Source organism: Microchirus variegatus, assembly GCF_963457635.1.
Source record: "Microchirus variegatus genome assembly, chromosome: 2".
In the NCBI taxonomy this organism is placed as follows: Eukaryota; Metazoa; Chordata; class Actinopteri; order Pleuronectiformes; family Soleidae; genus Microchirus; species Microchirus variegatus.
Genome location: NC_139803.1, coordinates 13,885,676 through 14,029,854, shown reverse-complemented (window position 1 = coordinate 14,029,854; position 144,179 = coordinate 13,885,676). Strand labels below are relative to the sequence as shown.

The 144,179-nt window shown below is 41.4% G+C and overlaps 4 protein-coding genes across 7 annotated transcripts in view; 3 read left to right on the top strand and 1 right to left on the bottom strand.

Annotated features, from left to right (window-relative positions):
- rps6kb1a (ribosomal protein S6 kinase b, polypeptide 1a) overlaps positions 1–1,722 on the top strand; it is a gene marked incomplete at both ends in the record, with an annotated part of 8,408 nt that extends 6,686 nt beyond the window's left edge. For both annotated transcript variants that reach the window (XM_083908402.1, XM_083908401.1), the window contains 4 exons: positions 110–187; positions 265–372; positions 942–1,054; positions 1,461–1,722. In XM_083908402.1, the coding sequence (XP_083764528.1) occupies positions 110–187; positions 265–372; positions 942–1,054; positions 1,461–1,722 (561 nt within the window). The remainder of the gene's footprint in view (positions 1–109; positions 188–264; positions 373–941; positions 1,055–1,460) is intronic.
- Positions 1,723–5,415: 3,693 nt separating this feature from the next.
- rnft1 (ring finger protein, transmembrane 1) lies at positions 5,416–9,877 on the bottom strand. 2 transcript variants are annotated; one of them, XM_083910113.1, is made up of 9 exons: positions 9,737–9,877; positions 8,481–8,944; positions 8,330–8,406; positions 8,137–8,237; positions 7,635–7,788; positions 7,390–7,548; positions 7,238–7,303; positions 7,041–7,142; positions 5,416–6,425 (listed from the first exon to the last, which is right to left on the bottom strand). In XM_083910113.1, the coding sequence occupies exons 1-9, from the start codon at positions 9,760–9,762 to the stop codon at positions 6,291–6,293; spliced, it is 1,284 nt and encodes a 427-aa protein (XP_083766239.1). In that variant the 5' UTR covers positions 9,763–9,877; the 3' UTR covers positions 5,416–6,290. The 2 variants fall into 2 exon arrangements, with proteins under 2 accessions (XP_083766239.1, XP_083766240.1); XM_083910114.1 differs by lacking the exon at positions 5,416–6,425 and adding an exon at positions 6,831–6,946.
- A 27,554-nt stretch (positions 9,878–37,431) lies between these two features.
- On the top strand, positions 37,432–108,220 carry med13a (mediator complex subunit 13a). Its single transcript, XM_083885944.1, has 30 exons — positions 37,432–37,901; positions 47,140–47,374; positions 58,842–59,010; positions 75,197–75,342; positions 79,257–79,457; positions 79,572–79,766; positions 79,878–80,040; positions 81,875–81,985; positions 85,673–86,419; positions 88,047–88,263; positions 91,553–91,583; positions 92,019–92,140; positions 92,441–92,531; positions 93,877–94,088; positions 94,236–94,411; positions 96,613–97,538; positions 97,716–97,883; positions 98,332–98,555; positions 99,064–99,253; positions 99,562–100,012; positions 100,580–100,811; positions 100,951–101,142; positions 101,865–102,088; positions 103,050–103,192; positions 103,303–103,461; positions 104,244–104,432; positions 104,952–105,085; positions 105,196–105,360; positions 106,873–106,973; positions 107,196–108,220. The coding sequence occupies exons 1-30, from the start codon at positions 37,836–37,838 to the stop codon at positions 107,326–107,328; spliced, it is 6,513 nt and encodes a 2,170-aa protein (XP_083742070.1). The 5' UTR covers positions 37,432–37,835; the 3' UTR covers positions 107,329–108,220.
- Positions 108,221–109,024: 804 nt separating this feature from the next.
- ints2 (integrator complex subunit 2) lies at positions 109,025–126,852 on the top strand. Of its 2 annotated transcripts, none has more exons than XM_083904107.1 (25): positions 109,025–109,061; positions 111,309–111,620; positions 111,722–111,860; positions 112,392–112,494; positions 113,030–113,143; positions 114,307–114,437; positions 114,603–114,773; positions 115,300–115,520; positions 115,699–115,824; positions 116,005–116,076; positions 117,175–117,289; positions 117,763–117,831; positions 118,371–118,505; positions 118,646–118,822; positions 119,503–119,617; positions 120,456–120,560; positions 121,109–121,273; positions 122,366–122,567; positions 123,692–123,817; positions 123,997–124,198; positions 124,465–124,746; positions 125,197–125,304; positions 125,636–125,741; positions 126,134–126,310; positions 126,451–126,852. In XM_083904107.1, the coding sequence occupies exons 2-25, from the start codon at positions 111,328–111,330 to the stop codon at positions 126,630–126,632; spliced, it is 3,636 nt and encodes a 1,211-aa protein (XP_083760233.1). In that variant the 5' UTR covers positions 109,025–109,061; positions 111,309–111,327; the 3' UTR covers positions 126,633–126,852. The 2 variants fall into 2 exon arrangements, with proteins under 2 accessions (XP_083760233.1, XP_083760232.1); XM_083904106.1 differs by lacking the exon at positions 109,025–109,061 and adding an exon at positions 109,676–109,813.
- Positions 126,853–144,179: the final 17,327 nt, after the last annotated feature.

The window sequence follows — 144,179 nt, the reverse complement described above, 5'->3', positions numbered from 1 at the left end:
AAGGCACTTCACCCTACTCCTCTACCTCAACAACCATCAGAAAATGAGGACTCTTTAATGGTAAACATGTGTGATTATGAAATATTAATGTTCTTATTCACTTTCCTAGGCTCACTCGTTCTTCAGACACATAAATTGGGATGACCTCCTTGCTCGCAAAGTAGAGCCTCCATTTAAACCTTTCCTGGTAAGGTTGTTTTTTTTTTAATGTCGCAATGTGACCCATTACTGCAACACGATTAACTGACCTACTTCTTTTGGCAGCAATCGGCCGATGACGTCAGCCAGTTTGACTCCAAGTTCACCAGCCAGACTCCAGTAGACAGCCCTGACGACTCCACGCTCAGTGAAAGTGCCAATCGAATCTTCCTGGTGGGTAACGAGTTCTGAACCTCCTCCTAAACAGTGGATGTTGTTGCTTATGTGTTCTTATGTTTGGTTTCATGTCAAGTTACTTCCGGTTAACACCATATTTGTGTATTATGTTCAACAAAGAACACTGATGAGGTTGCATCTTGAGCTTAACCAAATCAATGAATTTGAATGTAGTAAAAAAAATTTAATTATTGAATTACACTTAATTTGGTGCAGCATTGATAGCAGTGATAATGTGTCATTGTTGGTTTGATGAGGGTTTTTAATAGAAAGATATGGCATTTACTTGTTGCCCTTTACAGTTTTGTCTGACCCTCCAAAACAACAGAGGCGAGCACTGGACATATTTTTTTTCTTTTGAAAAGCAAGTCTTATGAGAATCAGTAAATGTGTCCCATCTGGTTTAGTGCTGTTTGTTTTCCTGGAAGCTTCAGTCACTGTTCCACCGCATTGCATGATATGGTTTGCTCAGCATTTTATTTCTCATCATCAGCTGTGGGTTGTTTTCAGAAAGGAAGAGGTGGACTCAGATCTCCCTCTGTTTTTGTCTCCCACCCGTTCCCCAGGGTTTCACATATGTAGCCCCATCTGTGCTGGAAAACGTCAAAGAGAAGTTCTCGTTCGAACCAAAAGTCCGCTCGCCGCGGAAGTTCCCGGGAAGCCCAAGAACACCTGTGAGGTAACAGCAAGTTGTTTTTGTCTCCAGTTCCACTAAATGCCATTGGTCATTTGCAGATTTCTCTCACAGTGAGTCATACCCACATTGATGACTCATTTGCTGACCTTGTAAACGTAGCCTACTTGGCTTAAATAAACTTATCCAGTGTAAATAAAGGCTTCTTTCCATTGCCACAACAGTAAAACTCTGAGAGCTTAAAAAATAAGTGATCACACTCATTGCAGTTCAAGTACACTGAGGTCAGTTGAAGAAACACATTTTGAGATATAAGATTTGATGGCATGCAAATATTTAAGCTCAATTCATTTCCCAGATTTTTGATGATTAATAACATCCAGTGTTTACACATAAGAACTGGGCTAATGCTCAGAATTGTCGAAGTTTCATTCATCTCCCTCTCCGACAGTCCGGTGAAGTTTGCGAGGGGAGACTGTTGGCCCAGGGGACCAACGCTGATGGGCGGCTCATCCCTGCTGTCACCGGCCTCTGGAGAGCAGCAGGTGGACGGTTCCGCTGTGGAGCAAATGGACACGAGTAGCAGTGGAGCCTCCGAGGCATCTGCGCCACTTCCCATCAGGCACCCTTCAGGCATGAATGCTGGGCTTTACAAAAAGCAGGCCTACCCCATGAACTCCAAGCGACCTGAACATCTACGCATGAATCTATGACGCTTGGCTTCCCTGCGAACATTAGGATTCCTTCCAATTTTCTTTTCCCTAATTGTTTTTTTCTTTTTTAAAGACTTGTAGACATTTTAAAAATTGACTGACACTCTCAACGCCGATCACCAGCTCTTCCAGCAGCGCCTTCTTCTATTCCGCAGACTCCGCTTCACCTCCTCAGCCTGTCACAGATAATCAGCTGTTACCTTATGCCGCTTTTCCACCATAAGGTCCCGCCGCCTCCTCAACGTGGGTAGAGTCATCACAGCACGGCTGCATGAAACTTGTTTTATACGCGACACACAAACTAGTGACTTTTAAAGCAGGTGTTTTCAATGTACTGAATCTTTAGAATCTGCTAAATCCTGCATGACCGAAGCACAGACACGGTCGACACGGTAGGGTTTGTGTAATGTGGCTCGTCACTCGCGAACGCTGGCTTTCAGCAGTGCTGTTGCTAAAGACAAAAAATATTGAGATTTTAGACATTTCCATGCTAAATGTTGGAGATTAATGCACGTTTTCAGGATTTTTAAGTCTTTTAAAATGATCTAGTTTGGCATCGTTCGGTTTGATTCTAGTGTCGGACATCTTGCTCGTGCATCTTCCAGTGACGGCACTCTGACCAACCGGTGGCCAGCAGTCTGATGACATCACACATAGTATTGGCTCCGCTCGCTTGGAACCTCGCCATGACTAAAAAAAAAAGTAGCAGGTCCTATCATTAATGGAAACAGAAAAAGCTGTGCTGAGGTGAGGCGAGTCACGCTGGGACCATGTAGTGGAAAAGCACCATTAGTCTTCACGTCTGTTAACAAGGCAGGTTTCTGTGACCAACCGATTTTTTTTTTTGGGTTGAACTATAATCTCATAATTGTGAAACTCAAATTGAAACCATTTAGGTAAAATAACAGTAAGTCAGTGAAGCAGTAAATCTTTGGGATGACCTGAAGAGGACAGTGCAGAGGAGACACCTCCACAATCTGACAGCTGACAGACTGCAACCCAAAAATAGAATTGAGTGCTCTACTTAAAATCAAAGGTTGCCTTCACCCAGTTTATTACCAAATATATTTGTTTTTGTTCCTAAATGGCTTCAGTTTGGTTCTCACTTGATGCTTAGAAGTTATAGATGACATTATACATTTTGAAAATCACAGAAATCTGCCACATGGTTTGATAATGAAGAGGCTGGGTCTGTTTCAGTGTGATTTACTGGCATTATAATATGTATGACTGGTGCTCTTTTATCCTCATGTCTGGACAATGTTACCTTTTAGTGTTTATGACTTGTTGCCTCCACCACAGTTTAGAGATTTGGGTTCCAGGGGCTTTTATTGTTTTCACTCAACATGCCAGATTTCTTTGTGTTTGTTTAATGACCATCCTGTGATAAGAATTTACAGTTCAGATGAAGTGAAATAGTCCAGAGTGAACACAAGCATTCCTGTATGTTTGAGGAAGAGAATCACTTTGCCTTTTTCTTTAGAACACATGGACAAGGTGGGGTACAACTCCGTAGAAAAAGCAGCTTTGAAATGAAATTAAAGCAGGTCTTCCACTGCAATCAATTCCAAATTCTGGTAATGCTTTTTTTTATTTTTGCAGAATGGAAGGTCTCCTGCAGTTAGCCTGTCCTGAAGCACTGTACAGTTACTTTTTGTTGAATGTAAACAGACTTTAAATGCCTTTTTAACACGTTCTGTTGCGATTCAGCATAATTTTTACCTCACAGAGACCCAACAGTCACTGACACAGAATATGTCCGGGCCAAATTTATATCACTGCTTTTTACTTGACGATGCATTCATGTCTTCTGTTTCTCACGTGTGATCTTTGTACACAGACACTAGTCACACAGCTCTCTGGTTCATGGTGTTAAAGCCAGACTCATGAGTGAAGCAGCTTTTGAGATGCTTGCACCCCAAACGCCGTATCAGATGTATATTCCCATTATAGAAATTGAAAATTGAACACATGGAGAGGAGTTTGCGCTTGAATGGCTCCCTTATGGCTGTTGCATTTCAAATACTTGATGTTTTCAATTGACCGATGAAACTGTTAATGAACCAAATGATTTTTGTCTGGACAAAAGGTTCAAAAGTAAACCTGTTTTTCCTCATATGTTCATCATATCTGTTATTTTTCCACATTGATACTGGGATACTGTTTAATTAGGTTATATTACATCTTTTTTTACATAGGTGTTAAGTTTTAATATTCATGTTAGGCAGAAGCGATTTATCTTGTTTTTCTACTCTTCTGGTTTAACTCATGTTGTTCATTCCATTTTTTTTATTATTCCATGTGGTTTCTTTGTTTATATTTATTTAAAGCACATGTTTACCACTACATTTTTCACATTATGCTAACTGGTATTTATTATGTTGCAGATTATGTCGTCATTTTCTTTTGCATTTTTTGTTTTTGGAATATTTTACAAGCGTGTTGAGAGTATGATATTTTTTTTTCTTACAGCAACTTCAGATGCAGCTTTTTTTAAATTCTTGGATGTTGACATAAAGGTTTGACAGTATTTATTGTTAATCATCATTTGACTTTTTGCAGTGCTTAACATGAGAGCTGTTACTGTGGATAAAACTGATGCAATAACCAATGGGTTTAGCGTTGTGCCTTTAAGTACACTGTGTATGTGCATACAGTATGCTGCATATTGTAAGTGTGTGTGGAAAAGGCTGAGGGTTGATCCATAAAGTTCACATTTTGTTAGAGCTCAAGATTGTTCATTTTTTTGCTTAACACTAACTCGTATTTATCTGACTCGGTCAGGTTTGTGAGCTGGGTCGGGAGACTAGCATCGATGAAATTGCTTCTGTTCAGGTATGTTTGAGAAGCATCCTCCACATTTAGATGTTAGCAGGTGCTAAACACCATCTTTGTATAAAAGGGTGTTTCACATTTCTGTTGATGTTGCAGCCTATGAAGCTCCAGCGTGTAACTTCTGTCGCCCTGGCAAGGAAATAGTGAGTAATTCCTAAAACACTGCTGGTACCTCTACACAATGTTTGTCTCGAGCCGTGTTTCCATCATGGTACAGTACGGTACACTTTAGAATGGTAAAGCCCTTAGTCAGGCTTGCATTTTACTTTCGCATCTATGTATGAGAATAGACTGCGGGCGTTGAAGGAACACCGGAAGGAAGGGTACTGAATAAGTGAACGATTGGGGCCGGTTATTTTGCTACTATTCCGAATGGAAGTGCAAATTAGTATGTACCGTACTGTTCCACTTGGTGGAAATGCGTAATCTACCAAGCCCAGCCCTCTGCTACCCAGTTGTAATAAGCATTTATTCCATCAAACTTTTTTTTGGCAGTAGAATACACTTCAAAAATTATTTGTGTGCCCATTTTGCTGTTGTTAGCTATCCAGCCTTTTGCAGCCACCTTGCTTTACTACTACAACGTGCTTCCGCCTTAGCATGGCGCCGATTGATAATCCACCTTACTCTGCATCGTATGAACTAATTTGACGTTTGTATTTGAAAATTACGCACTGCGGCTTTAATCTGCAACTTGAGAAAAGTATCTTTTCACATCACAAAGTCGAGATCAAAACTTGCAAAGCAACTGAAAGTTGATCAAACATGTTTTGATGATTCATGATTCATGATATTTCATGATGCAAGTCAAACATTCAAATGTGGATCTTTATTCAGGTTCAGTTTATGGATCTTAATGAGTACAAAATAACACCGTGAAATTATTTTGGGACACAATAAAATAGATGTTTTTCCCCAGTCTTTGGTTTTTACAAAAACGAGGCTCAGACGCCTCCATAGAAAAATAATTTTCTGTGTTAATCAATCTCACAAGCTTATTAGCATTTAGTAGAAAAGGTTCAATCGTACATGTTTTTTTTTTATTCTGGCCATAACTGGACAATGAAACATTACTGTGAAAAGTTTCTAGTTTGGTAGACGTCAGCCCCCAAATGTCACATTCTTTTACCTGAGCAGAAGTTTGCAGCTGCTCAACAAATATTGATAAAAATCAGGTACGTTGTGTCCACAGATGGAGGAAACACTGGGTATAAGACAGGATTGATGCATTTCCTTTGTTTGTTTGTTCAAATGAATCACAGAGGAAAAACCTGTTTAAAATACTTTGTGAAAATATTTCTTTTATCTTCCCATATTTACAAGTAGAAGAAAACCCAAGTAGAACCATTTGCTGCCCCACAGAGAGAGAGAGAGAGAGAGAGAGTGTTTATATTAACATTTAAGGTAAATAAAAGCAAAAAGAGAACTTAAAATGGGAAAGAAGAAAAAATACAATTTATAAAAACACTTAATGGGCATGAAACTCATCTTTCAATTGTCTGTCCGAGTGAGAAGTAGGGATGTTACTGGTTAATGATCCAGAAACATGGCTTCTGTAGGTGCACGTTGTGTGCCTTTACTGATCTCAGCCCACAGTGGCTACAGCCCTTAGCTGATCAATGAAACAGTGTGTACAACATTATTTGTCAGTGGGGCTTGACAGCCATAGACAATCACATATTCAGTACAAAGTAATACCAATGTCCCTCACTCCAACTCCCCCGATCAGTGACTCAATAAATCTGCAAGTGTGGAGATGTGGCTCCGTCCCTCCATTGGTAGACTTTCTCTGTGATCACAGTGCGGCACAGCGGGCAGCTCTTCTCCCGGTTAAACCACAGAGCGATGCATTCGTCACAGAAAATGTGCTGTACAACAGAGACACAATATCATGTCAGCGTGTTGTGTGAAAATTACTATGTATGGTTTCATCTTTATGATACGGATTGTCTTATAGTCCAAAGTGTAAGATTTTCATGACAAATATCCATACTTAAGTCATCATTATTGAATGATCCCCTGAAAATCATTGAGGTTTCATTCATTACAATGAGCCCTTTATTCTACACAGGGATTTGGTCCTCCTTTTCCACCATGTTGCACTGTCATGTTTCTGCAGTAGCCCACAACAGAGAGAGCCCATCATACTATGACTGAGGCTTATTGACCCCCCACGAACTTGGAAGGCAGGGGCGAGACAGTTAGTGTAAATCTTTGCAACCATTCAGTGAGACCCCACTTAATCCTACAGACTCGTCTTTTAAGAGTTAATGCTCCTGCTCAGTGACTACGATGACTGCTTTCATCGTGTGCTGTGACTCAACAGCACAGAGATGAAGAGGGGAGACATGCCTGCCCGACAGATGCCTGGAGGATTTTTATCTGCCTCCTGTTGACAAACAGAACATTGGGGAAAATTCCTACCGACTACAAAGCCTGAGTAAAGTTACACTCTGACAGGCTTGTTGTGATGTGGTTTTTACCTGACAGAGAAGAGCCCGAGGCTCTCTGTACTCTCCCCGACAGATGGGGCAGACATCTCCGGCCATGCTGCACTGACTCCTAGTGGCCGATGTGCCTGTAATCTGAGAAACAAAGGAGAAACAAAAACACCTCAATACAGCTGATTACTTATGATTGATGATTAACTATTTATTGTTTTAAATGGTTCAACACTGACCTCTCCCTTTAAACATTGCCTCACAGTTTTCAGTAAAGATGTCCACTGTCCATACAATGCTAAAAGCTGAAAGACAGAACATTATTTTTTACTTAGGTGGCAGTTTTCATTTACTACTTAGATCTGTGACAGTTAAGTTTCCATGATCACACCTTCAGTATGAGGTAGAGCAAAGCCAGCAGGACCCCAAATGTGAGTCCAAGGGCGCCATCAGCTTCCTGGTAGATAACCAGGTAGTGAAACCACAGTGAAACTGGAGCCATGGCCTGGTGAACCTGACACAGCTCCTCAGTCAGCATCAGCCACCTTCCCTGGAGACATAAAAACACATAAGAGATTTAATTATGGCTATAATATTTTAAATTATCAAGGGCAGGAAGAAATCATCCAGTCTTACCTGGGTTCTGTATATCACCCACGAAGATGGCAGCAGCAGAATAAGGCACTTGATCCCCATAAAGAGGAACTTTATTAGGAAGTTGGTGATGCCAACTGCCCATAGAACCTCCCAGAAACCCAGCTGCTCAATGGTTGGGCTGAGGAAGATGAGGCTGGAGGGAAAATGACATTTAGATCAAGTGGTACATGAACATAGAACATGTCCCTGCTTCTCAAACCATGGTTTATTTAATAGCTTAACATATGTAAGTGGTATATTTAAGTACCCAGTGGTCAATATACCACAGTATATATTTATCAAATGTTAATTGTATAGAGTATAAGCATAGAATTTTTATTAGTGATGTGATGCACTCAATTTAAGTCTTGCAGTCAAGTCACCCAGGGAACATACATTAACAGAAATGTCTTCCTCACCCACAAACAGTATAATATAATTTTAAAAAAACAGAACAATTACACAATCCTGCTCTACTGAGAGGTGATGAACTGAACCTTACCAACGGTAAAGTGTCTCAGTGAGAAAAGTGTAGTAAAGCAGAAGGGTGGAAGAAATCAGGAAGAGGAGCAGCCACGCACACTGTAGTTTTGAGTGACGATCCTGAGGATGCACACAAGAAAAAACATGGTTCAGGCATTTACCAGCAAAGATGATGAGCAGCATGAATCATGACCTTCATGTAAATGACTTACCTGAAGAAAGACCTGGTTTTGAATGTTTTTATTCACATATAAAAAAGTCATGAAGAGGCCAACCCCAACTGCTAGACCTAAGAATTAAGAGAACAATGAACATGTTGTGTTTCCCGCTTGTTAAAATGCTCTCTGCATAACTCATATTTACCAAGAGTGTGTTGGGTGACTAGTTTAGCACCCAGTATGATGAGGAAAGGAAGACTCTTTTGGAGCCAGCGGAACAGACAGCGAAGCTCAGATAAGGAGGTGCTGGGTTCTCCTGAGTCCAGATCAGAGTCAGACAGGTCGAGCTCAGGCTCTGTACTGGAGTGATGTTGACTCTGATGTTGTCCATGTGAATGAGAATGTGAGTGCGAGTGGCTGTGGGAACCGACTCTGGACCTCCTGGATGATGCGCCTCCACTGGACTCCCCAGGCCCGCTTGTCATGGGCACTCGCACCTCATTACTCTCGGGGTTGGCAGCTGCTGCACCAGAGGCTGGTGTCCTGGTGAGAAGCACTGGTTGCAGAGTTAGGGATAAACCATTGACTGCATGGTCGTCCTGCTCATTTGATTTCGGCTGCATTACAGTAGGTGACTCCCTCAGTTTCAGCGCTCTTCTGGAATCACTCCTTTGACAAGAAAGAAAGTTTTTGAGGCCTCAGGCAAAATGTGTCTAATAACATCTGTATCAACATGTCTGTAGTCAGTTAACTGATAAAGACAGAAAATTATAGTGATAGGTGTTCTACTACAGTTGTTATCTATGTTAAGCTGCAGCATTCCTCTGAATGTAATCATCCATTCTGAATCCAGTAGCAGAAAAAAAGAACAAATAATTGATTAAATCCAAAACAAGGCAGTGATGCAACATTCCGGACCACTAAATATGCACACACACGCATGCCAATACAAAATTACGGACTCTATATTCCAGTGTTTAACAAGTAAGAGCCTACAGTAATCTAAAACATGACAATCCCACTACATAAATATTTATTCATATAACTTGTCACGACTGCAAGACTGTGCAGCAATCCGAGGACATAAGCTGACAGGAAATAAATTAGTCACTTATAACATTATTTAAGTTCAACCTGACAATGTGAACCTCATTTATTCGTACGTATTAAAATAGTTCCAACAGAGATCATTGTTATTGAGTTAGGCGGAGTTTTGTTTGCTAAGTACTAAGACTGGATAGCAGATTAAAAACTACAATCACTAACAAACGGACACATTCTGTTCTCCTGAGCCTTTACACAATTTTTGCCAAGTTATTATAGTTAGTGAAACTAAACGTCATTCTCAAGCAATAAACACAGTAATAATGTAAAACAGCAGAGGTGGAATCTTGCTAGCATTAGCAACTAGCAAAGGTTTTATAACAGGTCACACTTCCGGCTGTAGAAGCGTCAGCTCACCTGTCATTCTGCGTCCGGAGTTTCATGGTAAACTCTTGGTCCCCATGTAATACAGTGTTCACGCTGCTAAAGGAAACAAAAGTAAATATAAACTAAAAAGAAAACCAAGTTATTAGCGTTCAGGCTAAGCCATAAGCTGCTCATTCAGACATCTTTACGGTGTTTACGACAGTTGACGTCACTAACTTCTTCTGTTAGATTATTCACGGAGTGTCTGGTGTTAAACGCTGCAATGCTGCCATCTACTGGTGGACTTCCAAACGACTCTTCTTCTTCGCCTCACCTCTGCAGTCGCCTTTGATGACGGCTTATCGGTTTGTTGACTATTTTAAACCATAAAGTGGACCAAGCGAGCCATAATGCGGAATGTATCCCTCGTGTATAAAAATAAGTAATTTCCAGACAGTCTTTCAGTGGGACTTTTAACACTTTATGGCAAATGAAAACTGCATTTTACTGGTTATATTGACCCTTTACAGGCATTTCAACGGGTAAATCGACAGGTGAGCGCTATTATCTGTCAAATATAACACTCCTTTCCCCTGATAATTTAGATATTACGTAAGAAAGTAAGAAGTTAATGTTTAAGTATGTATTTTTGCTCACACCATGATTTTATGTCAACTATTCTGAGGTATCTGTTAAATATGGGTGAAATATTTGTTTGCACAGCAGCCATTGTAATTGTAATTAATTTGATTATTTACACCTGTGCTTCTCCTACTGTGACCTATCAAAGTGGCTGCTGTGAAAAGGGAGGTGACACTGTTCCTGATGGTAGTATGATGTCATGCGGTCACAGAGTGATGATGGACTAGAACTTCTTTGTTGCTGAAGGAAAAAAAGAGTGAGTACTGTATTTCCTTGTGACCACAGTTATAGATAACGTGTATGGAAATGGTGAACCTGCTCACTCCTTATTCCACTAGTTATTCAATCACATGCAGGTGCTTTAGTAGGAAGGGTTTAAATGCGTCTCGTATCATATGTCATATGCATTTGAAACGATGTAACTGTGTAAAGGGAGAAACATATAATTACAGACATTTAGTTGGTCACTCTTTGATCATGTTTTTGTTATAGATGTCATCGTTTTGTCATAATTATAGTATAGTTTTTCTCGTCTTTGATCTATTGTCTCAGGATTGTGTAAATACTTTTTATATCGTTCTGTTGTCGAAACATGACTACATATTTTGGAAGTGTAAATGTATTAAATAATTTGTTTTATAAATACTAAGTGTGTGTATATATATATATATATATATATATATATATATATATATATATATATATATATATGTATGTATGTGTGTGTGTGTGTGTGTGTGTGTGTGTATATATTTATACACATATGTATGTGTATATATGTGTGTATATATTAGGGCTGTCAAAAGATTAAAAACTTTTATCAGATTAATCACAGGGTAGCTGTGGATTAATCACTAATCATTAATTACCGTTCGTAAATATGCCAGAAAAATTCTAATTTTCTCTTTATATTGTTGTAGGAACGGAGAGATAAATAAAGAATGTGAAAATATAAATGTAAAGAACAATAAAATACTGTAAAAAAAAAAAATCCTGCGTTAACGCGTTACTTTTGACAACCCTAGTGTATGTGTGTATACAATATATACAGTATGTATGTGTGTATATATCTATATACACACACACATATATATATGTACATGTGTGTATATATATACATGTATGTGTGTGTATGTAGCCTGAATCATGCAGTTGTGTCTGCGACTTGAACTCTATGAAGCATTTATGTGGGCTCTCCTCTGAGCTTCTGAGGCTGATTAATATTAATGAACTTATCCTCTACAACAAGGTAACTGTTGGTTTAACTTTCCTGGGACACAATCCACACGAGAGCCAGTTTCACCCTTTTGTGTTTGATAGTTTTTGCAGAAGTTCTCTAAATTTTCCTGATTGATCCCAACTATTGTTTCTCTTTACTTCTTCTTTACTCAGTCGAGTGGTTCTTGTCATAACATGAGTTCAATTCTACCGCTTGCATAACACCACTGATGGTCGTGAACACATTAAGAAGGCAAGAGATTGAATGAACCCTTGACAAAGCACACCTGCCAATTGAAAACCTGTTTTCCATTAATTCCATGTGACTAAGTCAGGAATCTGAGGGACTGCCTCAGAAGAATATCAACAAAGAAACATGACCTAGAAATCATCCAGTATTACCAGTTCATTTTTCACAGTTTGTTCTGAAGCCTTTTGACAGTAGTGCTTTGACCCATTTCTGTTAAAGAGGGTTATTTTCTTCAGAGTGTGTCCTGGCATTGCCTAGACGTTGTATGAAGTCAGCGATAATGGTGAAAGGAGGTTAATGTACTATTGCTGTCATAGCTGTTCTCTGGCCCTCCCTGTAATTGTGTTATTGCTACGACTATAGACTTGTCAGTAGAGTTGTACTGGCCCAGTCAGGATATCAGAGCAGAGTCTGTGGAGGGAGGTTAACTCGACATATAAATTGCTATCTGCCAAGATGAATGGAGTTCGCCAAAGAGCAGACGAGGAGAACAGTGACCTGACATTGCTTCTGACAGACTCCGTATATTTCCTGTCATCTCTGCTTTTCTTTCTCTGAACACTGTGCCAGCTGCTGCTTCCTCTGATGTCTCAACTCTGGCACTGAGTTTGTAAGAAGCATTTGCACTCATGCATGCATTTTGGATACATCACAGCAATTCACTGTCTAACTGCCTGTTTGCTTGTGTTTATTATCTAATATTTCACCATCTGTGTTTGTTGAATTGTTCTCTGTACTGATTTGTAAAATAGGAAACGCTAATTAAGTCTCTCAACGTGATATTCCTTTACACTTGTTGGAGTTATCTACTATATCGCATGATTGATAAGTTGACAAAAGTGGTTGGATTGGAACAGTAGCTTCTGGAAAATCAATTTTACGCTCATTGTTGTTAAAACAGTGAAGAAGAAAACAATATATCTAATTGTCAGTTTTTAAACCAGACATTTTTGACATTTATTAGCAGGAAATGCACTGCTGTCATTGATCCCAGTAACAACGGCTCTCTGTTCAGGTCAAATCAGTCACCAGAGTGTGACAGTGTGCCAGCATGAACCCTGAAACTGAGGAAGCTAAATGGAACACAGCCATCATCAATGTGATGATTTGCAGCCAAGCTTTTTCCCCCACTGTGACCTGACAAAATGTCATGAAAAGCCTTTTATGTTTCAAACAGTGAGATTATAAATGCAGAGAGATGGAGAGAGGCGGGGAGACTATGGTTCGGTTTGTTTTATTTTCATTTATTTACGCATTAAAGTAGACGTGAGAGTGATTAAATCTTGGTCTCTGGAACACGTTTCCGTAAATTAGCTTGCTGATTTGATTCTCTTAATAGTCATCTTATTCTGTTTGGTCAACACTTTTTATTGGAACAGATGTGAAAGAACCCGAGGGAAACATTTCTTGTGGAATGCGTTTATAGCCCATAGAATCAGTTGTCAATTGTTTGTTTGTTGCTTCTCTGCATAATTCACCTTTTAAAGTCATTTAAAATTCTTTTAACAGAAGTAGATTTTAATGATTCCAGCTGCATCTGTTGAGCAGCTGGAGCTACATTTTCTGGAGCTGTAGGTTATGGCCTCCTATTTTGTTATTATTTTTATAAATGTATTGATAACTTGAGAGATTGACACTGAGCAGCCTTGTCAGAGGCTTTCTCTAGCCTGTGTTAACTGTTTTATCAAATCTGTAAAAATGACCCTTGTATTACACTAGCAGGGGTTCAGCAGCACAAGTCTTTATCCAACAGTTTCAAAAGGGATTTTTTTATAGCATTGCATACAGACATAAAAGGCAGTGTCATTGTGTTCAGGCAGCTGCAAATATTCCCTCAGACCTTCCACTTCTAATGTAAGCATCATAAATGCTGAGCTGCAGAGCATCAAAGACACACAAGGACAGACCGTCGCTCTTGTTGCTCACAGTTTTCTTAATCTCCAGCAGGTGGTGCTGTATGACAAGCAATGACAAGCTGTGTCGCCTGTGCACAGATGACTTATTATCTCTGTGTCACTCAGTATTGCACAACTGCTGCCACTAAATTATTATTATTGGAATGATTAACTTAATTTGCAGCTGCTCATCTGAACGTTAGCTATAGCTAAACACAGTGTTGTTTATGACGGACACAAACATGGATGTTTCTTCTTATAATCGGATGTTTCTTGACCTTTGCCATCACAAGACCTTAACATTTAATTGATCATGTTTTATAGGTTATTGAAACTGCATAGATTGCTAATATTAGCTCTAGGGAGAGGTGAAGATCCATGTTATTCGACTCTGTTTGCGCATCCTTGCAGCACACGGTGGCCACCAAGGTGAAAAGAATCGTCTCACGGTGACCTCTGTGCGCTGCTGCTTGTTTAGAATATGCCCCACATTCCCTGCCCCCACCTCCACACCACATCTCCTCAGGCCTGGTAGCAGCAGCTTCCCTTTTTCACAATAACACAGCTACACAATTGTTTAACTTTTCATCTTAAAAGATGTTTCCTCCTGGAAAAAAAAAAAAAGCAGCCTTATGAACCGCGACACAAGCTCTTAATTGTCAGTCTGATAGATTATTCACCATGGCTCCACATCACTGCTCTCATCTTGTTTGTGTTGTCGTGTAATTGTTTTGTTATCGCAGCTCAGACCATTAACATGTTCACGTTGTCCCCGTCAGGTACATTTGTTCAGTGTCATCGCGACCAGAGCTGAAGTGCAGCATTTAGCTGAATACGTAATCAAAGTAGCTTGTTCTGGATTGGTTGTTTTTAAATTGAAGGTCCTGTTTCGAAACCCAGTAGGGGCGAGACCCAGCCATTCAGAATGGTTTCAAAAGCAGGCTTAAAAAAAGCTGCTGCTCTCCTTTAAGAGGCACCATGATGTTTTCAATTGATGGCATGTAATTCCTCAGCAGAGGTCCTCCTCTTACACCACTCTCTTGCCTGCTAGCTCGAGGCCGAAAGCCTGGGCCGCCACGCCAGTGCCAATAAATCCTCAGTCGAGAGTGGCGGCGGCAGCAGCAGCAGGCGTGCATTTTTCAGGAGCCAGCACTTCCCCTAATCTGCCTGGGAGATGGAGCAACAGTTGGCCTTGCTGGTGGGGAGGGGGGGGGGGGCTCCCTAGTGACATGAGCATGATGTGTTTGTAAAAACATGGGGAATGTTGGAATTGGATACGCTCACACTCTTGCACTCCCTTAAGCGAGCCTGCGTAGAGATGCAGAGGCTGATTTTGGCAGATGTGTTCCTTTTCCCCGGTGTCCTGTGCTAAACACAGAAACAAACAGAAAAACACCATCCTACCTGCCACAATTGTTTTTTTTTCCCCCCATGATGTTCGTCACTTTGATCCCCTCTAGTGTGAGTGTATTTGTGTTGGAGAAGGCGAAAGCATGAAAAGAGAGGAAGAACTCTGTGAGGCACTGGACGAGTAAATGCCTTACAGATGTGTGGAGCAATGTAACCACTTGTGTCAGCCAAGAGCCTTTTTTTTGTTGGGACATAAAAGAACATAATTCTACACCGTAAAACGGGCTTCTTATAAAATTGAATTTGTTAAATGTCTATATGCATCTCTTTATAAGGTCATCCCACTGTGAAGACGGTAGTTGTGTCTTGCTGTTTTAGTGGAGCTGACGCAGCCTGTGTGGTCTTTGCAGAGATCAAGCCCCCGTGAATGAATTCCTCTCTGCTGGTCTCTAGTTTCAATTGATTGCTTTAATTTGGTCTGTAATGATTAGGATGCCTCCTGCCTGCAATTAGTGCATGCATGTGTGTGTGTGTGACTGTGTTTACTTGGGGGTGCTGTTTAATTACTGCAGTAGATGGATGTTGTGTGACCCAGCAGGAGTATGCAGGAATGGAAGGATTCAGAAACTGTGCTTGGCTTCTGCGAAACACCTCTACCCACAGTGAATCGGAGCCAAGACTTGACTCAATTCCTTCCTGTCTGTGTGAATTACTGTAGCCAGATTTCTTTCCACAAATCCCAGTGTTTGACCTCATGAACTGAGCGCAGATACACCATGATTTGAACTCCTAATTAAATTAGAACAGTATGTTTATGAAATGAAAATTCTGCATAACTTGAGTGGATTGAAGGGATTTGAGCGGATTGTAGGCAGAGTTCTGGAATATGTCTAGAATAGGTGTCATGGCTGGTTCAGCTGAGCTAATACACAACATCAGGGATTTAAATCTACTGCAGGGCAGTAGATTTAAATCTACTGCAGGGCAGTAGTGGAACATGTGAGAACATTTCCTCTGAACCTAAGTACAATTTTGAGGTTCTCGAGTTTCCATTTCATACTCTACTTTATATTTTTGTACTCCACGATATTTCAGTGATGACTCACTGCACAAGAAATTCAAGAATTTGCATGAAATGGCCAATAATTTAAGGTCTAGTTTAAACTTGTCATGTGGGTGTTTGTAGCAGTTGGTGCTTAAATGAAAGCAAATGACCTTCAGTCTACCAGCAGACTACTTTGGACATATTGAGGCAACAGTGTTCACACTAAATGTTACAGATTAATGTAAAAAAAATGCTCCATATACAGTACAATAGACTTTATTGGAGGTATTTGACTTTATTCCCTTCCCATGTGTATTTACACATTAAAAAACATCAAAGCAAGGACAACTGAAACTAACTAAGTTACATAATGCACATAAATACATTGCAGTAGTAATATGTGAGGTAGATGGTTTGACAATGACAGTAAAGTACTGTATGAACGGTTGAATGGGTGAACAAGAGTCTAAAAAGTCTTCATATAAATGTAGAATTTATATTAATTGTATAATGTGCAGTATAGTTCAACTGATAATATATGAAGTGCTGTATATTCACAGAGTTATAGTTCTCCATACTGTGCGTATGCAACAACAGGAGGATGAAATTAGACGGCAGCACTCTTAACACGAGTGTGAAAACTGTACACAGACATCCAGATGGTACATGACCAGTGGAGCCCATGTCCTCCACATAACAAAAACAAAATACATACACCCCCCCCGTCTGTCATTAGCCTCCCCATCTCTGTGTTTTTGGTTTAATAAAATCATGCTTGCTCATCAGCAGAGGAGGCCCTGTGTCTCCTCTTTCTGGGCAAGCGCAGCAGCAGCAGGAGCAGCAGCTCCCCTGGGGTATGGTGGTGATGGTGGGCTTGGTTCGGTCCACCACTGTCAGTCTGTAGTGAATGCAAATGAGGCTGTGCTCTCTCTGGAATACTCTCTGTATACACCCAGACACTAACTCTGTCTCTCACTATCACACATACTCCATCCTGCTGTGTCTTGTCCCATCTAGCTCAAGGTCCTGAGGTCACACATTAACACACATTGTCTTTATTACACCAGTGATCGAGTATTTAATAATGTTTCTGAATTAACAATTCACTGCAGTGAAAATATAAGTATAAGGCAGTATTATGATAATACCATCATATTTCTTATGCAATGTTTATATTAAAGAGAGAAGATATAGCCATAACACCCTGTCATAATTAAGGATGACATCATGTTCAATACCGATGTCACAAACTGAAATACTGTGTCATTTCAAGCGATTTCAAAGACAATTATCAAACTGTGTGACAAATATTCTTCTCATGGAGAAAAAATAACTCATCTTAAATGCTGTTACTTATTTATGTTTACAGTCTGTATAGTAAATAGTATATGTATTTGATTTTATTTTTTTATCTGTCCAGTCATTTTGATCAATATCAGACCAATACGAGTATCGTATTGGCTCATCTCTCGTCGCAATAACTTGGTAATTATATTTTTATGGGCTGTAATCAGTGCAATACCTTAACATAAGCATATTATTAAGTTAATATTATCCTCCTTATTGTCCCAAACACATTTTCTACTGTTTTTACCAGGCTATTATTTGATGATTACCACTGACGATAATATCACTTCTCTACTCCAAATGTATTTTAAAAAGAGTTACCAAGGTTACGCCCCAAATCTGGCCTGAAAATGTCCACCACAGCAATATTTTAAAGTGAAAATGAGAATGTTGCCTCCAAAGCAAAGGCTCCTTTGTCGATGCTTTTATTTTCTTAAACCAAATCCCGGTCATCTCGGTATGTCGTATTAAAGTTTGCATGATTGCTAATTGTTTATTAATAAGCAAGTGCAATTATTTGTTCACAAATCTCCAGTCAGCCTAACCACCAGCACCTCAGCTTAATTATCTCTGAGGTGCATCATGCTAATTTGAAGTGCAAAGCATGCAGGCCTCATTATGACGCTGTGAGTCTGATCGCTGTGAAGCTCCTCCACCAGTAGGATTGATTCCATTTGTTTTTCCCAGTCATTAAACCAATAATCTTGTGCTGATTGCCAAAAGCTAATTACAGTAGCCACTGCTGGAGTTTTCTGTGCAGCGTAGAAGAAAACAATGATTGTGGGAAGAGCTGAAGAGCGTTCAGTGAAGCACCCCTGCTGGTGCCCTCTCCTTATTTTCATCTTGTCACAAATATGGTTTCCAAGGAGAGAGCAGACATTTTTATTCAAGACTGCTTATCAACAATGCTGACTGGAAAGAGAGAAAGAGAGAAAAGTTAATTAATTTCTAAGCTGAACCCACAGGACCTTTGTGCTCAGAGGCTGAAATATGACGATTATTTATGGCTGCACAGATAATGTAACGCAACATGACACAAGGGCAGCACGTCGGATATGTAAAACCTTATTTCTCCCCAAGCTGCTGATTATTGACAGGATATTTATGATTTTATAAAAAGCACGCTCTTATTTTATAGCCTGGTTCTTTATTATATGATGTTAAACAGATATATCAGAATAAAAACAGATCGAGAGTTTTAATACTTAGATTTAAAGAGGACATTTTTCTGCCCTCACTCTTAAAGTCAATGCCTTTATTGCTAAAGCCTTGTGATTCAGCCCTTTTATCTGAAGCATAAGATCCTTCATGCTTTATGTCAGCTCTTAAATATGACCCTGTCCTTGTGCAGCGTATATTACCGCACACTATTCTCACCGGCTTGCAAAAATGATAATATTGGGAATGGCGTCTAATCATACCTGAAGGAGCTATACAAGAAACAGAGCCACTGCAAAAGAAACTGACGGACTGAATAAAGGAGGGCGATGATACAGTAACGGGCAGTTATGCATTCAAGTCGAGCTGTAAAGACATGACATGAACACTCAAATACACAGAGTGTAGTTCAGCTGAGGAGAACATGATTCCCTTGGCACGATCTCCACATGATCACTACTCATACTTTCACATTCATGCCTCCATGTTCCTGGTCCCAGCTGACACTGGGTGAAAGGCCTATTACATCATTTTCTGCACATTAAATGTCAGCTGCACATTCACGCATACATGCTTGCCAGTCTCCTGCCAAGCCGGGGTGTTAGACTAGATTCAGTCCAAGTATAACATGGAGATGTTTCACTGAACGTGAGTCAGCAGCAGCAGCACCCAGACACACTGTGGCATTGAAACAATGATTGAGCGGTGTCAGGGGACCACTGTTTACAGCGCCATTTCATCACCACTGTTAAAATCCTTCACATACTGTATATCGTTCATGTTATTCATAATTGATCACAGCTTTGACTTGTCACTGTGCATTATAGTCGAGGATAGGTTGGCCTCTTTTGGCCACACGTGGGCTCAGTCACTGGTGTGTTGTTGTTTTTTACTTTCAAGACTTATAACTTGTGATGTTTTGCAGAAATGTACTGGTAAATGGTATCTGTCGCACTTGAAGATTAGTGAATTAATCTCACTAAATGCTTTTAACTTGGAGTGGTGGATTCCCTGAGATGTTAGTGTTTATTGCAGAGCAAATAATGAAATTGATATTCTGAAATGTTTATGGATTTCTTCTGTTGTCATTTTCCATGGGCAACATGATGTCTTATTTGTGCCTGTCTTGGCCAGGTCTCCTTTGAAAAAGAGGTTTTTTAATGCTAAATAGCAAAAAGGTCACCAATTATTTCACTCTGATTGAGGATTTTTACACAGAAATAGTCATTATTTTCAAATGATGGGTTGGCTGCCACAGCATTTTACACAAATATCAGCCTGACATATTGGAGTCTGAGAATTATTCACTGCTTATACCCTGATGTGTTTCTGCTCCTTCACTTTTCCACTCCTTTTCTTATTGGTACGAGTTTGTTTTTCAGTGGATAGCAGGAGTCAGCAGATATTGGACTTTACTTATTGTTTTCCTATTATGAAGATGTAGTTGTGTAGCAGACCACATGGTTTCATGGTTTTTGGTCACATTTGTCTGTTTTTTGATCAGTATAAGAAAGATTTCAATGACATTTTCTCTACGAACGAAGAAACTACTTTGTTTGTGATATGGCTCCAGATTAAGAACAGTTGTTATCCTTTTAAGATAGAAACTGAGCAGTCTTGGTGTAGGGTAGGGTTGTTTCCTTATGTTCTTGTAAGTCAAGATTACCCTGAAAAATGTGACTCTTTGTTACACTAAAGTCTTAAAGGTTGAATAGATTAGTTATCATTTTTACCTTTTCACCTGATTTCTGTATTAACCTCCCCCCCAAAAAACAAGCCATGTGTTCTCTGTTAAACCTGTGCATCCACTGCCAGTCACTGGAAAGTCTTATCTTTACAACATAGGCGTTCTATCATCTATTTATCCCCATCCTTCAGTCCCTCTCTGTCTACACCATGTTTTCCATCACAGTTGTTGTTATTGCTGTTGGTCTCAGCTGTGGTGGTAGATATTGTTGAGATAAGAGCTTACCTTATTTCTCCTGCTCAATTCTCTGGGACAAAAGCAGACTGAGGAAAACACTGATGAACAGGATTTGTAAGCATTACTGTTGGTGTACATTAATTCCAACAGATCTGAAAACCATCCCATTAACAAAAGAGTGAGGATAAAACACTTCAGTGTGGGTTGTGTAAAGAAATACACCCCCTATACTTTCTGCACAGCACTGCTGCGTACGTTGGCAGAGGTTGTGTGTGTGTGTTTGCAAATGAGCCCACACAGCAAAAAATTAAGCGAGGTATGTGAACTTGCACATGCATTTGTATTTACACCTGTGTGTGTGTTGTGCCTGGCTGTGTTTGTATAAGCTGATTGTTGCTGCCTCTGAGACCTGGCTCATTCAGTGCCTCCAGCTATGGGCTTTAACCTAAGATGCGCCCACAGCAACATCACACACACACACACACACACACACACACACACACACACCCTATGCTCTAATTAATGCAATCACTGGTCTCAATTTACATACATTACCATAGATCATACATGTTGAGGCTTCTTGCAAGGTCACTGCCTCTTACTTAAATGGGAGGATAACAGGTGTGATGGCAGCTATTGTGTGGCCTTGACTTCACGAGCAGCCAGAGGAGATGTTGTGACACTCTATAACACTAAATGCTACTATACTTGCATTTACCTACTGTAGCTGCTCTGGAAGACATTGTCAAATGCACAGGCCTCATTACCACATAATTGCAGGGTGCACTGACAAAGATGTGTCTCGTAGTATAAGAGCCCCAAATGCTCAACAATGGGGCCCCTCTGTGTCCTCAGTGGAGGTATGGACTGTAATGGCATGTGAGCTGGTGAAAAGGGGAGTGGGATGCAGCCAGTGACATCTTCTTCTCCTCCTCCCTCCCTCCCTTTCAGCTGGTTAATATGCATTTCATTAGACAGCCTGCGTCCCCTCCTCTTGCAGCAGAGAGACTCCCTCCCTCCAGGATCAGGTGTAATGATTCCCCCAAGATGGCAGCAGGTCCAAGCCTATACTTTCCACGTGGCATCCAGTCACAAAGAAAAAGCATGTGGATAATTCACTTCCCCTCACTCCCTCTGTCTTTGGCTGAGATGGATGCAGATGAGGTTTTCTGTACCTTTTCATTGTGTGTGTGTTTGTGTGTAGGAGGTGGTTTGCCTTAAGCAAGGAATGGATTGGACTGTCTTTAGCCTGGGCCTGGTGAAGCAGGCACAGAGTATAATCTGATTTAAAGCATGTCAAGGATTGTGAATAATTTCCTCATTACCCCCACCCCTTCTGTCATTTTCAGGGCATATTTAATTGAAGAAGAAGAGGGCTCATGTTTGTGTGTGCATGTGATGTCTGCACCAAAGACTGTCTTCTGCCTTCCCCGCTTGAGGAGGAAGGAATTATTATTTGCATACACTCTCACTCTCCTCCTCTGTCTCTCACTTTGCCGCTCTCTCGCCGACCCCCTGAGAGCTACAGCTGTCACAGTGTCACTTTTCCCATCCATAATTGAGGAGTGTGCACTGCACAAAGCCCATGAAACCATGTCAACCACTTCCAGTTGCCCCCTGTTAAATAATCAGGCAGAACCAACAGTGCCAGGGGGGAAATCTGTCTGTGCAGCTGCCTGGATGTTTGCGCTAACAGTCTTTAAATGTCTTGTCCTCCAGACCTAACTGCCCCCCCCCACCCACAAACACACACACACACACAAACACACAAACCCTTTAAGTTAGTTACTTAGTCAGTCTTAGTTTGCAATTTGCTCATTAGCACTTAATCTGGGATTAAACGGGTTTCTGACCACATGGGAATGGGGTACAAATTCTTAACGTTTAGTTACTCGTAAAAGTGCTTCAGCTCATATTAAGCTTGTTGCAAGGTTTACATCAGTAAGTGCTCCTTCCTCCTCATCATTATTTGCTGTCAAACCCTTTTATGAACACATGAAAACATAAATTATGCTGCTTCCCCTCTCTCCAAAGCAAAGGTTAGTAATATTTGCCTGTATGATATTTAGTGGAAGTCTATTTAGAACATTTTCTTTCTTCAGACACTGATCCCTGTAGAGGTGTTAATCAATTTTTTTTACAGTGACAGTAAGATCATAGTTTTTTTATTATGAGATTAAGTGATTAGTGAGCCCCCCCTTTGTTATCTCTGCCTGTCTTCACACTCTCTACCTGCATCTCTAACTACCATTTCCCTCACGCCCGCCCCTCTGTTTCCCTCCTGACTCCACCTCCCTCTCCTGTTGGCATCCCACACACACAGTGTCAGGAATCAAAGAAGGCGGACAGCTCCCAGGAAAGCATACAGCGTGCGATGGAACAGGCGCAAAACTCTCACCCCTCATCACTCCCTCACCTCTTCCCGGGTCTCTGTATAATTAAGCATCGCCACCTTTGCCGTGGAGCTGCAGTGACTCACGCCACCCATCCTGACGATGATTATTAGACACATGCTATTACTGCCAGGTTGCAAGAACAACTTGCATTTAGAAAATATATGTGCTGCTGGGTTTAAAATGATAATCCTACATGCAGGAATGATTCTTCTGTGTGTTTGCGTTGCGTGATCAAAAGAGCTGTCTGGAAATATACTCCCTCGAAAGAAAGGTAGAGTAGCCGTAGAGAGGCTGAGTCATGAAAGATCTGTAATTACTGTGTGGTGAATTGTAATAGTAACCTCCCACTCTACAGGCTTTCGACAGCCATACAGCTCTCTGCGAAGCAGGGGATTTCTTTATATAAAATAACTCTCATCTAAGTCATAGGTGCTGGGATTTAACTGCTGATTTTCCGATTGAGGAGGACATGGGGGGTGAAGGCTGGCGGTTAAGACTCCACTCCACTCTTTTAATCTTGAAATGCATCAATACTCATTTATTTGCAAGAGTTATACTTCCTGTCGTGCCTGAAGAAGAAATATCTGCCTCTTATTTTAGATTAATATGAGACTTCAGCGATAGTATATTTGCCGGGTCATTATTCGTCCGACCACTCTCAGCTGTCAATCACAGCCAGTGGTGATGAAGGTTAATAAGTCATTAATCACAGTTATTATTTCCAATTAGGAAAGTCATCTATTTCACTTATATCCATCATTTGTAAGTATGAATACATAGTGGTATGTGGGATTGTGACTTTTAAATTATGACAAAGTGAAGTGAAAATGTTTTTTTACAGATACATTTTTTTATGTAAAGGCTTAACAATTAACAAGCTCAATTAATTGAATGTCAGTAAGATGGCTGGAGAATTGTTTATTTATTTTCTCCCCTGTACAAACTCACCAGATGCTCATAGTATGAGCTGCTTCACTGTTGTAAATTTAATATTTAAAGCCATGCTTGCACATATTTTTCTGAGAGGGCAAAGCACATTTTATTCATTCACTTTTTTTAAACCAAGCCATTTCTTTACAGCTGGGCCTCAGAAATGAACCAGTAACCTGCAGGCTATGAAGCTGCTCTCTCTTACCCAGAGGCTGTGTTTGGTTCAAGGGTTCACAGCAGACATCTCAAATGATTCTTGATTTCATTTTTATAACACCTTCCTCTCCTCTCCTGTCTTCATATACCTGACAGTGCCTCAGCGCTGCTGTCTGTGTGCCGTGACTTTCTCTATGATCTATTCCTGAGTGGGACATAAATGATGATGTCTGGGTCACAGCGCCTCTCTGTGTAGCGCTGCTGCTTTGTTGTTATTTACAGTGACACATGGAGGGACTGCAAAAGGTCAATGGCTTCTTCCACAGAGGGAAGTAAGAGTACCTCCGAATCATAACATCTGCATATATCCGTGAGCCGCAGAGACTGGCTGTGACTCTCTGCCGTGACTTTTATTGAGTAGCACACGAGAGACTAAGTGGGGAGCCGTAATTGGTGAGGAGACAAAGGAATTCAAGCAGACAACATTATGATAATATGGCATCTGCTTGAGGAGAGGAAAAGACCATGGGGTTACTTTTCTACCACTCAGATTTGGTATTTGATGAAAGCAGTCGTCTTAAAGGTTTACACTCTGTGTGTTAACCAACAGAGCTATTCATAGTTTTGACCTGAGCAGATGTTTATCTGTGTGACCAAATTTATTAGATGCAGTATCTCTGAGCAACAGCTTTAAGTGGATATGTATTTGTATATGGCTTTGCTGAAGCTTCTATTACCTCTCAATTGACTGAGTTTTAGTGAGGTTTATGCATTCAAACAAAAATAAAAGCAGCATTTACATTGGAAAAAGAAACGGTGACAAAACAAAACAGAAAAACACGAGTCAAAGAGTCACACAGCACTTTGTCTTTGAAATGTTTTCAAAGATCTGTTTGAACTTCTTCATAGTTTTTGGGAAAAGAGATAACCGGTGTCACTGCGAAAGTACTGCAGCATTTTAAAATGAACACTCAGTGCGGCTGTGGATCAGTATAGGTATAAGGTCATCCTCCATCTAAACAGAAGGATGAAGGTTTGATCCTGGCTCATCTAGTCTGCGGGTTGAAGTGTCCTTGTGCAAGGCATGTCGCCCTGAATTGCTCCTAGTGGCTGTGATAGGAAATAGTGCAGCATATAGATGTTTGAATGTATATGAATGGCAAATACGGTAGTGTCAAGACTCCAAAAGCTCCACATAAATACAGATTATTCACTCTCTCATGTCTCTTACTTGTCATAAGTATCCAGTCATAACACACTGAATGATAGGTAGAGGCTGGACTCACCAGTGTTTGTCCAAAAAACAACCCACTGACTACATCAACTGTCATTTTGAGACAGTTGAAATGTAACAAGAACACCTTGTTGTGGTGATTCCTGTTTGATGGACACTTAGTTGCTGATTTTTTTTAAAAACATAAACCATGACTGACTTCACCCGTGCTGGTACACTAATACTTAATCCAAGAACATGGTATAATGTGATCCCCTCAGAGAAAGGGCAGATTGTTATATTTTATTGTGCGAGTAAGAGTCGCGTCACATGCTGAGCAGAACACAAATATATGAACTGTGAACAAATAAATATTCTGTCTTGGTGGCTTTAGGGAACTTCTCTGCACATACAGTTACTTCAGGGTGTGTGGGATTAGATGTGACATTGCAGTGGATAGAGGGCACGTCATGCTCTGTGGATGATCACTCTTTTAGATGCTGTATATCTATTATTTTGTATATAGAGGTCAAGCTGTATATCATGAGGACTACGATGAAGGGCCTTGCACAACACAATGATTATCTAATGCAAATGTTTATTCAGACCATGGGGATAATTTCCCAGTATCATCTGGTGCTTCATTTTTACAGCTTATCCTCTCCTCATGTATTTCTCTTAGGCAAACATATCTCATCCTAACAAGGCAGTTTAAGGGGATTATTTTTGCCTCACACTGGGATGCTTTCTTTCCATTTTGTGCATCAGGATCATTCTTAATGATTTTCTTGTGTTTTCAATAGCCCATCAGTCAACGTGTCCTTGATGCTGTCTGATGCTTCGCTGCCAGGAGAACAAGAATGAGATCAACATCCCTGTGTGAGTGTGTCCATCTTAACTATCTAATCTATTAATTGTGTATGCATACATTGCAGACATATTAATCTATCTATTGTGTCTGTGTTTGTGTGTCTGCGCTGTATGTGCCCTGATCAGGCAGTGCAGCAGCAGTTCCCGTCCTCCACCACAGCACAGGCCCAGGCTTTGCTCTCCAGACATCTTGCGTGTCTCTGGTGAGTAATCAGGTACTTGATCATAGAGACAGGTAATTATTCCCGTGCCAAGCTCACTGGCAAATGAAAAGTCCAGCAAAAAGAATTTGTCTCATCCAACACAGCCTGGAGTAAGAGGACAAGGAAAGAGTAAAAATGGAGCTCTGGGAGAATAAATGACCAAATGAACAGGGCCCCAAATCACAAGCGAGGTTTTCTTCAGACTGTTTAGTCTTGGCAATTATGAGAGATGTGTGTTCCAGAGGTTCATCATCGACGCAAGCAAACGTGGTGATTAAAAGGACAACTTCTTGGATGATTCAGAAGGGATTCATGTTTAGTAACTTGAAAAACACTTTTCTTTTCCCTTAAATTCCCATGGTCACACTTTTTGAATAGAAGCCTGAAATTGTACTGGCAGCAATCCAGTCATTAGAACATTTCACTGGTACAAAAGTGTGTTTTACTTGGGCCTGCACTCTTTCGGCTGTAAAAGGTGAGCTACTGTCGATGTGACAAAGTGCTTGCAGGCAGAATTTTTACCTCCCTGTGCCTACATCTGTGATCTAGATTGCTTGCTTCATTGGTGTCATTTAGGTTTGTTCTGGTGCAGTGAGTAAACCAATCTTCTTACATACACCCCAGTCTGCAGTTTGTCTTGATTTATGAACAGGGAATAACCCAGTTGAACTTGAGGCTCATTTGTCACCTGTCATTAAGATGTACTGGTAAGGTGTTTTCCTGTTACAAATAGCCCCCTTAGTTGTTGTGCTGCTGCTGCGACTTCTGGGCCTGTGTTGCACAGAGCAGACGAGAAGGAAGGAAGAAGAGAAGTGAGGAGAAGGGGTGTTAATGTCTTGTCCAGTTTGTCTGTTGTAATTGCCTTGCCGTCGACACCAGAGGATCCCGTTCCCCTCACTCATTGTCATATTTCATCTTTGCGAGTGAGCATGCAGCGCCTCCCCCCCTCTCCACTCCACCCACCCCTCCTCCAATACAGAAGTGGTTGCACTCTTGTGGGCTGAAACTCCCAGTGGAGACAGACACTTATTTGGCTCCAGGATAAAACTAGATGTGTGCTGAATTGAAATGCTAAGTCTAGCATGAAACTCCGGGGCCACGAGAGACTAATCAGATGTTGAAAGGCAAATAAATAAATAAAGGCACACTGCAAAACTAATTTAACCCGTACGTATGCGCCTGCTGCAGAAGCCTTCACTCGTAAAACACAGGCAAGCGCATGAGGTTATTGTTCACCTTTTTGTATTAGTGTGGAGTGATGAAGAGGGATGGGACATTAGTCTCATGAAGGCTGAGTGGTGACACAAGTTAAACGAGTGAGATTGGAAAAAGGCCAGTTTCATCTTTATCTAGTGTATATTTAGATCATTTATTGTGTAGATGGAGGAACATGGCAAAAAAAGGCAGGAGAAGAGCCCGAGGGAAAAGACAGTCGACAAACCAGTTAATGTACCTTTAATCGAATGTGCAATGAGCAAATGTGCAATAACCCATCTGTAAACAGTGACAGAGAGCCTGAAATGTGACTGGGAGCATTGTTAACCAAATGCAGCCTCAGATCGTCTGGGTTCCTCTTTTCTTTCCCTGACAGCGAAATTGAAGCTACTGTTCCAGAAGTGAAGTAACTGGAGCATGTTTGACAGCTAAGATTACACATATAGCTACACAGCTAACACTCATTAATATCCACGCCTAATTATAGTATTCTAAATTGAACTTGTAAGCTGAACAGTGAGGCTATTTCCAGTGGGGCTTGACAGTCGGTGTTTCATTTACCTGTTCACACAGTACAAAGGTGCTACGATGACTAGTAAGAGGTTTATATAAGGACACCACTTCAAAAGTAAATACTGCAAAAGAACACATATTCGTCTTTCACTTTCATTCAAAGCTGCCCATGAATGTAAGTGATAGAAATCCCTTTCCGTATCATTTTGCATCAGCATTCATCAGCTGCCACACAAAGAAATAACGGCAGCCTCAGTTGCTATGAGAAATGAAAATGGCAAGACATACTTTCTTCCATTTTTTACCCCATTTAAAAAAAAAAAAAGTGCCTCACACCTGCCTCTCCTCGCTGAGCTATTTCTATGTCCAGTGGGGCTAAATGTAAAACAACAGCTGATAGCAACAGGTTGAAGTTGTTGTTGTTATGCCAGCATAGAAGCTCGCAAAGAAAATGTCACTGAAGAAGATGCCAGGTAACTTTTATTTTTCATATGATATGAATATATATAACATATAGGCTGGATCCCTGTTTGATTTTATTCAACAACAATATTACACTTTTCATTCAAAGGTGGACAAAAAGGCTCAGTGAGTGATTAAGAATGTTTTTAATTCATCCTTAAAAGGCCACTTTGTCCTCTGTGTGAAGGGTTAATTGTGAGCTTGGTTCAGGCAGGTTTCTCTGATGCTCAGCAGGAACTCAGCTTGGTGAACACAGCTGGTGGGCGTCCAGTGAGCCACCCCCTCCCCCTCCCTGCCACTGTGATCTTGCAAAGTAATGTAATGAAAGCCCCTGCTCCCACTCCACTCTCATTATTCTTCTACATGCACGTGTATGTGTGCAAACATTTAAAAGTACAGTATGTCCACGCTGTAAAAGGTGATGGCATTTAACCTATAGGTGGTGCTACAGCAACTCTGACGAACATTAGAAAGGACTTCTTAAAAAGACAAAAATATGCAGGAAAACTGTGCAATACCTTCAAGATTCAACAAGTGTATTGTCATATACTCAGAGAAAACAGTATTTCAGAACAGGCAGTGAAATTCTGATTTTGAAAGTCTCCCTTTACACTAGACAAGAAGTCCTTATAGTCTTACACCGTGGTGTATATGTATTGTATTATTTTATTAATTAACTTCCACTGTACAGCAAAGTTGGCCCTATGTTGCTGTTGTCAGGGTTGAAGGCCAGTGAAAACTTAACCAGCTTTAGCCCCCATATGGCCAACTCTGACTCATCAGGTCAAACACTGGCCTATGAATCAGAGAGAAAATGCCAGAGTGAATCGTGTGTGTGTGTGTGTGTGTGTGTGTGTGTGTGTGTGTGTGTGCGCAGCAGGAGTGCAATAAAAGGGATTTAATATGTCCTCAAAACCACATCAATGCTGAGTGTCTGAGGCTGATACCACTGGGCAGATGTTTATCTCTAATCAATATGAGCACAAAGAGATTATAGCAAAGTATTATCATCTGTCATCTATTACACTGTGGCTCCAGTAAATATACTGTTGTTGTCTGCGCTACCTGTTGCGAGGGAGTAAAAAGCTCCAGCAGTCAATTGACCGGGCAGCTTTGAGAGTCGGTGGCAGTGGTCCAGTCAAAGCTGTGGTGAGGATAATGAGGCCACATCAGGAGGGCGTGTTCTTCCCAGGCTCCGTACAGTGGTATCATGACAGCACTTGTAAGGGCATATCTGATCTGCAAAAGCAAAAATACCCTCAGTATTAAAAACAAAACATGATATCAATTACAATACGTACACAGGTTTTTGTCCCTCTGCCACAAGCTGTAGAAAGTGACAGAACGGCACGTTTTTCATTCAAGAAAGACGACAAGAGAGTTGCTGCCTCAATCTTGCTGTATTTTTCCACGCTAAACAATCTGATCACACACACACACACATGATCCGAACCAGATTGGCCCTCGACAAAAAAAGACACTCAAAGGCACAGAAAAATGTAAGACACAGATGCAGACATGCATAATGCATGAGGGCTGAGCGAGTCTTCACGTGGCGACGTTGAGTGTGCTATGTTGAGAGTATTTATGGCATATTGTGCTGTGAATAATGAATCCAAACACACATGAGACACACACACACTCACACACATGCCTGCAGACATACACCGAACAGTCTTGTCTCTGCTGGCAGCACAGACGGATGTCTTCTTTTTGCAGCTCATAACCTGCACCTCGCTACCTGCTCGGCTTACACAGAGCGGGTAATGGCATGCACAGAGTATTATTGGATGCATTAATAGAAGTGGAAACCACAGACCTCCCGAGATTGTGTCAATATTATTCAGTGTAAATAGTGAGCGAGGCCTTGCCTGTGCTGTTCTTTACATACAGACTTACAGCAGGTTTTGTTGTAATACATGTATTGATTACAGAGCACAGGGGGAAATTGTATTTGTCAGTATTCTCTATTGGGATGAGTCTATTTGCACAGACCTTGGATGCTGCACTTGGCAAACTTATTGACAGTAACTAGCTTGTTCAAATAAACTCTGCTCATGAATATTGACCAGCGTCCCATCAAATATTGATAAGTGTGTCGCGCAAGATCCTCTCTGTGTTGTTTGTTTTCCTGTGGATGGAGATAAAACTTTGATTTCCATGATGGCCAGAATCTTTATCTGTAAAAACAACAAAACACACGGCAAGTTGTGGTCAGACTAGGACCTGATGATGGCGTTATTTTTTAAACTTAATTCTTTAAACGGTTTGTTTGTTTATTGAGATTTTCATTTACAGACCAAATTAATTCTAAACGTTTCTGTTGCATTTAATTACTGTTATACACTTTTCACGGAGATGTCGAATAACTTTCATATAAATGGATTTCGAGAACACTTTCCCAGTCTCTCAGTTGTATCGTTGATTAACCAGGTTGTAAAAATGTCTAAATTATCAACAATACACAGGAGATATAGGGAAGAAATATGAATATTAGGATAAATATAATTTATAATTTCTGACTGCACTATTGCATTCTGATCCCCTTTTTAAAACATTTACAATTCATAAACCAGTGTATCATAGACACTTTTATCATGTGTATAACATGTAATACATGAAATTGAATGGCCCCGTTTTCTAATCTACTTGTGTGTTGCCTTGACTTGGGTTGCCTTAACATTAATGAGTAGAAAATTGAATTGGACTTTACGAGTTAAGTGACTCAAACAACTGTGTCGCCATATCTCACATCTGTTGTTTTGTTTGAAATGACAGGTTGGCGATAACCACCAGACATGATCAACTAATGTAATGAGTGCAATACAAGAAGCTAAAGTGGGGTCGGGCAGCGGCGGTGGTGGCTTGTTGATATGTGTTTCAATCAAATGTTATCATGAGGAGCGGACGAGAGGCCAACTGGGTGGTTAATAGACCTCTGTGTCAATCACATGAGGAGGAGAGGCGAGCACACGGCCTCTGGAGCCTCGTCCGTCCCACACACAGCCTCCAATTAAACAATTAGGGGCCGAGGCGGCTCTAATTGGAAACATAGCTGGACCTGCTGCACATGCAAGGGCCTCTACTGCATCAACAGCCCTTCAGCCATCATACTGTATGCCCTTGATTTGAACTCTAATGTCCCAATACCCCCACTCACTCACTCACTCTCTCTGATCTAATTGCAGCAGTCCATGTGGATGGTGGGAAAACTGCAGGGTCTGCAAACCTGCATGCATTTTCCTGCAGTTGCCGTGTCCTTTATTATGGCTCAAGCTGCTGTAATCCACGGAACTGCACAGATTGGGGGGATTGCACTGTACCGCTATCTGCATGTACACTCTCACATGGGGGAAGCCTCCTGCATGAGTTGTTTTTGAAACATTTATTGACAACACTACATTGGTGAGGCTGAACGGTTAGGAACTCGTTTGAGTAAATGCAGTTTTCGTGGATGTGTCCTCGTCCTTACAGAGTCACGGTGAAGAAAATTACAAAGCACCATGTCACAGAAGAATGCTGGGCATGTTGTAGCCAGTCGCTCAGGTCAGACTCCTGACTGCAGGCCAGTTTTTACGGTTTTGCTGACAGCTGCTTTTGATAGTGTAATTGTGACAATGATCTCATTCTCTCTCTCTCTCTCTCTCTCTCTCTCTCTCTCTCTCTCTCTCTCTCTGCTCTCAAGGAGCTTTGTGCTCAGCCTTCCTGAGTGGCTGGCAGTCAGGAGAGAGAGGTGGTGGTGATGGTGGGGGGTGCACATTTCATTAGCTTTCAATTCATATTGAATTTATTAATCCCATGCTGGTTCTGTGGGTTGAAAGGCTGCTTAAGAAGGGGAAAATATCTTTCGATACAGACACCTTTTCCTCCATCTGCTCTCAATGTGTGCGAGCAAAAGTGAGAGGGGAGGAGGGAGCTGGGCGGGGAGGTGGTGGAGGGTTAGCAAAGGAACCAAGAAGGCGGGAAGGGAGAGGAGAGCATTACAACGACAGCCTAACAACAAGGGCTTGTGAAAAGACTGCAGCAGGAAAAAAAAGTGTGTCAGATCATTTACCAGCGGGGATGCACGACTTCGTCTTTTTAAAGGCAGCAGCCCTGCAGAAAGGCCCTTGTCTAGTCAGCACTGCAACAAAAGCACAGCTATGGCTTCATTTGAGTGCCTGGAATGTTGCTGTATGCACACAGGGCCCGGCTCCTGAACAGCTCACCCCCTCAACTCCATCAAGGCAAAGAACATATAGGGTTAACCTCAGCCAGACCTCAGCCCCAGATGGAGAAGCAAAGCACTGTTGCAACGACGGGGCTGACAAGCACTTCACACTATTTAACAACAGGAGCGATTCAACAAAGAGCAGCTCTCTGCCTAACTGCTTCTGAATAACACTGTTTGACGCTGCTCTGAAGAGACTCGTGTTGTAGCACACTGGCCCTGGAACAAAACAGGTTGTAGAGTTGGATTTCAGCAGGTGTCAGCTGAAAAAAAAACTGAAGCTTTATTCAATCCTCATGAAGACATGGCGACAGCAGACGGCTGTATTTATTTACTCCATTTTTGATTACTTTTTTGGTTGTAGCCCAGTATGTGGAAGATTCCCAATTCAAGTTAGAGTAAACATTCTGTATGGACACTCTAAATAGACCATAGGTGTCAATGTGAGAGTGACTGGTTGTTTGTCTCTATGTGGCCCTGTGATGGACTGGTGATCTGTCCAGGGTGTGACCTCGCCTGTCGCCTGATCTCGCTGTCAGCTGAGATCCTGATGTGGAGGATAAAGAGGTAGGATGGATGGATGGACCCCAGATAGATGTTATCATCTCATAAGTCTGAGCACCCGACAATCACAGCAAAACACTCCCAACTAACTTCATCTATGATGGGATCCCCTGTTAAATGACTATTCAAGCAAACCAACGCCCACTCTGCATTGACGATTGACTGCAGTGTTTCCTGTTGTGATCCTATTATGACTGCAGTATATGTTTCTAATTCAAAATGAGTCATTGTGAGCACAGCCCAATTCCAAAACGCAATGATGACTTAGTTACACAGTGATAATTTCACTTTTTCGTTGGTCTCCCTCGAAAACTGATATCATAAAAGTTTGAAAGATGTCTGAACCCGAGCCAAGCGAGACATTTTCATGCTGTGCATCCCGTTTTTTATGTCCGGCTTTCTGGCAAACTGCATCAACATGTTTTATGTTGCAATACAAGTTTGAGTCATTCATGCCCTTTCCCAGATGCAGCTTCTTCAGCAGACTTTAGTGCTGATAAGCTTTTATTTTTATGAGTTTTTAGGTTCCTTCTTTTAAAGGGAATCCGCTTTACTCTTTGAACTAATGTGTTTATGCCACTGAGCAGGATATTTACGCTCAGCTTTCACTCATTGTTTACAACATGGTTAATTACCAACCGAGGGATATCAATCAAATACTGTAATTGTTTTTTTTTTACATTGCAGATTGGCCATGTTAATTAACATAATATTGTAATTCAAGCATAAACTACTTTACATTCTGTGCCAAGTGCTGCCATGTGAATGAATTCAAATTAAAGTATCCAGTAGAATTTAAAAATCTCTGCTCTGTCTTTGTAGATGCGTTTGCGAGTCCTGGATAAGCATTTGTTTATTTATGTATACATAAGGGTAAGAGGAAAAGCATATACGATAGACAATAAAGCAAATCTCTGTGTGCTTTAACACGCGGGCCGGGAGGACGGCTACTTTATTTGAACATGGCACGCTCGTTGACCTCTCTATAGCTATTCCTGCTCTGCAGAGGCCAAGAGGGGGATATTACCACTTAGCCTCTGTAAACACAAGTTACACTGTTGAACTATGGACCTCGGCGCTGCTCTCTTAACTGCTGAATGCCGCAGATATGTCTACCAGTGAAGGGGGAAACCTTTTCTGCATGTGTGGTCAATTTTATTGATCCACAGAAAAGCTTTTCAAATCCGTCACGTGACTCTTGTGATCTCTCAGTTAGCAGGAGCCGTTTCCTCCTGTTTCATGTCTTGTGTCTACTGTATGTATATATATATATATATATACACATACCCGCATTTTAACACACTTTCATGTCCCCCAATATTTCTGAGTGCTGCTGTGATAGAATATATATGACAGGGTGTCTCGGTGGGATTAGATAAGAAGGAGCATGAGATAAGTGAGAGAAAACCATCAGCAGAAATGATAGCAATCCGGTTACTCTGCTTTGACAACTCTGCTCATTGGCTGAGCTATTAAATGTTTTTTGTGTGTGTGTGAAACAATCTTATATAGATGGTATCATGCCACCGTTGTTTTTTTTTATTATTATATATATCAAGAAGAGTGATGATAAATCGTGGGAAGCACTGAATGTGAGATTATCATTCATTCATATGGTGAGATTTAAGGTTGACAAAGGTGCTCGGTCCTTTGAGATAAGAAAGACACACAGGTAAATGATTAGGCCCCTGAAGACTCCACACAACAAGCTCCAAGTATTGTTATAGTACACTGATTCTGCTTCTTTTGAGCGGTTTAAACTATAAGCACCACTTCTTGTTCAAACCCAGCACAAATGGCTGCAATAATGAGACATTTGAGAGGGCAAGTGGTGTTTTTTGATGCCCCGATGTAAGTGTTCACGCTGTTGTTATCCCCTGGAACAATCAGATTTTCTCACATGGTTTCTGTTCGGTACCGTGTTGTTACTCTTCAGGCTACCACACCTTTATGAATCCATCAGTGTTGCAGTGAACGGCAAGCTGTTTTTTGGCCTCGGGCCCAGCTGTCATCACCAACTTTATGACCTGGTTTTCCTAAGCTCTTTAAACATTACAATTGGGAAACGTTACCTCTGCTCATCCTGGGCACGAGAAAAAAAAGAACTGTCCGACTGTTGCGTAATTCTGATTTATGTACACGCAACGAGACAGTTGCACTGTATTTAAAAGAAAACGACACGGCAGCAGTGACTTCAGATATGTAGCAGGTTGCAGGATTACACGCTGAATATAATATACAGTATACATTAAAAATAGATGAATCGTTCCACTTTTAGGAATAATAATTACTAGGTGTTGCACAATAATGGTGAGAGGACTAAAATATCTGAGGTACCTGTAGGCGTGATTGTACAAAGCAGAATATTAGATTTAGAGAGAATGCAGATTACTGGGTTTGGCCCATCCTCAGCTTGGATGCTGGCTATAAATTCAGAGGTGCAGCTCTCACTTGTGCAGGATTACAATATTCCAGATGATTCTATATAGTATAGAGTATAGTCTTTATAGGAGTAAAAATAAAAATCATACAGTCAGGGATTACTAGGGAAATGCAAGCTGCAGCCAAGACCTGGAATAAAATCTAAAACAGGCAGCAATGGTGAAGACTTCCACAGAACAGAACTTGTATCCTCCAAAGTGATGACACAGGAGGTCATGCTCTGCTCTGGTGCTGCTTCCCTTAAATCATGAGCCAACCTTTACAACATGCTTCAATATTTATGCACTGCTTCATTTTTATGTTACCTCTGTTTTCACCACCCTGAACTCCCTCAGAGCAACAAGTTCACGTCCATTATGAGACTCACATATGGATACAGTCCTTTGTAAATGCGGCTCATAAATGTTTGAGAACCGTTTGGTGAAGATTAAACTTGGTTTGGCCTTTACTGATGTCAAACTGCTGCTTGGTGCCTGTTTTGCAGTACATTTGCTTTGGTCCTATTTAGCCTAAGCTCCAAAAACACAAACTGTACACTCTGTTATCCCAGCATTGACAGCAAAGACATGCTCTTGATATAACATGCTCCGTATATCCCCCCTCAATGCTATGCATCCTTTATTCTTGCAGCCTTGCACCTCATAAATGTTTGATATTTGCTGCTTTCTTTGTCTCACTTACTGCACACTCAGGTGAAGTGAGGCGAAGTGAATGCATTTGGTTTGAAAACAACAAAAGAAAGGGCGAATCAGTGCATCATGGCTGTACATTTCAATTGCAAGTGCAACATCACATGCGCTAGGTGGTGCACTGTGTAAGTGAGCAAGTTTATAGGGGCTTGATCATTAGTAACAAAATCTGTTGCTCAGTAGCGCCACTTGCGCTTGGCCTAGCGGCAATACCTATCAGTCTTGTGTTATTACAGCCCTCATGACCACGACAGTGTCAAGTTGGCGGCAGTACAAGCCGGAAGTTAGAAGCCAGCACTCTCAAAATAAAACATACAAACGTTGCAGTACCGTTCAGTCAAACGGGATTCCATAATAAAAGTAATGAATGTGTAACATTTGTTTTTAGAGGTAATAGTAAACTATAAAATGATACATAATAAATATAATACAGTAAAAAAAACCCAAGTTATTAATTATGTAATTGACAGTTTAAAATAAATGACAAATATTTAAAGTATAAATATCTTTCTTGCTCATTCTTTCATAATAAAGATCTGCTTAACTTATTTTACCTTAATGTTTACTGATGATACTGATTATCACCATTGCTTGTTATGCTCCAAATTACTTGTATATAGTACCTTCATGGCAATACAACTGATTCTGATACAATACTAACAAATAAATATTATTATAAAATGATTGATTTAATTTTTTTATTTTATTAAAAAGTAATTAAATCGTTCGGTTATTCTCTGGAAATTACAAATTAATTTGTCATAATTTGTGTAGTAAGTTTTCATATTGAGAAACAAAGTGTTGTATTTTAACTTTCCCGGAAACGCTGTGTGCTGTTTGATGTGTGTGTGTCTCTCTCGTTGTAACTTGACAAAGCTTTGACCACGAATGAGCCAATAGGCTGTGGAAGGCAGAGTTGTCCCTGTGGCCGCCATTAAAGAAAGGAATCCATGAATTCAAATGGAAACCAACAGGAACCGAGGCTGAAAAAAATGATCGAAATAATCGTTGAAATATAGGCCGATGTCGGATTTCGATGGGTTTTTACAGGATGTATTTGCTTTTTAGACCGGATTGTGCGATGGAGGAGTGAGACAGGACGTTTTTATTTTTTTAAGCAGAGACCGTTTTAGGGCTAAGGGGGAGGGGGAGAGAGTTGCTTCTTTGCTCTCCTTTTCTTTTTGTTTTATGAACATTTGTCGCTTCCCACTATTTGTTTCCACTGTGCGTTTTTGACATGTGGACTTAAAGACCTCACCGTTTCTTTTATCCGCTTTCAGCGGCGGAACTGCATTGGGAAGGTTGTTGAATTAACTATCCTCCAGCCAAATGTTACAAAAAAATATTTCTCGTTTGATTTAAGCCTGCACATCCCAAGAAAACACAAAAAATCCGCAAATTGTTCTTTATTTCCCGGGACGTGAAATGATGGAGAGTTGGATCTCGCAGTGAAGAAGGATGAGTTCTTGTTTTGTACCAAACGGGGCCAGCTTGGAGGATTGCCATTCCAATCTATTCTGTCTGGTAAGAGATTTAAAACTAAAGGAAAGCAGCCATTTTTAACTAGCTGAACAGGGGCTAAGCTAACGTTAGCCACTGAGGCATCAGTTGATAGTAGCTTAGCTATAGGCTTACGGCCCTGTCGAGCTGACATCTTCTCAGGACAAGCTATCCCGACTCGTTAGTGTAACAACACTGTGTCACATAGTTGTTACAACATGTTTACAAACGTTATTTCGTGTCACCATATTTACTTTTGTTTTCCTTTCTACTCCGCTCGCTCGCTGCGAGGTGTCACTTATTTGACATGCCCACGGAAAGAGATATTCATTGAATGCTTGACTGCATTCCCACTGAGTTTGTAGTTGTAGCACTTTCTCCTTCTTCGCTTGTTTATAGACTCACTATCTACTACTCGTGACGACTTATGTTTTATCAGGTGCTGAGTGTCCCGAAAACCCCACTTCACTTTTCAGCCCTAAGTTTTAACACCGAGTCTGAGAGCGTGGTGCGTTTACTGCTCACTATTCTTTTGTATATAAGTGACAAGTGACTCTGGGATGGACGCATGTCAGTGTCTAACTTGCACACAGTCTTCCGCTTGTGTTTTTGCCTGGACAGCTCTTTTCACCAAACAAGACTGTTTGTGACCGTAGTTGTTTGCATATGCTAGTGTGTCATCATCTTGTTTGTTTGTGTTGGTGATTGACTCTGATCTCCAAGGGCTTCATTTTGATCATCTTCACACACCAATATTGACACAGGCCTTAGGCTGAATTATATAATCTGTGGCATGCATGCATTCCTGGACATTACAAACATAAGAGGTGGCTGCAAATCTCATCTGCATGCCTCTGCTTCTATAGGCTATGGTGTAGATTGAAAGGAAGCGTGTAAATGTGTTTCCTTGTTTGTATCTTTTTCATTATCACGCTGTCAGTTGTGGGCAGTTCAGATTATCCAGACTCCACAAGTCTGCTTGCGGTTGTGCATCAAACCACTTGAAGTTCACAAGTAATGTTTTGATTTAAGCTCACTGTGCTGTCCACACACCACAGTCTCTGACACTAGAGCTCCAGGTGGAGCTCAGGTAAACAGTCCCTCCTCTGGTCAGATAATCAACAACATGGTCTGAATGTGTTTGTTGTTGCAGTTAATTGGCTTGTCAGCAGGCTTAACTACAGTTTCACTTGAAAGTACAGCCGCCAAGTATTACACTTGCTGCTGTAATGTGCTCATTTTAACGTCTTGCCTCCACAGTTGGGAAGTTGTTAATATGATTTGTCAAGTGCTGAAAGGTAACACTTCAGAAAAAGTGGATTCTTTTATAGATTAAATGACACAGAATCAGTTAGTGTTGCAGTGGAAGCAAAACATCAGAGTGTATAGAGTGTGGATTGATTTCTTAATACGTCTTTGTGAAATTTAGTAGCAATTGACATAAAATCCAGTATAATAATAATAATACAGTAAAATACTACTTTGCTTTCATCACAAACTGATACAGCTTCATAGCTGTCCGCCCCCTAAAGGCAACATCTCATTGCAGAAAATCCCCACTCTCAGTACCATGCTTTTGGATCAATTGTATGTGCTGAACTCATAATTACAATGTTTATGACAGCACTTGGAGGCAGCTCTGGCTACAGTGGACAGGCGAGGGTTAGGTTGGTAGTTGTGGTGCTGTGCCTGTCTGGCTGACATTTTCCTGCACAGTGAGACTAAGCATAACACCACTGCTGTTATGACTCACTCACTGAACAGACTCCACTTTGTGGTTTTATGGTGAAAGAATGTGAACACATTGTGGCACTTCCCCCCTCTCCATTTTCCAGCCAATAGTCCTTTCTGGAGTATGATACTACTTGTTGCATACTTTTTTTAGTATGTTAAGGCAAGGGTTTGTTGGAATCAACTTGGAGTGTAAGTTTAGTTTATGTGTTCCTGTGTTATTATGCACGTATGCAGCTGGGTTGAAATTTGTAGTTTTTGGCTGCCGTTCATGTCGATGTCGGAGTGGGTTCCAACCTTTATAAAAGCACTCCTGTTCGGTGTTGGCATTGTACAATAAATCACTTAGAACTATGTTTAAATTACCTCAAATTAATCATAATGAATTTACATTACGTTTTCAACCAGAAACATGGAAACAGGCGCTGTTACTTGTGAAAGTGACAGAGACTTGGTAGCGACTCGTCTGTGACATGATTTGAGCAGCTTCACCTGTTACTGGTCTCATATCTTAAAAAGGCAGGAAGGCAGCTGCTTGAACACAGTGTTCCCTATTGAGACCGAGAACCAGAAGTGGCCGGAGGGAAGGTGAGCAGCTGGCTTAATCGGGGGTCATGACCCCGCCCAAGTACGCATCATCTCATCAAGAGTTCTTGCCCATATCTAGATTCCCTCCCACAGCAGCAGTGTGAGTTTTGGCTTTAGCATATGAAAGATAAAACTTCCCGTGGCCCACATTGCTGGTCCTGTATTTACTAAGGCACAGAAAGGGAGAACTCATAGCAGATTAACAGCAGTGCACACTGTGTTTACGACACTCTTGTGCACACAGCCTACATGTGCAACACAAGTTAGAGGAAAATACAGATATTCTGGGCTCCCCCTTACTGGTGTTACACATGTAGACTGTGTAACACAAGTTGGAGGGAAATCCAGATATCTTTGCCCCCCTCTGTTTTTGCACATTGACTGCTTTTAATTTATTTTGAAAGGACGCACAGAACAACAGCAGGGGACACATTTATCCACATTCATTTATTTAAATATTCATATGAATAGTTGTGGCAAGAATCAGAGCACCCTTTGCTTTAATTTGGTCACATGTATTTTGTGTAATATGCGACTGATGACGATCATGACAACGAAAACAGACCATTTTCTGCAGTGTAACTTTGTAATGCCATTGCAAATTGAATTCAAAACACATTTTAATTCCATAATAATATAGGCTGCTGCTCATCTTTGCAGAAGTAGACATTACCTGTCTCAGAAGTAGACTCTTAAAAAGCCTTTAACGTCGTGTTTAAAGGTTATTCAGGGTTTGTACTGTCTGCTTCAACTCAAGAGCTGTTTCAATTTCTCAGTTAAAACCTGGTAGTGGTCTGTGTTGGGTAAGAACAATTCCCTGAGTAAAAGTAAAATCTTGATTCTTTTACTGTAGAAAGTTTGACATGTGACACATTGGCACAACATCCTCATAGCACTGACCTCAGCATCACAACGCCAGCGTTTTTGTTTAAGTGCTTTCTGACATCTAAGCTATGCAGAGGATGAACATAAATGTTAGTACACACTTGTTAACTACACACCGCAGGTGGTCAATATTATAAAATTGTCATTACTGTTAACTGTTGTTAACAGTATTATCTATGCCAGTTATCCTAACAACAGTCCTTTTTAATTGTAGTCTCTGTTCAATGCATGCTTATTATCTCATAAACAGACCGATGTTTTATTAGTCTATTTACTACTTTTTCTATAACACATCTTTCATACCCATTCACTCCCCACAGCCATCAGAGAAACTTGTGGTTAAGTGTCTTAAGTGTCCTGGGACACATTGGCATGTAGACTAGTGGAGTCTGGAGTCAAACCTTCGACCTTCCAGTTTAAAGATGAATCGCTGTACCACTCAGCGACCGTCGCTGGAGAGACGTTGTTTTACTGCAGTGATAATTGTCTTGACTGTATTTCGCCGTACTGCGAGGTCTCAATATAAGTCCAGTATAGTTCAACAGCGCAAAAATCCTCCAAAAATGACCATTGTAATAAATCAACACATTCTTAAACGGATTCAATAAAAATGAACTTTTCTGTAATTTCATAATGTAGGTGTACCTACTAAACTGCCGACTGTAGACGCTTTTAATCACTGTGTTTCACACAACCTCTTCTCTGAAGTAGCGAATGTGTAGTTTAATTGTAGAACGACTTAAGACTTAAAACTGTAATGACATGGATTTATTTAATCACTAGAGTAATTAAGAAAATCACTAGCGAAAAATGTTTTTGTAAGAGCAAGGAAAATGTTTGAAACGGTGAATGTTTGAGCCGTTTTTAATTTCTCATAGATGTTAAAGGAAACAGAAAATATGCCATAGCTGACTACCATTGTTGTATGATTCTTTTTTTTTTGGGGGGGGGGGGGTTACATTACATGTTACTGTTAGGAATCCTTATATATATTGCTTCAGTGGCAGGCAAACTGTAAACTAACCTGTACTGTTTGCTTGTCACTACATCTTAAATGAAGCGCCCCGGGATGCTTTCGCTTCAAGTGACCGTGTATAGTTGTTGTACTGTTGTGATAAGCCTTCGGCAGTCGACAGAGCTTATGTCTCTTTCTAAAATACTCTTGCTTTTTAAGCTGTGTTAAGTTTTGGAACCGCTTTCCTGCATAATCAATGACGTTTGTTTTGTTAATGCCTTGTGCCAAGCCCTAATGCAAACCATTGACTGTCATTTGCTCAAGAACTGCTTATCCCAAAAAAGAAAACCTGATTATCAACACTGCTCTTCCTCGGGTCCCCACCAATACACAGTTTAGCTTTACAGTTAAACAGATGAGCATTTGTCAAAGTAACAAAAGGAAGGACAAACAAACAGACTGACAGACGGACAGAGATTAGTTAGACTGTCTGTTTCACTGCCAAAAATGTAGATTAAATGAGGCAACATAATAATACCAAAGCAGTGCCTCATCACATCATCGCTAAGTCATAACGTACAAAAGAATGTGTCTGCCTAAACCTTATGCGCCCGTCTGAAATATATATATATAGAATTCCTTTAATATACTCTCTGTTAAATAATCTTGGTGATAAATGTGGCTTTGGCTGATTTCATACCCGTGTGTCATGTAACATTCCCCAACTTTTTAAATGAGTCAGTGCAGTCAGTGTGAGTGGGAGGCTATGGTCAATATTTGGCCGCATGTGATTTTAGAACAGCTGCAGACAGTTTAGTGATTATTTTAAGTGTTGATAATTCTGTCGTTGACAACATCCTTACTTGTCTCGCTTTGTTGAAACAGGAATAATTCAGCTCACAGCTTATTCAGTTTATTGCAATGAATTAAAATAGTTGTCAGTTTATTAAAGTAGTTCATTGTCGATTGCAGCCTTAGATTTAAGAATATCTTTTCAATATTGTAAGTTGAATGTGTGCCATTCAACTTACCTTTCCCCCCTTACTGATAAGGTTTGATGTTGAGACTGAAGTAGAATAAAGTCTAAAATTCAACGCATTGTTTATTACTGTTGGTAATTGCTTTTTCATAGTAACCCAGCATCTTTCCTTGTACGTGCTCGTTGCTGTTGAGAATTTGTTTGCTCACGTGGCAGATGAAAACATCTTTGATAGTAACAGAAACAGTTGGTGAGAATGTGATGGATAGAACTGTGATGTAAGATGAAGACTGAAGCCTTCTGCTCTTGTACATCTCGCAGGCTGTTCTATTTCATTCATGCGGCACCATTCATCACATTTTTTTTTTCTGTTCGGTGACATGGCAGTCGCTAAACTGTAGATGCAAACCAGGTCAGAGTTTCGGTGGTCACAGGATGTAGTCAGTTAGTTCACTTTTCCTTGTATGAACAGTTGCACTGCAGCTGGTATAGATAATAACAAGAAGCATGTCAGTGTTTTCCCTGCGTGACATTTTAGAAGTCAGCTGATTCCAGGCACACCGTTAATTAAACTAGTAAACCATGTCAGGACAACACATGACTCTGTGTTGTTGTTGTTTTTTTGATGATCTGGGTGATAAATACATGATATTGAACTCACACACAGCAGGTTAGAAAGTCTTTAGCCCAGCTAGCTTAAACTTTTATTGGATTCACATATTAAATAAAGGTTTTTATGATCATTCAAATACCACACACTATTACCTTAGCAGTAAAAAAAAAAAAGTACAATTGTATTAATTAATTTGCTCATTTTTGTAGTAGTCCTATGCTTTTATAAGAGTTAACCTATGACATGAATTTATAATTTGAATAGTCTGAGGAAAAAAAGCCCAAAAACAGTTACCATAAGCAACAGGTAGTGAAACACTCATTTGAATAAGAGTTATGCACTTCAAACCAAAGTGTTAGTCCCCTGTGAACAGCTTGATGCCTGACTGTCTGTGAGCATCACATAATCATGTCTGAAAGTCTATAACCAATATCTATGTAGAGGAGCAGGGGACTTAAATGAAATCTGTCAGGCACTTATGAGCAAAACCTTTCATACACAATACCTCTGGGGGCTCGCCATGGTCAGTAAGAAGATGGTGGGGGGGGGGGGGGGGGTGTTTCTTTGCTAATTGCCTCTCTGCACTGCTTATGATCTGGTTTCACAGTTAACCGTTGTCCCAACCTTTCCTTTTGCATTGTGTGCACAGATGTTTCCGAGCAAGATGCAGGTTTGATGTAGTGTTTCTCACATTGACTCCAGCAGGAAGGAGAAGCCTCACTGCTGCTGCAGCTCTGTCGTTACAAACAGACGTAGCTACTAACTATAGTTCTGCTGGTTGCACCTTGGAATTTTGTTCTCAGCATGTGGAACAGCTTTTGTGTTCCTTACAAGCCACACTGTTCATTAGTAGTCATGATGTTTTGATCATACATCCTAACAACTTGTGCTGACACTATCTTGGAATATTGGGCTTTTATAAGCTTGCCACTTTGGCACTGTTTTTCCTTGAGTTAGTGGTGGAGAACAAATTAAATGCATGCTTTATGTTTACCGATGAAGCACACAGTGTACACTTAATTGCAAAATAACACCCTCTTGCATACTGCTGATGTATTACATGGATTTGTACAAGAGCCATGCCATACATGTACTGTTAACTCTTTTTAACCTCAGATTTTTACTGATTTGTCAAACTGTGTGAGGCCAATATGTCGAACTTGTTGTTGTGATCCAGTTCTGCTCCTGCTGACACCACACAATGCTCTGTTTTGACAAACCCCAGCCTACTCCCTACCCTCAACACCATCACAAATAACTCCACAAATCTCTCAGCTTATCCCTAGTGAGGCGAAAGACCACCGCTCTGCTACCACCATGCGTAATCACTTGTTCAGGCCCAGTGCATCTGAACTCGGGTTAAGATATCTCCTGAACCGTAATGGATTAGTTGATTGAATATACAGGTACAGCTTGCCACCTCAGCCTGACTAAATGAATAGATGACATAAAAATGAGGAGTTTACACAGATTACTGATCTGTTACATACATTAATTAAATATCTACCAGTTATTTTATTTTACTTTTTTCAACAACATAAATAGTACTTTGGTTTACTTTTTTTTAGCCCCTCTGGATTTCATGGTGGCATTCACCTGAGCTGGCATGAGTTCCACAAGTTTGGACATCATCCAGCATCCCATAGTACATCAGCATGATTTGATATCCTACATAGAATTTACCACAGCTGCAGCTTTAGTTACCTTAAACAGCTCGGGGTGTTTGAGATATTTGCATCATGTCAGTTGACCTTTGCTACCTCCTACTGGCTTTATTTACGTCCCAAAACTACCATCACAGCATGTGCTGCTGAATCAATTCATTAAAATCTGAATCCATGCATGTATCAGCATGGAGTACCCTACAATATTCTATTGAATTTAGGACTATATGTCCTAGATTTTCAGGTGTACCAGTTTCCCTTTAAATTATAATAAATACATTTAGGTGACTTTAGGTAAGACTAATGTGATCTTCTTTGGTCTTGATTAAGTTCGTGCAGCTTTGTGTTATCCTTTTGCAAAATATGTATCTGAGATAAGATAAACCTTTGTTAATCCCACAATGGGGAAATACACAACCTTTTTATATAGATACATGAATTTATAGCCCTCTGTTATGAAGGTGGTTTTCAGACTCTTTGAGAACTAACCTATGCATATTAATCTTCTCTGTATAGATTTGATCTGTTTCTGTTTTAGTGTTCTTTAGAAACCTAAATTCCATCTGTCATACCAGCTGTCTGACACTTTCACTTTGCCATTTCTCGCAATCATAATGCCACTCGGTGACTAACGACGTGCTAAAAGTTTGAGGCACAGGCAGCCTCGGGTATAACAGGTGAACATCAGGTTGATTTACTTAATGCGGCCTCTTTTGAGAAAATCAAATCCACCTGACGTTTGTCTTGACGTTGGCCTTTTTGTACACAAGAAATAAACTGTCACAAATGTTATTGTCAACCTAGAAATAGTGTAGAAACTTAGATAAGTATATTTTCTTCTCCAAGTGTTTTTTTTTTTTTACGTCAAAGACCTTGAAGTTTCATTTTTCATTCATTTCATTATTAGTGTGGTCTTATTCTTGTGGATAACAAAGTAGACAGACTACTAGCAGACGTTGTGACATTTTTTCCATTCCATTTATACTTCCTGATACTGAAACCTGAGCTTTGTATTAGCTGATAGTGTGTACCATTCCAATCACAATGCATTAAAAAAAAATGGCCTGGTTTAGGTTTAATCCTTCAGGAAGAGTAGAGTTTAAAGTTTAAGCAGTACAGTTTAAAACCTATTAAAAGACATAAAATAGGATAAATAGGATAAATTCCAATCCATTTAAAAAACGCAACAGCTGTTTTGGATCTGTTAAGATTAGATATAAGACATAATATTGGATTATTTCATAGGTTTTTGTCCTTGCTGGAGCCTGATTTGGCATCTTCGGCAGGATCAGAGGCGTTTCCGACAGTGGTATCAGAATCTGACCATCACTGCAGCATTTGTGTGTCAGTGAGTGTTCTGGGTGGAAGTTGTAGGTTGCGAGGTAGTCTGTTGGTGTTCCACTGATAGGCACCATTGGTAGCTACTAACCGTGGAGTGTAATGCTTTAACACTTAACAGCCCTATTAGTGATTTACTGCCTACAAGGCTTTTTCCTATGTGTTTTGTTCTCTCTATAAAAGGCACACAGTGTTTATTGAAAGGCGAAGTACTCGCATCCCCAGAGTACTCTTCAATAATGAGGATTAAGGTGGCGAGACCTCATTTACTCGCACTACTTTTCATGTTATGTGTTGAACATGTTGTTCGTGTTGATATTGGAAGTACCTGAAGCATAAGCGCACAGTTCTTGGCAGAAACATTTTCAGGGGCAGAGTATAAAGGGAGGTTTAGTACAAACTCTTGACACTCTGCTCAGCATGTTTATGCTGAGATGCTGCCGAGTGGATCCTGAAGCAGCAAATGCGCACACATAACGCTCTCTTTCTCTCCTCCTTTGTGTTTGCAGGCTGACTTGACAGGGATCAAATGGAAGAGGTTTGTGTGGCAAGGTCCCACCTCTGCACCCATCCTTTTCCCTGTGACAGAGGAGGATCCCATCCTGTGCAGCTTCAGCCGATGCCTGAAAGCCGACATCCTAAGTGTATGGCGGCGGAGTCAACGGCAGGGCCGAAGGGAGCTTTGGCTCTTCTGGTGGGGGGACGACCCTAACTTCGCAGATCTCATCCACCATGAACTTGCAGGTAAGGCACCTATGACATACGCATATGGCCCATGTAATATTGAGTAGTATAATTTATTAATCTGTGCCAGTATACCATTGTTGTGATGCTTCAATACTTTCAGATGTGAGGCCTGGGTTAGTTAAAAAACAGGCCAAATTATTGGATCTAAAATATATCTGGAAGTGTTTGATTTACTTTTTAAGGAACAGTTGTTTTATTGTTTTTTTCTAATTGCTGGAATTTAAATAATCAGAGGAAGACGAATAGAAAGTTAAATTCTCTACTTCTTTGCCACTAATCACAAAATAGCACTTTGCCTACAAATGCACCTTTTGTTGAGTAACTCAGTAACTCAAGGTTTGATACTGTAGCTAAAATGGGAAGTGTAGAGGACTCATAGATTACTTTGTCAAAAGATGTTGTATTGATTTGTACAATGAATAATAACATGAATGTCATAGTCTTCATAGTCATTGTCAGGCAAAGTGACAGAATCTGTGTAATCTGATCCAGGCTGATCAGTGAGCCAGGAAGGCTGGTAGTGCCAACACCTGTAAGGAAACTCCCTCTCCCTGGAGGCAGTGGCCATTGTCTTATTATTGGATGTGAGCCTGAGTGTTATCATATTGTAATAACTGCAGCAGACCAGTGCCTTCAGTTTTATTTTCGGTGAAGAAAAACTAAACCCACATGGTGATTATTTGAAGTGGATGAACTACAGAGGAATTAAGGTAAAAGAAAGAAGAAGAGTCCAGTCTTAAAATAACTTGAGCAAGAAGCACAGAGTGCAGCGACAACCAAGCAGGAATTAGGCAAATTCATCCACCCCCCCCCCATTTTTCTCCTTTTCCCTCTTCAGTCGTAGTGATATTTGTGGTGTAAGATGAGAAAAGACCATTCTTTTGAATGCTCTTTGCCATGTAGATGGAACTTTCATGTCTGAGCCAAGCTCAGTCCTTTTGTGACCCTCCTTCATTATGGGACATTGTGCTTGAAGAGGGTTCAAAATGCGAGCTGAAGGCTCTGATGGGCAGCTCACTCAGGCCTCACGGGTCTTGATAATAACCTGAAGCATCTGGCACAGGCCTTCTAATGGAGTGTGCTGCATTTCAAGTAGAAGTATGGATGGTATGGAGAATCTATGTTTGGATTTTTTTATAGCCACTGCTGTGTTCCTACACAGGTCTTGAGTTGGTAGCTGAGGGTGGGAAGGCCTTGTAAAATAAATGATAAAAAAACAACAACTTTGTAGGTGTAGTTTTTTCACAGATAAATAGCTGGATACAGCTCGGTCAAGCTTACCTCTGTATTTTCCTGCTCTCCTTTTCTATATCTCCTTCTTCATAAGCTAAATATATCACTTCTGATACCATGGCAGCATAAGCCTGGACATATTTGGTGCAAATATAATTTATTATCTGGTCAGACTGCTCAGGTTTCCCACATTAGTTTCTAGATATTTCTTTTCTAGACTTTCTGGGTTTTTTTCTTGATTCTTAAAATTGCTATTATTGTTGTTTTGTTGGTGGTAGTATTACAAATGACCACATATTTTCTAATCGGCTACAAAAAAAATGATAACTGGTTCTCCTCATGTGGCAGATCAGTTTATATCTTTCTATAAATCAGATATGGAGAATTACTGAACCTGCACAATACAATTCACATCATTTTATTTATCACAAATAAGCCACAACTTTTAAACCAGATACTGGTCTTAATATTCAGGATTATCAGTAAAAAGATGTTTGATTTAAATGTCTGGTAACAATAGACAGGTATTCATAGAGGACACATGTCGATGCTGAGGTCTCCCTGCTTGGTGAGAACTGTACGCCTGTTACGGGGATGCACAGATTGATGGATGTTTTGATGGTCCGTGTCGTACTGTCGTGGCAGACTGGACTGGATGTCTGTAGTGTGGAACAAGATGTTCTGCTCGTCAGCAATCAAACCTAATGACCAATCAGAAGTCATGTTCGGTAAATCAAAAGAGCAGAGATGGCAGCGACTGTCTCATCCTTCAGATGTCAACACACTGAGCAAGTGAATTTTGAGCAGCTCCAAGCTTGCGCTCAACCCCATTTGTATGGAACATAACTGCTCTCTTCGGAGGTGTTTCCTTGCTTGTGGATTCTTTGCGCTTGTGTCATGTGCACACACATTTGTGCTCAAACAAACAGTGTGTATGTTTTATACTGGAAATACTGGATGAATCACATTTGTGCAGGACACTTGTCGGGTATTATTTTGGAGTGTGTTCCCGTAATCTGTTCTGATGCAGATTCTGTTCCCTGACTCTGTCGGTGGCAGAGGCTCCAGAGCACCTGGTGAGATGTTTCACACTTCTCATTCCCCATAGTCCTTAACTGTTTGACACCCTGACTTAGCCGTGTCTCAGTGTTAATGGTTGTCAGCTGGACGGTGCCATGATCTTTATTTCCTATTTTGGAAAGTGCTGCCCCATTCTCTGAACTATAAGACATATTTCTCCCTACTGTAGCTGCTGCGATGCTCTGCTGGTGAGATGAGGCTGAGCAACCTCACTAGATGGATCTGAAATCAGCAGGAGAGCTCCTTTCACCAACCTCTGATCTACAGCTGCTCATCTGTCTTGGAACCTCGGCAGAGCACATACAAAAAAAAGTGCTGGGTACTATCGCTTGTGGAAATGAAAATGAACCGTACCGTGCCTTGGCGAGACGTGCCGCTCTAGTGGAAAAGGGGCTCTAAACACCGTACCATACCTCGTACATGTGAACCTGTGTGTCTGGCTTTTCCTAGACAGTGCAGTGGACATATGATTCTTTTTTCTAATGCCCCTGATTGTAGTTGGTTTTAATTCTTCTCATTCAACTGGGAACAGGTGAGGTCAAGGGAATGCTTACATGAAACAGAACACTTTTTGAGGTCTTAGGTACCAGGATTGGAGATCACTGTTCTGGCAGACTTTGTGTAGCGACTGAAGTAGAATAGATTGACAGACTGCTGTGTTCTTGGACTCTTGGAGGGGCTCTGCATGTGGTGAAAAGTGAATCAACAGATACCATGTAGCAGTGGCAGGGAAGACCATGGCAGGACCAGCCTCACTCAGCTGGAATGTCAAGAACGGCTGTTGTCTTTTAACCTCTCCTCTTTTTGCCACTAGATTGATGTATTATTTTACCTTTGGTCCCAGCCTGTCTTGGGAATTGTGAAACGCTTGCTTTAACTTGTATTTTTTCAGCTTCTTTTGTAGTCTTTATTTCAGTGTTGGTGGTAAAAAATGAAAATCTGAAATGGTGCTTGCTCATTTACCCCCACGCCCTCTTCCATCCTCATTAGATTAGCAGCTGTGAAAGTCTTTTAATTTTGAGCAAGTGCCATTTCTGTATACCAGCGTTCCAGTAATCCCTTCACTCTAAGGAGATGAGGGGAAAAGGAGTGAGCTGGAGAGATGAGAGTTGTGAAGGGCAGAAAACTTGAGGGTCTGGCACTTAATCACCATTGAAGAGATGTAAGGGTAACAAACCACCAAGTCCCTTTTCTACACTCTTGGAAACCCTTGCTCATAACACAATGAGAAAACCAATTCTAATCTTCTCCTGGACATGTACAGATATTCTTCTCGACAAAAGAATGTCTTTGCTAAATGAACTGCTTGCTTTCCTCTACGATTGGTTGACTATAGGCATATATTCTAATGCAAATCCCCCACTCGCCTCATCGCCCTCTCCTTTCACAAGCGGGCGTGGGGTCTCCTAACGAGTTGCATCCTAAACGAAATATACTGTATGGTGCAATTAATCAGGGTAACTGCTCTATGGTACATTTTTCCATAAGCCCACAGCCACACTCATGTGTTTTAGTTTTACACATCACTTATGCCAAGGGTACTTTAAACTTTTTGGGACCTCTTACAAGGGAGCAAATAGTCCAACACTGATTAAGCATATGCTTGCTGTCATTTGTACTAATATGTCCAAACCAATGTAAGTGCAGTGTCCCACAACATCCCAAAATGAACTTCAGTCGCAGTCGTGTGAAGATCAGAGAAAATATCTTGTTCTAGGCCTTTTGATGTGAGCGCCTGCCATTGCAGCATGTACTGTATCACTCGTCTGTGATGAAAACATTTAAACATCTCAATATTTCCTCACCTGTCGTAGTACCCTACTCTCGCATTATCGTAACCTCTTTTTTTTTTTGGCTTGATATGATAATACAGGCATCCATGTTTGGCTCTTAAGTTGTGCTCTTTTCTATCACCTATTGTGCAGTGGATTTCTGCAATTCATGAGGCTCTTTATTCAGAAAGGGAGCTATTACTTAAACGTGTAAGAGTTCCTGTGGGCATGTGTCTGCCATGTCAATGGGTCACATGTTGTGCATTCTAAAATGTCAGCATGGATTGAGGATATTTCTGATATAGCTGGAACACGAGGCTGGATGGAGATTGTTTTAGAATGAAAACATTAGTGTGGACATAACCTTGGTATTTTCCCCAGGTCGCTCTTCCTGCACTGCAAATCCCCATGATGCTTTCACTGCATCACAATGCCCTCATAGGATTTAGCTGGAGCACACTCTTCCCTCTAGAGAGTTGGACTACACATTTAAGGCCCATATTACCTTCACAGTCAAGTTGAGGAGGAAAAAAAATCATGAAGGCAGTTGTATGTATGTATGTTGTATTATTAAAAGAAATGGTGGAGAAAAAGATCATTCAAAAATTTCCATCTCCACTTGATGAACAAGAATAGCTCAGTTTAGTAGTTTTTTATGATGACAGTGATCGTCTGACAGTCCTCTTTGTTTTTGCTGGTATGCAGTAATTCTTGGAATTTTTCTAGCATTGCCAACTTCAGAGGATTTTTTTCCCGTTCTTGTCTGACCCCTCTCCTTCATGCCTACTTGATTTAAAGGTGAAATAAAAACAACCATTCTTTGCACCTCAGGGCAGATTATTCAGCTCCAAAGAGCATATTTTAGTGGGACGTCAACGTTGTATTGACTGAAACTTACATTTCCTCTCTGTCAGTGTCTTTTTTCCTGTCCTTTGAGAGAAAAATCCCAACCTCAAAATTGCTGAAGTGCCCTCACATCAGTGAGAGACGCTGGTTATAGCAGTACCTGCAGTTCAAAAAAAAGTCTGGTGACAACAAATATCCACAAAAAAAGGAAGGATGTTGTTAAAAAAACATCAAAGGATGCCTGGCTTATGGGCATTTTGGGATGCTAGACATTTTGTGGTACAAGCTTGCATTGATCATGAGTGAGCCTGTGGTGAGAATGGACATATCCGTTTCCTGCTTTCCAAATACTCATAAGACTCTTCCTGTCCCTTTATATCAATACAGGAAACTCTAAAACTGCTGCAGATTAATTCAATCATACTCTTTTAGAAATGCGAAAGGATCTTTTCAATGTGACGAGTTTAAAGCACTGTGCAGTCGATGAAAAGTGACCTTTTAAAGGGACTATTGGTAGTGTGTCATCTTTAGTAATCTCAGTTAGATGACTGTGATTTTAAAACTTCAATAATTCATCTTTATTTAATTGGTGCCTATTGACATTTAAATTTTACTGGTTTTCTGGTACTTGTTTAAGCCTGAAGACCACCAATAACACCACATTCCTGAAGTAAAATGTCAAAACGTGTGCCGTCATTATTTGATTTTGCACATGCAAAAGATAGTAATAGAATATTTATGTAGGGACATGAGCGATGTCACACCAAAATGGCTGTGATACATGTTTAGTCTCGCAATGATGTAAGCACTGTAGCCCAGTAAAAATGCCCCAGGCTAGGATTCAGAAAGGAGAAATGCCACTCACTCTTTATTCTAAATGTTACTGACTTGGACAGGCTCCGAAAGTCAAACAGAATTTTTGACTGAGAAAAACTGGAAACTCCACACTGATGCGAAAAACATGGACAAAGTTAGTCCAAGGTTTGAAACTGTGACCAAAAAGTTCAGTTCATTAAGTGTTTGCAGTGGAGAAAATTGCATAATTGGGACAAGAAACTATATTTCATCTTCATGGATCCCAGCCAATGACTTATAACCCTTGAATTTACCACTTAAGGTGTAGATTTTTTGGTAAACCGTAGTGTATTCACACGATTGTAGGTTTACATCAAAGATAATTATTTAGCGATAGACTATTTTAAGCTTTTTTACTTTGAAAAATGGTTCTTCACTCCAGCGTGTGATACAGAGAATGATGGAGAGATAAATCCAGACAAGCTCTGAGGAGGAAACGAGGAGAGGAGGCCAATGGCTTTGTACTTTGGGATCAATTTTCGAGGGCTTATCTCCTGCCTGTGAACCACCCTCTGCTTTCCCCTTTTCCCCCTGCTCCATCTCTCTCCAGCACTCTCTATGATGGATCTCTACTGGCTGGCACAGTGCAGGAACTCAGCCATGCATGCAGCTCTGGCCCACGTGTAACGTCTCCCTCCTCTCTTCTCTATCTGTCTCTCTTTTCCCTCTCTGCTCAAGAAATAGTCATTAATTAGTAATGGAGACTTTACAGAGCACTGCTGGTTCTCACTCTCCGTCCTTGCAGATAAGGAGGGAAGAGGAAGAGAGGAGAGAACCCTCTGGCCAGGCTTGGTAGAATCCCCTTGAGCACAGTTGATCACAAAGCATTAATCCTGCTGTTCAATGACTGACTGCTGCTCTAATTGCTTACACACAGAAGTGTGGGGTTGGGTAGGTGGGGCTTTTTCCACATTTTTCATGGACCTCGGAAACACCCACATACAATTTTGTGATTTATTTTTTGCGCATTCTTGTGTGGGCTCTTTTTTGGATTGGTGACTCAAGGAATACTAGATATTGATGTTAAAGGAAAAGTGTTTGTGTGCTTTTGTGTGCATCCATGTCAACATTGTCTGCTTCTGAGAGCGAATGTGCGTGTTGTTGACAGAACTGCTGTGCATCCACGAAAGATCTCTTACAAAGGTCAGCTCATCTGGGCCTGCTGCACATGAGGCAGAGACATGAAGGTGTCTTAACCAAGAGCTGAGCCCATAAATCTTTGTCTAAATGAGGCCACAAATTTTTTGCCTCATGTACCAACTGCCACACTCCATGACCCACCCTCCTAAACATACTCTAAGCATTATTCACTTGCACACATTTTTGGTTGAAGTATTTTATTAGACAATACCACTTTTAAGCATCCTCTGGTACATGCATTCTTTGTTATTATATACCATACTTAAAAACTGCATGTGTGCACATAAAAGACACACTAGGTCAAGACAAACTGAAACAGGAAACGGGAGATAAATGCAATATGCACATGCAGCTGAATCTGCACAGTTGAATGACTTAAAATAAACCAGCAACTGTTGTTGGTAGTTCATCTGTTTTTCTGCTCTCGTGCAAACTTCCTTTTATCTCGTTAAGTTCAACACAGGAAAATTCAAGCGTGTCCCACTTGTTCTGATGTTTCTGAAACGGAAGCAAGAAAGTAAATACAGGAAGGAGTTCCAGTGTTCAGTTGCATGTTCTGCAAAGAAACATTGCTGTGTAATAATTTTACGTGGCGCTGCTCCCACCACCAGGAAATAGCTGTGAAGTTTGCATGCCCTGCGACATCCCAGAATACAAAGCACATGTAGCTACAGGAACCAGTCTAGAGTTTGTTTTGACCAAAGTGAAATCACACTCTCTGAAGGGTCTTTATTGTTCATGTCTGTCACAGTGTGTTTACCATGTTAACACTTGCAAGTGTCTGATTTAACTGCACTTGTGAGAAGTTTATGCTTTTTTATGCTAAACTGAATATATTTGACCAGTTGTGCAATAACACAAACTGATTTAAAATGCCACTTGGGGGCTCTGAGAAATTACAACTAAATTATGTTCCCATTATTTACATATTAAACAATCAGTCATTTAATCAAGGAAATTACTGGCAGTTAAATGACTCATGAAAATAACAAGACTGTACAAAGCTCAAGTGTCATGCTTTTTTTAGTTTACCACCCACTGGATATGCAAAATATCTTTGAGATGTCTGTTTAGAGCAACCTTCTGAGATGCTTCTTTTTAAGATATTTCACTCATGCTTTTTTATCATTTGTATATGATGAAAATTGACTGAAGTTATCTTTTTGCTGTAGATGTCCGTGGGCAGTTATCACTAAAATTTGAAAATGTCACACCTGGCCCAGAGTCACCATGGTCCTGCTGCTTTTGTTGTGAAAACTGCTTTTAAAATCAAATAGCTTACGTTGTATGGAACGCTAAATTATGACTAAACATTATGTCTGTGTAAAGTAGTGTTGTGGCACGTATTAGACGATGAAGATGGAGTCTTCAGGAACACTTGATGGAAAACAGATGCCTGTTATCGAGTTGCTTGGGGCTAGAGGGAGAGAGAGGATGAATGAGCGACAGTGATGAGGAGGTACGGGGCAGATGTGCTTTTGGCAGAGGGGAGTAGATGGAGATTGCCATGATGGTTGATATAAAATAAGGTGGAGGGAAGTTTTCTGCCTGTCGTAGCATCACATTTGACAGAGGGCTAAAGCAGAGCTCCAGGTTTCAGTTTCAAAATGTTTTTTTTTTTCTAGTTTCCCGTCTTTCATACGTTGTTCGGCGTTGGAGTTTGGCCTAAATCCCATTTAGTTTCCCCCCCCCCCCCCGTCCTTTCTGCTCATGTGCTGTCAGAGCATATGAGGTTTTCTTTTCGTGTTGACGTGTTGCCACCTGGCCTGCCAAGTCTTTTTCAGACTTACATGAAACCATGCATACTCTCTCACTCAACACCTTTTCTTGAATGTTATAATTTTGATTTGTTTTTTTATTCTAAGCGTGCACTTAATTTTTAATAGGAAATTACTTTTGTCCCTCCCGTTTCCTGCCATTGCCCTGTTTTCTGTGCTCCTGATCTTATCTCTCAAGATGTATGTGCACCTGATGAATTAGTGTGTTGCTCTCAAAATCACCAAGCATGTAACCCCCTTTACTTGGCGGTTAGCCTGAAGCTGTTTTTCTTTGGTTGATGTAATGTTTTAAAGGCCAGCTGAACTGGGAGTGTCTTTTAGAGCTGTGGCATTTGAAATTGGATTTGATGTGGCTGGGATACCTTTTTTTTTCCTTTTGAAATTGAAGTTGACACTCACTTTTTTATTTTCCAGCAGATGTTCATAATTGTACCCTTGCAACATAGCTGATTGCTTAAATTTGGGGAAAGCATTAAAGCGCTCAGCGTCACCTTAAACAACCTTCTAAAACCCAGCAGGCTGGCACACGGCCATGGGTGGCTCTGTTGTTCAAGGAAGGAAATCAATGTAATTTCCTATTTTGATAGCCTTAGGATCATCTATATTTAAAATATCTTTATCCTTCCTCACATTCCAAGGGTTCACTTAATAATTCAATAAAATGTGATTAACTTGCCTCTGGGCTTGATTGTGCTTAGCTGGCACATGCCAAGTTGACACAAAGAGTGGGTCACAGACGGCTTTATTTTTGTCTGTTCTCAGGCAGAGGCTGTACACTTGGAGAGATGTTTGCTGTAGACTTGACAGAAAGGAGCTTAAGTCCTGTAAGATGTGAGCAGTGGCTGTTAATGAGATTAAACCAGCATCCAGGCCAGCGCAGATTGTGATTCAGAAAGAAACTCTGATATGGGTTTAACAATAGCTTCATCCCGAACAGCTTGATACCAGTTTCAGTATGTCAGTTGTTTTTGTTTGGTACATCACTTGAACTCCGTAATTATAGAGCTGTTTGACTACAGGTGAACTGCTTACATGTGTTGAATAAAAACACTTTGTAAGTAAGTGTAAGTGTTTGTATTAGTATTGGAAAATGGACAGAAACTGAGCATCTCCTTTGATCAGCCAAGTTAGGAAGCATAGTGTTTGATTTTGGAAGTTGTTTAATCTTTTTCTGTTATCTCATTTGCCATGGTATATCTGTGACTGAAGGAGATTTACAAATACTTCACTCCACAGAGTTGAAGCAACCACTCACGCAAACACAACTGAGATTGCAGTAGTGATGTCATGTCACACACTAAGATTACTGCAGTGGATGTGCTGTGTGTTACAAGAATAAGTCAAATACATAAATGACATGATATTTATACAGGGCTAAAAAGAAATGTGGTCAAAAATGTTATCACAATAAATAAGAAATTCAGTAGCTATCCTGGCAAAAAATGTTTGAAATTGTCGATATTTATAGTTCATTCTCAAGATTGTCTGACAATAAAATATGGACATTTGTTCCAGAGCTAAATGTGAAGAAATCAGTTAATTTAAATGTCACTATGTGCATAAAACAATAAACAAACTGTCAGGTGAAACTTATTAAATATGTCCTATCTCTATTATCATTTGTTCAATTCATGTCATAGGAGAAGAAATTAATTTAACAATACACTGTATTCTAATTAGCCCTAAGTATGTGTTGTATGTTGAGCTATGAAACAGCATTTCCTACTTGTGCATATTCTTGTTCTTTGCCATGCAAAATGGTGACAGATGTTAAATGTTTGCGTGCATTACCTTTTTACAACAAAACAACAAGAAATTAAATCCTGGTTTTCCCCGCCGCGCCGAAAATAAAGCGAAACTGAAAATAAAACCGGGGCTGTGAATTTGTGTACCGTCACACTCCTAAACACTAGCATTAAAACGCAATATGTGCAACAAGCACCTGGAACTTGCACAGCCGTAGAGCAGGCAGCAAGCAGCAGCAGGTTTCTGTTTAACCTCTGACTCTGTCATAGTGAGTGCAGTCCTGTTTGCATTTACATGTCGTGTTTGTCATCTTTATGTGATGTGATTTTCAGCTGTCACTTTAGATATGACTGTTCGGTTTTGCATTCCAGGAAATGTGAAATTCTCTGTTTCAGGGTGTTGAGTGTTACCATTTTTGAAGATGGTAGCCTTATTACAGTGTTAGGCCTGCATGGGATCATGTGCACTGTGAATGCACCAGATTCCTCTCCTGCGTTACCGTCATGTTTGATGAGTTGATATAGTTGCTGACAGCTACATACACATTTCTTGAAGGTTTTCATATACTGTTATTGCAAAGTGATTAATTTTCATCCACCAAAGGTGCTAAAACAGTTCACGTGTTAGCTAAAGATGTATGGTATGTTGGAATGTGGCTGTTTTCTCAAATTAAATTTCCTTCCTTTGACCTTTCATGAGTCACGTTCTCACCTCAAATAGGGTAAAGCATGGCTGACAAAAACTTTTCCAATTCAAAGGTTGACATTGCTGATTGAATATAATGTGACATTATATTGGGCTTGACAGCTTGTGCTCCTGCACTTAATCTCGCAAACACTGATGAATATCCCTATTAGTGACTGTGCCATCTGATCAAGTTCAAGGCTACTTTGCCTCTGCCAGCCACAGCTGTGATATGCTCACTGTATCTTCAAATTAATTAAATTTTTGTAAAGTCACAATTGACAACAAAGGGTGCTTACTGTTTTTTTTTCCTCTCTGTCTTTTTTCCAGCTGAGGATGATGGGCTGTGGGAGAACGGCCTTTCCTACGAGTGTCGTACACTGCTGTTCAAAGCCATCCACAACTTGCTGGAGCGCTGCCTCATGAATCGCAGCTTCGTCCGCATCGGGAAGTGGTTTGTCAAACCGTACGAGAAGGATGAGAAGCCCATCAATAAAAGGTATGCTGGCCCCACCGGTTAAGTCCAATTCTTGTCTGGAGGTTTTCTCTCCTCTGTGGCAGTTCCCTGCACTGTGGAGAGGCTGTTTTTCCTCTGTTTCCTTTGTCGTCTTGTTTTTTTGTTGTCGCTGGCTGAGCTATGGTCTGGCGCAGCTCAGTGGTTTAGCACTGCTCCCACTGATACACGGTTACAGTTATTCAGTGTATAGTCTATTGAACCAACACAGTTATGGCTTCTAATTCCCACTGGCCAATACTTGACACAAGTACACACTCATGTTGTTGTTTCAGACAGAGGTAGATATTGTGTCGCATTTATTGTTTCAGTGAGCTCCTCTCTTTTTGCCACGGATCCCAGTTGAAATTATTTATACTGTGTCCAATACAATATTTGTTTTAACACATCTATGCTTGTTCTTTCCTGATGTTAATCTGCACAGTGTGTGCTTGTTTGAAGGCATTAATAGATGAATACTGGCTCTCGGGCCAAATCAGGCGCTCAACGAAAAAAGGAAAAGCTTTAAGCTGATGTCACGAATGTCATTGTTTGGCTTAATTTTGGCTGATGTCATGTGTTGACAACATATGTCACTGACTTTTTTAAAACAAATATTCTAATGTATGGCTCATAATGTACAGTATATAGCATTTCAAACACATGTGGATTGAAGTCATATACAGTTAGGCCCATAAATATTTGGACATCGGCACAGTTCTCTTTATTTTGGCTCTATGCACCACTACAATGGATTTGAAATGAAACGAACAAGATGTGCTTTAACTGCACACTTTCAGCTTTAATTTGAGAGTATTTACATCCAAATCCTTTCTATATGTGCCACTTTTCTATAAAGAGAACCGTGCCGATGTGCCAAATATTTATGGGCCTAACTGTATAGTACACTGATGAGAAAAATTATTACATTTATATTAAAGTTTATATCAGGACACAAAGCACACATTTATTTTATTTTGTTATGCTAATCCCTTTAAAAAAAAAAAAGTAAATATGAATTACACCTGGATTGAAAGGTAGCTAAAGGTTAAATATTCAAAATAGTATTACAAACTAAAATGTGTACATCCCTATCAAGTGAATTTTTGTCCTCCATAAGCATTTTTTTTAAAGTGGCAGAAAAAAGCACATGTATATAAGCATATTCACATACAAATCCCTTCACAGTAGTCTGTGTCCTTGTGGCATGCATGAGATAAACAAATCAGGACCCCATTCATAGAAAACTGGCTCTGGTGGGATTCTTTATCACTTGCTTCAACACAATGCCTATGTTCAAATGTAGTTCTCGGCCAACAGTAGCAGTCGGTGTAGGTGTTTACCTGTAACCGATAGATAAACTGCTGCTGCTGTTGTTTATTTATTTGGAATGCCCCACAGTTATTTTGCAGGTCAGTGCTTGCAGTTTGTTTTTAAACAGAGAAAACCACACTTTTGACACCTGCTGAACCGTGACAAAGAAAACAAACAAAGGCTTGTAAAAAAGGAGCCAGCTTTATATATCACAGCTGATGTATCAAATGTCTGTAAGTGGCCCCTGTCCTGATCCTGCGGATCAACTTGAGGCGTCCCCATATAATACACTACATAACTGCTGTGATATGAGAGTTTTAAGAGGACTGAAAGAGGTGCCATTGCCAACAAGTGCCAGCACTGTTTGTCTCCTACCCCCTCTCTCTCTCTCCCCTCCAAGTGTATTTATGTGTGAGTGAAACATCCACCACCGCCTCTTCGCTATCTGCTGAGCTGGATTTCTTACCGTCTGTGTCTGGGTTTATTGATAAGAGATGGAGACGTGGTGAAAGTGAGACAGGCTGCTGGTGTTTGACAGCTCAAATAGAGGTCTCTCTAAATTTTGCTTCCCTTGAATTGCACTTGTAGTGTGCGGTGCGACAGATTTAATGCCGCTGTATGTGCAACAACTGTGCAGCAGTTACCAAAGAGATAACAGCCTCTAAATAGTGAAGAAGCTTTATTAGTCAGTTAACAGCCCTGGAAGCTTCTACTCCACGACATGTGTAGGTGTCAGTGTTGTATTGTTTTTGGAGTTGTTTTTCATGTTGCCACCAGCTTTTCCAGTCAGATGACCACTGGAAAATGCAGTGACATAATCTTGTGTGCACACAGACACGTGAAAGTCAGTGTTTGTTTGTTTGATGGCCAGATGTGTTGGAAATGGCCAGAACTCTCTCTGCTTTGCTTTTCAGCTTGACCATATTCAATTGCCAGCTTTAATACAGACTCTTTGTATTTGTTGACAGTAACTTGCATCTCTCAGGACGTTTATAACAGAGTTTCCTAACTGATGGAATAATGTGGGAGAACCTAAGCCATAGGGATGCCTTCTTCATAGTACACTAAACACAGAGAAGTCTCAGTGTAGAGGAAAAAAACAATAGTCCTTTCCTCTTGTCTGAAATCCACATGCCCCCCTCTGTCTGTGTCTGCCTCTCTCTCCTTTCTCTACTCTCTCATTTTTGCTCTCTCTTCCTTCCCTCCCCTCCGTCCCCCTCTGCTGTCACAGAGCAGACTGGGCAGGTTATAAATAGTGGTGCAACCACCCTGAATCTTAGTTGTCGTCAAGGATGTTTTTCTTCTCCCTTTTGGTGTGTTCGCTGTGCCCCGGCGATGCTGGGATTTTGACAAACAAATCCCCTCGAACAAAGCAACTCAAACTGTTTACTGGAACTGTTTTGTGTGTGTGTGTGTTTTTTTGGAATGTTGCTACTGCTTCAGGTTCCAGCTGATCTGACAGTGAAGCATTTTTGTCTCTGATGAAACACTCGTGTGACGGTTTCATTCCTCTGCATGATAAAATCACATTGTGTACAGAGTAATTGGTCCTTATGCTTGCATGTGATCCAGCACTCCTACCATCTTTATGTCCTTTAATTGAGAGACGCTCAGCTCTGTCCTGTCAGTACTTTGACGGCAAATGTTCACCCCCACAGGGACACTGAATTCTCATGGGCGGCGTAGTGATTTTTATATCCACACTGACAACTTACCTCCTTTTTAGAGATAAGCTGATTCCACAAGGATGAAACAGTTCCAGGGAATTCCCACTCTTATTGTCCTGAGAAAACTGCAGCAAGCTGTACATTGTTTCATTGTTGCCATTGTTAGATATGTTTCCTTCCTTTCCCCAGTACAGAAACACAACACTAAACTCATTAGTTAACAAGGTTTGTTAACACATCTTCTCATCTGCCTCTGCTAAGCATCTTATTCACCTTTCATCAAGTTTAGTAGGTCAGGCACTATTTAGGATTGTTTACCCTTCTCAATCACAAGTGGATTAAGTAAAAGCATAACTGTATGCAAAGCCACATCTCTCTACCATGACCATTAAATTCTCATGAAGTATATTTGTAAAATAAAACACTGTAGTACAGAAATGGGCGTCATGGTTCAGACATTATAATGGGGGAAATACCACACAGTTCTCTGAGAGTTTATTTATGTTATCCTCAAGATAATAAAAGAGTTAAAGAACTAGGATTTGGATTGAACGAGGATTTATTACATCAAACAAAAAATGTTTTTATAGATGCAGGCAGAAAACAAAAAAATATTGATTAGTCTGCTTGTTTTCTTTCCTGTACAAATCAAATCATAATTGTTTGTATGTCAACCATAAAATTACTCAATTTAGTGAAAATTGTTCTGTAAGCCTTTCCAAATTGAACTTTGAAATGAATAAAGTAGTCTGGGTTGAACATATTAAATCTTGCAACAAAAAAAAAATTGAAATATGTTACTTTGACCCAGTAGATAAAGTTTAAATAAGCTAAGAGTTAAACTGTTTTAGCATTTGTATTAATTTGTTTGCCAAGGTATTTGATACCCTTGGGTCCTGCCATTGACTCCCACCGCCCAGTTTCAGTCACAGATCCCTGTTCAGCTTTTTAAAATACAATAAACATTTGTTTATTTATGGCGCACGTAGTCTATTAAGTGATTTGGCAACTCTATTATCAATTAATAGGAATTAATCTTTTATTATTTTGCTATCAACTAAACAATTTACTGGAAACATGATTGCATATTAACTGAACATGCAAATAATTATTGCTGCTTTTAATTAATGATTGTTAATGAAAAATATTTTTTTCTTTAGGTTGATAATTGTTGCAACTGTACATGATTGCATATCACACTTGTCCTCATCAGTGATCTGCCATAACACATAAACTTAGAAGTAAATAGAACTGATAAATACTACATTATAACTTTTTTGTTTGTCTGCCCAAATCAGCACAGAAGGGGAAACACTGAATTCTCCCTCTGATCATTGGATCAGTCCTGTGCAGCATCTACAGTCTCCAGTTGGTGGAGGCTGTTGCTAGCTCACAGTGTTCATAACCCCAGACCTCAGCCTGTGTTGAAATGCTTACATCATCTCTCTCCCCCTCCCTCCCGTCTCATTTTAGCCTGATGTGTGTGGTAAGCAGTAGGCAGCAAACAGAATTTTCAGAATCTTTAATAATGATGACCTGTCTCGGTGTCTCCAGTTGCTCGTATCACCTTCTTTCTACAACACACTACGGTGAATGATGAACTGTCTATGAACTCTTCATCTCAGGGGGGGATGTCATTTTTATGTGAATCTACAAGTAAAATAAATACTCTTATTATTATTAAAATAAAACTATATGAACAAAATGAGCATGCATTGATTGTGTGGTCTCTTTTGCTTTTAAACACGACCTGCAAAACGCAGCAGTAAGTGTTGATACAGCTGACAGGAGTTCTCTTTGTCTGGAGGACAGACGGCTGCATGTTTTGCAGCCTGGGTGTTTCTGAGAACCTTTTGCTGCGAGGTAGACTGGCTGCTTCAGGAAACAGGGAGAGAGAGGAAGAGAGAGAGAGAGCAAAAAACACAAGGGAGGGTAGGAGGATGGAAAGGAGCGAGGGGTCGAGCAAGGGAGAGCTCCTTTTGGTTGTCATGGCAGCAGGGAAATGCACCCTGGGATCGAGTGTTTCCAAGGTGAAGTGGGATGCTTGTGCTCGATTGGTCAGCTAACTGGTTGACTTGCTTCTAATTGGCTGCATCACCGAAATTCAGTGCAACATTAAATCTTTGATGTTTCAGTGTGATCAGGACAAAGGGGGTATCGTTTTTTTTTGCACTCTGTATTTGAAGCAGCATGTGCAGGGTGTACAGTATGAACCAGCTGTGCTATAAAAGAATATTAGTTCACTAATGTGAAGAAATGAGCTGTTGTGTGTTTAGCATTAGTAACAAATCAGGCTGTTATGAAATTAAGCCAGTGTGGAGCAAGTCGTAATCGAAGAATGCCTGAATGCAAACTTGTACAACGATTTAAATGCCTGCATAATCTAATGCGACTGCACTTTTCTGCATGACTGTGTGTTCTGTGGCCGAGCACATTCTTTGTCCATTGTTTTGGCCTGACAGTAGGAGGTGAACGTGTGAGCTGTGGTGCGCTGTAGCAGGCGGAAGCAGAGAGCAGCTCTCTGTTAAGTAGGACAGTGCAGGATAAAGGGCCACTGCCTCCAGTCTGGGGCTAAAGCGCTAAATTTATCTCCCTCGCTGCTCCCAGCACAACTCAAACACACAGGGACATGAGCGTACAAACACACTTGTCAACAGTCGGCATGTGAGCCAGTCCACACTGGGGGCAGTCGGCGAGTGAGCACACTGTGTGTGTTTTTTTTATTAATGGAGTTAAACAAAAGAAACGCAGCCAGAGAGAGCTGCTGTATATCTAAGTGTGCACATAGAGCACTGATTTAGATGCAACTCTACCGCGCATAGCATAACCTTAAAACTCGACCCTTTCCTGTTCCTTGTACTTCATCAGTCTCTCTAGCAACAAGAAGTCCAGGGAGACTGGGCCATGGGACCATGTGACCCAGCGCTCTGGATATATCATGTTACTGCCCAGAAGACAAATATGGATCTTAAAGAAAAATGCCAGGGTGTTTCATTTGTACGGATCACCTCCTTAATTGCTGCACATTCACACATTATTAATAGTCCATTTGCCATTACATTATTTTGTGGTACCATTTAAAGCAAAGTCCTTTGTTCCATTGACCTTTCAGAGACCCTACAATTTGTAGCTGTCCACACACACACAGTTTTAACTACTAGCTTTATTTGATCTGACGTGCTCTAGGCAAGCCATTTATGTTGATAGTACTGGTTAAGCAGTATTTATGTAGGAATTTATTGCCTAAAGGATATACAGTAAAGCAATTCAGCAAACAACTTATTTTACAAGAATTTATGATGATCCTCTATCACGGTCGTGAACAAAATATAGCATGAGGAAGGGAATGAGGTAATAGAAGCAAATATGAATATGATTTAGCTTTCATGACACTGTGAGTTAAACAAGCAAAGCGCTTCGAGTGTTTCGACGAGTGTGAAGAAACGAGACACCGTCAGAAACTTGCCGCACCTCGCTGCAAGTTTATTCCGCCAAATTTCCACTCCCTGAATGCTTCCCTCATTTCCCCCTCGTGCCAGCTAGAGGCCCCTGAACAACAAAGAACTCTGTCATTACCAAAGTAACACACATCTTTGTCTTTTTATTTACGATAGCAGTGAGAAAAACCATATGTGTATCAACAGTGGCATTCAAGGGTAGCATCACAAACATTTTTCGCTTTTTATGGAGGGGAATCCCCTGTCACCGTCTCATTTCCCCTGTTCTCTGTGAAGTACCACCTCCTCCACCAGTGTAGTCTGCATTCCTCCCATTCCTCCCATTTTCCCATGAATCCAGAGGCTTCGGAAGAGCGTGGGGCCAAGTGTATGTCTGTAGTAGTCTATAGTTTATGTCTATAGTTAATCTGTTATCCGTCACTTCCACACTGGCCCCCACCTCCACTTTCTGTCTTTTTCCAACTAACTGCTGGCCTGTCTATAATCCAGAGGTTTAGACAGATGGCCACAATTTAAAGCTAATCCCTAATATGGTATTAGACATTTCACCTCATCACTGTGAGAGTACAAGCAGGTTGCACTGTTAACTGACCCAATCTAAAATGTTCAAAGATTTCCAAGAAAATTATATACTGAAACATTAGTTATTAGTATGAGTAATTATTTCTAAATTCACTGTGTAAGGCTAATGATGCAGCTTAAGGATTATTTAGATGCATTTGAGGGTTAAAGCACATCCAATCCACACAAAGAGCCCAGGATTAAGGACTGATCCTGCCCTTTCCTTTTCTTTTATGAGTTATAGATGTCACTCTGAGGCATCAGATAAAACAGTTAAGTTCAGCCTTGATTTTCAAAACTTGCTTAGTTTCAAATTTTGTTTGAAAGTTCATGTATGGGCATTAACACCATAAATACATGACTTTGCATCACACATTGTCCTGTGATGTGTTTGTGAGGAACTCCCTTTACCCAGTACATAGACTAGGATCAATAACATCATTTTACCAGTTGAGTTTGTTATCACTTGTCAGCGCATCCCTACTCCTGATTAGTCATGCTCTCTGTGTTACACTAGGTTAACATACATACTCCTAGTTGAGGTGGCAACCTGATAATGAAGTCAAATTCCTCTGCGCTTATTCACCATTCATCTGATATTTATTCGCACACCATGTGAGTTAATACACTTGTTCAGTCAAACAAAGAGTCCATGTCCTTCTGTTAACCTGTCCTCATTCATCTGGATTACATTCAATAAAGCCCACAAATGTGGCCACAGAGCGTATTAATATTTCTGTACACAATGTGTGTGCAGCGAGCGGCCGACAGACTTTCAAACCGCGGTAACTAAAACATGATTTTCAACGAGCATTTCTGCTAATTTGAAAGAAAGAAAAAAGGGCAACAGTGGCACATTCCTTTGTGGTGTAACTGGAGACACACACAGCTTTAATACAGGATGAGGCTGACTAATTGGCCATGGCTCTGGGTAATTAAGCTTTATTATAACAACTGCACAACTTATATTACTAATGGCATGGCCTAATGTCTTCAAACTGGCTTAAAATACAGTCCTCATTACATACTAGCATAACATATTGAATTTTCAACCCACAGGTGTATAGATGTGTTAAAAAGTAAGTGGTTTTTGCGAGTACTTTGAATAGAAAACTTTAACAATTAAATGCATATTACTCTGCAGGGATACAAGTGCCTTTTTCTGAGGAAGAAACAGATGTCACATTACAATTAGGATGCAGCTGCGGAGTGATTATGTGAACATGGTAATGAGTATAATTAATAAAAATATTTTTCCTGAAGAGTAAAGGGATCTGGTGCACGATTTGATGTTTTCTTTTTCGCTGACAGGAGGTATATTAGAGGAACCCTGGTGTGCACATGTGGAGTGTACATGTCTGCTTTTGTGCGTGATCTGTAGACTAAACGTGGAGGGAGCTGGACTTGATGTCAGGGTTATGTCAGCATTATCTTTAGTTGGCTCTGGCTGTATCTGTGTCTGTGACACACTTGGAGAGGATCAGATGTCTCCTCTTTTTTTGGACACGTCGTTCCACCTCTCTCCATTTCTCTCTCTCCCCTTCCATGTTTGATCTGACGAGCACAAAGTGTCTCAACGGCAGAAGAAATCAATTCAAAGTATAATAGAGCTTTTTGTGTGCACTGGCCTTAAGAGTTTTAGTTCCTACTCCAGTGTGAAATGTGTGCTAAAGCCAAAGCTGGTGTTTCTGTTAGACTTGTGTTCTATTTGCAGCACACAGTTTGTTTATTTTTTATTTAATTTCCTTAATTTTTTGTTGATTATTATTTACATCTTGCCATGATCCTGGGTCTGATCCAAACATGACTAATGCAAATTTAGCATTGTCCTTTTAATGCACCAGTTGTGTAATCAATTCGACCACACACTGCTCCTCCAAAGAAAGAATTGAATGACTAACCATGTTTTGATGGAAAGAGTGAGTTGGTAAATCTCTCTTGCGTCACCGTAATCAAAACAGTTAATTCTAGTCTTTTTTTTTCTCATGGCGTCTGATTGTTATTGTGCGCCCATATTCCTGAAACATAACTTATTAATTATGTGTCAGAAACTGTCAATGCCAGTATGTCCTGTTGCACGACCAGTCAAAACATGTTTACATGTTCCAAATTATAATAACAAGCTGCTAAAAATGGCAGACATCCATGATGCACCAGAGGTGACAGCTGCATGCCCAGAGATGGGAGAGAGTATCCCATTGGAAAACATTCTTGCTTACCGCTGTTGTTGTTAATGTTGTTGTTGTGCTGAGGAACTATACATCAGCCAAACGGAAGCTCACTTCAGAGTGCGCGACCATTTAAGCCCAACAAACATCTGAGGAATGTCACACAGCCCTGCAGCCTTTTTCCCTTTTGTTTCTCTGAACTGTTCTCACCACCTCCTCAGACTCCATGGCCTCTGCGACGATTCACCTCACACCAGGTTTCATATTATCTGTGTAACCTTATGTGAGTGAGTATGTGAGCCCTGCGCATGTCTGACCATTGCTTCTGGTTCGAATCACGTATTGTGAGGATGTTCTGGGTGGTCCAATCAACTTTAAGGGGCTTTTTGAGTGTGGCATTTTGTGTTTGAGAAAGAGAGAGACTCGGCTAATGGTCAGTGACAGATTCCTGTCCTCTTTTATGGTTTTATATTGTCGGCAAATGTTGTACTAAACATTATACCTTTTCTTTTTCATATGTTCACAACGGGTTTAACCTGTTTTATTCCTTATAAACTAAACAAAAGATTAGCATCCTTACATTTTTTGGGGGATAATAGTCACTCTGGGGGTACAGCTTTGTTGGTTAACAATTACTTAACAACAGAACCACATAGTGTCACAAAAATTCATGGGCCTTGGAAAATTAAACGCAATGACAGTGAGTCACTAATGCATGAGAATTTGGCAGGAACGCTGTAATCCCATGATAGATACACAAATTTCAAAGCACATTAATTCACAACAGCTCGGACTGTCAGGGAATGAATTTGGATGCTCTCTCGCCTTTTAGGACTACATTGGTGAACATTTGCTGTAACAACAAGCCACACATTTATCTGCTGGCAAGCCTTAATGCAGACAACATAGAAGATAATGAGATGTTTTACTCTCTTGTGGTTTTTTTGTTGTTTTAGTGCAGTTGTCCACTTTTTTACAATAAAAGCTTTTAAGGAGATTAAATTATACCTTCAAGAAAAAGTTAGAAAAGATGTAGGATTTTCCTACATCGCTCAAAAATGTAAGCCGTCCGATGTTTTTTTATTTGAGTCATTATTAAATAAAGAAATTATTCGACAAATTTTCCCCAAATTGATTAGGGGTGGATTGCCTCTCTTACGTTGTGATTAGTAGAACGGAATGTCGGTGGTTTTTGATGTCAGTTGAAGAAAACAATCATTTAAAACATCATATTTAAGAGATTGTGTGATTAATTGTTATGTGAATGAATGAGAACTATTCATATCGCTTTGAAAGCTGGAAGAACATTGTTTTGATGTGTCTTTTAGCACAGGAAAATAACTTCTCAGCTTATTTAAAACATAGAGGTCATATAGAAGTGAAATGGTGGTGATCATCTGTTTGTGTGCTCACAGCAGACCACCCCTGTGACTGTGATCAAGACGGCCAGTCGTGTGTGTGGCTCGCCACTTCCCACTGGTCTCCCCTCACTGTCGCACAGGCCGCCGCTGGCCTTTGGCACCTCATTTTCCATGGCATGCCAGCTGAAGGCAAACGTGCCCACCTGCCCTCCTTTGTACGTGGCCCCGCTCCAAATCCATCCTCGATTGTCTTATTGTCCTCGTACCAAGGCAAAGGCCACCGGCCATTTGCATGTGAGAGGTGGAGCAGGGAGTGCCTTTGTGGATATTTAGTGGGGCAATGTGAGCAAGAAGAGGGAAAGGAGAGAGTATATCAGGGAGAAGCACTATCTATTTGCCAGTCAGTAAATGAACAGCAGAGCAGAGGAGAGTGGGAGAAAAACGTGGAGACAGAGAGCGGGAGAACAGATGATTAAAAGATCTTGTGGCTTTTTGTCAGGCTACAACAGCAGCCCTCCCTCCTTCATGCTCTCTCAACATGACTGAGAGATCGAGCAAGCCCACAAATCTAGTTAATTAATATCCGGCAAGTATCTGCTCTTTCTGGAGGACGGTAGACTAAGTCTTTGGATACAGCCTGCTGGATCCAATAATGATAGAGCAAACACAATCGGGATGAGACACATTAAGTTGTTTATAAGGAATTTCTGTCTGCTGACAGGTGGAGTTACAATCATACAGGTGCCCAATTTTCTCCAATTCTCAACACTTGCCTCAGGTTTTGCCCCCCCCCCCCTTTTTTTTGTCAATTGCTCACTCTCGCTGCAGGGGAGATGACATTCTAAAATCCCTGACAACTGAGTCTTGAGACAGGATCGACAGACTTTATCAACTCAATGTGTCATAGCTTAAAGCCCCTGAGGGGCTCCTTCAGGGGGTTCCTGAGGCAAAGTAAGAAATAGTTTTCAAATGAAATCATAATTTCATTAGGATTTAATTTAGAGGTCAAGCACACGAGGAACTGTTTCAGGGATTTCTCTCTTCAGTAAAAGAAAATCTTCAGGAAGTCACTGCACCTGGTTAAGAAATGGTGCTGGACTAACTGCCACCTGAAATTATAGATATATACTAGATTAAACATGCAGTTAAAGGTCAAAGGAGGTGCTGACAGCCATATTCTGTTTATCTAGGATAGGACCAGGCTAGTGTGTAGATTTACTTCACCATACAGCAGTGAGAGTATAGAGTTCATTTTTCTCATCTTGGCAAATTCTTAAAATGTCAAACTTCTACAAGTGTTCTGTCTTCCTTTTTCTGAATTTAGCCTCTATGGGACAGTTTTCAGTATATAGAAGACAATAAAAAGGGCACAGAGAGAAACAAAGGTCCCAGCATGAAAATAAACCATGGACAACTGTCAGGCCACTGGATGCACCCTATAATCCCTGGTTATACTTTCCACATCTGTAAGGCCACGGGACACTTTCACAGGAGGCAGATTTGTTCCCAATAAGATAATCAATAGTCAAAGTTCCTCAGCTCCACTACGATCACATACCCTGGTATATAGAGTAGAACAGTATTTCTGTTTTCCTCCATGTACCACCAGAGGAAGCTTGCGTGCCACTGAGAACCATGGTGTAAGAGGATACAGGAAATGGCACCTATTAAAAGATTGATTTAACATTTTTATTAATCAATATCGCATCTTCTAAATAAATATCATTATGCATCATAAAATCTATTTTTTAAATCCCTTAGCATGCATTCATGGGACATAACACTTTATGTACATTTCTATTTTGTTGTAATGATGTAAAATACATTGCTTGTCTGCGTCTACATTTGACCTTCTGCCCTCTTTTTAGCTGTCATGGTTAACAGCTGATGTTTGCAGGTGTGTGTCAAGCCCACGCACTGAGGTGGTTGTGTTTATTGCACTGTGGAACAGGCTGTGGATGTTTGCAGGAGAACTGAACTTGGATTGATGGCACACACAAAGGTTTCCCCCCGTTTTGCGCTTGCATTTTGTCATAGCATAAGCTTCACTAAAGCCCCGTTGCTTTTGTGTGTGTCAGCGAGAGACTTGGTGATGAGGGAATGTGTCATGTGGCCGCGTTGGTGTTGATGTTTCAGTTCTTGCTCGGCCAAGTGCTAAAAAAGCACCTGTTGAGTTCAGAGTAAAGCCCGGGATGATCTCGAATAGTTATATATGTGGAAAGTAAAAACAGCTTTTCATTATTATGTTCATGTTTTCATGCAGAATTAACTTTGCTTAAAACAACTAATTGGGATTCACTTAAATCAGTTACTATGAGCAATCTGAAGTCACATACGTACATGAATAATTGATTTGAATCTGGTGTGAAGAGAATGAGAGAAAGGAAGCGAGTTTGGTTGTACTTCTGCCTCCTGAGCCACAGATGGCAGCCCTCTACTTCCAGCTTACATCCTATAAGCACAGATGTTTGGAAATGTGTAGTGTAGGTTTTTCCTTGCATGTGTGAGGTGAATGATACACTGCAGCTCTGAGGATGTCTACAGAACACAACAACACATGTAGTTCCTCTCCACTGCTGTTTATCTCTTGTTTGTTTTCTCTTTCCTCCCCTTTGTTGCTTTTTGGCCATTTCCCCTCTTTTCCTGTTGGCACATAAAGATAAAAACAGATCCTCAAATGACCCCACCACCACTTGCAAGTCTGCAGTCCACCTTTACTATTATCTTCCAATATTTTGCTACATACTTTGACAATAAGAAGGACCCCTCTCTGCCATGCATTCAACTCCAACCTTATTTTTGTTGCTGTTTTTTCCCTCACTCACTGTCCAGAAGGTTTGGCGTAGTGCTGAACTTTCTTGAAGACCTCTCATTATGCTGCCTTGAGGATAGCGTGCCAACATTCTGGAATTACTCCCACCATACTGACCCTCCTCTTTGCTCAGAAGTCAATCTAACTCTATGACTATCTCTGCGTTTGGAACAAGTTGGAACAGTGATGTCTCCATGTTCCCTGTTCTTTTTATTAACATGGTACATGCACTGAAGAGGACGTGTAAATTGAACTTGGTGTCTTTGCTCTCTGTGCCAGCATGTGGCCAAAGTCCCTTGTACTCACATTCACAGCCTTTTTTCTTCTGTTTGCATTTATCCACTGCTTCTCCTCAGGTGTGACTGCTGCTAGCATCTGTTATAAGTAATCAGTCAGGCTTTTGTGCATCGTCACGCTGATACAAACTCTGTAGCGAAAGGACTCCAACCATAGTTGTCCCATCTTCCCATGTTGATCTGACAATTTAATAGCGTTTGGCTGGGTCAGTAGTTTTCGTTTAGTAGAGTGTTCGCTGTTTTTACCGGGCTTGTCTCCTCATCAGCCCACTCTGTGTACCTGTCATTTGGGCTCTGTAAGAGTGTGTTGTGTCATTTCACCTGTCAGTTTTTCTTTTATTAAGCGGTTGAAGGATGTCGATGTACTTGTTAGTATGTAAAAAAAACAAACCCATACAATAATGTTACTAAACGCTTGAATCGTTGCAATTATCTCAGTACAGCAGTTACACCACCTTATAATGCGCTCCATGGAGTAAAACACACTATTGCACCACTGCAAAAAATAAAAAAAATATTAATGTGCACTCAAGGGAATCCCCAAATATATTTTAGAGATTATAGATAATAATCTCTTTTTTTTTCTACAAACCTGGTGGCACTATAAATACATACTGCAGTCTGATCAGCTGGTGAACATTTCTTCTGTGTATTTTCTCACCATGAGAGAACATAGGTCTTAAGGAACATGATGGTTCTGTGACTTTCTCATCCCTCGTGCAACGGCTGCATATGCACCGCAGCCAGAACAACTGATCGTGGACAGACACAGACAGATGTATTGTCTTGTCTTACAAATAGATTGTATTGTCATCTGTCAGCATGTCAGGCAATCTCAGGGCTTCTTACTTTAACAGCATGGCTTTGCAAATGTGTACTGAGGGAAAAAAATCAATACAGTGAGAGCCCTATTCTGCTATTCTGGCAAAAATCCTGTGTTTTTCAGGGGCCCTCCTCCGTCTTCGTTCCCACAAAGTATCAGTGGGGTGGCATTATTGGAATTGATAAGGAAAATGCATTTAATCCCAACAGTGCTGATGTCATCTGAGTGCAGCCTCAGACAAAGTCGGTCAAAGTTGGTCTGTATTGTACAAAAACCTTTCTGTTTCCCCTTTTGCTGAGCAAAATGAACCGTGTAAACAGATGGAATTTAATTCTAAAAAGATTTGGAAGATGGCTAACTTGATTTGTGTGGCTCCTGCTCCTGAAGTCTTTATTGTAGCTTCAGTCAAACTGAGGTCTTTGCTGTCTCAGTGCCGAGTAAGTCTGGCTGCTGAAGCTTTACATCAGCTTGGCTGAATTTTAGGGTGAATTTTTCGAAGGAGGATGATGGCTGGCTTCGGACCACCACTGATGTTGTAGTGAAGTTATGAAATGATGCCTCCTCCTAATACCAATGAGCACTGCCACTTGGACTTGAATGATTTTATGTCTGTGTCCCCTCTTCACAATCGCACACAGCTGCCTCAGCTTGAATCTAGCCTGTATAGCTTTAATATCATAACATTGACCAATAATTCACTTGTTGTATTGGAGCATGAAGAATTTTTATGTGTCCTTTATTCTTAATGGCAGATGCAGTCCAACCAGCAGTTCTGCCAATTGGCGTTTGGTAGAACTGCTGAAATCTAAATCTCAGTTGCTTTGGCTTATTTATACACTAACAAGCACCATGTTATCTAATCCAAAATTAAGTTTAAAATAAATTTCAACCACTAATTGGCATATCTTTACATCTTATTTGTGGTAATATTGAAGTGCACCCTCTCTCTCTTGCCATCTTCGCTCCTTTTCTTAAATCCTCTGTAGATTAGGTGTGCCAGACAAAGATGGGGCGAGAAGGCTGATATTTGCTGAACCAGACCCTCTGGGAATGTCGTCACTCCTTCGCTTGGTCACTGGTCAATTTGTGCTGTCTCTTGCTCTCTCTGTATGTGTGTGTCAAGTATGCGTGTCTTTGTATGCATTGGATGGGAGGATGAGAGGAGAGTCCACAGACGAGGGTCTGCATTTTGCTGCCATCTTCCATCTGCCTTGTCCTTGGTTTTCATTTCTTGTACAACTTTTGTTTGTGTACTGCTGAGGTCAGACAGAAATCGTTGTAAGCGTACGTGGCTGAGTGGTGAAGTTACAGTTGTAGCCGAGGGTGTTTGTCCTTGGTTTTTTTTATTTACAGCACTATCCACACTAGACAGACAGATGCACAAAAACAATCACATACATAAACCACCTGTGAGCTTTGTGATGCTGACTTTCTTCCTGAAAGTCTATCCTGGAGTGCTGTTTATGGCTGTTAATGGTTGTAGTTTAGGGATGCTTGATATCTCCATTCATCAGTAAAGAATTTATTCAGTAAAGAACTGGCCAGCTGACAGAACAATTTGATGAGGGATTTTTATATAACCAGAGGGTGCAAGGATTAGTTATACCTTATATCTGTGTCTAGCTTCATTCTTCCTATTAAGTCATGGTGAAAGCACAATGAGTGAGAGAAGAGTTTGTTTGCATTGCAGCCTTTTAATCGTCATACTTTCCTTCTCTCTTCTTCCACACAGTGAGCACCTGTCCTGCGCCTTTACCTTCTTCTTGCATGGCGAGAGCAATGTGTGCACCAGTGTGGAGATCAACCAGCACCAACCCGTCTACCACCTGACGGAGGAGCACCTCACTCTGGCTCAGCAAGCATCCAGTCCCTTCCAAGGTGGGTCAAAAACACATTTTAGCTTATAGCAATGAATCATGTGTTGCCGACAAAGGTACTATTCTTGCTTACACAGCTAAAACCTCTGTGTCACATGACAACACTGCACGTTTTATCACGGCATCAGTTGTGCATCTTGATGTGGGCCAGTCGCAAACACATAGCACATGTTCCTGTTCAGTTCAGTGTGAGGTCAATATTCTCGTGATTCCTGCAAATGTGCAAAGACGGCTTAATCGGATCAATACGCTACAGCTAATATACCCTTTCGAAATTACCCAACATTTCTAAGTAACAGTGTTTGTATTAGGATTTAAAGGATGTATGGTTGTTGCATCCTTGCAGAACATAATTGGAGTGACAGAAGGCCATGTCCATACAGGTACACCATAAGCATTTAAAGATGTCATTAAGCTCAATGTTGGATAAAGCATACAACCCACACCCCAAGTGTGCTTCATATTCTTCCTGTAATAGGAAATGTAATTTTTTTATGAATGAAAATTATTAATACGCTTGGTGTATGTTGTGTTGGGTGCTGTTGCCAATATAATGCATTTACAACCCTTCTGTCAGGCTGTCTTTCATTACACTGGCTTGCCGCCAGTTATGAAGAAAAGCCTCTGTAGTCACTTTAAATTACAGTGTAGCGCCGTTATAAAAGTCTGTGGCTCTAATGATATTCCATCATTGGCTTGAAATTTATTGTCCTGACCCAAACCAAGCCAAACACTGTGTAAAACCCAACACAATTTTTATCTCGCATCTCCCCCCACGTAATGACTGCAATGGACATTTATCATCTTATTATTAATTTTCTCCTGAACAACATCAAAGTCACACACGCATCCTGTTGGTATTAAGCCATGTATAATTACACCAGGCATTACCCTGCGGTATACCGTACTGTTTTTTTTTTATGTCCCATGAGAATTCCTGCCTGTAGTTAGATAAATAAACCTATTCTGTAACTAAATGAAAAGACACCACCTGAGCCCAATTAAAAATATTTTGCTTGTTAAATAAAAAAAAGAAGTGCAGCTATGAAATTTGGCAAAGCAGGAATAGAGTGTCGCAAGTTCTACTCCTTTAACCGTCTCATGTCCTGGTAGTTTGATGTGATGTACTCCTCCTCTCTCCACATGTCTCCTCCAAAATAATAACAGCAGTTCTGGCGATACAGCTCTCAGCTCTGCTCGTAATGGTCCTGGCTATTGCTTTTGATAGAAATAAAACAATTATTGGAACCTATAAATTCCGTTTGGGATGATGATGATGGGTATTGCTTGTTGTTCAAGGTGATGATACTGCTCCCTAGTCACCAACCACCAACCCCCTCTTTGCCTGTTATGAGATAGTATTTTATTTTCAGTTAAATTGCTTGTGTGCGAAATATTCAAATTAAATGTATTCTTATTTTGATGTGGGGATCATGGAGGCACCCGTTGATGAGAAATGTGGACGTATTTGGTGATTTCCACCTTCAGTATGTTGTCTGTGTTTTCACCGTGACAGCACATCTCGAGCTTCCTAACAACCTTCCTCCTCCTTCCTTCCTCCTTCCTCCCCCCCTTACCTCTGCCAAGCTTGGTTTACTGTGCGGCAGAGCGCTCCGGCAGGCAGACCTCTCTAGGATGTGACCTCATAAAAGGGCGCAGAGTGAATGTAATGAACTCTCAGCCCATTACACTGATCTGACCACATTTGACATGTCTTCAGGGAGCCTGAGATAGACTCACAGGCAGAGGGAGGCAGAAGGGATGGAGTGAGGGGAGGTGGAGTGGTGATGGGAGAAAAATGGGAAACCATTTTCATAATTGTGCTGAATTTGATGTCCTCTGTAACTGACCTCAGGTTTAAGAAATGCAAAAATGAAAGGGAAAAGGATTGGGGTTAAATTTAATTTAGGTTAATATCATTGGCCATGGCTGGATGTTCCCTTTGTTCCCTCTCTCTGATGGGATGTTTTGCTGAGGTAGTGCTGTAAAGTGCATTAGGTTAAGGTTAGGGGCATGTAGGATCTGTTTCAGATTTAAAAATGTCTCATTAGTAAAAAATATTGTCTCTTCAGGTGCCAAATGCTGTCTGCTAATGCTCAGTGGTGCTGATATTGTGTTACTTATCCTTAACTGCTACCTGTCAACCACAAACTTAACACAACCACAAGTCAAATGTTTTACTTCAAAAGAGTAGTCCCCAAACTTGATGGTTCAAAGGCTTGACACTCTTGGTTACCATGGTAACGGCAAGCACAGAAAACACTCCTTGAGGAGCTATTTTGGCAGAAGTACAATAGCAGTGCACAGTGAAGTTGGTTACCTTGCAGAAAAGGTGGAGGTATGGAGCCTGTCACCTTCACTGTGTCTACTCCTGTCTTTTCTCATTACTATGGCATTTAATTGGTCAGAATCTGAGCTTAGTGAGTGCACAGGGGGTTGAGCTTGTGTTCATCACAGACCCGCTCTATCGGGGCAGCAGTTTTGCATGTATAGCAGTCGCGTGAGGACGGATTTTCTCTTGCGTGTAATGTTCTCTGCGATCAGATCACGCACATGTGCTTGACTTTGAAGAATTCTGGGGGGGGGGGGGGGCTCCTTGTTTACCATACAAATAGATTGTGTGCCTGCCTCACAGTCAAAGCCCTTTGACAGTCAAATATGTTAAATGTGAAGCAGTAGCAGTGAAATGTATGGTTTATATTACAGTGACTTAATAGTGTACTGACAGTGTAAATAGGATAAACAGTGAAAGTGAAATTGAACTGGATTTTTTTCTTGTGAATCACTAGGCACTCTTAATACTGTGTAGGGATTCCAATAAACTTATTTTTATTAAAATCTTCTTTGGTGGATCTGTGAGAAGATTCAGGTGGTGAAGCTCTCCATTTGAAGAATCGTTTGTCCGAAAGTTCCCAAGTTCTCGACCCCTCTTTACTGAAACGCTGCTAATGCGTCTCGTCTTCCCTTTCCTACCATTTTCTTCTCATTGTCTTCCTCCATTTTACCATCCTGGAATATGTCTGTGGTCCAGCCCTAGATCAATACCTGGAGACAGAGGCCATCCAGTCCAGTAATGACACACTAGAAAAGCAGAGCAGAGGAGGACATTAACAAATGCATCCTCACACACCCAACCAACCACCCAGCCAGCGTGTTCACTGAACCATTTATTGCCTGTCCTCACATTCAAATGGAAGACAGACGGGGAGGAAGAAAATGGAAGCATTACGAGCTGACAGGCTCTATGCTCATATATACATGTCAGCTTGATATGCATATGGTTTCTGTGCTCATATGCTCATATATATGAATTATGCATGTACTTTTATGCTACAATTTCCATTCTCTGATGGATGTACTGTTGCTCTGTTCTGTAAGCAGACTGATGGGCTCACTTTGTGACTCCTACATGTCTGTGCAGGCAAATGTGTTTGCCGAGGAGTGGCCCTTTTTTTTTTTATAAGCCTCTGTTTATGGGTTCTGTGAGGCCACCGCTTGCCAATAATTGGCGTCTGGATTGCTCTGTAAGTATTTGGTGAGTCAGCCGGGACCAGCTGAGTCCAGCAGTGCTCTGGAAAGGTCAGAGCACCGTCGGAGATGACAGAATCGCAGGGTAAGGGAAGTGTAAGGGAGAAGTAAAAAAGGAAAGACGATCATGATCAGAAGAATTAGACTTTGAGAGGGGTGGGAATAGAAAGAGATCACATAGAACAGAGTGAGGAAACTGAAAGAAAGTAGATGGTGGGGTGTTAAAATGATGGAGGCTTAATGTGCTTGGTTTTTATTTTTTTTAAGAACAATTGAAGTCAGTCCCATAATATATTATGTGTGTTTACATTAAATGACATGCCCTTGCCAACTAACATTATTTTGGTTCTTCCTCTCCTCTCTTGTCCACCCTTTCCCTCCCGTTAGTGATCCTGAGTCCTTTCGGCCTGAATGGGACTCTGACCGGCCAGTCATTCAAGATGTCAGACCCTCCCACCAAGAAGCTGATTGAGGAGTGGAAGCAGTTCTATCCCATTGGTCCCAGTGCTAAGGAGGGTTTGTCGGAGGACAAGACGGAGGACATGGATTGGGAAGATGACTCTCTGGCCTCTGTGGAGGTCCTTGTTGGTCAGTTTTTGTTTAAAAAAAATATATAGTATATCATATATCAAGTTATTGTTGATGAGTTTACCTCAGTAGTATGTAGATTTATATGTTTGGTTCCTACCTGTGTGTGTACAGGTGGTGTGCGTATGGTGTACCCAGCCTGCCTGGTGCTGGTGCCCCAATCAGACATCCCCGTTGTGGCCCCTGTGGGGTCCTCCCACTGCACTGCCGTCTACTCGGGTGGCCACCAAGTGCCTGCTTCCCAGCGTGAACCCGCCATTTCTCTAGTGACACTCACCCCTCCTACATCGCCCGAGGAAGCGCAAACAGGTAGTGATACATGCGCCACATTTATATTACAAGAAGGTCTTTAAAAAAATTCATAAATAAAAAAATGAAATGGTGAAATGGTTTGTTAATCATGTTCTTTCTCGCTTCCAGTGGACTCTCACTCGGTCAAGAAGTGGATAAATGTGCCCTCATCGTCTGATGTGTTCAGCGTGGACAGAACAAGTCACCATGGAGGCAAGATTCCACGCCGGTTAGCTTCTCAGGTGGTGGAACGCGTATGGCAAGAGTGCAATATCAACCGAGCTCGGAACAAGTAAGCACAGATTAATGTGGAAAAATTATAGCTTTCAAAGTCAAATACACTGTAGAGAGTATTAATAAGAGATAATATGATAACAATAACAACAATTTAGATATGTATAGCGCCATTTGAGATACTCGGATCCACTTTGCAGAATAGGGAAAACACTTGAAAAAATATGTTAATATTATATATATATGTATGTATATATATATATATATATATATATATATATATATATATATATATATATATATATATATATATATATATATATATATATATATATATATATATATATATATATATATATAAAAACATATATAAAACCAGGTGGAGTAGCACTGTTTCATGGATGGAATTTGTATTTAAGGTGTCTGTCACAAATGTTTGTAGTGGTAATTCTAACTGTCACCACTGATGGTTGTAATTCTTTTTTTCGCCCTTTAAGACGTCTATCATTATTACCAGTACCATTATTATTCAAATTTTATGTCCATTTAATGTTTATATTAAGAATAAAATCTAATGCAAACAAGCAAATAAATTATCCGACCACGTGAAGGTTCTTTTATCTGGAGAGTTTAAGCTTCTAAATCTCCCCCCGACTAACATTTTTGTCTTTTATTTTATGAGCACATGACATCTAGGCTTAATAAGTAGCATAAAGAGGCTGTGTGGCAGTGCTGAAGTACTTGAGCACTTGATACTTTATTGGGAATATCACTTTGATTTATACTGTATAAGCCAAGTACTTCAGTCAGTCCAAGGCTGTGCACTGGTTTATCTTTTTTTATTATTATTTTTTATAATAATGTGTGGCAAGAGGTGTCTGTGAAGTGAAGCTGTTTAAAACTGAAAGTCCCCTCTCCTCTTACTGGTGTACTCATCAACACTTTTACCTTTTTCCTAACACCATCCAAATACGAATCTGCACAGTGTGCACTATATTCATATACAAAGCCTTGTTTACAATACAGGATTTTCAGCGTAAATTAGATATTCTAATCAGCCCTTGATCCAGAACTTGATAAATATTCAAAGACCAGGCACACATATACATGCCCTTCCGATGATCGCTGACCCCAGTCTTATTTCCTACATGCTGGTAATTTGACAGTTCCTGCCACCGCAGTCAATCAGAGACTATGACAGTGTGACAGCAGCTGAACCCGATCAAGAATACAACGAAGGAGAAGGGACAACAAATACAACATCACTTAACCTGGCAGAGGACACAGCCATCACTGCTTCAGTACAAGTTCACTGATAGATCTGTATACATATAACCAAACTATATTAAGTCTGGTTCCCTGTGTCACTTCTTCTGTTTAGCCAGAGAAGCCAATGTCTGCAAAGACTCCTTATCACAAGACAGTATATTGTGTAGGCTGAGATGTTCAGCGATCCCTGAACCCTGAAAGTGTGAACTTGGCTTAGGAGTCGATCCATTCTCTATTATTTATTTATAAACCAGAAAAAGTCCTAGGGAAGAAAACCCTGTATGAAAGGACGATCTGGAGTAATTAAAGTAAGAGAAAGCTTGCAGTATTGTCCCTTGGTCTTTTGTTTTATTCAACATCAGTGAATCTGACACATTGGGAGCAGCCTGGGATCTCTTGCCCCTTGACCAAGCACAGACTGTCGGCTGTAGTTAGCTGTGGGCTTGTCAGCCTAAACATTATTGCCTCGAGCAAGGCTATGAAATCTGCATCAGCGTTAAGCTTACACCAATCGCCACCATGTACAGAAGAGACTGGAGAGCACATTTTTGAGCGTGTGCGTTAAATGAAAATGGCTTGACTTTTAATTTCAGTGTTTTAAAGTAATGTGTTTTCTTCTTTAGGCGGAAGTTCTCAGCTGCAACCAACGGTACCTGTGAGGAGGAGCTGATGGAGAAAGTAGGATCCTGGGATTTTGTGGAGTCTTCACAGAGGCCATACTGCAGCTGTTCCAGGTCAGTCACAGTCCACGGAGATGTGTAGTATGTGCTTATAACATATGAGACATTTTAAAGAGGTTAGGCAGAGTCTATGGAGCGTGGAATATAGGCACTTGGGGGCCATAGTCAGCAAAATGCCTGTAAGTTATACCCAAGTTTAGACTTGACAAGCATATTAATAATATTTCACCTTTTTACAGTGACAGCTGTGTGCACTGTGCATTTCTGTTAGTCAGACTTTTTTTTTTTTTTATTCCTGCGCTGTTTGAAATATTTTGAGGGAAATAAATAGATTAGCCTCAAATAGACTGCTTGAGGGATCCTGAAGTGGTAAAAAAAAAGAGCGTGTGTTGCTTTCTACTGCTGTGAAAGCAATGAACTCACTGAACAAACTGAATGAGTTAATTTACTGCATGTGTGCTTAAATTTTTGTCCTGCAACTTTGGTCCGAAGTGTGCATGGTATAAAGACATCTCTGACTGTCTGTGCATTCTTAACAGGTTACATTTTAAAGCGGAACTAGACCGGAAGTTCCTATTAACGCTGTTTTTTTGGTGTGTATCTGCGTCATTACCTTGTTTATGAAGCCCTGACAGTTCTTAACAAACAGTTCAGCCACTGCTGAGAACGTTGTGTTTTATTGTCATCTCGGGGCTCAACGAGATCCCTGACAAATGCCGTAATAGTTACGTAAGCAGCGGTTCTCCTTAACAACCGATCGCCCTGCTCCGGGCGGTAGTCCGGGCACATCCGGTTGCGTACATTGAACGGCAGAAGAAGAATAACGTCCGTTGTGGAGGTGTTTCACGAGCAACAGTGTCTTCTGACTCTGGGTCTGACTCCGGTTTAAAGTCATAAAAGGGACTGCGGCGGGGGTGGTGACGAAGCTATTTTTAAACACTGTTAAAACAATGTTTTGATAATGAGGAGCAGTGCATCCACCGTTCCAGAAGGGGGCGCTGCGCTTCTGAGAACGGATGAGCTGGATAGTACTGGCCAATCACAAGACTCTGTCTTCTGGGGGTGAAAGTTCACTCTGAAATCTCGCAGCAGAAAAACACCGTCAGAAAAGAGGATTTCTATCGACTCGTTTACAGAAACTAGGAGGTTTTTGACCATAAAAACAAGTTAATATATGTTAGTAGACCTCCATAACTAACATTTATGTGCAACAGACCACTCTGTGACCTTTAAATAAATGAGTCCTTTATCAGTCCCACTTCCTAGAATTAGGAGCAGCGGAGCAGCACCAGGTTTAAAGCCATGGGCTGCCCCAATAACACAAGATCAATAAATATATAGTAGAAACCTAAAGTTCTATTGAGTAATTGGGTTCTTGTGTACCCTCTATTGAGTGCGCTGCTTTAGTACTTCTTGAATGACAGACACCCAACTTGTAGTAGCTAGGTTGTTTGTGTGCACAGTATGCTGTAGGTAATAAAATCCATTTAACTTATTGTCAGTTGGATAAGTTTAGTTCTTTTCTCTCCCTTCTCTCTCTCCTCACCTTGGCTAGGTGTCATCATCCGTCTTTACTTCTCATATATCATATTCACATTAAAAGACTTCAGCAGAGGTCTTCATTAAATTGAATGAATGGTCTAACAAGTCACTAATATGCAATGAAAATTGACAAGAGTTCAGACTACATGACACCATAGACCCCTTAGATCTATCTGAACGATTGTGAATAAGTCAATGGCCCATGAATCAGTTGGCTGCTAAAGCTGCTCTGCTTCTGCGTCTGCACACAAGATCAGTTGTCAGCCTTAGACATGTCACCATAACATTAAAGTTGCATGCCATTACTATGCCATTCAAAACAATTTACTGATTAAGTCTATCAGCTCCAAGTAACTCTCTCTCTCTTTTCCCTGCATAGCAGCGTTTAGATCTTGTGTTGCCCAGCATCAGTCCAACGCTGCACACAGGAAGTGATTTGTTTCATGTTGCAGCAGCTACAGTTGCAGTCGAGCTCTAGTAAAGTGACGCTCGTCCAAACAAACTATAAACTTTGCAAAAACTATAAACAATCAATTCTTCTTACCCTATCCCTCCCATGCACTGCCATTATTTACACAAACACACCCTCAGCCAGGTCTGATTGTTTTGCTTGACAGAGTCTGTTTTCAGTTGAAGGACATGGCATACAAATTATGTCCCATCGTTTCTGTTCACAAATACCGAGCAGATGCTGGACAAGGACATCGCCAGCAACAACAAAAATATCACTTAAAGCTACGCACTGCAGCTTTTATGTAGAGTTACTGAGTAAAAAAAACAAAACAAAAGCAACAAGTCAAGTTTAAAAAGATTTAGATTTGGTGAGATGGCATGGTTATCATTGTGAAAACCAAGTACCAAGCAAATGGTGGCTTCTTTGTTTTTCTCCTGCATTTAACTGAGAAAATAAGTTACCCTTTATGGGTTAGGATAAGTTATTCTAATTTATGTCAACTTTAAGCTAATAACTGTATCAGACTACATCGTTTAAAATGACACCAAGTTGTTTATTCATGTTTAAAAAAATATTTTCCATGAATTATATGGTTTCATTATATGGTTCTTGGTTCGGCCCATGCATAAGTACTGGATGGTTTTATAAAGAGATCTACATTGCACATGTGTACATTTTGCAGTGGTGTGCCAGTGCTGTAAAACAGATAACTGGCCAAGGGAAAGAAGAGCCAACTTGGACCACATGCAAGAGCAAAGTGGATTGGGCCAGTCAGCTGGAGCATGTTAATTTGTTGGAAGCCACCCAGCACTTTGGCGACACAGAGATGGAACCTCTGTTCGTTGCCAGTTTTAATGGCCATTAGCTTTGTTCAGTAGATGGAACTGTTCCATGTGTCTTCTTATCTTGACATCTAATTGTCAGAACATGTGCGTAACCCAGCCATTTAAAAGGCGCGGACTCTTCAACAGCACCCTAATTTGTAAGCACAACAGTAGACTGAGTGGTGTCCCATCAATGAAGGCTCAAGAAAAGGTTTTATTTTTTTTTGGTGATTGTTATGTCTGTAGGGGAAAAGGGAAAGATAGTTTCCACTTTGGTGATAAAAAAGTGTGAATACATATAGTACCCTAAGTTGTTGTTTGAAGTATGTGTTTCATGCTTATTGATTTGAGGGGAATCAGTTGTGCTGCCGTTTTGTAGATAAGAGTAATTGAGGTAAGTGATGTTTTTAAGAAGCAGGGTCTAGAGGGAGATTATACATAAGCTGCACAAGATCACTGCACATCATGAAGATGAAAAAGAAAAGCCTCAGTGTTCTTTAATCGGCTAAATTAAAGAACATAGGCTAAATGTAATGAAACCTAAAAACACTGTTGTGACTGTGGTATGAATAATGATTTTCCTATTCATTTTTATTATAAGACACAAGGAACAATGATAAAATGATTATATTCTGAGGTATAACTTGTTCTCTTATGTTTGATGAATATGTATTTTTGTAGACTGGGTCACTTTTGTATTTTGCCACATTAAAATTGCATTTTGTAACTTTATCATTAAGTTGCACCTTCTTTAATTTGGATATTTCATTCAGCTTTGTTGCAATTTCAGATTATTACCATTCATTTTTCAGCCTGAGCGTGCAGCTCATGGGTTGACAGATTAAAACAGTCTCTGCTGCCATTTTCTTTATTGTCAACAAAGACATAATGTTCCCTGTTTGTGTCTTGTCTCACCTGCAGACACAAATCAGTAAAGCAGCGAACAGGCAGCACTCCAGGCCAACCTCAGTCAGCAGGCCAGCCCTCTCAGCCTCCCACCAAGCACAAAGCTGGAGGAGAGAAGCCAGAGAAAGGTGACAAGCAGCAGAAAAGACCTCAAACACCCTTCCATCATCGCAGCCTGACCAGCGAAGAGGCCTCAATAGAGACGGAAACATCTGCAGGACAAAGGTTGGCCATGAGGAGCCAGGACGGAGGCAGATTCCCGAATATTCGTTCTGCAGATGTGTCTGCCATCCAAAAAGCCCCCCAGCTCCACACTGGGGCTGTCAGTGCTGGGCCATCAGACCAGGCCAACTCCCCGCAACCCCCACCACTTAGCCCCCACCCTTGCGAGCGTGGCGAGGAGTCGGGTGAGGGCATGAAGAACCCGTCAACCCCCAACAGTCAACACTTTTACCAGCCGCCACCAGAGCCCTGTTTGGTAGGGGTGAAGAGTGGTGGTGAGGAGCACGGAGGACCAGAGGGCCTAAATCAGCACTTCCACTCCCATCATCCCCATCCTGTCTCAGTCTACTCCGAGCCGCCTGAGCCCACTGTATATGTGGGAGCAGCGGTCAACCTGGAGGAGGACATCTCCCATGCTCCATGGCGGTTATTCAACCTACCCCGCAGGAAAGAAGCAGAGATGGCCACGCCACTGCTGCCAGGGGACAAACTGAGGGAGGAGGCCTCGGCGTCACTGGACAACCTGGCGTCTGTCACAGAGTGAGTTACACCTGCCGACTCATATCATTTTATGACGTTGATCTCTTTCTCTTTTACACACACAGACACACGCATACTCCCTCTCTCCTACATATCCCCAACCTTATCCCTCAGCTTCAGAATGTTCAGTATTGTGCTTAATTGCACACAGTATGTTAATCTCTTGCTATGTGCCCTTTTAACACCGTACATATCCACTGTGCAGAACCAGTATAACTCGATGATCCTAGCTCAAAAACACACATATGCACATTTTTGTACAGATTAGTGATGGCACGTTTAGATATAGAGTAATGCATTCTGTATCTGCTTACTCTAAACTTAACAATCACAACTTAAACGCCTAACCCTGACAAGAACTGAAATCTCAGAACTGGTTTTTGTCCCATAAAATTGTATTTCTTAACTGCCCTGCATGTTTTAGATGTGTCAGGTGTGATAGCACAGTGAAATGTCTAAAACATGGAGGCCAAAGGGTCCCCAGGTCCAGGATTAAGAAACCCTGCCATAAACAGTCCGTTTAAGGTGTGATGGGAAGTAAGGAACAGCCTTAATGTCCTCACTTTCCAAAAATATTCTTGCTTCCTATGGTTTAGAAATAACAATTGTCCTCACAATAATATACAACAAACACACACAGGTTGTTTATCTCTTCTCAAGGTAGAAAGAGATAAAGAATCAGAAGATAAACCTTTGCTATTGTAGTAAAGTTGAAACTAATAGAAATGCCAGCGACAGGAGAGAGACTGGGACCAAGAGGAAGCTGGAAGTAGGGAAGAGGATCACAAACAGACAGAATAAAGGAGGGTTACATGTGGACAGGCAGGGTGACTGGCCGACTGTTGGGTGGACATAGTGGGAATTATCATAAAGGTTATGCAATCCCAAGAGTCGAACCGCTTCTATGGAGTATGGACTATTCTAGTGAGTTGTAATCCTTCCAGCCACAGCTCTGAATGGCTACTAATCTCAGGCCCAGGCCACTGCACACCATCACCTCACATCAGAGCTGGACAGGCATGACGAGAGGACACAAGCACAGAAAATGTAGGAGGCAGTGAAGGGTGGAGATAACACATGAGCAGGGTCATTCAGTCTCTCCTTTCTTGCTGTGCAGCCAGTGTTTTTTTTTCTCCATTAATTCCCCCCTCTCCCTTCCCCTGTTCCTTTACATATGAGGAACAAGGGGAGGATGCAGTTGTAGCAACAAGAGCGATTCTGATGAGCCATGTCACAGCAACAGGTGGTAAATGTGTCTGCGTGAGTTTGAGCAGTTGGTGCAGCAGTCACTGTGATTCCATCAGGCTGCTGCAGATGTGATTATCTGACAACAAACATGATCCATCAGTTGTGTTGCATGAAAGCTGTCGGAATTGTTTGCAATGGCAGACATTTCTGTTACTTCAGCTAACAATGCTGTGCTGACACATGATATCAGGCTGCATCAGGTCAAAACAGAGCAGCTGATGAAATGTTCCAGCTCCCAGAATTTAATATGGACATCTTTTTAAAATGTCATATACCAACTTATTGTGCTCATATGGTGTGATGTCAGTGGGGGTGGGCAATAGATTTTGATGGTCATCCATTCCAGAGTCCTCACATGTCGGCATTGTTCTCTTCCTAGGGTCATGTCCTCATCTAAATGGCCACTAAAAGTGTCTGAAGAGCGTGTTCAGATGTATCGAGCGAGGAGAAACCAGTACTTATCTGCTGCCATAACCGACGGAGATCACGAGCCGGAGGTGGACCCCTACGCCTTTGAGGAAGGTGATGTCAAGTTCACGTTCTCCAACAAGAAGGATAAAGCGGGCGGGGAGCGTGAGCCAGGCAAGAAACATAAGGTAAGAGAACCCAAATCGAGAAGTTAGTTGTAATGTCACTTGTCCAGTTTTACCGTGCAGTTTTAATATAGGTACTTTTTATGACATGGTCTGAATTTCCTAAATGTGTGCTCATTGTTGTCTGGCGGCATCAAATAAAATGGAAGGCCATGGTCCAATAATTTTGACACAGTGTTTTACGAAGACTAACTTCACCACCGCGAACACTGGTCCTGTCAGCTCTCTCAGTTGGGCACATCAGCCGATGATTTGGTCACACCCTCCTCTGTTAAGTGATTACTCTCAACTAATCTGAAAAGAAGTGAGGAGCGGGTCAGTGCAAGGGTCACTGAAGGTTTTGTGTTGCTTACTTTTGTTGTGCAGCTTCAAAGTTTCAAGCTCAAACGGTGTTGACCTGGTAACAAGTGTAGAGTTGCCTTCAATGTAGGGGCCACATTTCCTTCATTTCATGCATGCAGTATAGAATTTCCCGCGTGCTAAAAACACATGTACTACATTTGCTCCCGTGGTTTAAAGTAGTACTTGTTCCTCTTCACTGGCTCAGTAAGGCTTCTCCCTGCCTGCACTTGTAGTCTTGCTGCCGCATGCTTGCTCATCATCACTCATGTCTGGGTCAAGGTTGTTAATAGTAATAGAGCTGGTGTGTGTGAGAAGCAAAGGAAGTATTTTTAACTACAAACCCACAGAAACAGCATAATGATCATCATGTGACTGTGTGAAATTTTAACACACAAGAACACACAATTCTGTCCCTCTTTGTTAGTATACATTTATTAATCTTAACTCGAAAATGTAAGATCAATGAAACCTCGATCTTTGCGACTGCAACTCATGAATTGCCTTACATTCACATAATTTGCATTATTAAAGAAATGTTGTTTCACTAAATTTTTAAGCCTCATAGAGTGTCTTAGATTAATAAATCATACGCATAGTTCAGATTATGTTGCAATATCTAAACAGCTCTGCTTGCACGAAAGATCTATTCAGCAATTGTATCCAGATTTATCCTGGAAAATATTAGAATCCAGTAGATATTCATTATAAATATAAATGCAGGGATATTTCAGCCGCTTCTGCCTTAATCTTGACCATTATTTTGTCAAAATGTATTTCTCTAAACCCTCCCACCCTCACATTTACTGAAGCATTGCACATAGGTGTTTATTGTGAATAGCTGAGCTGAAAAACTGTCATCGTTGTATCGTACTCTGCTCTTCCTAAAGAGCAGCCTCGCCCTGTGCCTTTTCCACGTTGGCTGCTTTCAATCAAGTTTGCTGCCACACCCCTTTTAATGTCATGCAAAAAATGCTAAGTGATGGTTAAAGCTAAAGGCAGCAAAGAATGATGGATTCACAATTCAAACGTTTGATTTAGGGTGATTTTTAATATCAGGGAACAGGGAAGGTTGAAAATAGGACATCAACATCCGCAGCAATACCACACTAAAAATAACGGTGTGACCGATTTCCGCGTACATCCGCTTTCACTGCCCAAGTCTACATGAACAGGAAGGCATCCCTGAATCTCCATTGTTACGTGAGCCCAGTGGAACACCAAATACTCAGCCTGTTCAATTTCCCTTAGTTGTTTTGGTTTTCCTATTTGATCTGCCTCCTTCCTCTTCTCACTGTACTCCTGCCTCTGCAAGGTGTTGGCTCTGGTTCCAGACAGGAGCCACCTGTTAGCTGCTAGTTGCCCCGAGCTTGAAAAGGGAGAGTTGTGATGTGTGGCTGTGTGTATGTGTTCTGGTCTGCATGTTTGCAGAGGGCTTCACGGATCCCGGAGTCGAACCACCGCAACAAACCTGGCTCACTGAACCATTAAGCTGAAAAGGCACACTCAAATATTTTTCTTCTCTGTCTGGTGAAGGCTCAGCTGCACGCCTCTGGTCTGTTTAGCAATATAAGGATGAAAGCAACTCTCAGTGGAGGGGAGAGTCCCTAAAGAGTCAATGGAGCCATGCCACTGTCTGTCTGCTTTCAGTGCTCTAAGTGAACTGACCACTTGTTTGTGTGCCAATGTGCAGACTTGTGGATTCCCTCTGCTCCCTGACTTAGACTTTACACTAATGATTTAATAGTTTTAAAGCACTGTCATTGTTTATATCTTCAAGATACGAGACCTGAATTATGTGCTCCTTCTAAAAGATTTTACTCTATTAAGATTGGAGGTTGATATTATAATGTTGTGAGTTTGGGGGCTTGATAAGCTGTAAAACACACTTTCATTAGTAGCGATTATGATTATAGACTGAATATGAACTTAAGCACCACCAAGCATCAGACCTTGACATTATTGACTCTGCTGTAGGTGTGCTAAAAAACTGTGCAAAATCTGCTGTACAAAACTATAAGTAAGATACAGTATATGCACGAGAAATCCCTCAGACACATAAGTAAAGTAAATGAGCTGGGAATCTATGCATGTATATTTCATGAAGGCTGCCTTGGAGTCGTAGAAGCTTTTTGCAGGATGTTCAGACTCCACATACAGCGTTTCCCACCTAAGGCCAGGTTATTGATAAGGGGTTAAGGCATCATTACCACCTATAGATTGTGGCCTTGGAGCGGATGTTGTGCTTCTGCTGTAAGATTGGTCCTTCAGAGAGACAGATTAAATCCTGTGTTATTCTGAGAAAAGCCCCGGAGCATTCTGAAATCAATGGCTGAAACATAACATTCCTGTTCCCCAGTTAGAACTGTTCTGCGCATGGTGTACACACACACACAACTTGTCATAAGAGCATGCACACACACACACACACACACACACACAGGAGGTCAGTCCTGATATTGATATTGATATTGATGTCTTGGTAGAAGCCTTGGAGGCCTTTGCCACAGCACAGGCAGTTTATTTTCCAGGTTCATCCGTTTCTTTTATTTTACTTGTTTATTGTGTTACTGTAATTTGTTGGAATATTTTTTTGCGTTGATTTGAGAAAATTTCTATTGTTAGTCGATTTCGATTGCAGATGTTATTTAGTGTATATTTCCATTTTTGTTGAGGGATAATCTCAACTCACGCCCACTCAAATGCATATGTATAGTTCTTAAACATAGTTAAAAGTTGAGAAACCACGTACAATTTGACAAAACAATCAAGCAAACTATCCAGACATGGATAGTATATTAACAAGTGGACCTTCTTCATGGACATGGGATTGTAGTTTTTCTGTCTGGACAAAAAAGTCTGAGCAAATGATAAATGAAATATCCCCTGTGTTATTGATTGTGTGTCTATTTCTTCCTCCATCTGACCTTCTTATCTTTCTCTTTTCCCACAGGGTGAAGACGGAGGAACAGGTCCATCAGATGGTGAGAAGTCTCCTCTCTTCCTAACAGCTCCCTTAATTCTTTTTCTGACTTGCTTGCTGTTCCACAAACGCATAAAATGTAGAAGCCAGAGGCTACACATTGTAAGAAACACTTAACACTTGATTCGATCTTTCCAATATGTCTCAAGAAACTACAATCATTACTTTTTTAATTCACAATTAATTTTCTGTTATTTCATTCAACAAGTTTGTCATACCACATGCATTTTGATTAGCGAATTTAGAGGAAAATCTGTTTCCCTTGCTTGATGGACTGGAGAGTAAATTGAAGCCAGTCTGGGTAATCTGTTAGCTCAAAGCATGACTTTACTCCTCATTAATTTCTCAAGCAACCTGAATCTACTTGTGAAAACAGTTGGATACCTGATAGTTTTGCTTTAACATGAGGTGTAAATATATGTGTGCGTCTGTCCAGATGCCCAGCGGGCTGCTGCTCACAACCGGATGGCTTCCACCAGCCTAATCCATGAGACGGACCTCGTGGTGTCCATCAATGACCTGGACAACCTCTTTAACTCGGACGAAGATGATTTGGCGGTTAGTAGAGACCTTGGCTCACACCACACTCCATATTTCATTACACAGAGTGTGAGCTGGTATCATGAGTGTGTGTGTGTGTGTGTGTGTGTTTCCACTGGCACTTGTGCCAGAGCAGTGTTTCCACCGTCATACAGCTCTCAATAACCACTGCAGTTACTCTAAGATGTGCATTATCTTGTCTTGCAGGCCCCATGAGTGTAAGGGATATAACAGGAATGAATTTGGAGCTGTGTTATTAATTGACATGTTAAGTTAACCAAAATGCCCAGGTGCTAAATTTCCTTTCTTTGTCCACAGCCTGGTTCTCGGCGACCGGTGAATGGAAATGACGAGAAATTTGGCAACAAGGAACCAAAGCCATCCACTTTGGACCCTGTATCCTGCATCAGTATGTATTTCTACACTACTGATTTCTTTCCCTCTGAAGTCACTGATGTCCAGTGTTAATCCAGACTCTTCCTACCCATGATCCCCTTGAAAATCAAACCCTCCCCTCCACGTGTTAGCTAAGGAAAAAAAGGCATTATCTCCTTCAGTCCACTTAATAAAACTAAGGATTTTCCTCCACAAGCATCATTAATGCTCACACTTTGCTTTGCCACCTAGTGGTGAAGAATATGTCAGTAATAAACTTCACACTGCATCAGTGTTTGACAGCTTTGGGTCATTCTGTAACTGCTGTCCTGTCTTCTTGTAACTACACTGCAGACACTTCAGATTAACACCAGGGTGTTGTTTTGAACACAACTAAACTGCTCATTTCTGTGAAGTGTGTTGTTTAATGAGCTCAGGGACACTAATATAGAAGTCAAGATCATTTAATGACACTACACCATATTTTACAGGGAAGCAAATTGGTCTCCAATCAATCGTTTTCCCTGTCAGTTTTATGAATAGATCACTTTCAGTTACAGAGTCTGCTCTTTTACTATGAAGTATATTTCCTAATAAAATTATAAGACTGGGAGGCTGAATATTCACCTCATTTTCACTGCACGTGTTTGCACTAAGCCTGTTCCTTCTGACACTTACTTTACACCATTTGTGTTTGTTTTAAAACATACAGTAGAGCCTTAAACATTGCTATAGGGCCATGTATAATAAGAGACAGTGTATTTTTTGCTGTTCTTTATTTTATTCACATTCACCTTAGATCATGCTTTTCCCTTACTTGTAATATTTCCAGAACATCTCACATTGTTGACTCATCAATATAATTTATTTAAATGTTTATTGTTAGATCATTTGTATTTGGGAATTCTAACAGTTGCACAATCTCATGAACATTACCACTGTGCATATTCTTTACCCATTTACCCAAAAAGTTATTTAAAGGAGTTACATTTAACGTCACTCATATGTGTGAATGTGCTGCATATTATATATATATATATACATAATTACATGGCTCTTAAACCGGTATCAAGGTCCAATGCTGCAGCTAATCTGATCATTTTTGACCTATTCAGCCTTTTAGAATATAATTACATTTTACATAGATTAAAAAAAAGATTTTATCTTAATTATGTAAGCCACAAAGTGTGACATTCAGTACAGTTAAAATACTGAGAAATAAAAGTGTGTTTATCTAATTAGCATGTTAGCAGTGTAAACTGTAAGATAAGGCCTACTGAGTTCAAATAGACCTTTACATTTTCTTTTACACTCATATCTCCATAAACGTTGTACAGTATCTTCCACATGTCCTGATTGCCGCACGTTGCTCCCTCCAGGCTCAGCAGACCTGCACCAGATGTTTCCTACACCTCCCTCGCTAGAGCAGCACATCATGGGCTACTCGCCCATGAACATGTGCAGCAAGGACTACGGCAGCATGGATCCCAACCCGGGCATGACCACGCTGGACGGCAGCTCGTCTCTGGGAGGCCATTTTAAGATCGAAGTGGAGGAAAGCTTCTGCAGCCCAAAGCCATCTGAGATCAAGGTGGGTCCAGACTTAAGTCTTGAAAAGCCTAAATATTCACCAGTTATGTAGTTCTGCAGCAAAACCTAAAGAACAAATCTTGCATCAGTTTGATACACATATTAAAGTCACTGTGACTAATTTTATTTTTTCCTGTCTGTCATGTAGGACTATTCATTTGTGTATAAGCCAGAGATGTGCCAGTCGTTTGTCGGCTGCTCCATGTTTGCTCCTTTGAAGACGTTGCCCAGTCAGTGTCTTCCACCTATCAAAGTACCAGAGGACTGTATCTACCGGCCGAGCTGGACCATGGGCAGGGAGATGACCTTCCTCAACAAAGACAGGTACGGCTTGAATTTTTGTTTTTGTGAATTTGAAAAACTTAATCATTCATAAACAGGTGATCTGGGAAATAGGAGGTAATTTGGTTGTAATTTAGATGTGCAGAAGACATGTCAAGGCTGTGCTGGCTGGTTTGCTTTTTGTGTGTAAGGAACCACATACACACACCCTCCTTCTGTTTTTTTTTTTGATGACACTCTCACGCTCTCAGCAGGCTGTCAGTCTCACCTGTGCATGACTGCTGTAGGCAGTGCAGGGACATGAAATATGATTCTCTCTTGGTTAAAGATGAGGACTGACGATCCCTTGAGTGTTGACATGGGCCCAAACAGTGACTTGGGCCCAAACAGTGACTTTCTTAAGTGTGCTCATGAGAATTCCAGTTTTTCCAGATTTGCTCTATTGTTTTTGTGGTTTCCTATTATCTGAGCAGTAGACCCTTATCACATTTGCATGGACCTTTAATTTTGTATGTGTGTCATTTAGCAATTAATTTGAAATCTGGTGCTTTTACTAACCAGATCATATGATTCTGAACAGAAAACGACAAACTATTCAGTTTTGAACAGCTGAACTTCAGCTGGCCTGGATTAGATACTAGAACATTTCCTTTTCATTGGTCTTGTGTTAGAAAAGCCCTGGAACATGACTGAAATGTAGAGCAGAACACTGGTCCAATTGTAAATACTCAAAATAACTTGCAATAATATTAATAACAGGACTCATTATTTCCTTTTTAAGTATGTAATTGAAGTGCCAAACCCAGCTAAGGTAGTGTGCAGGGAAGGAGACGTGTCTGGATTCAGCGAATGTTGGCCAGTGTCCAAAGAGTCATTGGTAAAGGTTTTATAATATGCTGCTGGTGCTGCTTGGAATGTGCCTTGGCTGCAGGAGAGAGCGCGAAAGAGAACTGAGCTGGGACTTCCTCCCTCCTCCTAATGGGTCTGTGCCAGGAGTCGTTCCCCACGTACAGCTAGGGACATGATGTGCTCACCCCTCCCTCTCTCCTGCGCTCTCATAAACTCTCCGTGCTTCCTCACAGTTGCTTGCCTGCCCCAAAATAAACCATACCTCAGAGGGACGCTTGTTGAAATGTTTATTGAATGTCTTTCTCTCTCGCTCTCTCCCCCTCTGCTTCTTTACACTTTTTTCATTCTGTCTCTCGTTTGCTCCACCTCATTCTTGTTGTGTACAATCCTCTCTGAATTCCTTTTTGCAGTGGAAATGTCTTGTTACTCGCTCTGTCTTTTCAAATGTAGTAAGACATTTGGATGAAGATGTGTTGTGATTGGAAGAAATGCACATTATTATGATTTAAGGGAAAATTATGTTCTAGTGCATTGTCTTGGGGAGATATCATGTACATTTAAAATGGAAGTTATAGGGGAATACAGGGGTATAAGTGAATAGGATTCACAAAAACTTGGAGAATTGGTCCAAGAGAAGCCAAGTTGCCATCATGGTACAGTTCGGTTTGGTACGGTACGGGGTGTACACTGTCCGATGGCCGCTTCAGCGAGATTCGTACTGTGACTTTGCACAGGTGCACCGACAACGAACACCGAACACAACACAACCGACAACGATACAAAGTACAGACGGAGGGCATTCAACAGCTTTTTTTCTGCTCATGGCTGTTTGTCTCAACAAGACGTCAAGCTTTGCATGAGAATAGATTATGGGTGTGGAAGAGAAACTGGTCGGAAGGGTGTGACACTTTTCTGTTGGCCAATCAGCTCTGACTGTCTTGGGTGTGGCTTCAATAATATTCACTGTGGCAATTGTGACATTCTGTGTTTATAAAAGCATTTGTTTATTCATTTAATTAGTATATTTGTGTTTGATTATTTGTCTCAAATTGTTATTGTTCTCACTCTCATTTGCTGCTTTGACATCCTGCGACAACTGTCAAGTCTCATGAGAGTTCGGAGCGAGAGTTTCCTGACGCTTGTGCTTCAGTAATGTTGTCAGACACTTACTGCAATAACAATATCAGCTAATTATTATAGGCAAAAACAAGTTTTTGTAAGTACTACTCAATTATCACCACAACTTTAGAACATGTGATTTGTAGTAGGATCACTTTTCATCATCCACATTTTTGCCTTGTTTGTTATCACAACTGTGTTTCCACTGTTAATGATGCTGTAATGACTTCATTATCTGTGGTGCCTGTTCTCATTCATGTCCTCTTCATCTACAGCAACATCCCCAGTGTGGGCAGCACCATGGACCAGGACTATACCCAGACCTACACTCCTCAGACTCACACACCCTTCATGTCAAACAGTGCCCCACCAAGTAACAGTGGCGCTGGCATTCTGCCTTCACCTGCCACCCCGCGATTCTCTGCACCTACTCCACGTACGCCACGCACTCCACGCACTCCTCGGGGCCCTTCCAGTGTCCAAGGCTCGCTCAAATACGAGAACTCGGATCTGTACTCGCCAGCGTCCACCCCTTCCACCTGCCGACCGCTCAACTCAGTGGAGCCGGCGACAGTCCCTTCCATCCCTGAGGCGCACAGTCTTTATGTCACGCTCATCCTGTCTGAGTCAGTCATGAACCTCTTCAAGGACTGCAACTTCGACAGCTGCTGCATCTGTGTGTGTAACATGAACATCAAAGGAGCCGACGTGGGCGTGTACCTGAGCGATCCCATTGGTGAGGCCCAGGAAGCCTGCAGCTGTGGTTTCAGTGCCGTGGTCAACCGGCGTTACGGAAACGGTTCAGGCCTCTTCCTTGAGGATGAGCTGGATATAATCGGCCGGGGTTCGGACGTCAGTCGAGAGGCAGAAAAGCGCTTCGAGGAGCTGCGGCTCTCCTCGTTAGAGAGAAGTGGAGTCGGGAGGGGCGACGGTGTCCCAGATGAGCTGATTCTTCTTCTGCAGGACCAGTGTACCAACCCTTTTTCACCCATATCGGTTCTGGAGCAGGACGTTGTGTCACGAGGAACAACAAGTGGGGCTGCTGTACCGCCATGTGTGAGGGTGGAGGAGAAGGACTACCACAGCGACTGCTACATGGCCCTGGAACATGGCAGGCAGTTCATGGATAACATGTCAGGTGGCAAGGTGGATGAGGCACTGGTCAAAAGCACATGCCTACACCACTGGGGCAAACAAAATGGTGAGAAAAAGAAAATATGTATGATTCTGATATGTATTCATGTCTTTTTTTTGTAGCAGTAAAACAAGCCTTAAGTTTTAAACTGTTAAAGGAGATAAAAATCAGTCATTCATTTTGGTGTTGATTTCTCACATTGTAATTAATCTGTGGTTTCCCCTTCTCCTGTCTGTTCTGCAGCTGTGGATGTGAGTGCGTTATGCTCTCAGGACGTGCTGCGGGCACTAATGTCCCTCCAGCCTGTGCTCCAGGATGCAATCCAGAAGAAGAGGACAGTGCGGTCGTGGGGGGTTCAGGGTCCTCTTACCTGGCAGCAGTTTCACAAGATGGCTGGACGTGGCTCCTATGGTAAATCTGGGAATAAACTGGGGAAGATTATTTATTTAAAAATATTAAAGTATTTAAAAATAATATGCATGAAAATGAAAGCTTAGAAATGCTTCACAATTATTTAAAAATATTAATTAGCTGTAAGGATTACTCGTAAAATCCATTGTTGGTGTTGGTCTGTGCATGACATTTGGAGATGTGTGCGTCTTGAGTTAGAAAAACCCTGAATGTTGTCAGATCAATGTGCGCAGTGTGGTCCCTCCGCTGTGGTCTAGATGTCACCTCTGTCGGGAGGAGCTGTCACATTATTTGGTGACCTCACATTTTGACACACAGTGGAGACAGAAAGGGGAAGAAAGCAGGTCTGACACCCTACCTGTTAACACCATTCACTCACTGTTCTTTCCGTCTTTGTTTTTTTCTACACCTGTCCTCCCCTCTCCTTCCTTTGGCTTCTCTCCCACAGGCACAGATGAGTCCCCTGAACCCCTTCCCATCCCCACCTTTCTGGTGGGTTATGAGTATGACTTTGTGGTACTTTCTCCTTTTGGTCTGCCCTACTGGGAGAAACTATTGCTGGATCCTTTCGGTTCCCAGCGGGACATTGGGTACCTGGTGGTTTGTCCCGACAACGAGGCGCTGTTGAGCGGCGCCAAGAGCTTCTTCCGAGACCTCACAGCTGTCTACGAGGTAGGGGCTCAATTTGGAAAATTTATATTATAATATTTAACTTTTAAAGCACAGGGGCAGGTGGGAGAAATATGTGTTAATCCTTTCTAACTAATCATTTAAATGATGGAAGTGAATGATTTTCCAAGATTTATATTCCAGATTTGTACAAGACATTGAGGCTAAGAAATGAAATCACATCATTGGAAGAAACGCAGAGTCGGCATCTAGACGTTTTGAGCTTGTGTTCAGTCATTTTACTTTGTAAAAAGAAAGATAGGTTAGAAGTTAAAGCCTAAGAAGCTTAATCTGACCTGCCGACCTGCTTCAGGAGCTATTTGATGTATAACTAGATTATGTCTCCAGATGGAAAACTATTTATTGTTGAAAAAAGTGAAAGTTAAAAAGAAAGTGTAGCTACACTCAGGCCTCCAGACTTTAACTAATTTCCACATTGATTTCCACTGATCTACCTTCCTATAAAATGTTTGTCCTCAACACTCTGCCTTTTCTCACTGTTCTTCCACAGTCGTGTCGACTTGGCCAGCACCGGCCCATTTCCAAAGGCTACCCTGACGGCATTGTCCTCGTCGGCGGCAGTGGATCCAAGAGCCTTGTGGACCAGCCAGTTAGTGACTGGTTCCTCAAGGCTGCCAGCGGCAACAGCGACGCTTTCACAAAGCTCAAACTCTATGCACAAGTGTGCCGCCACAGCCTTGGTATGTGTCATTTACAGCCTGCAAGTTAACTGTCAAACATTTTTAATCCTATGTGGCCCCGGGTTTTTTCAGTTGCTCAGTGCGGTGTCAACATTTGTTGCTGAAGTTCCACCTCTGACACCGCTTGGCTTTGTTGTTATGAAAAGGCCTGATAGAGAGACTTGACTGCTTAAAAGAGAGCACACTTTTGAAATGCTAAAAGCTGAATGATCAATGTCAAGTTGAAGTGGAATAAGCTTTTTTATCTTTATTTTCTCGCAGAATGCTTTGTGGTATTAATATAGATGTGCTTTTCTTTCTGCCTTTAGCTCCATACCTTGCATCACAGCCACTGGACAGTTCTCTCCTCACACAGCCCAGTCCTGCACCCTCGTCCAGCCAGTCTTCTTCCACACAACTGTCTAGCTCCTCCTCCGGTTCAGTGGGCCAGCAGGGCTCAGTGAATGCTGCAGGTTCCTCAGTTCCCAACAACAACAACAACAGCAGCAGCAGCAGCAGCAGCAGCAGCAGCAGCAACACTGGATCTGGAAATGGCTCTACATCATCAAACAGCTTAGTGACGACCTCAAGCCAGTCTGCCAGCGGATTGTTGTCTGCCAAGCCCAGCTCTTTTCCCCCGTTTGGGAATATGGGCAATCAGGGCCAGGGAGGTGTCCCCCAGAGTGGACACCTGGGACAGCAGGCTGGTTCCCAGAATACTGGCACCTCAGGGGACAACTCCAGCAGCCAGACCCAGGCACCTACAGAGCCTCTAGAAAGGTACACAAGCTCATGCACTACATCAACACAGCAACTGAATACTTTGTGTAGTGTTAAGCGACACAATTTTATGACCTGCTAATTTAAAACTACATAGTATGCATTTAACTGAAAAAGGTATAACAATTACAGTCGACAAAATAAAGACAATAGAGTGACATTTAGGGAAACGGTTCATATAATAACGCTTTAAAATCTCCATTGTGAATGTAACACCCCAGTTTGAAGACAGTTTGAAGATGATTTAATGTAAACGGTGCAAAGTACCGGAAATTAGTCCTTCCAACATGAGCACACATGAGGGATATCCAGAGTTAAGGAGTCATTGGATTATTGTCACTGTAGACACGAGAAGATGCGAGGCAGTTTGGAAGCTTCAGTGTGAGATGTTATGATGATATTCCTTCTTGTATGTAAGTAAGTCCACCCTACCTTGTGGTAATGTAACATGTACACTAGCCCTATGAAAATAATAACCAATGAACAGCCCACTTAAAGAGCTTATTGTCATTTAAATAAACATTTGAAGCTCTTCTAAAAAATAAGTTGATTTTGTTCTTTCCCCAGCACTTTGGAACGGGAGAAGGTGGGCTTGCCCACGGACGGGGAGTCCCACGCCATCACGTATCCACCTGCCATCGTTGTTTACATTGTGGACCCCTTCAGCTACGAGGAAGCTGACGGGGGCTCAGGCCCCGTGCCGGCCCAGTCCAGTGTGTGGACACTGGGTTTGCTCCGGTGCTACCTTGAAATGCTTCAGTTTTTGCCCGCCCATGTTCGCAATTCTATTTCTGTACAGGCAAGTGAAGTTCTGAGCCTTATGTTTTACTGCTGACTGTGTTATATTGAGTGTAAATGAATTAACTATGTCCAGATTCATATTATCAATTACGTGTGGCCCACATCTAACCACCTTTAACCTTTTGTTTTCCCTCCAGATTGTCCCCTGCCAGTATCTGCTGCAGCCAGTACGAAGAGAAGACCGCCATATCTACGCACAGCATCTAAAATCCCTAGCCTTCTCCGTCTTCACTCAGTGTAGACGGCCACTGCCCACCTCTACCCATGTCAAGTCGCTGACAGGCTTTGGCCCCGGCTTGGCCATTGACACCGCTCTGAAGAGCCCAGAGGTAAATGCATCACAAAGCAAAGTTGTAGAAGTTCCACTTAAATTTGTTTTCAGCATATTTTATATGTAAAAGCACAGTTGTTCTATCTGCTGTTCTGCTCTAGTAGTAGTAGTTCATCAGCACGCTCTTGTATATATGCAAACAGAGGCTGGCGCTATGGTCCTCGCAACAGCATTTTAGTTGCTTTCAGCTCTTCAGCCAGACATGACCTGAAATGACCCACCCTTTGCCCTGGCCATGTTCACTCTGCCAGGGGAAAAAAAGAAGGCAATGAGATATAGTGTTCCGTACCAAACATTGATGTTTTCTTTTCCTCTGGAACAGGATCAAGGGAACTCATAACCCTCTTCTTCTCTTCTATTATCGGCTAGCTCCTTGAGACCTCTATAATAGGATCCTGACTACAGGTTTAGACGAAAGGGCGCTTTAGATCAGTGCTGTATTCAGTTGATTTCTTTCCTTGCAGCGCTACCTTTTTTCCTTGCGCCGCCTTGCTTCGGGAAGTGGGACATGAATGGGGCAGTGGGAGTGACACAGGATGCTTTGACTTGTACAGATTCTTAGAATATGCACTCCGCAGGATTCAGATTAAAAGAAAGAATTTCCAGGGATTGTCCAGCTGCAATTCATAACTGCACACGTGGAGTCTGCACATTGTTTTAGCTGTTTGTTTATAAAGGCTGTATCATTAAATCCTGACATCTTCACCTCCCTCTCTGCAGAGGCCGGAGTGTCCGCGTCTGTACACACCTCCATTCATTTTGGCACCAGTGAAGGACAAGCAGACGGAGCTTGGGGAGACTTTCGGGGAGGCATCGCAGAAGTACAACGTGCTGTTTGTAGGATACTGTCTATCCCATGACCAACGCTGGCTTCTGGCCACATGCACTGACCTGTACGGGGAACTGTTAGAGACCTGCATCATCAATATTGATGTTCCCAACAGGTAGGACAACCATTATCTCTTTCTTTCTTTCTTTCTTAATAATGCTTTTTATAAAGTTGGATTGGATTGGGAGCCATCGAACTGTGTTGATGAGAATAAAAGTGTTAAAATGAAGCTATGCAAAGATATATTTTGCCTGGCTGTTCCTGTAGATGTCTGAGAGTGACTATGTGAGTGGCAATATTCTTCACACACTCATGACTGGTTAATATTTTTCTGTGAATATCACACATTCAGTCGCAGCTGCACAACAAATGTATGGGACTTCAGAGAAGGTCCTTGACAGCTTTTACAAATATTCCAAATGTGTCTGCTTGATGTCAAAACTGTGAAATGTAAATAAGACTTGAGAGGGAAGGCACATAAATGTCAATCATACGTAATCTGCACAGGCCCTCACGTTTCTCAAGCAGCTTCGACTCAAGATATATTAATATGAAGAAGCTATATTGTATTTTGAACCAGTGTTTCCCAGACTTTTGATAAGGCGACCCACTTTTAAACATTCCGGACTATTTTTGCTGCCATTTCTGTAACTGTATGCATGTTATCGAATTAAATATTAAAGTGTTTAGATCTTGTGTCGCCTGGCAACATTCTGTGCTGCAGGCAGGAAGTGATTAATTTTCTGTCAAGACAGACAGAGGCAACAGCAACATTTTTGCTTGTAAAGTGAGACGACCGCAAACGGGTCAGGGTACGGCTGAAAATACAAAGAAGCTCCCATAAATCTTCGCATTTAGAAGTTAATTCTGTTGCTAAAAAAAAAACAGTTGTTCAGCAGTTTCATGAGATAAACAGTTCTTGTCCCCACCCGCCCCTGCGCTGTTGGTAAATACAGACAAATGTCTGATAGTATTGCTTGACAGAGCCAGTTTACAGATGAAGAATGCAGCACACAAATCATTTTTGTCAAAGTCAATTAACGGTTGTTGTGTTGTTTTGTGTCTATGTTCCACAGGGCACGGAGGAAAAAGGGCTCAGTGCGGCGTCTTGGTCTACAGAAGCTGTGGGATTGGTGCTTAGGTTTGGTGCAGATGACTTCAGTCCCCTGGAGGGTGGTGATTGGCCGACTGGGCAGGATAGGGCACGGAGAATTGAAAGGTAAGGAGCACTGTCATGACAAAATTATATTAAAGAAACGGGTGTTTTTCTGTAGCAGTATATCACTTGTTGGTTCACCCCTGTGACTCTCCCCTTTGTTATTTTTCCAGACTGGAGTATTCTGTTGAGCAGGAGAAACCTCCAGTCACTGAGTCGCCGTCTGAAGGAAATGTGTCGAATGTGTGGCATCTCTGCCTCAGATACTCCCGGCATCCTCAGTGTGTGCTTGGTCGCCATGGAACCCCAGGGATCCTTTATCATCATGCCAGGTACAGTGTGTGCACATGAATAAAACTTGAAATAGTCTTTTTTTTATGTACACATTTCTCATTATAGTTCCCATTACTCTACCAAGTAAGGCAGCAGTGGTGCTTTTGTGCGCGTGTGTGGTGATGGATAGCAGCGGCATATCTCAAAGCATGTCCCTTCCTTGTCCAGCCTAGATTGATGGCAGCCAAGATCATGTACCTTTCGCTCATAAAGCACAATCTCTCATATGCCCATTGATCTCAATGCAGTGTGATGGAGAGCCAGATCAATGGGTTTATTTTGGGAAATGAGTGGGGGGATTGTCAGTGCATCATAGCAGGATTGTGTTGAGTGATGGCCGGCTGAGGACCTCTCCTTCTTCAAAAAGCTTTTCAAGCTGAAATGGATTAGAAAGGCAGCGTTAACCACACATGTACAAACATGCCAAACCACGGCTTGGGATGTTATTCGACACAGAGCACAGAGTCTTAAAGTCAGGGATATGTTGGAAGAATATGTAACAGCTCTCTGTTTGTTGTGTCCATGGTTGCTGGATGGATGCTGGAAATGTCTCATTATTTCAGTCAGGGTTTGATCACACTTCTCCATGTAGTATGCAAAGTTACTTAGCAGTGATTGCTGAAGTTGGGTTCTTGGATGACTTTTCTCAAACTTGATGATGATGAGTTTCAGGATGTTTTCTTTCAACACAGTAGATAAAATGCTTGTATTGGTTCATTCTGCTCAGTGTCCGCGTTATTGACCCCGCCTCTCTCTTCCGTCCTCTTGTGTGTCCCATCAGACTCTGTGTCAACGGGCTCAGTGTTTGGCCGCAGCACCACTCTGAACATGCAGACGTCCCAGCTGAGCACCCCACAGGACACCTCCTGCACCCACATCCTGGTTTTCCCCACCTCTGCCTTCGTCCAAGTGGCCAGCTCCAATTACACCAACATCGACACCAACATCGACATCCTCAACGCCACCACGGGTCAGCAGCCCTCCTTCATCAATCTCACAGCCATTCCCCGAAATCCTCTGCTCTTTTTAATCCATGTGTGACTCTTAAGCAAACCTACTTATGTTAAAGCAAACAGCAGCAATTACTAATGTTTTTCCTTTTGATCCGTACCTCTTGACTTTCCGAGTCTATTAAGAGTCTGTTGTAGCAGCCACTGCTTGTATACTTAGTGCACCTACAGCACCCTCAAGTGTCTTCATCTTGTTTCCCTGGTGCAAATGTACAGTATGTGGTGCCAGTGGAGTATGAATCATGCTCACTCACATTTCATACACACTAAATAGCTAAATAAATTATGGACATAATTGCGCCGAAGGTTAAAGCCACTGCCCACGCTACAGTCTCTGAACTGCATGTGCAATTTATCACCACAAAAAGATATATATACTAACATTCAGATGAGGGGAAAAAGGGAAATTGTGTTAAGAGCTTCAGAGACACAGTGAGCTAATCAATTAAAAATAAAAACCATGTTCCGCTTCTCCACAGATGGGGCTGATATCTTTGACCTGCTGGACCAGGAGAATGAGTTGGTGGACCCAGACATCATTAACATCTCACCCAACACCTCACCAGTTCACTCCCCCGGCTCTCATTACCATCACGGGGGTGATGGCAGTAAGGTGAGACGCGTGCATGCGCACATACAGTACAGTAAATGTCTTTAACAGTGCAGCGTGTTACATATGACGTGATAAACTGAGCTAACCTCGAGTTTCCTGCCTTGTCACAGGGCCAGAGTACGGACCGCATGGAGTCTCATGAAGAGGTCCCTAATCTCCTGCAGCAGCCTTTGGCTCTCGGCTACTTTGTCTCCACAGCTAAAGCCGGTCCACTACCTGACTGGTTCTGGTCAGCCTGTCCTCAGGCTCAAAATCAGTGTCCACTCTTTCTCAAGGTACTAGGCTCTGCCCACACTCGTCATAATATGATTTTGTTTTTAGACCAAAGCCATACTGGAATATTGTTTGTGTTTTTTGCGGTTGGTGAGTGAGACCAATTAGTGCAACAATTAAGTGCTTAATGAGGAGAGATGCATACAAAATGATCTATAAAACGGCAACCACAGTATACAAATGTGTCCTGATTCTGAAACTACAGTGCATTTCCTCAAAAATACATGCATGACACGCACACATTAAAAAGCCTTTAATTCTGCTCCGGATACGTAAGTGATGTGTTTTCAAGCTCCTAAATAAGGGAGACATTTAAAAAAACGCTGCCTCCTCGGTTTTCAAGTTTGAAACCTCAGCAACTGTATTTTAGTGTTGACAGGCAGAAACGGAGACCTTTGGAAACAATGACAAAGTTGCCCGTATTCACTTCCTGGTTGGTTCTTGTCAGCCACGGTTTGACTCTCAGTTGTGAATCAAAGCGACAGTGTCACCTTGTTGTCAGTTAAATTCCTTTCTTTTACTTTTACACCAGTGTTGTTTCTCATTAGTTGAACTGTCAGAAACCAACTGCAGAAGAGAGAATTTGGCCTCGAATTGCACCTTTATTTCATTAATTGCCGTTAATAATTTTCCCAATTAAGCTAAACTTTGCTTTATTCTGTGTATAATTTCTTTGGACCCCAACATATGGTATAGTTACCACTAATTAGTGGGAGAAGAAGTCAAAATGCCTAAAAATGTAAATTCCCCCCACCCGAAATTTATTCCAGTTATTGGTTGGGGGCTCTGGTTCGTGAGTTATACTCTATTTAAATTCATTTTATTAAGAAGAAAAAGGAAGTAAAATCTATATAAAATACATCTCAGTCGTTGCCGAGGTTTATCGTTTACACGTCTCCTGGCACTTCCATCGCACGCATCGCATCTGTTCCTGTTAAATAGCAAATGAATGGGTCTCAAATCTGGTCAAATTTTCATTAAACTCATAAAACGTGTGTGCTGCAAATGTACTGAGAAAAAGGCGTGCATTTCTGTAATTTATAGTTAATTATATTTATTTTTAAGCATATTAGTATGCACCACAGATTCCTTCTGATCCAGAGCTGAAATCTGGGTGCATTTTTTATTTTTTTTTTATCTAAAAAATGTCGTTTTTAAATGAAAACATATTAGTATAGATGTATCCTTAGATAAAAACCATGAGCTCATCCCCACTGGATGTTGTAAATATTGTTAGACATCACCATTAATCAACGGCAAATCTGTTCTGTAGCATTTATATTGCTTATGTGACCCAACATCAGCAGGTGCAGAGGCGTAATTGAACCCTTGGGTGTAAACAATATGCACACGCAAGAAAAACGGCTACACTCTGTGTGATTCGCAGTGCGCTATCCATCGCTTCAGGAATTCAGCTCTAGACTCTGGTGTCACACCGCTGTGAACAGAGCAATAATAGCTTCATCATAATACCACTGACACCGATTGTCTCCCTGTGCTCCCCCCCCTCTCAGGCCTCTTTGCACCTCCATGTGTCTTCAGTGCAATCAGATGAACTGCTGCACAGCAAACACTCCCACCCCCTCGACTCCAATCAGACCTCAGATGTACTCAGGTAAACACACTCCACCACAGAGCAAATGTTCCGGGATTAATTTTGCATTTGTAGTTTTTATTCATATGTAAATATTGTACAAATGATGACGAAATGCAACATGAATTTGGCCATGACAAGTCAAATATGAGTAAAATATGTGCTCATAACCCAGTGAGTCAACTGGTAAATATGTCAACATCATAATAAAAAAAGCTTCTTGTGTTTCGTATGCCTGGACAGATTTGTGCTGGAGCAGTACAACGCCCTCTCCTGGCTGACGTGTGACCCGGCCACACAGGACCGACGTTCATGCCTGCCTATTCACTTTGTGGTGCTCAACCAGATGTACAACTTCATCATGAACATGTTGTGACCAACTGCCTGTTACAGGAGGGATGTAGGCGAAAACATTTCAGAGACGAGGAAAGCAACAACTCCCAAAAGGGGGAGTTTTCATCAAGACTGAAGAAAACTTCAAGAAGAAGCAGAAGCCGAGCAAAGGGAGCTGGATCCTGCACCGAGATGGGATTAGACGTTCCTGTCCCCCGCGGCCTCTGTGATTTAAAGACATGCACATAAAGACAAGGGAAAATAGAGGAGGGGGGGAACCAGAAGTTGCAATTAATGAACGTGAGAGAATGACAGATTGGTTATTATGGTATGTAGCATGGCAGCACAGTCACTGGCCAGTCTGTATTGAAGAGACGAGTCTGTCTGTAAAGTTATTGGAAGAAAAGGGACTTAGTGGATCAAGGAAAAAAAACTCAAGAATGGATCTTTGGTTTTAAGACCTGAAATTTGTTTTTATTGCTTTGGATGAAATAGTATCCAAACGAAATGCCTGCATCTATCTTATTTATTGTACGTTTTTAAATGTATAATTTGTCTTATTTCTTAACCTCTTTTATATATAAAATGGAGAAGGTTCATATCACCTTCCTGCTTTAAAGCAATTGGTCTAAGAATATATGTAATCGTCTTAATTAAGAAAAACAACCAGGAAAAAAAAATCACATAAAAATTGAATAAAGTCCCAGTAGGTTGCTTTTAGAGTATTATTTTTTTGTAATGGAGACAGAATATTTGTATTGTCACTATGTACAGAAGAATTAGAGTGGGAAATTATGTTCCATGCCTTTGAGCATGGAGGACTTACAGCAAAGCTGTAGCTACAGAGGACTTGTACAGCAATGAACTTCACTGTGTTCAAATAAAGAGGTACATTGTTGTATATAGTATTTTATACCACACATTTAGACACAAAAACCAAACGGCAATATATATATATAAATAATTATATATGAATACCATGCCAGCAGTTGATGGTGTGGCTTCTGTTTTAGGAATAAAGTGCGTCAACTTATTTCCCTGTGCTTGTGTTTATTGCTTTGGGGAGGGGGGGCTGTCAAGTGCAATTGGAGAGGAAGAACTATTTGAATTTCTTCGAAGTAGCTGACCTCAGGTTTGATTTAATTTCTTTTTTTTAAAGAGAAAAGTATATGAGAGCAAAATTGTGATGTTTTAATTGGAGACATGGAAATTGCTGTGCCCTTTTCAGTATGTCATCCTTTTAGTTTACTGTAGCACAGGATTATTTTTCTTATGGGTGCATATAGACCAATCCCCTTTTACTTATTTGAAAGTAAATATGTGGTGTAAATGAAGCTAAACCCAAATATAGATCGTTTCTCAGTGGATATGTAGTGTCCGTGTACAGTCTGGGTTCAGAGGAAAACTGTACTTTTGACTATTGAAATTTGCTATTGCCTATTTGCCATAAAAATGTTGGCTTGGAAAATGTATGGGTTTAGATAAATACATACACTATTAAATAAAGTCCTGAAAATATATTTCAGTCCAGTGCCATGTTTTCTTTTTGGGGAAACCATGGTTGTTTGCAGTAATCATCTGGTTCTAGTGTACAGTAAGTTTGCATGCTTGTTGCCACACTCGGTGAGAAAGGCATTGAAATAACCTCCCAAAATTGCCCTGGAGTCATGTTGTAGCAGCAGCTGGCGATTCATTCATTTGAGGATTCTCTGCTTTCATCTGTCAGCAGCCTTTGAATACACAGAGGTCCTGCTCTGTTCTCCTTCCTTAACAACGGTCAGTGTAACCTTGGAAATGTAGTGGAATTTACTGTTAAAATGTGTTGATGATTGGGTTTGTATACAACTATATGAGATCTAAACAGAGACAATCAACAAACACATTGTTTGCCTTGACAACTTAAATATAGATATATTATTTTGACCTGTTCTATTGTTTACATTTTGTTATTGGTTAACTTTCTTCACTTTGACCACCTGCAACGAGGACTTCATATCTTTCACAAATGATTTATAATCAAAACATACAGTTGGCTTCTTTTCATATGTGCAGACGCATAATTACCGTTTAAATGATTTCACAGCATTAATACCTTTAGAGCAGGCTGTGTATGATAGGTCAGTATGAGCTGAGTCCATGTGGTTTGTGAGCAGAGTGCTGCAGCTGTAGCTGCGGTATAGTCTTGGGGGCAGGACTGGAGCTTTGTAGTGTCAGTGCTGTCAGCGCTGCTTGCTGCTGCTGCTGCTGCTACATGCTACCTACTGGACCAGTTGTCCCAGTGTATAAGTCGGATAAAGTCTAGATAAACCTCAGCGGACATGCGGAAACTATAATATACAGGATATTACGCATATTTAAGCTGAGAAATGCTTCTATAAACTTAAAGGCAAATGTCAGGACTGCCTTTTACCCCCTCTCTCTTCGGCGTAGGACTCCTTCTGTAGAGCCCGGTGCTACACACCCGAGTCCGAGGTCTCAAGGCCTCAATGGTGATTTTGTTTTGTAAAGACATTGTCCTAGTTCGTGAGGTAAGAATATTGTTGTTGGATTTATTTGTGCACATTTACTGCCAGGTGCTTTACGAATGAGACGGACCGGACATCATATTCCAGTGGTATCGGTCTGATTGTTAGCCGAGCCTAGCCTAGCTTAGCCTAGCCTAGCCTAGCCTAGTCTAGCATCAGCGGTTAACAGTGGGCAAAGTGTCGCTTTAAAAGCAGTCGGAATTGTGAGCATTTTTGAGCGAGTTGGCTTGTAGTTTGAATTAACCTGTTTTTGCGAGAATACGCTTGTGTTGTAAAATATACACACGTATACAGACTGTAAAGTGGGAAATAAGAAGTCCCAATACTCTTAATACCCCTTTATGCATACGAGGCGTGTTATGTCTATTACATATCTTTAAACACTAAATTATGTAGTTGTTCAGCAAATAAATGCTACAATATGTTAGTTAACTAAATGTTGTGTCCGTATTAGAATAAATACGAATTGGACTTGTTACACATTGAGCTAATGGGTATATTTACATTAGCCTGAATCTTTTCAAAAAATATTTAAACTTCAAGCGCCCAGTTTATTTTATTTGGTGTCCTGTTATTATGCTATTCTCCGGGACACAAATATGGCAAGACGTCCGTGAATATAACAAAACATTTGTGAAAGGTTTTTGCACAGATGATGTAAACAGAGTACCGGCTTCTTGTAAGAAGTGCTCGTACTGGAATAAAAGTGCTCCAATAGTTAAAGTGCCGGTACTGCATCCTGGACAGTACCTCCCCACTTCAAGCACTGTATACAAATGTGTACACATGAGAGGATACTGTGTCTTTTTGGATCTACAGGATGCTAGTATGAGGCTGAAAGTGTAGCTGGGATTACATCAGGGATCAGCTTTGAGCGGGCAATGTTGTTTGCAGATATCTATAGTGAGAGTAGAAGACCAGAAGAAGACCGTCTGGAGAGGTGGAGGCATGCATGGAGACGAGTGTCAGGGGTTGAGACCATGGTGGGTGGTGTACAGAGAGTGGCACTGTCTTAAAGACGGGAGACGGCAGAGATGAAGATGCTGAGATTTTCATTGGGAGCGGCCAGGATGGACAGGACGAGCATTGAGCATCTTCCAGGGACAGCTCAGGCTGAATGTTTGGATATAATCTAAGAGAGGCACGGTTGAGATTGTTGGTCGTGTGCAGAGGAGGGATAGTAAATGTATTGGACATAAGATGTTTAAGATGCAGCTGTCTGCCAGGAGGAAAAGAGGAGACCACAATGAAGGATCTTGCTTGTTGTGAAGGAGGACACCAGGACAGTTGATGTAACAGAAAAGGACACAAAGGATAGAGCAATATGGATGCAAAAAACCTTGAGATTTAACTAATTTGTGACTATGGTTATATCATGCTGCTTTTTTTATTAACTGTTCCAGGTATTGTGGAGTTTATCTGGTCTTTCCTGAACCAGTAGTTAAGCACATTTGCTCATGCTACCTTTTTTTAAACTGTCTGATTTGTCTGTGCTCAGACGGTACAGGTGCAGAGAGATGGCATACAACGCAGGACTGCAGTTTGTCAGCGCCTATGCTTTTGAAGCCATGCAGAAGGTGGATGTGGTACGTCTGGCTGCCTTAAGTGACCCGGAGCTGAGACTGCTGCTTCCCTGTCTAGTGAGGATGGCTTTATGTGCTCCAGCTGATCAGAGCCAGTCCTGGGCACAGGACAAGAAGCTCATCCTTCGCCTGCTCTCTGGAGTCGAAGCTGTAAACTCCATTGTAGCTCTTCTGTCTGTTGATTTTCATGCCTTGGAGCAGGACGCACGGAAGGAGCAGCAGCTCAGGTATAGCTCAAGTCTCACACATCTCACACCTTACTAATTCCACAGTCTGGGGTGGGATATTTGGAATTAATTTTAGCCATGCTTTGTGCTCCTTCTGCCAGACACAAAGCTGGTGGCTCTAATGGAGAAAGCATCCTTGTGTCACAGCTACAGCATGGACTGACCCTGGAGTTTGAACACAGTGATCCGCTCAGGAGACTTCGCCTGACTCTCAGTGAACTGTTGGCTATCATGAATAAGGTACAGTCAGACGTGATTGAAGAAATCATAGGAAGTTTGTAATACTTAGCGTCAAGTTTAGAAATACATGACCAAACAAAATACTATGAGAAGAACATGCACTTATTAAAAATTCATAAAGATAGTACTGACTAAGTTGCTACGTAACTTTCATTTATGTGTTAGTGACTGTAGCAGCTGGAGAAAAGAGATATTGATGCTTAAATATAGAGAGTTGTCTTAATATATACTGTAATATTCACATTCACTGATCATATACATATAATTAAGCATTAATGGTGCAGTGCTGAATAATCAACAGTATTTTATTTATTGAAATTGCTCTCACATAAACGAAAAAAAGCTTTCCTTACTTGTTGAGCCAAGCTTAGCGGTAACAATTCACATTTATGGCAGGTACTCTCACATTGACCAATTTAATGTTTCTCTGTATTGGATATTTTTTCAGTACTTCTAACTTCACTGAATATGATGACTTGGCTTATTAAACCACACTGCTTGACAGTTTCTTTTCCCTGTGTCATTTCTCAGGTGACAGACTCAAATGGAGAGTTTTTCTTGAAGTCCTCTGAACTCTTTGAAAGCCCCGTTTACTTGGATGAGGTTGCAGATGTCCTCTGCATTTTACAAGCAGGTATCTGAGCCCTTTGATTTTAAACAATCTTAGTAATAGGTGCTTTGCAAGTGGGATTGTGTTGGAGAAATGGGATTGGAAAATCAAGATGCTGAATTAATCTGAAGGCTATTATATGTACCTCACATGTTTGTAGATATGTATGGTTTTACGTCTCAGAAAATTGACATCATCAAACAGCAATATGGTTTTTAAGAATGCTTATTTAAGAACTTGTGTTCAAATTTGGCTCTTAAGGCCATGGTAATTACATTTAATTTGACTGATTCACTGCCTAATTGCATCTGACAAATTAATAAATACATGCCATGTGATTTTTTTTTTTTTTGAAAGATAATATTTTTAGATAAAGATAAGAAGAAAGATTTGTGCAATTGTGACAAAAAGCAGAAATAATAAAGCAGTCTGAGAATGTATATCATATTTTGCTGATAGTGAGGTAAAAATATGCAAGTAAATATAGTGTTATATGAGGAAACAAACACCTAATTTATGACATGCTTATAAATTGTGCAATCTTTTGTCTGTTTCTTAGAGTTGCCCTCCCTGCTTCCCATTGTGGATGTGGCTGAAGCTCTTCTTCATGTACGTAATGGTGATTGGTTTCTGTGTCTACTTGTCGCCAATGTCCCCGACAGCTTCAGTGAAGGTAAATCACCCATGTCACAACACTGCATGTAATATTAGCTAATAATGTGTGATAGAGTAGCTGCTTAATTGCTCGTGCTAGCTTTGTATGGTGAGAGAGTGTGCCTGCTGTGGCTGAAATAGACCTTTATTCAACAAAATACTTAAAAAGTCTTCTGTGAAAGTTTCATTGGAATTATAGGCTGATTGTTCACATGTTTTCACCTTCCCCTCATAATTCTAGCCTTGCCACAGGTTTGAGTAGGTGTGTATTTGTCTTTGATAGATGATAAACCTTATTGTCCTGCTCTGGTTCATAGAGAGTGCAGTGTGTGCTTGTTATGCAAAGGGTCAAAGCTAAGTCAATGGTTTATTCAAGTATGCTACATGGCCATTTATGTTGAAGAATCTTTTTTTCAGTTAGTGGAAAAGATCTTGTTCAGTTGAGTTGAATGTGAAATTATTTGATCTAAGTGAGTTGACGTGAGGGAAATGGCTTTTTCTACAAGCGTCTGTCACATGTAACACAAATTGATAGTCGGCGCTAATTCAACTGGCTCTTTTATGACGGATAAGATTATCGAGCATATAATTTCAGTGCGAGTCACAGTGTCAGCTAATCGACAATATTTGGCCTTTTAAGCTGTCTGCTGTCAGTGGGAGAATGGGATAAAGCCGTATGAAATGATGTCCTGTGATGGTCGTTCCATTTTATTTACAGACAAATAAATTAATGATGACTCTGTGTTTGTGTTCATGGAGAAACATGAGTTGGCCATGACATTTGAGAAAATTATACACTGTTACTGTGAGTCAGTGATATATTGAAAACCTCAATGTGTTCGAGGAAATTCAGTGCTTTTCTTACCATGAAAAAATAAAACAAGCAGTTTTTTTTTGTTATCTAATTTATGTGCACTCATTTAATTTAATTTTAGCTTTGTGTCGAAAGCTTAACGGTAGTTGAAGATAGGGCAGGGTTTCTCTCCTCTCCTCTTCTCTCTGTTTGACTGTGTGATTGTAGGCTCAGGTTAATAGTTGCTATAGTTGATGATGAGTCTGTGTGATCAAATTGCCAAATTAAAATTTTCCACAACCAAATGAAGAGAAAAAAGAAACTAGTGCCCACAAGTGTACATGTTCTACCCTGCTGCTTTTCTTAAATGTGCATGTCTGTCTTTACAGTTTGCAGAGGTTTGATCAAGAATGGAGAACGTCAGGATGAGGAGAGTCTCGGTGGTCGACGCAGAACTGAAGCCTTAAGGCAGCTTTGTCACATGAACCCCTCACAGGCCCTCAACATCAGAGCTATGGTGGTCAGTTACACTACTACTATTATCACAAGATGAGAGGGAAATGTTGGCGTCATTTACACGGAATACCTGGAGAAAACACACGCGCACACACACGGAGACAACATGCAAACTCCATGCAGAAAGGCCCTTGTTAATACATTGTACTGTGTATCTCTGCCTCCACAGGTGGAGGAGTGCCACCTGCCAGGCCTTGGTGTGGCTCTGACTCTGGACTATAAACCAGATACAGCCGATGAAGCGGTCAGTCCTCTGGTCTCTTATGTGAGCGGCCTACTGCTGGGTACCAACAGCAAAGTCCGCACATGGTTCAGCTTGTTCATTCGTAACGGACAACAGGTGAGGGGCTCGGGCATGAACAGATATAGGCATCATGTTGAGCAGAGGACAGATGTGAGGTGACACTGCAGGTGTTGAAGTGCAACCAAATGGCATATAATCAGTGTGTCATCATGTTAAAACAAATGATAGAAAGAGTTATGTTTAATCAGTTCACGTAATTCTGCTAGTTGTTTTTGTGTCACCTCAATTCTTTCCTGTTATTATTGCTTTGTCCAAAATTAAAAAAATAAATAGAGTCACTGAAAATGTCACTTATGTTTTCCTGAAATAAAATTATTTATTAGTCACTAAAGCCCTATTTTAGCTGAGTGAAAAGCTTCTCTGTAGAATCAGGGAAATGTTTAATCCTAAATTATACTTTCTATTTGCATAATAACTTGCATCTGAGCTGGTTCTGTAATGATCAGTAAGTCCATTGATGCAGAGAAAATGACTCATCTTAACTTTTTTTTTAATTAACAGATTGTTCAATTCATTGACTTGTTCAAAATGTAATTTCCTCTCTTTCTCTGTCGTCTCCCAGCGAAAGAGAGAAGGCAGCTCCGTGCTGTGGCAGATGCGCAGGCAGCTGCTGTTGGAGCTGGTGGCCATCTTGCCGCGCTCACGCAGCACCCACATGCCCAGTAATGTTGACATGGAGGGGGAGGGCAGCTCAGGCTACTCTGGCCTCAGAGAGGAGCATGTGGTGAAGGCCAGTGCTCTGCTCCGACTGTACTGTGCCCTCATGGGCATCGCAGGCCTCAGGTAACTGAAGAGCCTGCAGTGTTCCCCTTGACATTTGATACGTGTTTAATCATGATTTCTTTGTTTGTTTTAACTGTTCTTTCATTACTCAGTAATTATTGAACTAAAATATTGTACAGTCAGTTGTATTGTTTGGAGTATTGTTAGTTCTGAAAGCTCATGTCTTACCCTTCTCTAGACCAACAGATGAAGAGGCAGAACAGCTGTTACAGCTGATGACCAGCAGGCCTCCAGCTACTCCTGCTGGTGTTCGCTTTGTCTCTCTGTCCTTCTGCAAGCTGCTCGCCTTCCCTACTCTAGTCAGGTAAACATCTAGTTTTATTGATGTCTACCAGAGGAATATTGTTTTTTTTTTTTTCTCCACTTTCTGAGATCACAGACTCTGCCAAAAGGCTTGTCTCTATTAGGGCTGTCACAGTAAATTATGAAAATCATGAAATTAAATGTGATATGGAATTTGGACATTTGTTCATTTTGTATGCAGCACTCCAGAGCAGGAGCAGCTGATGGTCATGTGGCTTAGCTGGATGATCAAAGAAGAGGAATACTTTGAAAGGTAAGAAAACTTAGGACGAAGGTCTAAGTCAGAGGATGTTACCAACCCTGTGAAGTCCTGTGAGACAAACTATGTTTTTTTAAACCGTGGGCATTACAAATAAAGATTGATTGATTGATTGATTGATTGATTGAAAACTTGACCCTGGAATTGAGGAGACGAAATGGAACCCAGCCATCATTCATTTGATAATTAACACCTGTGCTTATCCCACTGTAACCTGTCAAAAAAAAAAGTCTACAATTTACGTGGACACAAAATTAAGTGATCCAGTTGTGGTGTGCGTTCACATGTATCAAGCGATCAGTCGGAATAGACTATTTTGACATGCACAGTATTGTTTAATTCTTAATTCGGAAGTAAAAGTAGAAAAAGAAGCTTCACTTCCACTACCAAAGTAAACAAACGCTGCACATGTCTGCTTGTCCTCTCACTGTCCACCATCTGTCTCGTGGTCCTCTTTTCTTTCCTGTAAACTACATTTACATGGATTAGTTACATGATAGCAACAAACCACACAGTCATGATCAGATTTTCGGATTGGCATGTTTATATTTAATAATTTTTATTTTGATCAGGCTTTAATTGTGGTTACTTGTCTCCATGCAAATATAGCTAATGTTGAAACTTTATAGCATTGTAGGACAATGGGCAGAAATGGTAAAGATTAATGTGAGATTCATTAACTATGTTGCAAAACTGGGATGCCTTTGATTGTTTTTTTTTCTGCAGTCAGTGGTATGGATATTGAAGTAACAAGTTAAACATGGCAGTATTGGTATTTGTACTCGCAAACAAAAACAAACTGTGTCTTGGCTGTGTTTCTGTCCACTCTGTGGAGGCATGCATGGTAAACAACAGTGATTACTGCAGCAACACACTTGTCTGTGTGTTCATGGCACGAGCATTACTGTTTAGAGACTTTAGAGGAAACTGAACACAGAAGCTGGTCGTTGTAGGTGTGGTCAGTGCTTGTGTGTGGGTTGATGCAACTTGCATAATCGGTTGATTGAAATTCTGTCCTGTAAGTTGCAGGATTAATGACAAGTCTGTCTTTTCTCACTAAGCTCGCTTGTGTGTGTGTGTTCCTCCTTACAGTGCTGCAGGCGTATCTGCTTCTTTTGGAGAGATGCTATTACTGGTTGCCATGTATTTCCATAGCAACCAGCTGTGCTCCATTATTGAGTTGGTGTGCTCCACTTTGGGGATGAAGGTAAGGTGGTAGGTGTTAGGAAAGCAATGATCAATACAGCAGTCTGACTGACCAGCTGCTGGCCCCACTCCTCTACTGCAGCAATGCATATGAAGGCTATATCACTATCTAACACTTGCAGCATACATATATCTACCAAGACTCTTTATACCCTGTGGCCAATTTTCTGTTTTATTACTCACTAAGTGCACAATTGTTTCCTGCCTGTGTGCTAAGTAGTTTTCCCGTCTCAGTGTATTTTCCACTAAGATGTGAAATGTAATTGGATTTAGAGCCTGTTTGTTTCCACCCTCGGGGCAATCATCTCTATTCAGTGTTGTGATGTTGTGCCTGCCATGTAGAATTTTTCTTATGAAATATGAAAAGAGCAAATTACAGAATACTAGCATAGTTGCCTGCAGGTTGTTTTCACTCACAGTTAACGTTTTTTTTTTCCTTCTACTGTTTTTGCATTGATGTTCAACTTTTCACAGATTGCCATCAAGCCGAGCTCTCTAAGTAAAATGAAGACCATCTTCACACAAGAAATCTTCACAGAACAGGTTGGTCTCTCATCTGATAGATTTTCTTCATGTAGTGATGCCCTTTGCTGTGTTTCCATCTTGGTATGGTATAGGTTGGAATGGTAAAGCCCTGGCTCATGCTCGCTTTTTGACTGAGAATAGTACTTTTACTTGGTAGGTGGGGTGCTGGCTGTGCCCGATGATTGTGTAGCATAAAGTTGTACTGGTCTGACGAGGAATGATGACATTGAAGTGACACAATAGACAACAATGGAGGACATCCAGCTTCTATTTGAGTGCTATTCCTAATGGAAATGCAAAAAAAATACCTGTATACTGTATTGTTCCAAACCGAACTGTTCCACTCGATGGAAACACAGCTCTTGTTATCCTATATGGTACATAATAGCTGCTGTCACACTTGCTCATTTTAATAATGTGATTTTAAAAAGATTATTGTTATAAAGGTATTATAATTTTAATTATCCTTACACAGTGATCTAAATCTATGCAAAATCTGAAGGTTTTCTATTCCAACGTTGCTGTCCTGATGACTTGTTAATATTTCTGGTGTGTAGGTGGTTACAGCTCATGCAGTTCGAGTCGCAGTGACCAATAACTTAAGTGCCAACATCACAGGATTCCTCCCAATTCACTGTATCTACCAGCTGCTTCGGAGCAGAGCCTTCACCAAGCACAAAGTGTCCATCAAGGTATGATACGATGAGAATCACTTGCCACTGGTTTTTTCCACTTTCTCCCTCTCTTGGGAGGATAATCAGCATATTTTATTTGGCTCTGATTTTTACGCCAGATGCAAAATAACTTGCTACTAATTGTACACTTCCTCCAGGATTGGATCTATCGCCAGCTCTGTGAGACAACCACCCCCATCCACACCCAGCTGATTCCTTTGATTGATGCCTATGTCAACTCCATCCTCACTCCAGCATCCAAAGCCAACCCAGAGGCCACCAATCAGCCTATCACAGAGCAGGAGATCCTCACTGTCTTCCAGAGTGCTGCTGGGGTGAGTTAACCTGTGGTGATTTAAGCTTTTCCATTCCATATTTTAGTATTATTCATCAAGTTTGAGTATTTTAAATGCTATGGTTTCCTCTTTAGAGATAATGTTTAATCAAAAGAGAGTTGTTTTTTTCCAATGCTCAGTCTACTTCTTGTTTAGTAATATGTTGGTAATTTATGAACATTACATGTTATTAGAGCAAGCAGACGCATTCTTAAAATGCATCATTTTAACATGTCTGATGGGGAAATTGTGTCTGTTCTTGGTGAGTTTGTTTTAGTCGCAGCATTTCAGCGTGTTATGAATGCTCTGCTGCAATGATTCTTTTAAATAATTTTGTTGAAGTTGAACCACTGAGTGTTTGCCAAACTCAGTCAAATCAGAGTCGATCAATGAAATGAAATTATGCTTATAGTGCCTACCTCAATTTTGTTACATGTTTCCAGTGTAAGGGCTGGATGGATTGATAATTATATCTTTCTGTGATTGCAGAAAAAACAACCCTTTCTGTGATGCCAAAGTCCAATTACATACAACCGATAATGCAGCAAGTTAATGTGCTGCCTGTCTCATTGGGCTGTGATGTTAAAATGCAAATGTGAATGTTTGAATTTGTAAAAGCAACAGCTGTATTTCAATGAGCCTGTAGAGGTTAATTTTTGTTTCCCATCTGTGTTGGATAGCAAGTGGAGGGTGGTCGAGGGGGACGACAGCGCTACTCCATCACCACCCAGCTTCTTATCCTTTACTACATCTTGTCATATGAGGAGAACCTGTTGGCCAGCACCAAACAACTAGGTTTGTATAACACTGAATGCATCTCATTTGGCACTGGAGTGTTCCTGGCTTGGCACTGAACTGTTGGCTCAGTTTCTTTCTATTTCTTTTCTTCTTTTATTGCATCTGTAAAGTGTGCCAATTGTCATCTCCTCAACAGAGGAGGGCATTGTATTTGAGATGGGGGGGAATTTGTCAGGCAGTGAGAGAAGAAAAGCAGCCTTTATCTCTGTAAAGTTGTTGGAGACATTCACTCTGGATCTCTCTGGTCTAGTCATTCATCCTTCTCTCTCTCTCTCACACACTCACACACACACACACACACACACACACACACACACACACACACACACACACACACACACACACACACTTGAACTGACTATTGGCCTCTTCATACAGAATAAATGGAGGGATGAAATAGAGCCAAGTACAATGGCTGCGTGAGCTAAGCTAAGTAGGACAGCTGTAGGTTAGATTGAGCATTAGCAGTTAGCCTAGTCAGTGTTTATTCTCTCCCAGGACAAGCTCTCCTCTTGCCCTTCATTAGTCCAGATTTATGTGAGAGTTTATGCCCATCTCTTTAATTGCTGTGTTTACCCAAGTGCTCCCGCAGCTTTCGAAGAAGGAGTAATGATGCCTTTCAGCAGTGGTAATGAACCCACGTCAATGAAAAATCACCTCCGCTCCTGTAACACATCAGCGCAGCGGCTCTGGTGTCCTTACACAGCCAAATAGAACACTTATATGCTTTTTCCTTGTCCTTTTCTTGCTTTATATTCTTATACGAGACTGTCCTGTAGGTTTTTTTTTCTTGGTTTGTGTTTTTGCATCACTCATCCTTTTTCTTCTTTCAAAGCCCTAATGCAGAGGAAGCCAAAGTCTTACTCAGCAGCCTTGATGGACCAAATCCCCATTAAGTACTTGGTTACACAGGCCCAGGGACTGCAGCAGGAGCTCGGAGGTAAGACATGATCCTCATGTTTGGTTACATGTGTACAAGAGTGCACAGAGTACCTGCAACTTGTCAATGTACTGTTATTTTTTAAGACTGGGGAGAAGTAAAATTACTTCTGATACATTTCAGTATTTTCATTTCGACATTCTCAAATGGTTGGTGATGTGACTAAAGATTTTTTACATTAAATGTACTACGACTGCAACAAATAATTAATTATTGATCGATTAATAAATGAATCACCCAATTTTGATAATTCAGGTGCTTAAATGTGGATATTTTATGATTTATTTTCTCCGTATGACACAGAAATCATTAAAATTGAATGATATTGGTTTGTTTACAAAACAAGACATTTGACATTTGGGAAACACTGATCAACATTTTTCTAAATGTTTTTGACATTTTATGGACCAAACAACTTATTCTGGAAAATAATTGACAGTTTAATCATTATGAAAGCTTAGTTGCATCCCTAAAATGTAGCAACATATTGTTTAAAGTTACTTGTGAGATGTGCAGACAGCCTTGATTTATCTTTTTCCTGTTCCCAGGCCTGCACTCTGCCCTGCTGAGGCTGTTGGCCACCAACTACCCCCACCTGTGTCTAGTGGAGGACTGGGTGTGTGATGAGGAGGTGACTGGAACCCTGCCCCTGCTGCGAAGAATGATGCTCCCCACCAACACCTGCAGATACACTCAGAGCCAGCTCCACCAGGGTAAGCAGAGCTGCAGTGATGGATGAAAGATATGAGATTAGGGTGTAAAATGAGTCCTGTTTTCAAGAAACGATGAAATGAAATGATTAATTCTGAATAGTTAAAGACAAATATTTTGTCCTGTGTAGAAATATGACACGGTATCACTCTCGGGTGAAAAGTAGAAGTGATCCTAACATGGAGAGATAACAGCCTTTATCCAATTTGTATCTGTTCTGCATCTCTATACAAATTCTCATTCATCCAGGTTGTCTGTGTCCATAACACATTGAGTGGGTAACAACTGGATTTGATGTTAGACCTCTCATCCCTGAGGCTTCTTCTTCTGAGGCTTTTTAAGAGCAACCTTGCTCTTAAATTAACTGGGTTTCACCACAAAAAGCCTCATTGGATGATTCAAGATGTTTATTCGCTATTTGTGCATGAGCAGACAGTCCAGGCACATAGGAATTCCTGTGCAAAACCTCCAGAATCAGTCATTTGAACAGCAGAGAGAACAAGACACAGAAATACAAAATTACAACAATAATGTAAGCATACAGAAGTAGGCAGGGCATCAGTGATCTGGCTGGAGATATTGACACTATACAAAATACAATTTATCATGTTGTGGGATAATGGGAAAAGTAATAACCTTAAACAAAAACCCCTCTGTCGTTCTCAACAACATTTAGTCTAAAACGGTGCTGGGGAATCATTTTCTCACCATGGGCCATTTCAGGTTTCATACAGAATGATTGAACACGTATATCACCCTGAGCTCTTTATGTGACAGCTGGAATTGTTTGTCTTTGGTGAGGTGTCTGATGAGAGATGGTAGTTACGATGATGCTGCTGCTGCTACTCACAGCTGGTTTTACCCAAAGCAATCAAATTCTTGCTTTTGGTGGGACCATAAATGATGAGCAAACAACACTAATTCCTCTAATATTTCAAACTTGGTTGTGATCCCACAGGCCGAAATGACTCATTTGAGAAAGTGACAAAAACTGGAAAGTTCCTCCCTGCTTAATTTAAACACGTTTGTCAGATCTTGAACTGCAGATTCGAACTTGGCTCCACAGCGCTAATTCAACAGTCTTCCATTAACAGCCTTTCAGAAGTTGCCATCCAGCAGCCCCCGGTTGATGCGGATCCTGGAACATCTCACGCTGCTTTCACCTGGAGACCTTATTCCTTATGCAGAAGCGCTCACAGCCAGCATGGCTCTGCTGCTGGAGCCCGCTGTACCTCGTCGCATATCGCAGACCCTCAACAAGCTCTGGATGTGCCTCAACACTGTGATGCCTCGCAGGTAAACACCTGGGACCCAATTATACAGCAAAGATGAGAAATTATACTGTGGCAGCCTCACTGAATATTACTAGTGAATAATACATAATGGTTTCTGATTTTCTATAAGATGATTGATATTCTTGGATATATGGAAAGGCATCACTTGAGTACTGGGGAGATTATAAACAAATACCTTACTACATAGAATTGTATCACTTAAGATAAAGAAAAGTACTAATATGTGATATTCCCCTTTGGCTCTGTGAAGTTGCCTTGAGACTCTGTAAATGGATTATAGGAGGACATGTGGAACAGGAGTTGTGACCCTTGACTTCAGGCTACTTGTTCAGTGATTACTGTGAGAATAGATCAGAGGTATTGAACGAGGCAACTCTGTCAGCTGGTGAGAACGATCTGGACAGAGGAGGGTGACCCTCACTCTGCCCTGGACCCACAGGAGCACAGTTACCACAGCTCAGGACAGACATCCTATTGATCCAAAAGGGGTCTCTAACAAGAGGAGCTCAGGGCAGGAAAACTGAGAGAGAGAGAGAGAGAGAGAGAGAGAGAGAGAGAGAGAGAGAGACTCCACGAGGGATGTTGGGGATTTCTACCCCCCTCTCTTGTTTCTTCCTCATGCCCTGCTTTAGTATTGAATGTTGCAGCGGGCTAAATCAGAGGCTTTGGTGGATCTAGAAGGAGGGCAGCGGTGTCAGATTTCACACAGTTCAACTGATTGATGTATGTGTGCACACTGCAGGGAAGCTTGAGGCTCCAAGAAAACCTTGCGGTTTATGGTTTATTACATTGGACAAATAAGAGAGGCTGACGCTTCATCCACACTAACATGCTATATATTTAAAACAGCACTTTGATCTTCATCCAAGCTTGTCAGCTCTTAATCAGACATAATCTCCATAATACTGGCACACCTGAAAACACAAATTAGGTGACCATACACACACATTGTCACCTGTTACATGTATTTTTAGTTTATTTTTAAGTCTATAATGCAAATACCAAAGAAATCTACCCAAAGTTTAAGTCTTAATGGACCCAAGACTTGACTTTACGCTATTATTTGACTGTACTTTGCAGTATGAATTGATATTTGAACTGTGTCAATGTATTTTGTTTTTGCAGGTTGTGGGTGATGACAGTAAATGCCCTCCAACCCTCAGCGAAGCTGCTCAGGCAGCAGAGATACACTCAGAATGACCTGATGGTTGATCCTCTCATTGTGCTGCGCTGTGATCAGAGAGTGTACAGGTAACTAAAGCCTGTCTTATCAAATAAGCTTAAGGGGTCTATGATTCCTCCACGTTTATTCCTGGTGGTTGTTTTTTTTAGATGTGGCTATTTTTCGAAATGCCACCAGCTTAACAACATTGAGTCCTACCCAAGTAAACAATTTAAGCTTGTTTTTACTTAATCTTTTTTTGTCTCAGGTGTCCTCCTTTGATGGACATCGTCCTTCACATGCTGAATGGCTACTTGCTAGCCTCAAAAGCCTACCTGCACTGTCACCTGAAGGAGACAGGTGACTTTGAACGGCAGAGCCAAACGGTCTCCAGCCTGGGAGTGCCAGGACAGCCAGACACACCTGAGGTCACCAGGGAGGAACTGAAGAATGCACTTCTAGCGGCACAGGTATTTTAACTCCAAACAAACATGTTCAAAAAGAGACCTTACTTTTTGATTTTTGTCATGACATAGGATATTGTTGAAGTAATAAGAAGTTACAGAGAGTACACAGAGAAATAGAAAAAACTCAGTCAGTTTCCATGTATGTGCACTCATAGTTACTCATAGCCAAAAATCAGATTCTGATATGACATTCAGTTACAGAACAATATGTGTAAGAGTTGACCTTTCAAACCCTGCCGTAGTAACCACCTGTTTCTGTTAAACTCCAGGACAGTGCAGCAGTCCAGATTCTCCTTGAGGTGTGTTTGCCAACTTCGGAAGAGCAGCAGATGGGGGCTGACACGGAGAGCCTGCTGAAGAGCATTAGAGGCCCCGTGCCAGGGAAATTGAAACAGGAAAGCCTGGGGCCTAGGGCCAGCAGGGTTGTGGGGGACTCTGAGCCAGAGGGAGGCCTGCTCAGTGATTTGAGGGAGGTGCAGTGCCTCATCTGTTGCCTGCTACATCAGATGTTCATCGCTGACCCCAACATTGCCAAGCTGGTTCACTTTCAGGTAACACATTAGGATGAGATTGCCTTTTGATGCATTTTGATTATTTAATTTAAAAATATTTTTTTTTGTGAAAATTAAGTACAAAATTACACACTAAAGTTGTGGTAATGGGATTTTTGCTGCTGGCATATTCTTTTACATCTGGAGAAAATGATTTTCAGGCAGAGCAGGACAGAGCTGCCTTAGTTACCTTGCAAACCTCTTAAATTATATTTAATTAATTTAAACAATGTAGATGAGCATATGGTGGACTTCACCAAATCACTCTTTCCTCATTCATGCCCATCCATTCCTTTGTAGTCACTGCCAATTGATGCTGTGTGCATTAGAATGCACATGTTTGTGTGCTGAAATGACTGCTTGTTAAATTGAATGTGTAGTTCTGATTCCTCTCTTTATGACAAGTAATAAAATTCCTGTGCTCTCCCTCTGTGGCTGTCTTCCTGTCAGGGTTACCCTCAAGCTCTGTTGCCTTTAACTGTGGCAGGCATCCCCTCCATCCATATCTGTTTGGACTTCATCCCAGAGCTGCTGGCCCAGCCCCAGCTGGAAAAGCAGGTGAGACCTCTCAAACTCTCCCTCTGTCTCCTCTCCTTTTCTTGGCATTAAATTCTGGAGTTACCCTGGCCTTGTGCCAGAGCCTCTTTTACACAATTGTGTGTGTGTATTTGTACTTTATTGGGTACGTCTGCTTGGTGTTATGTGGGATTATTGTCATTGTCATTGTCATTGATTATTATCATAATCAAACATTGCAATGGCCTTGTGACCTGTCCAGTGTGTACTCTGCCTTTCTAAGTGAGCTGGTATTGGCTCCACCCTCGTGTGCAAGATGAAGTGATAGAAAAAAGGATTACCAGATATTAACTATTAAAGTGTCTCCTCACAGATCTTTGCCATCCAATTGCTGTCGTACCTGTGTACCCAGTACGCACTCCCTAAATCGCTCAGTGTGGCCAGGTTGACCATCAGTGTCATGGGCACCCTCCTTACAGGTCAGTATACAGCGTTTGTTGTCTCGTCTCATGCTTTTAGGCGTTTGGTTGTAGCCTTGTTTACTCAACCAGCTTTAAAAAAAATCTTCCTCTCCATCGTTGTGTTTACTCATAAAAGACTCACTGCTCAGTACATTATAGTGTGTCCTGTATAAATCCGCTGCTGTCACAGAGGTGGGCTTAATATTTTTGTCTCGATATTTGGCTGCCACCATCTGGTCATTGGCTGTTAGTGCAGCACCCTCTCTTGAATCCAAGAAGTGAATTACAAAGTGCTCCGAGAGCAAATAATATATTGCCAACCCATGAAATACCCATCTAATAATGGTTTATAATGATTTTCAATTCATGTCACTGAATTGAACTGCATGTGTGTTTTTTTTTCTGTTTAGTGCTGACACATGCAAAGCGTTTCTCCTTCTTCATGCCCACCCTGCCGTGTCTGGTAGCCTTCTGCCAGGCTTTCCCTCCACTCTACGATGAAGTGGCAGCTCTGATGGTACAAGTGGGCCAGGTTTGTGCCTCTGATGCAGCCACCAAAGCCAGGGATATTGACCCTCTTATCGCACGTAAGTATTGTATTCCTTTATCTGTATCAGACACTTTAGTGTTAGTTATTTACGTACAACAATGTGAGTAAATGAGTCATGTAATAAAGAGATCAGGCTGTGTTCAAAACGTATAAGAAACTTTTTTTTTTCTGCCTTAGGTCTGCAGTATCTAAAGGAGAAGCCTCAGGAATCTCTCAATCAGGGAGGAGTTTCATCAAAGCTGACTCTACCACAAAGGACAGCAGAGGAACTGGGTGGAGCAGACACTGATGTTCAACTCTGCTACTGTGTGGAAGCCACGTTCATGGACATCATTAGCTCCACCCTTCACAGACTATAAGCCATGCACACACATATTCTATCTAGAGTGATGGGAAGGACATCTCTATTCATCTTCCACCAGTGCTCTCGGACTGATGCTTTCGTCAAGGCCTTTCAGATCATGTTATATTGTTATTTTGATTCAGTGCACTTGAATTCAACTGAATATCCGCTTTACTGTTTGGTCATTTAAGTCATGGAAAATACATTCTTTACCATCAGGGTCCCTCTTGATTCCATTGTCCTACTTTTATTTCGTGTGTTTATGTGTACTGAAAAACTTAATTGGGTCCATTTTCTCAGCCTCTTAAGGACTATTTTTCTAATAAGTGTTATGACCTTTTTCTTAGAAACTGAAAACAAGTAATTGTTGCCTTGAAATGTGAATAGCTTTTGTACTTTTATTTGTTTGTAATAAAACAAAGAAAATTATTTAATTGAAGATGTCTTTGGAGAATGGACTGGCCATCTGTCCAGGGTGTACCCAACCGATCGCCCTATCAGCTGAGATTGGCACATCACCCCCAGTGACCCTCATGTGGAGGATAAAGCGATAGAGAATTGATGGATGTATTTGAAGCAGGAGTTGTGGTCATGGGCTTCCCTGTGGGGTTAAAACTTTTTTTTATTTTTTTTAATGTTTTTAAATCGAATAAAATCAAATCCTGAATACATATTTGCATAACTGCAAACATCTAATACTATTTTGAGTAAAGGCCAGACATTTTAATTAAAGTTCATTTATTTGTCTAAATGTTGATCTCGGACAAAAACAACCTCGGAGGAGCAAGAGCTATCTTACTGCAGACGAACTCTCATCCCCACTTCTCGCGATACTTGAAAAGTTACAGAACATCGCTGAAAACAGCGCGTTTGCATTATGGCATGATTCAAACGAGTATTATTAATGTGGCAACCCGGCTATCGAACACTGTGGCCTTCATGTGACAGTATTTTCTTTAAATTAAGGTACGTGCCCCTGGAAAAGCACGAGACTCGGCGAGGCCAACGCCGGCTGTTATTACTTCCTGCTTCCTGTCACGATGGAGAGATGGAGAAAGTGCAGGTGAGGACATGAAGACCTGCGCATGACAAACTGATGCATAAACAAACGTTATCAACTGAATGTCAACAAAACATCATTTTGAGACGACATTGTACAACAACAGACGTCAACATTACGTCCGTAGTGTTAGTATTACCATGTTAATTAGTGTAATTAGTAACACCTGTGTTTACCTTTCTTCACGTGCTATTAATATGTCACAGCAATGGCTGCTGCTAAGAGGCATTTGCATTTTGTACTTCGAATATATTTTAGTCGTAAAAAAAGAGGTCTTAGTATAGTCTTCGCGCTCTTTTTTGGACAAAATGTTATCGTCACCACATACCATTAAGAGCTGACCGAACTGTGGTGAACATCTTGAAATACAGAGCTGTGACCTCTCCTTCTGTCTCTTACATGTCTGGAAAACATGTCGCACATGATATATTCTCATGTTACTTGTGACTATAAGTCATGATTATGGCATTGCTAAGGACATTTTGCAAATTGCTGTGGACGCCAATATTGGTTTGTTAATAACATAAACCACAGTTGATTCCTGAATCATTTTCATTACCACTGTCATTTTTGAGTTAATCGCTTAGAACCCCACTGTCAATACAGAGCACTGCTATTACTGAAATTGACCTATTGCACATAAATCATAATATGGCAGCTGTGCAATTGTATCCTAATAGACATATCCTGGTCGTCCACCAGAGGGCAGTCTTGCCACACTAAAAAGAACAGCACATCCAACCTGTCAGGCAAAATTTCAGAGGAAAGAGTCAGCATAGAATAACCAAGGTGCAACTTTTCAAGGTTTGCACACATTGTGTTGAAATAATAGTGGTTATGGTAATCAAGCTGTGTGTGTTTCTATGGCTTTATGTTGCTATGTATGCATCAGCATCATAGCAAATATTTCATTAGAAATTAAATTGTTTATCTAGGTTTTTAAGTGGCTTTTTATTGTGAGCAATTATCATGTTCTTTAACTAGCATCTTGATATGTCTCACCTGCCAGGTGGATGGTTTATTGTAGTGTAACAAAGGTGTAGTGCTCCATAAGACCGATTTTAACAAATTTGCAAACCACATCTGGGAAACATTTGCATAGAAATACGTGAAAATGTAACTTGAATTTCGTTGAGCTGGAGGCGTGAAAGAATTTGACAGAAGCAGCTGCTTTGCAATTCTCTATACAGGAAAAAAAAAACATATCTGTGTTGTTGAAGCATTTATGGAAGACTGCAGCAGTTTGTTGTTGTGCTGCTGTTTCTTCAGTGCAGTGCGAGATGCCTGAAGCAAGTGAGGGTAAAAATCACAGAGCGGTTGTGTTTTTCAGTAGCATTGCCATTGTGCTTTAACACCAAGCACCTGAAAATACTGCTACAAACTGCGCGAAAAAGGTGTACTGAGGAGGAGCCAGAGGGGGAACATTGAGAGATGTTTTTACTTTCTGTCAAGACTGAAAACTCACTCAAGATTTCTTGCTTCTTTTTTTTTTATCCAGGAAAACAGACAAATATGTTGGTCTTGGCACGTGATGACTATGACAATAATTTGCTACACTGGTTTAAAGACGTGTAGAATCTTTGTTTGATTAAAATTGGGCATGTGTTTTGTTTTACCTGCACTCAGTAATATAAGTGATTTTATTTTTTTAAACAAAGCAGCAACACCTCCCTAAAACAGCTTCAACATAATGTGAACATTGTGAGGAAGGATCTAATGCCGTACTAGATGGCATTAGTTATAGCTGCATCTAATTAATGAGGTGCCAACTGAGTGTATTTTAGGATTGGGTGGATCTGAGAATTCTGCAAGTTTGATGCACCCCCCCCCCCCATCCTTTCATGTTGACCTCTTTTTAAGAAATTTCCATGTCGTCCCAGTAGGCCCACTTCATACCTGGCTTTAACAGAGGTCTTTGGTGTTTCTGATCACAAACTAATGACTAAACACATGAGTAAATGCACTTTGCCTACACTATACCTTATCTGCAGCTTCTTGAATTCACATCACAGTTCAATTTACTTGCATTTACTTGTGAGTAATAAAAAGTGAGCCCTTAAGAGGCAGCAGTGGTAGAATCACACTTTAGCTTGTAACAAGAGTCATTTAGGTTAACACAGCATTTTTTTCCCTGTTGGCCTTGGTGGCTCTATTGAGAGAGAGAGGCACTTCAGGTATAATGCAGTAAAACACCCACACGCTGCTCTGACTGCTGCTGAGCTGTCCTCGAGCTCCTCTTCTGCTCTTTGAGTGTTTTGACTTTTCATATCATCGGTTTGCACCTATATGTAGTTAATTTAATAGTGTTTATAGTTCATCCAGTGGGGTTCAAAAGTCATGAGGTAGGTAGATGAGCTTTGTGATACTGCTGCAGCAAACAATGTGTCTGTGTGAAGTTGCACAATAGACACCGACATGGACAAATTTAATCTACCATATCATTAGGTATCGCTGCTGCTTTAGAGGATAAACAACATTAGCATATGGTTATTGATTTAGCTGGAATGTTGACCGACCATACAGCGACCATTGACTGGATGTCAGTGATTACTGATCGCTTAATTACCACGTACATCACCGAGTGAATGAATATTTGACTGCACTGTTAAAGTGGTTTTCGTGTTGTCAGCTTGTTTTGCCTGATCAAAGGACAAGGAGAGACAAGCGATATGCTGATTTCTCCCCCACCCTGTTTTCTCTGCCTGCTCGAAGCTGAGGGAATTGATTACACGGAGCAGGAGCACTTTGTCAGGCCTGAATGTATTTTTCACTGTGTGTTGCCAGGAACAAAGGGAGACTATTAAAGCGTTCGTAACACCATCTAAAACTTTTGATTTCCCCCTCGGTTGAGCAGAAAGTGTCAGGAAGACGGCGACTGAAAATTAATTGGCAGTGTGTCAATGCCGTATTTAGATTTTGTTCTTTTAAAGATGCTGTTAATTACAAGACATGAAGAAATCGGTGGAGAGATGAGATAAGAAGCGTTGGTTGCCTTCCTCCCTGTAGACAGCTGTCTGCACTGGAAGAGAGAAGACAGGCTTGCCAATTAACCACAGACTATAAAAGACACAAAGCTCCAAGGTTTCAGCAGGTAAAAAGGCCTAAATTGCCAGCAGAAGGTGTAACAGATAGACAGCACCATGTGGTTTGCATATTCTTCTGCTTCAAGCTACAAGAGGAAGATGCAACAAAGTGTTGTCTTTCAAGAGTTTTGTAACTGCAGGACACAATTGCAAATTATTTCCAAATGTGCTTCTTTTGAATGCATTCCTGTAGTTAACCTCACATGGTGTGCGTTTGGCATTCATCGTCAAGGGAGCAGTGACATCCATTTCTTGCAATCTTTCCTGACTATCCAAGAAAGAACTGAGGCAATGGCGCTTTGTTGTGGAGCAATATCTTCCCATTGAATGAGGAGGGAGTCCTCTGTGTTCTTCAGCATCTTTACTGAGATTCAGTCTTTTTCTGTAAGATGTCTTGTGTAAACCATTCACCCAGGCTCTGACCTCCTGGCTTGTAAAGCGAGTACACACATAGCAATGCTGGTGAGGTGCCACATGTCACAATAAAGTAAGGGTTAGACCAAATATTTCCTGTAATGCTAAAACACAAAGGGAAGCTGTCAGAAATGCCCTGAGGCAGGTTATTTTTTGTTCTTGGCTCTCTCTCGCTCTCCCTCTCAACAACCACAAATATGGCAACAGCACCCAGGCATTTCTGTGGAGCTTCTTTTAAAAGAACATCTGCTGTTGTGCTGGAGATACATTAGTTATAAGGTGAAGGAATAGAAGGCAATTGAAATTTAGCAATAACATCTCAAATGCCCCACATTTCTACTTTGGCAGTGAGTACAGAAGAGTTTGGAGAAGAAAGAGAAAATTTGATGTATGGACATTAAAAGGAATAATACTGGATACCTTGGGAGCTTGCTCTCTTCATGCTTTTCTGTGAAGACCAAAGACGGCCTTTTAAAAAGCTTGTATAATTGATTCCACCCAGAGGTAACCCAAGGCAATCACCCACCTCACCATACAGAACAGAACACTAAAGCCTTGTGTAAAGAGCGCCTGTTTTTGTGCCATGCTATTCCAGTCCCTGCCATCGCTTTTTATTGGAGCTTTCATCTGCGAGTGTGAATAACTGTGAAGTGAGGCAAAGCTGAATAAACATTGTCTGAATAGGTGATTGATGGATCAATTTAGGTCCCTCGTCTCCCAGCACTGGTGGCAGCATTCACATTGATTATGTTACCTGTGGTTGCCGGCCAAAATACAGTCCTTGAAATGACTGTCTGTTGGAAAACATCCATCACTGCCTCAGCCAAACAGATGGCTCCCCATGCTGCAGTCATATACATATTAATGGCGTGATTACAATTCATTACAATTGAGAGATCTTGTCATTAACTCTGTGATTTAAAAAGCAATTATGGTGTTTGATTATCCTCTGTTGCAGCTATATGGTGCGTGTGTGTGCATGTCTGTGTGTAGCTTTCCCACTAAGCCTGTAGAGATGGCAGATTGATTCCTTAGCTAAAGACTGTGTTTAGCCGTCTGACTGACTGACACCTAATGAGCTGAAATGGCTTCTGCATGACAATGGAAGACCGTGCATATGATTGGGATAATATTATATTATTTTGTAGTTTATGGCACAGACGGGAAGTATTTTTCTTTAAATTATTTGAAGTGACTCAGCACAAATGTGTTGTTAACAGCTTCACGGTTCATAAATGGTCTAAAATAACTGTTTTGGTACTCAAGTTTGTTATATTTGTATTGGTATTGGACACAAAATGGTCCATCCTTAGTTGGTCAGGACTGAAATGTCTAAAAAACTAAGATTTGAATTGGCATGAATTTAAATCCAATATCCATACGTTTCCCAAAAGTTTGAACATATTTTTGAGTTACTGTGTTGACAGCCTGAGCGTTTTGTGCCAAAAGCATAAAAAAGTTCTCACTAAAAAGAATAAGAATCATCATCATGGACAAGAAAGATTGGCACAATAATTCATAGTTTCTAAAAATGAATGCGAGTGATTTTGATTATTTCTGACTTTTTGTTGTATTTTATTGTATTGCACCACTTTAACTGAAATATCTCAACAAGTAGATGGATTGCCAAGAATTTTTATTTTTTTTTCAGTTGACACTTGTGAACCTATCATTTACTCCTGACTGACAAGTTTGAATACTATTTAGAGTCAACCAGTAACAAGTGGTTCATTTTAACATTTGTAAAAAGCAGCATGAATAGCGACGTCAAAGACGGTGGCTTGGATCTGAATAAAGAGATCAAGTTCAAACTAATTTGATAATTTGAATTGAAGGAATGAATGAAAACTCCATCTCATGAAGATATTTAACAGCTTTTATGACTACAAAGACCCATGGAAATTTAATTTCCGTCATTAGAATAACAAAATAGTTCCTGTGCGGCGTAATCTTACAGATGTTTTAATAAGAACTACATGGAGAAGTTAAGTGAATGTAGAATGTAGTGTTGTTCTTTTAAAGTACGTGCCAGTTTAAGACCTCGTAAAGGGCAACGTCGCCGTCCCTCCGATGAAGAGAAACAGATGGGTAGCAGTGTAAAAAAGGAAAAAAAAATTTGATCCCATCTTCTACCTCTACTCTGTTATTACCTTAGGTGTAAAATCCTTCCCTGCTCATGCTGGAGAACCAAGCGGGTGTGCTCAGCTGTGAAATTGCATCTTTTCTGCTCTCTCTGCCCCTCCCACCAGCTCACCTCCCTGTCCTCCAAAAAGTAAAACTCTTTTTTTTCCCCCTTCCCTTTTTAAAATAAAGAAATAAAAAGCAGTACTTTGTGCTGTGACAGGGAGGCAGGTCAGTAGGTCCAAAGTAACTTCTTCGACATGGCTCTCTAAGATATTAATGGAAGTTATTTTATTTTAATTTTACATGCTTCCTCTTAGGCCACACAGTGGTGCACATGGTAATCTCTACTATAATAATAATAATATATTTTATTTGTATGCACTTCATATTTAAAAGAAAACCTCAAAGTGCTACGAAAACAATTAAGCAAGAGTAAACTGTTGTAAATGATAAACTATTACAGATTTAAAAAAAAAAAAAAAAAAAAGAGTTAGGTTTAAGACCATTTGAAAAACTAATTTAATCCTTCAGTTGTGGAACTTCCTCCCTGTAGATACAGACAAGCAAAATCCATTTTCACTCATTTACTTTGTTTAATGATTTATGTATTACATTTTATTTAATCTCTTAGTCTATTATTTTATGGATTTATTTTTATTATTCTGCCTTTGTTCTGCTTCATTAGTTTGTGTTTTACCTTAGTACTTTAGTGTGTAAATTTTTTTTCTTTGTAAAATTGTTTTTGAAAAGTGCCATACAAAAAAAGTGACTATTGTCATGTCACAGTTGTCAGAGGATCATACTCAGAGCTGCTAAGCTGCATCTGGGGATATTTGAAGTGAGATGTAATAAGTTTTTGGTGTTTAAGGTGTGTTGAGCACACTGAATCACACACTGACGACGTGTTGAGCTGGTGCAGTGCAGTCAGGCAGCTTGGGGCCTGCTCGCCTAATCTACACCGGTCCTCTGTGGCTTCTGCCATGTCTCGACACTGATGTCCTATTTTCTCTGTGTCTTCTCCTATGAGAACAGATTGCTTCCCCCCCCCCCACTTCTCAAAACAGCCAGTGGAGCAGGAACACAGCAGTTTGCTTGGGGCTTTATCGCTCATGCGGTCCTGAATAATGTGAAACACAGAGGGCGCCTCCTCACACACCAGAGACCTCATTTGCTTTTAATCCGTGGGAATCCTGTAGTTTAAAGTCACATTTGAACTAAAACAGCAGGGACTGGAGATGAATTTGTCATAGAATTGGATTGAAATTATTGGACTGTATTTCAGTTCAGAAATGGTTTTACTTCTGTTTTATCACTGTTGGTTACTCCTGTCCCTACAGATAAGCACCATGGTTGTAAGCTCACTGTGCTCCACCATGTCGTATCTGTAGCAGTGATATGCCTTGGCACAGGTGCAGCTCTGAGGCTGATTCATTTCATCTCACATTTTGTTTCCCCTGCATTTCCTGCCAGCTGAAACGGGCTCTGCTTGTATAAAACTTAATTACACAGCACACGGGGGTCAGAAGAAATTACACGCAAATTAAATTTAACAGTCGTTGTCAGTTCACTCACTCACTCATCGTCACAGGGGGGGTCGGAGCCAATTCAAGCTGACACGGGGGCAAAAGGCCGGGGCACACCCTGGACTGGACCCAGGTCGCCAGTCCATCTCAGGGCCAGGAACATTTAACAGCCATTCACTCTCATATTCACACCTACGATCAATTTCTAGTGTCCAGTTAATCTAATCTACATGTTTTTGGACTGTGGGAGGAAACCCATGCACACACAGGGAGAACATGAGACACCTGTGCTCGCCACAATTTAATGAATTAAAGGGGACATATTATGCAAAATCAACTTTTTAATCATTTAAATCCTTATATTTGGGACTCTGGAGGCCCTATCAGTCGGCAACGTGTGAAAAAAGATGACTCACTCATGTTTTTGTGGTACTCCTCTAAGTAAGTCTAAGTACAGGAGATGAAACACAATGTTGACTTCCGCACTCATTGGGAATTGTTGTCTTGCTTTGTCCGTAAACCACGCGAGAGTGCTGGCGAGGGCAACGGTATCTGAAAACCGGAAATCCGTGAAAAAGTTCTATTCTTGGCGCCACAGTGCAGCACAGAGTTCTACACAAACTTCAAGCCTCAGAGGATTTATCTGTCCCGTTGATACATGTTATATATGACGGCAATGTGCCTGCAGGAGCCTGCAAATGATCACTTTTCCAAATGCTAACTGCTGTTAGCTCCCAGTAGCCTCGGTGGCTGATGTCATTGGCGTCTTGTATCAAATGTATCCACTGGACACATGAATCCTCTGAGGCTGGAAGTTTGTGCAGAACTCTGTGCTGCACTGTGCAGCCAAAAATAGAACACTTCGTGGACTTCCGCTCTTCCAGATACTATTGCCCTCGCCTGCACTCTCGTGGTTTTTAGGGATAAAGCGGAGCTCCGCGAGACAACAATTCCAACTCTGATGTCAGATATGGTACACGGAAGTCAACATCGTGTCTCCTGTACTTAGTCCTGTTTTTGTGGTCACTCATAGGGCCTCCCTAATCCCACATATAAGTATTAAAATGATTAAAAAGATGGTTTTGCATAATATGTCCCTTTAAATTCTTATTCGTAACAAATAATACTTATTTGCAATGCACCGCTGACGTAGCACGGCTAAACCGACCCATGGTATGAATTATCATTCATGACACTCTAGCACACCTTTGTGAGGAACTGTATCTCTGTAAACCTTTCAACAGACAACATGAGCTCCATACTCTTTATACCGCAATAGTGTTTCTCTTCCTCTGGGAGAGAGAAGGCTGTCAGAAAGAACACCTGCAGAATAATTTAACAGGACTGTGGGGAGAGATAGAGAAAAGACAAAGCCCTCCAATATGATCTCTTAGGACCCTGCAGCTATCCACTGTTCTCCTCCTGCCACCGCCATTACTGACACTATTGATTAAGGCCCTGGAGTGATGATAGCGTTCGGCTCTGCCCCTCCAGCGGAAGCCACAATCACGCCGCCATGTTGCTCAAATGATAGACTTTCTCGGAAATGAAAGAAGAGGTGAGGACAGGAGCGCAGGAGAGATAAGGGTGATTGTGAGAGATAGCAGAGAGGCACTGGGAACGGTGGCTGTTGAGGTGACGTTCATATTTTGTTTGTTTTTCATGGCAACTGAGGAATGGAGCGTTCCTGTTGGCCGAATTAAAACAAGAGGGTGCAGTGTCGGAGGAAGCAGGGCCTTAGTGAAAACATGACAATGGCATAATTAACTCGTACCATTTGAATTGGTAACAAGGAAGCCTGAGGTTTTCAAAGACCACAGATAGTGTGCTTATATGGGCAGTTGAAAATCAGATGAAAAATCATCTGGAATGTCCACATAAACAGTAGTGGGGGAGTTTCCATCTCTGGTACAGGACACACATACACTGCATATCTGCGCCGGGTGGCTCGTTGATTTAATTAGCACAGTGGAACTCCAATTAGCTTTAATAGTGAATCAGATGGCACTTTTCATCATTGTGCCAAGATTATGGGCCCATTATAGTCTATTATAGACTGCACTCTGCTTCGTCCACATGAAACAGTGGATTAAAATCTGCTTTAAATTGAGGATTATAAAGAGATTATGCTTGATTTTGCTATGCTTTCTTGACTTAATGTTTAATATTTAATAATAATTATTCAAGTCCAAATGATTTGGCTGAATCACAATGAAAAAATAGTATAAATACATTAATAATGAATGTCTCAGAACTGCTGTTGTATTTTGATACTACTGAATTATACGACTGCAACAGCCTGTTCAGTCACTTTTGTTCTTTATTGTGCCGTTAGTTGAATTGTAACTTTGAATATACTTTGTCTCTTCTAAATTCCCATTAAGTAAATAAATACAAATCCATGTGTCATAAAATAAAAGTTTTGGCTTATTCTAATTTGTAATTGAGAATAAATATCCCCATCAAACAAAGCCCTATGTTATACATCCATTAGTCACTTTTTCTTTTTTAAATAACAAATGTAAAATAAATGGTTATTGGTTTAGTATTTAAATTTTATTTTAGGGGTGCATTATCTTTTTTTTTTTTTTTTTTTTTTTTTTTTTTTTTTTTTTTTTTAAACCTGTCCTGTCCAGTACCTTGGGCATGCACTATGGTTGACTGCATGTCTGTTGGTGTTGAACAGATTTTGCTGTTTGCAGGGCGAGTGATTACAGCGCTGTAATGCCCGTCCTGCTATTTATGTTTTTATTTATTAGGTTGTGTGGGAGGACCGGGCCAGACAGGGGGGGTGGGGGTGAGGGTGGGTAGACAGACAAGGGAGGTGTGAGAGAGATGGGGAGAAAGAGGGAGAGATAAGAGAGGGGGAGGGAGGGAGGGAGGGAGGGAGGGAGAGAGGGAGGGAAAGAGAGACACTAGATAGAAATTAGTAGCATAACACACTAAGGCAGTAATGACAACATTACAACATTAATAACACTGATATGCATTTGTATTACAGTACCATTAGAATTTGTTAACAACCACATATAGATAAGGTGATCTTGTCTATAACGGTTGTATCAGTTTATATTGGTTTTATCATGAACCAGAGTTTGTCTGTGTGTGTATCTGTATGTCTGTGTATTCGCGCATCCATATATATGTATGTGCGGAGGTTGTCACTTGGTGTGGTCGGGAATCGGTGGTGAAACCGTGTCGCCGCCCCCCGGCCCCCCGGAAGGAGACCGGCGGTAACCCAGGCACACGGGGCGTCCACCAGCCCCCCGGGCCCGGAGATACCCGCCACCGCCCGACCCAGGGCCAGCCGCGAGTCCACCCCGCACAGGACCAGGGCAGGGCGCCGCAGATCCGGCGCCCCCCACGCGCAGAGCACGCCCCGAGGGGGCAGGAGACGACGGCACCACAAGCACAGACCAGCCCACCACACGCCGAGGCAGGTCCTGAGGCCCCAGGTCCCCACACCCGGGACCCACCCAGGCCCCCAGGGCAGCCCAGCCCATCACCAGGGACAGTAGAGCCTCCCCCAGAACGCCCCCCCAGGAGGCAGGCCGGAGCCCGCCACAGCTATCCCCGACGCCTACCCCGGAGCCAACCACATGACTTCCCCCCCAGAGGGGAGCCGGCAGAGGCTCATGTAGGGATCCCAGCCGGGGGCCCCCAAGGAACAGGAGGCAGCAGGGTCCCAGATCCGCCCCGGGCAAGCCCCCTCACGCAGGTATGGGTCAGAGGCCGTAAGACCTGTCACAGCGGACCCCACGCCCACCCGGCACAGGGACCCACCGTCCACCCAGGGCAGGGCGCCCAAAGTCAGCCCCCGCCGAGCGACCAGCCCGCCGCCCACCATCACCCTTCCCAGGAGTCATGGAGAGCCACGGCCAGGTCCCCCGGGGCTCCCCCCGACAGACCGACAGCCGACCCAACTACCCGCCGCAGCCGCCAGCGCCCCGGAGCCCCACAACCGCCCCCCAGCCCAAACCACCGACCCCAGCCCAGCCGGGAGGCGGGCGGGACACAGGTACCCGGGAGGCCCCCCCCACCCATCCCCCACCCCCCCCCACCAGGATGTGGTGTGGTGTGTATGTATGTGTGCTGTGGGATGTGTGTATGGCGGATGTTGGTATCTAGTATGCATTAAAAATGTGGGGGGGAGGATGAGGTGACAACACCCCGCTGCTTGCTGACAGCGGGGTAGTCGATATGCCCCACCCCACCCCCAGGCCCTAGTGTCTAATATGCCATAAAATATTGGGGGAGAGCGGAGACCCCTGGAGGGGAAGATGGGGGATAGGCCCACTACTTGGTGGGCCCGCCCCCCAACCCCCCCAATGGTCTTCCTGTATCTCCCCCAATACCCTAGTTGTGTGTGTGAGAGTGATATACCAGATCTGGTGGGGGAGTACGGAGGGCAGGCAAGGTTGGCCACCCGGGCCGGCTGCTAGCTTCCTGACTAGCAGACCGTGTATCCCCGCCCACCCAGCCCCCCAGCCCAGCAGAGGCCAGTACGCTCAGACCGGGCGACGCCGCAGCTCTCCACAGGCACCACCGGTGCGGCAGGGCCAGGTCCGCCCCCGCTCCCCCGGGGGGGGAAGCCAACAGTGAGCGCCACACCCCGGACGCCGGCAGGACCCGTAGCCAGGTCAGCACGGCATCCGCCATGACAGTCCAGGCCCCCGCCCCACCCACCGCTCGGAGACAGCCCAGGCCGGGCCAGGCCCCCCCCCCCCAGTCCCCGGGACCCCCCATGCCAGGAAGCCCACCCGCCTCTACCACCTTACCCGCCCAGGGGAAAAGAGACGCGTCGGTCCACCCCAGGGCAACGCCGGGGCGCCGCAGCGAGCGCCCCCCCAACCTCACTGGGGAGCGATTCCAGCGGGGCCCCCCCGCCACCTGCAGGGGCCAAGCCCACCCATAGGGGCCCAGCGAGCCCCAGCATACGGAGGCCTAGGGCCCCCCCCCACCCACGACGCAGGACAGTCCAGCCCACACCCGCAGCCCCGCCGGCCCCAACCCCCCCCCAGCGCCCCCCCGCGCGAGGGCGGCAGCCGCGCAGCCACCCCCCCCCCAGTCCCCACGGGCCAGGCCCATAGCCACCGAGAGACAGCCGGAAAGCGGGACCACCAGACGCCAAAGGCCACCAAACAGCCCCAGTACCCCGGACCCCCGGCCCCCACCCCAGGAGGCCGGCCAGCAGAGACGCCAGCCCCCCACTGCCCTAAGTAATATAGTTAATTAAAGGTGCCCAGGTAGAATTGAAGTCGGCCAACTGTTTTTTAAGTGAGGCAGACATTCTCTCCATAGAGATGTGGTCAAGCAGAAGATTTCTATATTGGCTTATACTTATTGTTTGTTTGTTTTTCCAGTTTAAGAGGATTGTTTTCTTGGCGATGCTTAGGCTAGTAATTAGCATGCGTTCTTTTCCTGTTTCTATATTTATTTGACTTAAATCTCCCAGTATACACAGTGCAGGAGAAGGTGGTATAGTGTGGTCTAGGCATGCTGATAGGTCCTCACATATCTTATACCAGAATGTATGTACAGGTGTGCACATCCATATAGCATGCATGTAATTATCGGCTTTGTCTTCATTACAGTTTAAGCAGGTGTTTGATTGTGAATACCCCATTCTGAACATTCTTTGTCCTGTGTAGTGTATTCTGTGTAGAACTTTGTATTGTATGAGTTGTAAGTCTGGGGTTTTAATCATTTTGAACATGTTAGCTGATATTTGTCTCCAAAAAGTTTCGTCTGGGCTGATGCCTAGGTCTGTTTCCCATTTTTTAGTTGGTAAGGAGATTATTGTGTCATTTTCTGTCAGTAGAGCATACGTTTTTGATAATCTTCTGGGAGATGTGAGGTTTAGAAATTGATTTATTATTGGAGGTAGTTCTAGTTCCCATTTACTAGTTCTAAACCTTGTTCTAATTACAGATTTAATTTGCAGGTACTCGAGAAACTTACTACTGTGGAGGTTATATTGCTCCATCAGGTTCTGGAACGGGATGAATGTATTATGTTCGAGTATTTGTTCCAGGTGCCTTATTCCTTTTTCGTGCCATGTTGAGAAGTTTAACATAACTTTATTTCGCAGGATGTCAGGATTGTTCCAGATTGGGGTAAGTTTACAGGGTATATGTGAGGACTTAGTGATTTTAATAAATTCCCACCAGGCTGAGAGGGAGCTACTTATAGTTATGCTTTTAAAACATTGGTGCTGTTTAATGGTTGTACTGATGAAAGGTAGATCACAGATTTGGATATCTTTGCAGAATGTTTTTTCTATGTCTAACCATTGATTGTCCAGTGGGTCAGGTTTCATCCATTTATGGACATACTGTAGTTTATTAGCCAGGAAGTAATTATGAAAGTTTGGAAGTTCTAATCCTCCACAGGTTTTTACTTTTTGAAGGGTTTTTAGACTTATACGTGCTGGTTTATTTTTCCACAGGAATTTTGTGGTAGCTGAATCTAATGATTTAAACCAGGTTGGTGAAGGTTTGGTAGGGATCATAGAGAAGAGGTAATTAATTTTTGGTAAGATCATCATTTTTATAGTGGCGACTCTACCCATAAGTGATATGGGTAGAGAGGTCCATCGTTGGAGGTCATTTTCAATTGTTTTAAGTAGCGGTGTATAATTTAGTTGAGTTAGATCTGAGATCCTAGAGGATAAACTAATTCCTAGGTATTTAATGTTGCCTGATTTCAAAGGAGTCGGTAAAGATGTTTTGAAGTCGGAGTTGATCGGTAGAATAGTCGATTTTGTCCAATTTATTGAGTAATCTGAGACTGCTGAGAATTTATTGATGAGTGAGATAGTACCAGAGAGAGTGTTTTGTGAGTTTTGAAGGAAGAGTAATACATCATCCGCATATAGGCTTATCTTGTGGTGCAGATTTTCTGTTTGAATACCTTTGATATTTCCATTTTCTCGAATTGCAGCTGCAAGCGGTTCGATAAATATGGCAAACAGTGAGGGGGAGAGTGGACAACCTTGTCTGGTGCCTCTCTGGAGCTTGAAGCTTGGAGATGTTTGAGCGTTTGTCCTGACCGAGGCACTGGGTGAACTATAAAGAATTTTGATCCAGGAGACAAAGTTTTGGTTGAATCCGAATTTATCCATTGTCGCAAGAAGGAATTTCCAGTTTACTCTATCAAATGCTTTTTCTGCGTCTAGTGACATAATTGCTGATTTAAGTTTATTGATTGTGCAATAGTCTACTATATTGATTAACCTGCGCGTATTATTTGTTGAATGTCTGCCCTTGATAAATCCTGTCTGGTCTGGGTGAATTATGAAGGGGGTGATTTTTTCCAGTCTCCTCGCTAAGGCTTTGCAGATGATTTTAAGATCTGCATTTATGAGTGAGATTGGTCGGTAGCTGGATGGGAGTGAGGGGTCTTTATCTGGTTTAAGGTGGAGACAGATATGTGCTGTGTTTATGTGTGGGGGGAGAGTGCCACTTTCCTTAATTTCCATTACCATTTTATGAAATATGGGTGCCAGTATGGGCCAAAATGTTTTGTAGAATTCCGCTGGGAATCCGTCTGGTCCTGGGGCTTTCCTGTTTGGCATGTGGTGGAGGGCATCATAGAGTTCTACCATTGAAATGGGAGATTCTATGGTGCTGATCTGTTCATTGTTAAGTGTTGGCAGATTTATAGAGTTTAGAAATGTGTCTATCTCTGTACTAGATGAGGTATTATTGGAAGAATATAAGTTTTTGTAGAAATCTCTGAAGACGTTATTTATTTCCTCCGGTGTGTGGGTTAAGTTCCCGTCAGGACCTTTTATGGAATGGATAGTTGTTTTTTCCTTATTTATTTTAAGTTGGTTAGCTAAAAACCTACTGGATTTGTTACTATGTTCGAAGTTTTCTAAGCGTAGCCTTTCCAGTTGGAACTGTGTTTTCCTTTCAATTATTTTATTTAATTCAAGTTTTAATTGTCGTATATTGTTCAAAAGGTGTTCGTCTTGTGAGGTGGTGTAAGCAGTCTCCAGTGTTTTAATTTTCTGTTCTAATTCTATTTCTAGTGAATTGTCTTTCTTTTTTTTAAATGAGGAGAAGGAGATTATTCTACCCCTTATTACTGCTTTAGCTGTTTCCCACAGGATACATTGCGAAGTTCCTGGTAGGTTATTGAACTCCAGAAAGGTTGCCCACTCGTCCTCGATGTATTTGATGAAGTTTGGGTCATTTAGCAAAGATGTATTAAGTCTCCAGTTTCTGTTTGGTGGGGTAACTGCCTTTATAGTTATGTTTAGTGAGACTGGTGCATGGTCACTGATAGTGATAGGGTGGATATCGGTGTCTGCAATATTTGCTAAAGTTGAGCTGCTGGTCAGGAAGAAGTCAAGTCGTGAGTATGAGTTGTGTACCGGTGAGAAGAAGGTGTATTTTTTCGTAGCTGGGTTCCGGGAGCGCCAAGCATCACAGAGACCACAATCCTCCATATATTTTTTAAGAATCCCCGTCGACTGCCAGTTTCGTGTTGTTTCTGTCATACTGAGCCTGTCTAATTCTGGGTTGAGTGTCATGTTGAAGTCCCCTCCCAATATGACTGTTGTGTCCAGGTGAGTGGATAGTGAGGAGAAGAAGGAGTGAAAAAAGGAAGGGTCATCAACATTTGGTCCATATATGTTGGCAATGCAGAAGTCTGTACTATTGATTAGTAGGGTAATTATTATAAACCTGCCTTCTGGATCTGTAATAGTGTTTTTATGTGTGAAATGTAACTTCTTATTGATCAGAATAGCTACTCCTCTCTGTCTAGAGTTATAGTTTGCTAGGTACATGTGAGGGAATTGTAGTGAAGTTAACTGGCAGTCTGACTTAGGCAGGTGAGTCTCTTGTAGTAAGACAATGTCTGCTTCCAACTTATTAAGGTGATTAAGAACTTTAAGTCTTTTATTTTTAGAGCCGATTCCTCGTACATTCCAAGTGACAAGCTTCAGTGTGGTCATCCTGGCTTATCTAATTGTGTAATGTAGTTGTGTGTATTGTCTGTTTGTGTGTGTGTGTGTGTGTGTGTGTGTGTGTGTGTGTGTGTGTGTGTGTGTGTGTGTGTGTGTGTGTGTGTGTGTATCTGTGTAATCAGTATTATAATCCTATATATGGGTGTAGGTGTAAGTCCTGGTGTGCATGTATGTATGTGGGGTGTGTGTCTGTGAGTGTATGTGTAGTTGCCCGACTATCTGTGTGTGTGTGTGTGTGTGTGTGTGTGTGTGTGTGTGTGTGTGTGTGTGTGTGTGTGTGTGTGTGTGTGTGTGTGTGCGCGCGCGTGCGTGCGTGTGTGCGTGTATGTGTGCGCGTATGTGTGTGTGCGCGTTCGTGTGTGTGCATGTATTTGTACCGGTA

Excerpts from the sequence above, each read along its gene's own strand:
- rnft1 (XM_083910113.1), bottom strand. The coding sequence starts at position 9,762 with ATGAAACTCCGGACGCAGAATGACAG. Across the intron at positions 8,407-8,480 it reads AGTCACCCAACACACTCTTG|GTCTAGCAGTTGGGGTTGGC; the intron begins GTAAATATGAGT and ends CTTAATTCTTAG. Across the intron at positions 8,238-8,329 it reads AAAACCAGGTCTTTCTTCAG|GATCGTCACTCAAAACTACA; the intron begins GTAAGTCATTTA and ends GTGCATCCTCAG.
- med13a (XM_083885944.1), top strand. The coding sequence starts at position 37,836 with ATGAGTTCTTGTTTTGTACCAAACGGGGCCAGCTTGGAGGATTGCCAT. Across the intron at positions 59,011-75,196 it reads GAGAAGCCCATCAATAAAAG|TGAGCACCTGTCCTGCGCCT; the intron begins GTATGCTGGCCC and ends TCTTCCACACAG. Across the intron at positions 101,143-101,864 it reads CCGCTCTGAAGAGCCCAGAG|AGGCCGGAGTGTCCGCGTCT; the intron begins GTAAATGCATCA and ends CCCTCTCTGCAG.
- ints2 (XM_083904107.1), top strand. The coding sequence starts at position 111,328 with ATGGCATACAACGCAGGACTGCAGTTTGTCAGCGCCTATGCTTTTGAA. Across the intron at positions 112,495-113,029 it reads CCTCTGCATTTTACAAGCAG|AGTTGCCCTCCCTGCTTCCC; the intron begins GTATCTGAGCCC and ends TCTGTTTCTTAG. Across the intron at positions 125,305-125,635 it reads AGCCCCAGCTGGAAAAGCAG|ATCTTTGCCATCCAATTGCT; the intron begins GTGAGACCTCTC and ends GTCTCCTCACAG.